Here is a 144,179-nt window from a genome sequence, read left to right on the forward strand (position 1 = left end):
AATTGGAATAAGCACTGTGGAAAAACATTTGATAGAATATTTAATAAAAATAGACATATATGTGTGCTATGACAAAAAAAAAAGATGATTCCATTATGCCACAATATTTCAGTTCAGTCGCTCAGTCGTGTCCAACTCGCTGCGACCGCATGGACTGCAGAACGCCAGGCCTCCCTGTCCCTCACCAACTCCCAGAGTTTACTCAGACTCATGTGCATCGAGTCGGTGATGCCATCCAGCCATCTCATCCTCTGTCATCCACTTCTCCTCCCACCTTCAATCTTTCTCAGCATCAGGGTCTTTTCCAATGAGTCAGTTCTTCACATCAGGTGGCCAATGTATTGGAGTTTCAGCTTCAACATTAGTCCTTCCAATGAATATTCAGGACTGATTTCCTTTAGGATGGACTGGCTGGATCTCCTTGCAGTCCAAGGGACTCTCAAGAGTCTTTTTCAACACCACAGTTCAAAAGCATCAATTCTTTGGCACTCAGCCTTCTTTATAGTCCAACTCTCACATCCATACATGACTACTGGAAAAACCATAGCCTTGACTAGATGGACTTTTGTTGGCAAAGTAATGTCTCTGTTTTTTAATATGCTGTATAAGTTGGTCATAACTTTTCTTCCAAGGAGCAAGTGTCTTTTAACTTCATGGCTACAGTAACCATATGCAGTGATTTTGGAGCCCAAAATCAGCCATTGTTTCTACTGTTCCCCCATCTATTTTCCATGAAGTGATGGGACCAGATGCCATGATCTTCATTTTCTGAATGTTGAATTTTAAACCAACTTTTTTTAAGCCACAATATTAGCTCTCTTCTAGTATCCAGAGCAAATAAAATCTCAGAAATGTGGTATCTAGAAGTTCAAGGCTCATGGATTTGAATTCCAGCTCTGCCACTCCCTCCCTAGCAGCTAGCCTTCCCTGGGTTTAGATTCATCACCTGCACAATGGGTTGATGAGGAGATCAAGTGAAATAAGGTAGGCAAAACTCATGTCATATAATAGGTGCTCATTAAATGCCAGTATCACCTAACTCAATATCTAGCCCATAGCGGTGGTTTAATAAACATTCATTCAATTTATTGAAAATGGGATTCCCAAAGAAATTTTTACTGATTCTGCAAATGAAGAATATCCTTTATGGAAGTAGAAGTTGAATCAAAGACAGGCTGAGTTCTGGGGGGAAATTTCTAATAAGCCTGTTGCTATCCCATGCTGCTCAAATGTATCTTGGCACCCTTTCTCCAACTCTATAGAGGTTCCAATGTCCTTCATTGGCGTGCATTATAATCTCCAAGAAGCCTTCTGGTCACTGGAAATCAGTTCTTATTTGGCACTCACCATTTAACCTGCCCAGAGACAGTTACCTTTTTCTTTTTTAAAAACCCAAGGTTTTTTAAAGTTCTGGCGGCCCAGTGGTTAAGACTCTGCTTCCACTGCTGGGGGCCTGGATTCAAACCCTCTTTGGGGAACTGAGATTCCCTCAAGCTGCAAGGAGCTCCCCCCTAAAAAAAGCCTAGGGCATTAATTCAAAAGAAAAACAAATCAGCATGATTTTAGGCAACAAATAAACAGAAAAAATTCTTTTGTGTGGGAGAGGCATTTAGAGTCCAGGACAGACTTGGGACCCACACTCCTTAAATTATGGCGTTTAAACTGCTCAGGGGTCCTTGCTGGCACAATGGACTGTGTAGTTAGTTACTCAGTGGGGCTTCCTTTGTGGGGAAAGACTCATACTTTGGAACCATTTCGTCTGGATACCCCTTGGTGATGCTTTTTACTCGCTCAGTATCATCACTGTGACTAAGAAATGTCAGTCAGAAGTATCAATATCAAAGTTTTATCTCACAGAAAAATTTGAAAAACTTCAATAGGTTTTTTGGTCCTAGGGTAGGAATTTGAGGATTTTGTCTGTTTGTTTTTATTTTGGCCATACTACGCAGCACGTGGGATTTTATTTCCCGGACCAGGAATGGAACCCACGCCCCCTGCAGTAGAAGCATGGAGTCCTAAACACTAAACCATCTGGGAAGTCCCAGGAATTTGTAATAAAAGAATATGTTTTAGGTGAGAAATGACTGAATTACAAGTTGCAAAACTAATTTAACTTCCAGAAACTAGGAATTGTTTGCATTACAATCATAGATGCGAGAATACACCCAGAATGATGAAATCCAGGAATAATACTTGAATTTCACTTTTGGCCATCTTTTTCAACCTGTCTTATCTCAATTATTTTATCAAAAATGTTAATAAGTAAGAAAGTCAGCAGTTTTACAGATACTAGAACATAATACACTCTTTCAAACGCATAATTATGGCTCCAACACTGGTGGAGATTTTAAAGAGGACAGATCTTAAGGAGTAGAGAAATGAGGAAATTTGAAAGCCTAGATAATTCATTAAAATGAGCGACTTTTGAATAATTAATCACTTAGAATTTTCCCTAAAATAAAGTCTGTGACCTTGGCTTTTAGAGTGCAAGAGATAGTATCTTCACATCAATGCTGTAGGAAAATCTATTACCATTTATAAAACTATTGCTTCCTTTTGTTTCTCTTATATCTAAAGACTTTTTCCCCCTTATAATTCTCATAGCTCCAAGCAGGAAATAAAATGATGGAAAAGTTTTCCCAGAAAGTACTAGAAGACCTTTGCTTAGACTTGTCTTCCCTTTAGATGGAGTTAGGAGAGATATCAGGGGAAACAAGAACCAATTCTTGGACTCCAGCATTTCTTCTTGAAGTATCACTCCCAGAAAATAAACCCTCACTCCTCAGAAGTACAGTGAGAATGTTTCCTTAAAGCCTCTTCACTCCTTGCCTCAATTAGGGCTTCACGGATACCCTCTGGGAAAATGTGTTGGAGGACTAAGAATTGCCAACATCAACAGCACCTCCAGAAATGCTGGTGCCAGACCCCCTAGGTGGTTTAAAATAAGAAGGGCCTCCCAGAGAGCTTGATCCTTCATGAATATGAACAAACACAACTGGTTCTCCTACGCATTTGAGATAAGGGTGCTAAGCCCAAGTCCTCAGTTTCCTGGGGTGGGGCAACACCTCGGGCCCTGGGCCACCCCAGACTAAGCAAGCTGATGCCACGCTCCAAGACCACACTCTGTTGGCCCCTGTTCTCAGCATTTTCACTGGCTGCTACCGACCACCCTTGACTTACCAGTTAGGTCAAACTTTGCACAGGCACTCCCTTTTTTGGATTGAACTCCTTTATTCCTCCAATATCTCCATTATCTTCTTTGTTGCTTGCCCACCAGTGCCAGGGGCCAGCGTGAGGAACTCCGCCCATGGCAAAGGTCATGAGGAAGGAGGCTTGGCATACGCAAACGTGTGATCAAGCTTCAGGAAACCCCCTGTTCCCGAGCATCTACCCCAAAACCAGAGTCTGTTTTATGCTCTCACCTACACCTCTGACTTTACGGGGGGCTCTCCCCCATAACCGGTTCTCTCGGAGAAGGAGTAAACGTGCAGCTCCAAGGCAATAAAAATTCCTGGGCATGACAAGAGTGTTTCAGCTTACGGACTCCTCTGAAGGTTATCTAGCCCGCCTGTATAGGTTTGTCCGGCCACATGTGATTGTTTACAGCCTCCCAATCTGAGAGGCACTAGATGTTTTAGACTTACTAAAGGCAAATTCTTTCGGGAAGTTAGAAATTATTAGTATAGTGGGTTGATTAGAAATTATATTGGTGAAGGGTTTTTTCATTTGTCCTGCCAATAATTACTGCTAATTCCCTGCCCTCAGTGTGACAAGTGTGTCTCAGGTCAAACTTCTCTGCTGACAGACTAGCTTGTGTGACAACCTTTCAACCATAAACAGCACAGGAAGTTTTGGAGTATTTTGAGAGTCTTAATTAGCATAGGGCTTTTCTCATTGTTGAGTCAATGAATGCCGCCAGGCCTCCATATCCTTAGGCACCTGGGAATATATTAATCAATGTATTTGGAATATAGAAAAGGAAATATAGTAGTTTTTAAGGTTAGCAATACTAGATTTTTGAGTTAATGAATTTTCTCTTTTGTAATAGATCACTGTACTTTGTTATAAATCACTGTGTCCTTGCTATGTAAAAATGTAACTTTATCACTATCTTAAGACTAAATAGATCTTAAGGGGAACATTGGTGAAAGGCTTTTCATTTGTTGGGTTGATGTTTGCTGCTAAATCTCCATGTTCCCTGCCCTTATAATGAATATAACTAGCATTTAGGAGAAATAAGTATTAACCTTCAAGCATATAGGAGAAATAAGTATTAACCTTTAAGATTAATCATGTTAACCTAGGGTTAAATAAATTCCTTTCTTTATTGTAACTCACTACACCCTCACCCTATAGGAATGTAACTTTATTTGGAGGGTGGTGCCTGGTTTAAGAAAAAACACCCCTGGAAAAAATAAGTTTTTTGGTTATCAGAAAGAAAGGATCATAAAATGTCAGCAGGTCTCATGGCCAGAAGATGATGTAAAATCCCTAAGACCTTTTTATTTGAAACACCTGATTTTGATAAAGGTCAGGACTGCCGACCCCCGTGTGACTCTGTATTCATCCCTATGTGTAACAAAAGGTATATAAGCAAACCCAAAAATAAAGCAATTGGATCAGTTTCTGGAAAGACTGATTCCCCCGTGTCATTTCTTTCTTGCTCCCCGTTTTTCTGGCTGAATTCCCATCTGGAGCATAGATGCTATTCCACGTAAACCAAGTTATTCAGCCTCTTTTTCTCCACTAATTTTCCTACTACACTCTCCGTTTCTAATCTTTCTATATATCTGTGATTAAATATGTATTTTTCCAAGGATGCCAACGCCATCCCCACCTTCGAATTCCCTGGATCCACTGGGCTGGACCCTGGCACACCAGGGCTTTAAGAAATACTGAGTAGTTGAATTGAACATCTTGTGAAACCCTAAGAGAGAGTGTGGCTTCTTGCCTTGGTTAATCTCAGGGTTACATCACCTTCCCCTCCACTTTTTAAACTCCTCTAACACCTCTCTAACTAGTGTCCTTGATGAACAACTGCTACTACCTGTCACAGGTTCTGGTTTCTTGACTTGAATTTGACCAAAGCAAAAATATCTCAATAATGTTTATTTGCATCCTCTCCAGGTTTTTGCTGGTGTTTGAAGGATGGATGGTCTTATTTGATCATCCACAATGTCCTCTGATGTCCTTTACATCTCTTCTGGCCTTAAGGGGCATTGAGGTGACATCTGCTACTACAGTCTGTGATTTCAGCCATTTGCCTCCAGTTGATGGGTGCTCAGATTCTGCACTTATTTCTTCTGCTGCCAAGCCTCTGCCTCCGATTCCCTGGGCTCTGAGCAGCTCCAAATCCCATCATCAGGGCATACAGGGGCTCTGAGATCTCCTACAAGCTGTGGTTCCCTGTGGCCTCAGGACTCTCTCTCTCCCTTTCTTCATTCCATCACACCATTCCACTGTATTATTCTCTCTCTATTTTGGATATGGTGCCAATTGTTTTTTATTTTTTTAACTGAAATATAGTTCGTTTACAATATATTAATTTCTGGAGTACAGCAAAGTGACTCAGTTATATATATATTATATATATATTTTTTCAGACTCTTCCATTATGGTTTATTCAACATATGGAATATAGTTCCCTGTACTATACAATAGGACCTTGTTGATTATTTTATATATAGTAGTATGTATCTATTAATCCCAAGCCTCTAATTCATCCCTCCCCCACCACTCTCCCTTTTGGTAACCATAAGTTGTTTTTTTTTTTTTTATGTCTGTGAGCCTATTTCTGTTTTGTAAATAAGTTCATTTGTCAATTTTTAGATTCCACATATAGGTGATATCATATAAGTGATTCCACATATAAGTGGTTAATCTCAGGTTTACCTCACCTTCCCCTACTTTTTAAAATTCTTCTAGCACCTCGGGCTTCCCTTGTGGCTCAGACAGTAAAGCGTCTGCCTACAATGCGGGAGACCCAGGTTCCATCCCTGGGTCGGGAAGATCCTCTAGAGAAGTAAATGGCACCCCACTCCAGTACTCTTGCCTGGAAAATCCCATGGACGGAGGAGCCCAATAGGCTACAGTCCATGGGGTCGCAAAGAGTCGGACACAACTTCACTTCCCTTCACTTCCAGCACCTCTCTGATATTTGTATTTCTCTGTCTGGCTTACTTCACTTAGTATAATTTCTAGGTCTATCCATGTTGCTGCAAATGGTATTATTTCATTCTTTTTTTTATAGTTAAGTAGTATTCCATTGTGTACCCACACACATCTTTATTCATTCCTCTGTCAATGGACATTTAGGTTGCTTCCGTGTTCTTCCTATTACAAATAGTGCTGCTGTGAACACTGTGTCTTTCAAATTATGGTTTTCTCTGTTATATGCCCAGGCGTGGGATTGCTGAATCATATGGCAACTCAATTTCTAGCTTTTTAAGGAATCTCCACATTGTTTTCCAAAATGGTTGCAAATAGTGCCAGTTTAACTACAGGATTTCTAGACGCCTGCAGCCTCCCCTAGACTATGCCTGTGGAACTTGGCCACTCACTTCACCATGTTCCTTCAGGCTTACACAAATGTTTCTATAGCTCAAGCCTTATTGTGGTTCACCCCTAAGAAAGCAGAATGAAGCAAGGACTTGGGCATCTCATTCTCCCCACTCCTGCTCTGCCTCCCTCCCATCTCTCCAACTCCTCTTCAAATCAGAAGAATTTTCTTTTACTTCTTGGTCCTATTTGACAGGGCCTTATCGCAGATTATTTCCTTCTCCCTCGAAGTGTTATTTATACCCATCACTCTCCTGGGAGTCACGCTGACAGAAAGGCTGCAGGAAAAAATGATCTTGAGTTAAGGGAAAGAGGTATGAAAAATAATTCATTTACATTTTAATATATTATTTCCACTACATGCTCCCTCTTATACAAGTATGTCCTTCTCAAAGGATATTTTTTCTTTTTTAATATTTATCTATTAATTTATTTAATTGGCTGCACCAGGTCCTAGTTGCAGCAGGCAGGGTTTTTATTTGTGGCATATGAACTCTTAGCTGTGGCATGTGGGATCTCCCCAGAGATGGAAGCAGGGCCCCTTGCACTGGGAGTGTGTCATCTTCAGCGTCTTTTGTCAGTGTCTTGGTTTTCAGAGTACAAGTTATTTACCTTTTTGGTTAGATTTACTCTTAGGTATTTTATTCTCTTTGATGTAATGGTAAATGGGATTATTTTCTTAATTTCACTTTCTGATATTTGTTGTTAGTGTATAGAAATGTAACAACTTTCTGTATATTAAGTTTATAACCTGGAACATTACTGAATTCATTTATTAGTTCTAATATTTTTGGTAGCATCTTTGGAGTATTTTATATATAATGTCAACTACAAACAGGGAGGGTTTTACTTATTCATTTCCAATTTGTTTTCCCTTTTTATTTTTTTTTTTCTTGTCTGATTGTTGTGGCTAGGATTTATAATACTGTGCTGAATAAAAGTGGTGAAAGGGAGTATCCTTGTCTTATCACTAATCTCTAATTCTAGAGGAAGTGCTTTCAGCTTTTCACCATTGAGTATGACGTTGGCTGTGGGCTTGTCACATATGGCCTTTGTATGTTAAAGTATGTTCCTTATAGATCCACTTTGTTGAGAATGTTGAATATAAATGAATATTGAATTTTGACAAGAGCTTTTTCTATATCTCTTGAGATCATGATGTAATTTTTACTCTTCAATTTGTTAATGTGATTTATCACATTGATTGGTAGATATTGATGCATCCTTGCAACTCTGGGATAAATCCCACTTGGTCATGGTATATGATCTTTTAAATGTATTATTGAATTCTGTTTGCTACTATTTTGTTGAGGGTTTTTGTGTCTATGTTCATCAGTGATATTGGCCTGTAATTTTTGACTAGTTTTACTGTGTATGTTTGCCTTTACCAGTGACATTTTTTCCTTTTATAATTTTCATATTTTTAGTTCCTTCTCTGTTTAGAGTGGTTTTCTTAGCACTTCCCATAAAGCTGGTTTGGTGGTGCTGAAATCTTTTCGCTTTTGCTTGTCTGTAAAGCTCTTTATCTTTCCTTCAAATATGAATGAGAGCCTTGCTAAGTGGAGTATTTCAGCACTTTGAATATATCATGCCACTCCCTTCTGGTCTGCAAAGTTTCACCTGAGAAGTGAGCAGACAGTCTTATGGGAGCATTAGTTGCTTTTCCCTTTCTGTTTTTAAGATTCTCTCAGCATATTAAATTTTGCCATTTTAGTTATAATGTTTCTTGGTATCGACCTCTTTTAGTTGATCCCATTTGGGACTCTCTTTGTTTCCTGGACCTGTGTATGTTTCTTTCCCTAGGTTAGGGAATTTTTCAGCTATTATTTCTTCAAATAAGCTTTCAGCCCCTTTTATCTTTCTGGGACCTCTTTGATGCAAATATTATTTTGCTTGATGTTGTTCCATATGTCTCTTAAGTTGTCGTAACTTTCTAAAATTCTGTTTTCTTTCTGCTGCTCTGTTTGGGTGAATTTCACCGTCCTGTCTTCCCAGTTACTGATTTATTCTTCTGCTCCATCTAGTCTGCTGTTGAGCCGTTCTATTGTATTTTTCAATTCAGTTATTGAACTCTTCAGCTCTATTTAGTTCCTTTTTATTCTCTCTTTATGAACATTCTCACTGTGTTCATCCAGTTTTCTCCTAAGCATCTTTATGATCATCACCTTGAATTCTTTATTGTCTCTACTTCCTCTAGCTCTTTTTTTCAGGTTAACCTCAAAAAAGGATTATGTGCCTTCATTTGGAACATATTCCTGTCTCTTTATGTTGCCCAGTTCTCTGTGTTTATGTCTATATATTTAGTTAGATCCGATATGTGTCCTGCTCTTGGCCTTATGCAGGACACAGCCTATGGGTCCAGCAGCATGCTCCCGTGACCACCAGAGATATATGCTCTAGGGGTGCCCCCTATGCCAGCTGCATGTGTCCTTTTGTTGTGACAGGTCTGACTACCGTGGGTACACTGGCAGGGAAGGCTGACTCTCAGCCAAGTTGGCTAAGTGGTCATGACTCATGCAGTAACTGCAGGCCTGATAGAGGGTGGGGTAGGCTTCCCAAGTGGCTGTCTATGTGGCCTGGAAGGATGTGGGGCTGGTGTCAAACACAAATGGGTGGAGCCAGGTACCAGAGTAGTTGTCCGTGAAGTTTGGGGGGGTATGGCTTGGAGCTGTGCCAGCTCACTCTTGGGTGGGGCCAGATCCTTTTGCTTACAGTACAGCGAGGGACGGTTCCAAAATGGCACTGCCTGTCCTAGTGTTACAGTGCTAAAAGAGGCTCTCCAAAATAGCTGATGCCAATGTCTACACCTCTAGACGTGCCCCAGTTACTTCCTGCATCTCTGGGAGTCTCTCTAAGTAGGTTTGACCCAGACTCCTTTCAAACTGCTGCCACTGTGCTGGGACTCAGAGCATATGAGATTTTGCACATACCCTTTAAGAGCAGAATCTCTGTTTCCTATAGCCCTTCAGCTCTCCCAAAAATGAACCCTACTGGTTTTCTAAGCCAAATGTTTTAGGGAGTCATTTCCCTGAATGCAAGACTCCCAGCGGGGGTGCCCAATATGGGGCTCAGACCCTTGCTCCTTGGGAAGAATCTCTATGATCATGATATTCCTCTCTTTTATGGTTCTCCAACCCAGGGAGAGGGCTTCCCTGATAGCTCAGTTGGTAAAGAATCCACCTGCAATGCAGGAGACCTGGGTTTGATCCCTGGGTTGGGAAGATCCCCTGGAGAAGGGAAAGGTTACCCACTCCAGTATTCTAGCCTGGATTCCATGGACTGTATAGTCCATGGGATCGCAAAGAGTTGGACAGGACTTTCACTTTCCCTTTCTTTCAACCCAGGGAGAACTGACTGCCTCACATCTCCACCCTTCTACCTATCTGGTTGTTTCCTTCTTTATGTCTTTAGTTGTGGAGAATCTTTTCTGCTAGTCTTTATCTTATTCTCATAGATAGTTGCTCTGTAAGTAGTTGTATTTTGGTGTGCCCATGGAAGGAGGTGAGTTCAGGGTCTTCCTACTCCACTATCTTGGTTGCCACTCTACCTATATATACTTTGAAAAAAATCAATATTTTTTCTTTAAAAAAAAAAACTTCTCCAGTGTAAAACTTTCAGTGAAAGAACATCTAAAAAGTACTGGCCAAGAATTAAGCATTTCTCTTTTCCACTTTTCAACTGTGGAGTACTACCATACAATTATATTTTGTGTGGATAAAAAAAGCCTTTGGTGCCATGTTATAGAAATTTCCCATTGTTGGTTGCCAGGCTGGCCTACTCTAGATATCCATTCTCTCACTTCTTCTAGTCTCTGATGTGTAACCCTCCAACGACTTTCCTTTTGCATACCTATTCCAGTTCTGTTTGAAATAGTTTTTGCTAAACCAAAGACTTTTTATTTTAGCAAATTCTCCAAGGTAATCAAACAATGGATATTTTCAGATTAGATCACTGTGAAAGGTAGTTCACTGCAGGCAGCTCTTGGGGATAACATCTTCTCTCTCCTAATAAGGATACCGAAAGTCAACTGGTAGATGGACAAGCAGGATATGAAATTTCCATTGTCCAATCAAGGTCATCTGAAATTGTTCCTTGGCAGACATCCCTTAAACAGGAAGGAGGATTGTCAAGTGCCAACTTGAATACTTCAAAAGGTGCTAAACATAAACAGTGAAGAACACCAGAGAGTATTATAAAAATTAGTTTCTAATAGAGCCTGTGTATGTACGGTGCATGGTCAGCTGTGTCCAACTCTTTGAGACCCCATGGATTGTAGCCCACCAGGCTCCTCTGTCCATGAAATTTTCCAGGCAAGAATACTGGAGTGGGCTGTCATTTCCACCTCCAGGGAATCTTCCTGACCTAGGGATCAAACCCACATCTCTTGTGTCTCCTGAATTGGCAGGCAAATTCTGTACCATTGTGCTACCTGCGAAATCAGTAGAGCCTGTAGTATCTTCATATTGCTAGGAAACGGCGTTGCTGCCATACTGATTTACTACAAAAGCAATCACTGTAGGTTCAAAAGCCCCACCCACAACAGAGCTAGTAAAACCTAGAACCTCTCAACTGGAGACCATCCTATTTATTTTCTCCACTCAACACAAACTCAAAAAAGGAAAAAATATAGAAAAAGAAGTGAGTAACTAACCTGAAAGTATTCCCGTCCTTTCTTTACCGATGGCATTGAAGTTAACTATGGCAGTGAAATAGCTCACACATGACCCAAATCTTGAATAATAATCCACATTGGTCATAGGCTAGACAATAGAAGACCTCAAGGGGCAAAGCTCTTGCATAGTGTAATTTGATATTTATGGTGTTCTATCGCCATCTCCTGGAAGAAAAGACCAAGAACACAAAAAGGCACTGTAGGACTTCAGGCTTTAATAAAGATAATTTTCTTTAATTCTCAAGAAAGTAAACACTGCTGTCGCTGAAGACACATGCTTGTATCCTCTTCCAGATGAAGGGGTATTCCAACATAATCTTGGGCAACCAAGAAAGCTCAAAGGCAAATGTTCAGAACTCCAGCCTCGGTTACTTGAGAGCCAGAGATAACATCAAACAAATGAGTAATGAGCTTTTAGAGTTGTCAGTCCCCAGAGAAGATCTGACTTCTCATTCGTAAAGAGGTATGAGAGCTCATTTTGCAAGACTCAAAAGTACTGCAGGAACACAGAGAGACGCTAAAAGAATAACTTCCACACTCAGCTTTGAAAGTAATCATCTTTATCTTGGCTTCTTAAGTCATAGAATTTGGCAAAAGGGTTCTAAGGATTTTAAGACATTATTAATGAGATTAAGTATTTTTTCCAGATTAACTCTTATTCCCCAGGCTAGCTTGTGTTGGACTTATTTACACGTATGGCACAAACACAGCCAAATGAATTGGAGTGATGGACTTTCTCTACTATATACTGTCAGTCTTTATTTCTCAGGATTGGTTTACATAACAACAAAAGATCATTGTGAAACATTTAAAACTATTATTTTAAAACACACTTTTATTTTGATCATTATGTATTTTCCATCAATATCCTCATGCAATGAGTGTAAAAAAATCATAAAACTTTAGAGGAGAAAGGACTTTAGCCCAACCACTTACAGATCCTAATCACAAGTTATATTCATACCGTGAGGGGATAGCCTAAGGTCAACTCCCACTAATCATCAGGAGGGACAGTTTAAACCATCTATTCTCTCTAAGTATTTGGCCCCCATCCTGCCCCACTGCCCTGACTTTGGGGGAGTTTTACAGCTTAGACAATGTCGCAATGTCCTAAAGTAACCAGAGATTGCTGATTTCCTTTCTGAATACCGATTAAGCTTATTCATAAAACACGAAAATGGAACACAGTTTTTGGATTTTACAGCTAGAAGAGGCTCTTCTTAAAGAACTGATGAAAGTGATTTGCTGGTGATACCTGATGGCCTCTTTTAGAAGATGTCAGGTTTGAACTCAGTATTGAAATACGTCAGGCTTTTTTTTTTTAAATCAGCTTCTCTTGAGGGTCTACCCTGTGAAAAGTACTGAGAAGAATATCTAAAAGGTTTAACTCCTATTCCCCAAAAAACCAAATATGGTTGCTTCTGTGTTCCCACGCTAGCCATAATTGAAAGGAAACTGAAAATAAAAGCGTCATGGTTCAATAGAAAAGTTGCTGTCTTAGACCCTAACCTTCAGTCTCTTTACAATGTATCTCATGTAAATGATACTTACTGTAGTAACTTGGTAGAGTTAATCACCACATGAGAATTCTTTCTAAAGCTGATAGCTAAGAGGAGAAATAACCCTTGTTACTGCCAAACTTCCTGGGGCAGGAACTGCCTACGCAACATCACCAACAACAGAATTACAGCATTTTAACCTCCCAGTGAACCCACATTTGGGGTCAGAAGTCCAGTCTTCATAAATATCGAGAAATTTGAAATGCTTCATGGACCACATCAAATTTTGAGATCTTTTAAGTCCATCCTTTCCTCCTCTTCATTCCTCTTCCTCCCTCACTGTCGGAGTCTTGGTTGCTTTGATGCTCTAGAAGTTTGGAATCCTTTCCCGAATCTTTCTGCTATCTGAACTCTAGCATAGTTTGTGTTTTATGACAAACCCATAGAGCTCCACTGGTTATTAGATACATAGAGGGTTTTGATACTATCAATTCAGCAGTTATCTTTCAGGTTCCTACAGTCTCTCATCAAAATAAGATAGCCATGCTCTAAGTTGTCAGTAAGATGATACCAAAGGAAACTGAGAGGCTGGCCACCTTCATAAAATTCATTTCGGAAGTTTCAAAAACACATCACAACTGCCCCTGGTCCTTTCCCTGCAGATTTCACCAGTCTCTAATCAGTTGATTTTAGGCAATTTCTCAGCTCCCACCACAAACTCAACTGTCAGCATGCAGAACCACTTGAAAGGTTTTCCCCGAACATGCCAAGTTTCCTTGGGTCCCTATGCTTCTTATGTGCTCTTGCTTCTACCTCTTACGCCTTTCCTCTGACAGTTTGGATAATACCTATCTGTCCTTTAAACTTCAGCCCAGGAGCTGCCTTCTCCAGGCAGTCTGGAGTCCCTGACACCTCTATGCTCCTCAAAGACCCTGTTTAGACCTCTGTCACAGCACTGCCACGTTAGTAAGATTATCTCCCCTCCCACAAGCTATACATTAATTCTGGGGAGCGATTAAGAGTTTGACTCTGGGACTTCCCTGGTGGTCCCGTGATTAAGGGTCTGCCCGCTAATGGAGAGGACAGGGTTTGATCCCTGGTCTGGGAAGATTTCACATGACACAGGGCAAGTGAAACTTCCCTGGTAGCTCAGCTGGTAAAGAATCCACCCAAATGCAGTAGACTCAGGTTCAATTCCTGGATTGGGAAGATCTGCTGGAGAAGGGATAGGCTGCCCACTGCAGTATTCTTGGACTTCCCTGGTGGCTCAGCTCGTAAAGAATCCACCTGCAATGTGGGAGAGCTGGGTTCGATCTTTGGGCTGGGAAGATCCCTTGGAGAAAGGAACAATTCCCCACTCCAGTATTCTGGCCTGGAGAATTCCATGGACTGTACAGTCCATGGGGTCACAAGAAGTCAGACACAACTGAGCGACTTTCACTTATTCACTTACCCAAAATCCAGGGCAAGTAAGCCCCGCATGCCACGACTACTGAGCCTGTGCTTTGGAGCTCAGCTCTAGAGAAGCAGCATCCACTCACCACATCTAAAGAAAGCCCATATGCAGCAACGTAGGCCCGGAGCAGCCAAAAATAAACAAATATTTATTAAAAATAGCTTGACTCTGTACCCAGCACTCAGCGTTTAACGTAACACATAGCAAGCGCTCTGCAAATGTTTGCCAGATGGTGGCCACTCCTGATGGCTGAGACACTAGGGAAGGGCCTGCTTTCCACTGGCACACAGCACCATGGGCAGACTGGACAGTTCAGATAGGCAGAAAGATGTGACCACATCCTTTCTTCCCTCCCTCTTGTCATCTGTCTGGTGTTCTAGACAGTTCCATTTTCCATCAGCCAAAGTTTTAGACCCATCAAGAATAAACATTTAATTGAAGCAGGTTACAACTCCGTAGCTTTCCCAGGCCACCCTGGAGAACTGCTGACTCTCCCTGAAGTCCAGCAACACATAGGACATCTGGAGTCGTGTGACCAGTCTTCTTGAACATGGGGTCACACAGCACTGTGCCAGGCATACAGTTGACACTCGGGTATTGTATGATTCTCAGTTTTTCAGTCATAGCCTCAGCATGGCTATCAACACTTGCCCTTCTCTCCCAACTCAACTCACTAAAAACCTAGGCCTTGTTATTTTTTCTCCTAAAGTCATCTTTGCTATAAAAGTTCTGTTTTGTTTCCAGGGTACAAGTTAATTAATTACCTTATATTTTAAATTTCTGGCTGATTTTATGAAGTCACCATTATTTTGTTCAAGGGAAAAAGGACATTCAGGCAGATTCCTTAACTTTTGAAGACCATGTAACAGAGGGAAACTCCATCTCTCAAATAGGGTGCATTGAGATCAGTGTCAGAAAGAATATTGAGCTGGTTAGAATAAAGACTTGATATGTAGAACTTTCAGATGTACAAGCTGGGTTTAGAAAAGGCAGAGGAACCAGAGATCAAATTGCCAACATTCACTGATCATTTAGAAAGCAAGGGAATTCCATAAAATAACATCTATTTCTGCTTCATTGACTATGCTGAAGCCTTTGACTGTGTGGATCACAACAAACTGTGGAGAAATCTTAAAGAGATGGGAATACCAGACCACCTTACCTGCCTCCTGAGAAACCTGTATGTAGGTCAAGAAGCAACAGTTAGAACCAGACATGGAATGACAGACTGGTTCCAAATTGGGAAAGGAGTATAACAAGGCTGTATATTGTAACCATGCTTATTTAACTTATATGCAGAGTACATAATGAGAAAGGCTGGACTGGATGAATTACAGGCTGGAATCAAGATTGCTGGGAGAAATATCAACAAGTTCAGATATGCAGATGACACCACTCTAATGGCAAAAAGTGAAAAGGAACTAAAGAACCTCTTGATGAGTGTAAAATAGGAGGGTGAAAAAGTTGGTTTAAAACTCAGAGTACTGGAGTGGGGTGCCATTGCCTTCTCTGAAATTTGTTATCAATTCCCCCCAAATTGTCATTTTTATTTTTTCTTTAAATTATTATTTGTACTTTTCTCTGTATAAGCAAATGAAAGGTGCTAAAATGTAAGAAACAAATGTGAAAAATAAAAGTAGACATTGTTATATAAATAAAAAAATAAAAAAAATAAAACTCAGTATGAAATTAAAAGACACTTATTCCTTGGAAGAAAAAATATGACCAACCTAGATAGCAGCAGCAGCAGACAGCATATTAAAAAGCAGAGCTATCATTTTGCAGGAAAATGGTCTGTCTAGTCAAAGCTATGGTTTTTCCAGTAGTCACGTATGGATGTAAGAGTTGGACCATAAAGAAGACTGAGAGCTTAAGAATTAATACTTTCAAATTGTGGTGCTGGAGAAGACTCTTGAGAGTCCCTTGGACAGCAAGGAGATCAAATCAGTCCATTCTAAAGGAAATCAACCCTGAATATTCATTGGAAGGAGTAAAGCTGAAGCTCCAATACTTTGGCCACCTGATGGGAAGAGCCAACTCATTGGAAAAGACCCTGATGCTGGGAAAGACTGCACACAAAAGAATAAGGGGGCTGCAGAGGATGAGATGGTTAGATAGTATTGCCGTCTCAGTGGACCTGAATTTGAGCAAACTCTGGGAGATGGTGAAGGACAGGGAAGCCTGGTGCACTGCAGTCCATGAGGATGCAAAGGGTCAGATACAACTTAGTGACTGAACAACAGAAAATGTGGTTTCCAGTATTATTTTTTAATCTCAATATTGTATATTATGAAGTATCAGTTACTCCTTTGACCAATTTTGATGATCAACAGGGACAGGGCATATATAAAGGTCAGAATATAACACATATCATAGTTTAAAACACCAATTTCTATTAATTCATCATTAACACTTGGTTTAAGTGGTTTAACACTTTTATTTTTTTCAGAAAAGGCTTCTTTTTTTTAAGTCCCCAATTAATTATTTTACTTTGTATTCTCTTAATACTACACTTTCACCATGTTAATATTTTAATATTGAACTGTATATATTTTTGCATTTCCTCTCATCTCTACCACTGCTCCCAGTCTCACATGCCCACACTCAGGTTGCAGCTAGAATTTTCTGTATGTACTACCCTGAATTGTAAAAAACCACGCCTTCCAATTATCAGTTCAGTTCAGTCCAGTCACTCAGTCGTGTCCAACTCTTTGTGACCCCATGGACAGCAGCACGCCAGGCCTCCCTGTCCCTCACCAACTCCTGAAGCTTACTCAAACTCGTGTCCATTGAGTCGGTAATGCCATCCAACCATCTCATCCTCTGTCGTCCCCTTCTCCTCTCACCTTCCATCTTTCCCAACATCAGGGTCTTTTCCAGTGAGTAAGTTCTTTCCATCACGTGGCCAAACTATTGGAGTTTCAGCTTCAACATCAGTCCTTCCAATGAATATTCAGGACTGATCTCCTTTAGGATGGACTGGTTGGATCTCCTTGAAGTCCAAGGGACTCTCAAGAGTCTTCTCCAACACCACACTTCAAAAGCATCAATTCTTCAGCTGTCAGTCTTCTTTATAGTCCAACTCTCACATCCATACATGACTACTGGAAAAACCATAGCTTTGATTAGGTGTACCTTTGTTGGCAAAGTAACATCTCTGCTTTTTAATATGCTGTCTAGGTTGGTCATAGCTTTTCTTCCAATTATAAAGGCCAGGAAATTGAGAAAGAATGGCTTTGTGTATTGTTTTCCTAGAGGAAGGGAGTTGATTTTTCTGTCTTGTTTTTGTTTTTTTTTTTAGTTCTAAGAAACTGAGCCTTAAATACCACAAGCCAAATCCTAGCAGACCTTGGGCAAAGACTTTACAGTAAACCCCACAATGTGACAATAGCAGTTGCTATCTTATACCCCAAATAAAAATAAGAGTTTGAAAAAATAAAGAGTAGAAAAGAGAAAATCAGAGTCTATGACAGCATAAATAAGCTGGAGGTTCCCTGAGAATGAGTCTTCCCTTGAGGTCACAATCTGAGAGTCCTGAGAGCAGAGATGTAGAAACCCCAGCAAAGCTGGGGAGGATCCCAGCACTGATGGGACAGTGCCCAGCTTCTCGGAGTGTTGTCCAGAAGTGTACCAACCTTATGGAGACATTCACATTTAATCTGGCAGCAACAGATAGAGAAGATGTATAGGCTGTTGGCCTGAGGGAAGTCCCACTAAGTCTCATTGCCTGTGTTCCCAAGCTGTCTGAGAAGTGTGCAGAGTGGCTGAGAACCAGTCAGCCGTTCCTAAGAGCCTGTCCAAGTGAAGGGAGTGGTCATGACAACCTGTTGTCTCAGCAAGGTCCCTGTCAATTCCAGGGAAGGAATGGCTGTAAGAGCTGATGTCCAAGGGTCAGGCAGAGAGCGACACACCTCCTCGAGGACAAGTCAGGACACAGAATGGACTGACTTCCATGCCAGCAGGATGAATGGGCCCTGTCACAATCCCTTCAGTCTGCTACAACAACATGCTGTTGACTGGGAACTTATAAACAATAGAAGTTTATTTCTCACAATTCTGGAGGTTGGAAAGTTCAAGATCAAGGTTCCAACAGATTTGTGTCTGGTGAAGACCCACTTCCTTGTGGATGACAGTCTTCTGGCTGGGTCCTCACCTGGCCAAATGGGTGAGAGAGCTTTCTGGCGTCTTTTTTTATAAGAACACTAATCCCATTCATGAGGGCTCCATCCTCGTGACCTCATCACCTCCCTAAGCCCCACCTCCTAACACATTCATTGGAGGTTAGGTTTCAACATAGGATTTTTTGGAGACACAAACATTCAGTCTATTGCAGGCCCCTAGGTACATGGACACTCTGAGCTACCTCTGAGGAAACTGGTAGAGAATTCTGAAAGAGACACAGACTTAAACCTGAATAGACCAAGTTACATTGAATTCGAAGGATTGAGTTTACCATACCCAGTGGAAATGAAGGTTTATAAGCTGTATTAATTTTAATGAAAGAAATTTATCCTTTTCAAGTATACATTTAAAAGTATATTTATACTTTTCCAAGTCCTTACTCTTAATGAATTAGCATCATTTATTAATTCAACCAAAAATCGAATGTCTGCTCCAAGCAGTATGATGAAAGCCAGAGATGCACAGATAGATAAACTGTCTTTAGGAAAGTTATGGTTTAGTGGAGGAGACGCTATAGTCACACGTGATAAGTACTATTATAAAGATATACGTCGGGTTTCCCTGGCGGCACAGTAGTAAAAAACCTGCCTGCCAATGCAGGAGACCCGAGTTTGATCTCTGGGTCAGGAATATCCCCTGGAGAAGGAAATGGCAACCCACTCCAGTATTCTTCCCTGGGAAATCCCATGGACAGAGGAGCTACAGTCCATGGGATCAAAAAAGTGGCAACACCACTTAGTGTCTAGACAACAACAAAAATATATGTATTTGTTTCCTGAGGTGGCTGAAACAAATTACCATAAATTTTATGACTTGAAACTACAGAAATTTATTCTCTCACAGCTCTGGAGGCCAGGAGCCTAAAATCAAGATTGTGGTAAAAACAATATTTGTTAAATTAGGAAATCCATGGAACACTCACAGGTAATTCATATATAATATATAAATCCATCCAAAATACATTTCTATAATCTGCTAATGAAAATAGGGTGGCTTTTACATATGCCATATAACTAGTCACACCTCGGAGATATTGAGGGTTCAGTTCCAGACCACTGCAATGAAGTAAATATTACAGTAAGGGAGTCAAACAATGTTTTTTATTTCCCTGTGAATATAAAAAGTTATACTTACACTATGTTGTAGCCTCTTAAGTGCACAAGAGCATTGCATCATAATAAATGTACATTAATTTAGAAATACTTCATTGCTAAAAAATACCATCATCAGAGCTTTCAGCAAGTCATAATCTTTTTGCAATAGTAATATCAAAGACCACTGATGAGAGATCTCCCTGGCAAATACAATAATAATGGTAAATTGCCAGAATGAAACATTGTGAGAATCACCAAAATATGACACAGAGCACAAAGTTAGCAAACGCTGTTGGAAAACGGTGATGATGCCGAGTTGCCACAAACCTTTAACCTATAAAATAGGCAGTATCTGTGAAGCACAATAAAGTGAAGTACAATAGGTGAGTGAGGTCTGCCTGTTTACATAATTAAAATAACTGACCTAGAAACCTGTTGTGATGAAGCTGGTGTTGAATAAAAACAGTATTGTAGCATGGCACTGTTTTCTCTGTTGTCTGTTATCAGCTGGATTTAAAGTTATTAAAAATTTTTTTACTTATTCTTTGGCTGTGCTGGGTGTTCATTGCTGTGTGTGGGCTTTCTCTAGCTGTGACAGGCAGGTCACACTTTGTTGCAGTGAGCAGGCTTCTCGCTGTGGTGGCTCTTCTGGTGAAGCACAGGCTCTAGGCACGAGGGCCGCAGTGGCTGCAGCATGCGGGCGCAGGGGCTATGGCCCAGGGGCTTAGTTGCTCCGTAGCATGTGGAGTCTTGCCAGACCAGGGATCGAATCCATGGCCCCCGCACTGGCAGGCAGATACTTATCCACTGCACCACCAGGGAAATCCCAAATAAGTCACTAAGCAACTTGAGCAGCCTACAATGGTATTAGATGTTTCTATAAACAAATTCTCTACATTTTGTTTGCATTTTATTCTAAAATATTGGAATTGAGATATTTTGACAAATGGAAGATCAAAAAAACATCAGCTTGTGAAATGTTTTAAGGAATTAAAGTTTTTGAAAACCGAGTTTATAAACAGAGAAGCAATGAAATTTGTCCCTACCAAAGCAAGGAAGTTAACAAATGTATAGCAATAAAAATTTAAACAGTATACAGGATTTTATTTTTAAGGTCCATAATTGAAATTTGGAAAATCTCAACTTGGGATAGATATTTTGATGGAGTTCCTATTTTTAATTGGATAAACTGGCATTCTGTTTCAGAATAGATTGGAATAGAGTTGAGAAACCTACACTTTTGTGACATTTAAATTTGGACAGCCTTTTTGATAAGTCTTGTCTTATAAAAACACATGTCAAAAAAAGGATATTCTAGATTGAACCAAAAATATCTGGGCCAAACTTTTTACTCATTTTAATATATAAAAAAAATAGAATTGAGAACTTCCTCCATTTAGCAGAATTTGCTCTGATCTTACTACATACTTCTACATACTGCAGCCATGAAATAAAAAGACGCTTACTCCTTAGAAGAAAAGTTACGACCAACCTAGACAGCATATTAAAAAGCAGAGATGTTACTTTGCCAACAAAGGTCCATCTAGTCAAGGCTATGGTTTTTCCAGTAGTCATGTATGGATGTGAGAGTTGGACTATAAAGAAAGTTGACCACCGAAGAACTGATGCTTGACTCTTCAGAGTCCCTTGGACTGCAAGGAGATCCAACCAGTCCATCCTAAAGGAAATTAGTCCTGAATGTTCATTGGAAGGACTAATGTTGAAGCTGAGACACCAATACTTTGGCCACCTGATGTGAAGAACTGACTCATTGGAAAAGACCCTGATGCTGGGAAAGATTGAAGGCAAGAGGAGAAGGGGATGACAGAGGATGAGATGGTTGGATGGCATCACCAACTCAATGGACACAAGTTTGAGTAAACTCTAGGAGTTGGTGATGGACAGGGAGGCCTGGCGTGCTGCAGTCCATGGGGTCGCAAAGAGTCGGACATGACTGAGCATCCAAACCGAACTGAACTACTACATACTTCAACTGTGGCAGAGAGAATAGCTATATTCTCATTAAAAACAGTCTTCAGAGAAAAGTCAATTAAAGGTGCCCCAAATCTCTAATTTATACATCATAAAATCTAATTTTGAATATAATAAGCAATTTTATAGAATTTTAGGACCATATTGGAATAAACGCATTATTTATTCAAAGAAAAAGCAGGAACAAGAGAGAAAGAGAAACATCATGTCATAGAATTCAGAAGAAATGACAGTGGGCTCTCAATAACCAGGGGTTCTGCATCTGTGGATTCAACCAACTGAAATTTTGAGCCAAACGTTCATTGAATCCATGGATGCAAAACCCATGGATACAGAGGGCAGGCAGTCCTGTCACCACCTATCAGACTTGAATATCCCTGGATTTTGGTATATATGGGACCTCCTTCCATGGATACTGAGGGATGACTGTAATCAATATATAGTAACATGGCATAAGGGGCTTCCCAGGTGGTACTAGTGGTAAAGAACCCAGCTGCTAATGCAGGAGACGTAAGAGACCCAAATGCGATCAGCGGGTCAGGAAGATTTAACATTTAGAGAATCAGTATATCTGCCTTAATATTTTTGGAGAGACTTTTAAAGTACAGTTGATTTACAATGTTGTGTTAGTTTCTGCTGTATAGCAAAGTGATTCAGTTATACATTCTTTTTCATTACGGTTTATCACAGGATGTTGAATATAGTTTTCTGTGCTCTACAGTAGGATCTTGTTGTTCATCCAGTAGGGAGACTTTTAAAAACATATTTTAATGGGATTTTTTTATGGGCAACAATAACATAAAACCAATTTGTTGATTAATAAGTATATATTGAAAGTTCAAATCATTATAATAGTTTTTAACAATTTTCACTTCAAAAATTGTTTGCTTGATTAACTAGTTTCTCATCTAAGCTCAGCCGAAGTGCAGATTACATGGCAAACATGAGGGCAGAAAGAAGACATTTTATAGGTTCTGAGGGGTGCTGACTCTTTCCTAACTGTTCAAACCACTGGACAGCATAAGAGGGAGAGGTGGGTACAGCCTACAGAGGCAGGCAGGCAGTCTGGCAGGCCCCCACCCCCAGTCCATCCAGAACAGCTCAGCTTATATCTGTTTCACCCATTAGATTGCCATATAAGCTCTAATGTGAAGGAATGGTTCACTGCCTAAAAATGAGCTTGAAAACACTGCAATGAGCAATGGAGTGTCGGAGACGAATTTTAAGCAGTGGAATAACATGATCAGGTTTACGTTTTTAAAAGTCACTCTGGCAACAAGAGGGAGACTAGACACTTATGAAAAGTCAACACTGGGATTTATGCTAAATCCACATTTCTCAGTGTGTATTTTTCATAAAGTCCGTTCTCCCTCTTACAAATGACAAAAAAGAATCATATTTCCAAAGCCCCTCCTGTGAGGAACTGCATGTTGAATTATGATTAAAATCTCATTAAAACTTGTTTCTTTTACTTTCTTTTTTTTTAAGAAAGAAGTCAAGGTACCTATATTTTAAATAATATTTTGACATGGTGAAAGAATTTTACATTATAATCCAAGGTGTGGAGGAGGGCCCGTGGAACAACCCAACAAACTAAAAGGGAAACTAAGAAACACATCGTGAAAAGTTCTTTTTCTTCTGACATTCTAGTTTGACTTAAATTACAAATCAACAAGAACTACATTATATAATATGTTTTGTTCTTTTTTTTAATCTAGCTGCCCGGATGCTCAGAACTAAATTAAATGTTTGTAGCAACTAGTTTATTGCAGTTACTTGCAATACAAATTTTCCTCTGCTTTGCTTCCTTGTTTTGTTTTGCTTTTTTCTAAATTGCTATTTTGAATACCATTTGGAAGTACTGATCTAAATTGTGAATAATAATTGTAGCGATTGCTAACATTATACAGGGCTTACATGTGCCAACAATGTTTGAGACCCTTTATATTAACTCATTTAATCCTCACTGAAACTAAATATGGAACTCTCTCTGGCTTTGGGATTAGTGAATTTATTTATAAAACATTGGTAACATCAAAGGACATCTGTTTTCCCTTTATTACCAGTATAAGCTTACTAATAATTTCAGTGCTTAAAACCCATCAGTGCATCAAAACAGTCAATTTCAAAAAATCATTCTAATGTACAAAAAGTCAAATCCCTAGAAGTCACCTAAGCCTCAACTCCCTCTTCTGTAAAATGAGTATAACAATAATGACACAAAATACTATTGTAGGCAGTTCTAATGAAAAAATTCATGTAGAATCTTGTTGAAAACTTTAATGTGATAAACAAATGTTATTGTTATTCTGCAAAAAGGCAAGGAAAAATTTGTTGTTATCATCTTACACATCTCATGCATTCCATTGACAAGTCACTTTCTGCAAAAAGTCCAGAATTTGACCACTTAGCACTTCACTTCTGGTCCTGGGCACTATCATCTCTCACTAGGACCATTGCCGCAGTGTCCCAATGGGTCTCCTGGTTTACACTTTTTTCCTCCTCCACACAGCAGGCAGAGTGATTCTTTTAAAATACAGTTCAGCTCATACCACTTCCCTGCTCAAAACCCCGTAAGGTAGGCAGAATACTGACCTTGCAAAAATATCTGTGTCTTAGGAACTTCCCTGGTGGTCCAGAGGCTAAGACTTCTCTCTCCCAATGCGTAAGAACCAGGTTCAACCCCTAGATCTCACATGCCCCAGCTAAGAGTTTGCAGGCCACAACTACCGCACACAAGGCCCACACAGTCAAATAAACAAATAAAAATCCTTGATTTTCCAGATGTAATCACAAGAGTCTTTATAAGAAGGAGGCAGAAGTCAGAGGGGATGTGACAACAGAAAGAGGGAGGGGTGCCATTACTGGAAGGGGGCCATAAGCCAAGGTTTGTGGGGAGCCTCCAGAAGGTAGAAAATTTTCTCCTAATGTCCCCAGAAGAAAAGCAGCCCTGCTATCACTTTGATTTTAACACCATGTTACAGATTGAATTGGGTCTCCCCTTGAAAATATGTTGGAGTCCTAACTCCCAGTACCTCAGAAGGTGCCTTATTTAGAGAAAGGGTCTTTGCAGAGCTAATCAGCTTCAAATGAGGTCGTTAGGATAAGTCCTATTCCAATATGACTGGTACATTTATAGAAAGGAAAAATTCAGACACAGACATGCATGGAAGAAGAATGTCAGGTGAAGCAGAAGGTGAAGCAGAGATCAGAGTGATGCTGCTACAAACCAAGGGATGGCAAAGAATGCAAGCAAACCACCAGAACTGGGGGGAGAGGCTTACAACAGATTGTTGCTCACAGTCCTCAGAAAGAACAACCTGTTGACACTTTGATCTCAGACATTTAGCCTCCAGAAGTATAGGACAATGCATTTCTATTGTTTAAGGCACCTCATTGTGGTACTTTGGTTTGGCAGCCCCAGCAAACTAGTTTACCCTGAAAGACCCACTTGGGATGTCGGACCTCCAGAACTGTAAAATAATTAATTTATATCATTCTAAGCCATTAAGTTTGTGGTAATTCATCATGGCAGCAATAGGAAACCAATATATTCTCCCCATTAGAAGTCCTAAAACCTGAAGTCTGTGCCAGAGCTTAACATCTTCCAACCTGAACTTCTTCCCTGGCTTTGTTGTTCAGTCATCAAGTCATGTCCCACTCTCTGCAACCCCAGGAACTGCAGCACGCCAGGCTTCCCTGTCCTTCACCATCTCCTGGAGTTTGCTCAGACTCATGTCCATCAAGTCGGTGATGCCATCCAACCATCTCATCCTGTGGTCCCCTTCTCCTCCTGCCTCCAACCTTTCCCAGCATCAGAGTCTTTTCCAATGAGTTGGCTCTTCATATCATGTGGTCAAAGTATCGGAGCTTCAGCTTCAGTCTCAGTCCTTCCAATGAATATTCAAAGTTGATTTCCTTTATGATTGACTTGTATGTTCTCCTTGTTGTCCAAGGAACTCTCAAGAGTCTTCTCCAGCACCACAATTTGAGAGCATCATTCCTTCAGCACTCAGCCTACCGTATGGCCCAACTCTCACATCCATACATGACTACTGGAAAAACCATAGCTTTAACTATATGGACCTTTGTTGTCAAAGCGATGTCTCTGCTTTTTAATATGCAATCTAGGTTTGTCACAGCTTTCCTCCCAAGTAGCAAGCATCTTTTAACTTTGTGGCTGCAGTCACCATCTGCAGTAATTTGGGAGCCCCATTGCTCTTCCCTCACTCCTTCTGTTCCAGCCCCACTGGTTTCCTTGCTGTTCTTGGAACATCCTTTTCACTCACACAGGGCCTTTGCATTTGCTGCTTCCTCGGACTGAAATGCTCTTCCTCTCCCATGCTCCCTTACTTCTTTCAGGTCCCTGATCGTGAATGACCTTATCAGAGAAGCCTTCCCTCAACATCCAATGTAGAATAGAACTCTCTCCTTTCTGCTTTATTTTTCTTAGCACTTATCACCCTCCATGTGTTATATACTATGTGTTAATTTGTGATCATCAACTCCTCTTGCTTCCATTAAAACCAAAGCACCTTGAGAGCAGGGAGTCATTTGGTTCATTCCTGTGTCTCCACTACCTATAGGTGCCAGGCACACAGGAAACACTCAAGACATCTTTATTCATTGAATGAATTTTGAATGAAAATTGAAATCAAAATTTCTGCCTCTAAAGTGATTTCCACTTAAACTGTTTTTTATATCTGTTTTGAAGCATATAAGCAATGAAACCATGGGCTCTGGGTTCATAAACTCAATGTCCCAAGTGACTCTCATTAAAAAAAAAAAAAAATTGGAAGCTCACTGGGAAGGCAGCAGCACAGATTTCCTGCAGAACTTCAAAACCTTTCAAACCAGAGAGTCAAAAGCACAAAGGCAGACTACGCCTGACCAGAGAAACCAGTCAAGATGTAATGATAGCTCTGGACTTGTAATTAATCTCAAAAGTCTAGCTGGGCAATTAAGCCTGCGTTTGGAATTAGATATTAAAATATTTTTAATGCAGTAATAAAGCAGAGTGGCTTTTGTTGTTTATAAGGAATTCAAAACTAGTCCTAGTCTTCAAAAGCTCTTCCATTTCCAATTTTAATAGGATGTGACCATGGGTGACACATAGGCAGCCTTGAAACAGAAGATATGATACGGGTAGACATTTAAGCTGCTAGAGAGTGCAGCTTAAATGAAAGCACTTCTCAATCTCTTGTTCTAACGATTGTTCCCTTCAACTTAGAAGTCAGAGCCTATGGGTAAGGCTCTAAGGGCTTTGTTTTCACCTGTTTTAACCATCAAGTCATCATCCTTTGTTTATTTGCATCACCCTGCCCATAGGTTTAAGACTTGTAAAGCCAAACATGAGCAAAGGAATGAATGTGGCCATTCTTAAACAAGCTTAAACAAAGTATCTTCAGCTAATTATCACTGCTGGACATACATTAATGGATAAATAGCATAAATTCAACTCATGTCTTGGGAGATGCTTCTAGACTCCTCAAATCCCCACATCCGTGATTACCATTGTGCTGTGCGTGTGTACTCAGCTGTGTCTGACTCTTTGTGACCCCATGGACTGTAGCCTGCCAGGCTTCTCTGTCAGTGGGATTTTTCAGGCAAGAATACAAGAGTGGTTTGCCATGCCCTTCTCCAGTGGCTCTTTTGGATCCAAGGATAGAACCTAAGTCTCCTGCATTGGCAGGCATATTCTTTACCACTCAGCCACCAGGGAAGCCCCCATTTGTAAGAGGAGGAATACCTAAATGCCCTTCCCAGACACTCTTAAGAGAGGAGGAGGGGTAAAATCTGATGAGTCAGAATCCAATAATACTCAAAGGGACAAGTTTATTAACAGGTTTTAAATATCCACTTGCACTGAACATTAATCCTTAGCCCCTGTTCACTCTCTATAGGAGCAACAGTCTGAGTCAGGGCTGTCCCTGAGGCCCAGTAGCCTCCATGTTTCCCATCATATGCCCCAACCTGTTGGTCACTAATAAAATTTCCTCCACCGGGGGCCAGGCAGAAGTGATAAAAGATTCCAAACTTTGGATGTATGTTTGAGGGCAGCTAGGAGACTCCTTTTAGGCCAAAACTAAGCCAAGAGCTCCCTCTATTCATCGCTAGCCCCCTGCACCCCAATCATGATGTGATCCTTTGTTTTACCATCTTCTATTGGTCCCTATATCTCCCTCAGGCTTTCCTGGGTCCCTCCCGCCAAATACTATTAAAACTCTGCCTTTGACTTCACTAACCATATAATTTCACCCTGCAGGATGAAAGCAAACATAAACTCTGCAATGATCCCTTCGGTTCCTTAATGGGCATTAAAAGACATTACCTGTGGCTGAGTACCACTTTGCCACCAGCTGGGTACCCTTACCAGTTAAAACTCTCCCACATTTAAGAAACATGGAACATTACAACAAAATCACATGAACCTGCAGCATGTCTGGTGAGCAGTTGAAACTGTATATAGTCGTCCCTTGGTCTGTGGGTAGATTGGTACCAGGAGCCCCATGGATAAGAGTCCCTTACAGTCAGCCCTTCTATCAGGAGTTTCCATATCCTCAGATACGGAGGGCCAACTGTATGTTAATATGAGATGCCTAAGATATTCTCCCTAACTACTTTTTTCCTGTTTATCATATAAAGCTGCTTAATTCCTTACTATCTCAAACAGAAACCTCTGACATCTAATCTCTGTCCTTTCTTTAAAAAAATTTTTTTAATTGAGATATAGTTGATGTACAGTATTATATAGGTTTTAGGTATACAACATACTGGTTTCTCCTCTTCTTAGGGCTGGTTTTGACTGATTTTTATAGGGTGGTCTATACTTCCGATTTCCATTTTTGCTCTTATCACATTTACTATTTACATCCACATTTTCACTAAAATTACTCACCGTCTCTCCAAAGCCTTTAGAAATGTGGTTGTGAGGTGGAGTGGGGAACATTCTATAGTAATATGATTAGATCTCAGCCTTTCTGTGAGTCTGTATGTGCCTCTGGATTGTGAACCTCACATGTGTTTCTCAGTTTTTTTTTGGGTGGGACAGGATGGATAGATTGGGCTGACGTTAGGTATTTCCCTTCTTCCATGTGGAAGGCTAGAGCCTGCTAGAGTTGAGTATATCCCTTCCCCCAGCTCATTTAGGCTCTGATAAGAATACCTCAGCAGGTTAGGCTCTGGATAACTAGTTTCCCCTGAGGACAGGGCTTCTGAAAAACTGAGTGCTCTGGTGTATTTCAAAATGGCTCCATTCCCCTCGCCTTGCTGGAAGGTCTACAGAGATTCTTTCTTCTCCAGGATCTACTGTGAGAACCTGGTGGAGCTCTGCAAAAGTGGGAGCCCCCTCTATGCCCAAGTCCTCTAGGAGTTTTTAACTCTCAGGCTTGTCCACACTGAGTCTCTGTCAATTACAGTTCAGGCGTTTCTTCCCCACCCTTGGTTCCTGCAGCGGTTTCCACTCCTCTCTGTTCCGATAAGTCAGGACTCCCCAGATCCGCCTGTCTCTGCAATCGTCGGGGCAGTGGCTTGCCCAGTGTCCTTGCCTCTCTTCCAGAAAAGTTATTGATTCTTCAGTCTGTTTAGTTTTTACTTCAGGGCCTTGTCGATTTTCACTGAGTCCATTAAATTGATCCTGTCTGGTTCCCCTTCCCCTCATTCCTCATCCTGTAATTCAGCTTTCTCTTTTATTTCTCCATATCCCCACATATGCTATTTCACTTTACATTACTTCCATTTTCCACATGAAAAATATTGTTGTTTAAATTAAGAGTCTATTGGATACAAGCAGGAGGAAAAAACCACTAAAGCCGACTTTGGTGTGTAAAGAGAATGGAGCTGAATTTCCAGGGTAAGCTGGCTTCAGGAACAACTGGATTCATGGCCCAGAACTTGTCACTGAGACTTTGATTTCTTTCATCTCTCTGCTTACCCCTGCTTTTTAATATGCGTTGACCTGATTTTCGGAGTCATTGCACTGCCAAAGTGGCTGTGGTTAATTCCCACCTCATATTCTTGAGGTTTGAGTCCAGCTAGCATGAGAGAATATCTCCTCCTAGGCATCTAAGCAGTTCTGATTGACTTAAGTCACATGGCCAGCCCTGACCCAATTGCTGTGCCCAGAGAAGCAGAAAGCATTTATTGGCTTAGATATTGGTTACCTATGTTCCTATCCCACTGTTCCCCAAGGACACAAGAACCAAGAATGGCAGAGATAGATCCCCTGATGAATACCAGGGACTATTACCCTAAGTAAGGCAAATAGCTACTGCATGACTGAAACACATTTACCTACTATATTATTTTTTTTTTAAGACTAAGTTTAAGCATCCCCATGAGATGGAGATCTCTGAGGTCAGGGGCTATATCTATTTTATTTTTGTACCTTAATGCCCTAAATGTGTTGAGCACTCAAAAAGCACATGCTGAATGAAGAATATGCCTACAGGAAAACAGTAAAGACAGCAACTAACTGTTAAGGGGAATTGGGGAAACTTTTCAAGGGGACGTGGCACCTCAGGTGTGATGATGAATGTGAGTCCACCAGGAGCAAGGTAAATTGCAAGAAGGGCATCCAAAAGAAGTAATAGTCTATGAAAACACGTAGACCAGCATGGAACATTCAAGACTAAATCATCTAGATTTGGAGACGTAGGGGATAGGACAGGACAAGGAGATGCAGGTAGCTTATTAAAGACAGGAAAAGAAAAAGAAAGAAAGAAAGAAAACCTAAAGATTTGTATTTATCTCTAGGTGGTGAAGAATCTATGGGCAAACTCCAGGAGATGGTGAGGGACTGAGAGGCCTGGTGTGCTGCAGTCCAGAGGGTCAGAAAGAGTCAGACATGACTTGGCAACTGAACAACAACAAAAGTGGAGAATCACTGCATGCTTTTGAAAGAGGGATTAATGTAATTGAGTATTCTTACTTTAGGAAGACAACATTGATTTCTTTCCTCTCCCAGTCTGTCCTCCCCACTGCTGTGAGAATCAAGAAACCAGTTAGGAGATTGATACCTAATCAGTCCAGGGTTTCCCAGGTGGCTCTGTGATAAAGAATTCACCTGTCAATGCAGGAGACACAGGAGACAAGTGTTTGATCCCTGGGTCAGGAAGAACCCCTGGAGGGAAGGCATAGCAACCTACTCCAATATTGTTGCCTGGGAAATCCCACGGACAGGGGAGCCTGGTGGACTACAGTCCATGGGCTTGCAAAGACTTGGAGGACATGACTGAGTGACTGAGCACACACACAGCTAATTAGTCCAGAGACTAAAAGGGAAATCAAGAAGTATTTCTAGGAAGTAAAATTAAGAAGTGATAGTGAGCACATATGCTTAGAGATGGACACATAAGAGAATGTAGATTTCAGATTGTCTGACAAGGCAGATGGCAATACCAGCAAAAAGGATAAGGAACAGAGAAAAAGGAAGTCATGCTGAAATGTGCCTCTTTTTCCTACTTCTTGCTTTGCTGTCTATGCTTTGCTTTTTCAATCCAAGGAAACATTTAACCTGTACTATGTGTAACATGTTTGGGCTTCCTGGTGGCTCAGATGATTCCTACAATGTGGGAGACCTGGGTTAGATCGCTGGGTTGGAAAGATCCCCTGGAGAAGGGACTGGCAACCCACTCCAGTATTCCTGCCTGGAAAACCCCATGGACAGAGGAGCCTGGTAGGCTATAGTCCGTGGAGTCACAAAGAGTCAGACACAACTGAGCAGCTAACACACACACACACACGTGCAACATTGTTATGTAAGATTGTTGACGAAGGGAGTGTGTGGGGTCCACTGCTCACCACTCAAAAGCCAGTAAACAGACCAGGCTGGTGGAAAAGAAAGTTTGCTTTATTTCAGATGCCGGCAACTGGGGAGGCAGAGGGTGGCGGACATCTGTCCAAAGGGCAACTCTCCAACCCTGACAAACAAGGGGTGAGAGTTTTTACAGAGTTGGGGTGGGGCGGCTACACGCAGAAACAACACAGTCATCTCCAACAGTCATCTTCAAATCGGTCATCAGTGGTCTAATCAGCATCATCTTCGTTGTTTTAGGTACAGTTAATCTTCAGTTCCAGGGTCATTGTTCCCATTTCTTGGTGATCAATTCTTGGAATCGTGGCAGCTCATGTCCTGGGTACAGTCTGTTCACCATATAGTTAACTTCTCCACCTGCTGTTTTGGTACCAATAAGACCACTCACAAGATATGGCTCAGAATATTATCTATCTTGAGAAAGAACTAAAGGTCCTCGACTATGCTTAATGACTACATTATTATTATTTAATCTCCTCTGACTGTTCCTTTGTTTCTGTATTTCTCATTTCTATGATTAAATTTATGCTTTGGCTAGAGTTTTCGACAGACAATATGCAGGCAGAGGACACTGTGGGGACGCAAGGACCACAGGGTCCTGCTCCATTTCAAGATCTCCCCCAAACTGATGACTCTCTTGCCAAGGCTCCAAGGATAAATATGGGATGCATTTTCTAGAAACCTGTACAGGGTTCGGTTATAAATTCACCAGCATAGACGTATGATTTTCCCCAGGAGAGCATGATTGGAAATAGGAAGTTTGAGAAACCCAACCATAAGTCCAAGTCATTGCAATGGAGGAGGTGAGGGAAGGCAGCCAGGGTGGGTTCTGATCCTGCATTAGCTGACAATAACTGCCTTTGTTAGAGTGTTTTGTTGCAGGGTTCTCATCTGATAGGGAAGCTGGGTGCTCTATTGATGGGAGGGACTTGATTTGATTTTTATTGAAGGATAGTTGATTTACAATGTATTTGTCCCAGATGTACAATGTGGTGACTCAACATTTTTAGATTATTTTCTATTTAAAATTAGTATAAAATATTGACTATATTCCCTGTACAGTATATCTTTGTAGCTCACTTTATGCACAGTAGTTTGTACTTAATCCCTTGCTCCTATCCTCCCTTTCCCTCTTCCCACTGGCAACCACTAGTTTGTTCTCTGGCAAGCACTAATTTTTCAGTCTGTTTCTGCTTTGTTATATTTATTTATTCATTCCTTTTATCTTTTAGATTTCACATGTAAGTGACAACATGAAGTACTTGTCTTCCTCTGCCTTATTTCACTAAGCATTACACCCTCTCAGTTCATCCACATTGTTGGAAATGGCAAGATTTTGTTCTTTTTATTAATGACTAATATTCCATTATACGTGTATGTGTATATATCTGTATGTGTTATATACACCACATCTTTGTCCATTCATCTGCTGATGGTCACTTAGGTTGCTTCCATATCTTGGCTATTGTAAATAGTGCTGCTAAGAATGTTTGGGTGCTTATGAAGTGAAGTCGCTCAGTTGTGTCTGACTCTGTGACCCCATGGACTACATGTAGCCTACCAGGCTCCTCTGTCCATGGGATTTTCCAGGCAATAGTACTGGAGTGGATTGCCATTTTCTTCTCCAGGGGATCTTCCCGACCCAGGGATTGAACCCAGGTCTCCCGCATTGTAGACAGACGCTTAGCCATCTGAGCCACCAGGGAAGTCCATATCTTTCCTAATTAGCGTTTTTGTTTTCTTCAAATATATACTCAGAGATGGAATTACTGGGTCAGATGGCAGTTCTATTTAGTTTTTTGAGGAACATCTTTACTGTTTTCCACAATGGCTACACCAACTTACATCCTCACTGGCAGTGTACAAGGGTCCCCTTTTTTCTGCATCCTCACCAATATTTGTCATTTTTTGGTCTTTTTAATGATAAGTATTCTGACAGATGTGAGGTAGTATCTCATTGTGGTTTTGATTTACATTTCTCTGGCTAGTAATATTGAATATCTTTTCAAGTGCCTAATGGCTTTGTATGCCTTCTTTGAGAAAAAATGTCTATTCAAGGGTTCTGCCCATTTTTTAATTGGGCTGGGCTTTTTAAAATATATATATTGAGTTGAGCTGTTTGATATTTTATGAGATGTTTGATATTGTATGAGCTGTTTATATAGTTTGAATATTAACTCTTTATCAATTGTTTGCAATTATTTTCTCCCATTCAGTAGGTTCTTCTTGCTTTGTTGACAGATTCCTTTGTGCAAAAGTCTAATTAGACCCTATTTGTTTATAAAAGCAAAAACTTTTATTTCCTTTGCCTTAGGATATTCCCAAAGATATTGCTGGGCTTCCCTGGTGGCTCAGCAATAAAGAATCTGCCTACCAGTGCAGAAGATGCTGGTTTGATCCCTGCATCAGGAAGATCCCCTGGAGAAGAAAATTGCAATCCACTCCAGTATTCTTGCCTGAAGAATTCCATGGACAGAGAAGCCTGGCAGGCTACAGTCCATGGGGTCCCAAAGAGTTGGACACAACTTAGCGACTCAACAACAACAACAAAGATATTGCTACAATTTGTATCCAAGGTGGTCTTTAGGCATGTTATCACCTTACCTGATGTGGGCGGGATCTGGTGAAAGCCACGGAGGCTGGTAGACATTTGGTTAAATGTCTGGAGGTAGAGTTGGTTGCCGTTCTGCTGTGAACGAGGATGCTGGTGGTGGCCTGTGTTCTCGCGCTCCAGGCCAGAGGCCTGGCCCTGACGGCAGGCCCATAGTGGAGAAGACCCCGAGCCTTGTCTTCCTTCCCTGCCCCCACCAGCTCCCCTGGGAGAGGCAGAGCTGGGCAGGAGCACAGACAGGCTCTTCGGGTACCTGGATGGAGGTCACAGCTCAGTGTGGTTCCAGGGAAACAGCCTTTGTCTGCTGTATTGAGGAGTAAGGAGACAGAGTAAACCCCACCAGAAGGATGGCAGCGGCGTGGAAACTGTGTTCCACTGGTTTCTTCTAGGAGTGTTATGGCTTTTGGTCTTACACTGGTCTTTAATCCATTTTGAGTTTAAATTTGTAAATGGGATGAGAAAATGTTCTAGCCTCATTCTTTTACATCTAGATGCTCATGGTAACTTTTGATTAAAGTTGATCATTTTCAAATGCCATTTAAACGCTTCAGTGAAATAAATAACATAGGATATTGTCCTCCTCCACAAAGTTTCATTTCAGTTAGATTTTTTTTAGCCCTATACTTTGGCGACCTGATGCAAAGAGCTGACTCATTGGAAAAGATCCTGATGTTGGAAAAGATTGAGAACAGGACGAAAGGGGGACGACAGAGGATGAGATGGTTGGATGGCATCACTGACTCGATGGACATGAGTCTGAGCAACCTCCAGGAGTTGGTGATGATCAGGGAAGCCTGGGGTGCTGCAGTCCATGGGGTTGCAAAGAATTGGACACAACTGAGTGACTGAACTAATCTTGTGGAGTCGTGGAATTTTAAATATAAGCAACGTTGTGACTCATTTTTTTTCTTTTAAGTCATTTCTTTATAGCCTAGTATCATTTGCCTGGAAAATTCCAAGGGCTACAATCCATAGGGTTACAAAGAGTTGGACATGACTGAGCGACTTCACTTTCACTTTTGTATCATTTCCTTAAAGGAAAAATTAACCTCAGAAAATCAAAAAATGTATAGAGATCTATAAAAGAATTTTAAGAAGTCTACAAGCATTCTGAAACAGCCTTAAGATTCCTTAGATTTTGAAACATTATACCAATATCATAGGACTATCATATTCTAGAATTCCTTTATGTAGAAAATACTTCATTTAACTTTTAAATATCACATATTAAATAATGTTCTTTCTCCATTCTTCATTACTATGTTAAACATACTAATTCTAAGAGTTAATATCATATTGAGTGACATAAACTATTTCCAGGATAGTTCAGGATAAAGTTTACTTCTAGAGAAAATTCCTTTTTATCCCCATTGATTACTTCATTTCCTTCATAATTAGAATTGTTTATTACTCTCATATTCCTATACCTAAAGCTATTATCGCAGTCATGAAAATAAAATGCTGACACACCTGGCAGTTTTGCCACACCTAAATCAAAGTAGTCCATCAAAAACAAATTTGAATCTTCAAAAATAATAATAGGCGATACAGGCATAGCTGACTTTTTACTGCATCCATTTTTCCAATCCTGAGTACAGGAGATTTTTATTTTCTTTAAGTCTCTGTTGTTTGGATTTTTGTTTTGCAATATGTGTCACTGCCATTGTAAAGCATATTTTAAGTCTGTTAAAACTGAGTTAGCTGCCAAGGATGTCAGAATTCTTTCCCAAAACACAATTTTAAAGGCGTTTTCAAATCTTAACTATTAAGCAGGTTTATAGCTTAGAGAAACAAGGTATCTGTTAGAAATCTGAAGATTGCCTGTGCCATCCCGACATGAGAATAAAGGAGAATATGCTTGAGAATATTATGCTCCAGAGATCCAGTTCCCAACTTCTCACCCTCAGGGTGTAGGAGAGTCAGCAATAGTATAATCATGACTCCTAGGACCTAGAGTCCATCATCATTATTTTCAGATTAAAAATAGAATGGTTCATTAAGCAGTGACTCATTAGTAAAATGCACATTAATAAGCTTAAAAGATAATTAAGGTAATTTGCAAAAGAAATAATGTTCAGGATAAAGAATGGGTACATAATTTTCTTTGAATGATGGATAACAGTGCAATAACCACCTGGCTACATAGCTCTCCTGAAGTATGGTTCCCTGGTGAGGCAGAGCAGAGTGTTGAAGGGCTGGCAGGCAGATGGAGCATAGGAAGGAAGGAAGGAGTTCAAAAAAGAACAGGGAAACTTTAGAGACCATCTGACCCTTACTGATCCTGACTCAAATCCTAGAGATGGCCACTGAGGAGTTAAGGTGAATATCTTATACTTATCAGGGGGACATTTTAAAGTGGTCAAAACAAACCAAAAAGGAAAGAACAGAACATCTCGTTTAGAAGTAACTAAACAAACCACAGTTAACCCATCTCTCCCACCCCTCAACCTTTGGCAACCACGAATCTGTTTTCTGTATCTATGTGCCTGGTTTTTCTAACTTTAGATTTCACATGTGAGACTGTATAGAGAATTTGTTTTTCTCAGTCTATTACAGTTCTCATAATGCCCTTGGAGGTCTGTCCATGTTGTTGCAAATGGCAAGATTTGATTCTTTTAATGGGTGAATAATATTTCTATGTGTGTATTTCAAAATTTCTTTTACATTCATCCATCAATGGACACTTAAATTGTTTCCATATCTTGCCTGTTGTAAGTAATGCTGCATTCAACATGGAATTCAATATATTTTGCTTAGTGTTTTCATTTTCTTCTGATAAATACCCAGAAATAATATTGCTGGATCATATGGTAGTTCACCTTTTAATTTTGTGAGAAAACTCCATACGGCTTTCCACAGTGGCTATAACAATCCACATTCCTACCAACAGTGCACAGGGATTCCCTTTTCTCTGTATCCTTGTCAGTACTTGCTATTTCGTAACTTTTTGATAATAGCCATTCTAACAGGTGATATTGCATTGTAGTTTTGATTTGCACTTCCCTGATGATTAGTAATGCTGAACATCTTTTCATTTGCCTATAGTCCATCTGTATATCTTCTATGAAGAAAATGTCTATTCACATATTCTGCCTGTTTTTTAATTGTATGGCATTTTTTTTACTATTGATTTAAAATTCTTTATACATTTTGGATATTAACCCTTTGTCAGAAATAGGATTTACAACTATTTCTTCCTATTCTATTGATTATCTTCTCATTTTGTTGATGGATTCTTGGCTGTGAAGGTTTTTCATTTGATGTGGTGCCACTTGTTCAAATTTGTTTTTTCTTTTGGTGCCTTTCTTTTGCATATTTTAGGCTCAAAAAAATCAACCTGAAGACCTATATCAAAGTGCTTACTGCCTATGTTTTGTTTTAGGAGTTTTATAATTTCAGGTCTTACAATCAAAACTTTAATCCATTTTGAGTTAATTTTGTGAACAGTATAAAATAGTGGTCCAGTTTCATTCTTTTTTATCAGTTCCATTCAGTTGCTCAGTCCTGTCTCTTTGTGACCCCATGAACTACAGCACTCCAGGCCTCCCTGTCCATCACCAACTCCTGGAGTCCACCCAAACCCATGTTCATTGAGTCAGTGATGCCATCCAACCATCTCATCCTCTGTCATCCCCTTCTCCTCCTGCCCTCAATCTTTCCCAGCATCAGGGTCTTTTCCAACGAGTCAACTCTTCGCGTGAGGTACCAAAGTATTGGCGTTTCAGCCTCAGCATCAGTCCTTCCAATGAACACCGAGGACTGATCTGCTTTAAGATGGACTCGGTTGGATGTCCTTGCAGTCCAAGGGACTCTCAAGAATCTTCTCCAACACCACAGCTCAAAAGCATCAATTCTTCGGCATTCAGCTTTCTTTATAGTCCAACTCTCATATCCATACATGACGACTGGAAAAACCATAGCTTTGACTAGACGGACCTTTGTTGACAAAGTAATGTCTCTGCTTTTTAATATGCTGTCTAGGTTGGTCATAACTTTCCTTCCAAGGAGTAAGCATCTTTTAATTTCATGGCTGCAATCACCATCTGCAGTGATTTTGGAGCCCAGAAAAATAAAGTCAGCCACTGTTTCCACTGTGTCCCCATCTATTTCTCATGAAGTGATGGGACCAGATGCTATGATCTTTGTTTCCTGAATGTTGAACTTTAAGCCAAATTTTTCACTCTCCTCTTTCACTATCAAGAGGCTCTTTAGTTCTTTTTCACTTTCTGCCATAAGGGTGGTGTCATCTGCATATCTGAGGTTATTGATATTTCTCCCGGCAATCTTGATTCCAGCTTGTGCTTCCTCCAGCCCAGCATTTCTCATGATGTACTCTGCATATAAGTTAAATAAGCAGGATGACAACATACAGCCTTGATGCACTCCTTTTCCTATTTGGAACCAGTCTGTTTTTCCATGTCCAGTTCTTTTGCACATGGCTGTCTAATTTTCCCAACATCATTTATTGAAGAGACTGTCCTTTCTCCATGATATATTCTTGGCTGTTTTGTCATAAATTATTTTACATATATGTTGGGGTTTATATCAGGGTTCTCTCTTCTGTTCCAAGGTCTATGTGTGTGCTTTTATATCAATACCTTACAGTTTTATATATTATGTTGTTGTTCAGTCGCTCAGTTCTGTCCAACACTTTGCAACCCCATGGACTGCAGCACACTAGGCTTTCCTGTCCTTCACATCTCCTGGAGCTTGCTCAAACCCATGTCCATTGAGACAGTGATGCCATCCAACTATCTTGTCATCTGTTGTCCCCTTTTCCTCCTGCCTTCAGTCTTTCCCAGCATCAGGGTCTTTTCCAATGAGTCATTTCTTCTCATTAGGTGGCCAAAGTGTTGGAGTTTCCGCTTCAGCATCAGTCCTTCCAGTGAATATTCAGGATTGATTTCCTTTCGGATTGACTGGTTTGATCTCCTTGCAGTCCAAGGGACTCTCAAGAGCCTTCTCCAACAACACAGTTCAAAAGCATCAATTCTTCAGTCTCAGCCTTCTTTATGGTTCAACTCACATCCATACATGACTACTGGAAAAACTATAGTTTTGGCTATCTGGACCTCTGTCAGCAAAGTAATGTCTCTGCTTTTTAATACGCTGTCTAAGTTTGTCATAGCTTTTCTTCCAAGGAGCACGTGTCTTTCAATTTCATGGCTGCAGTCACCATTTTCAGTGATTTTGGAGCCCAAGAAAATAAAGTCTGTCACTATTTCCATTACTTGCCTGTCTCTTTGACATGAAGTGATGGGATCGGATGCCATTATCTTAGTTTTTTGAATGTTAAGTTTTAACCCAGCTCTTTCACTCTCCTTTCACCTTCATTAAGAGCCTCTTTAATCCCTCTTCACTTTCTGCCATAAGGGTGGTGTCATCTGCATATTTGAGGTAATTGATATTTCTCCCAGCAATCTTGGTTCCAGCTTGTGCTTCATCCAGCCAAGCATTTTGCATGATGTACTCTCTATCTAAGGCTTCCCTTGTGGCTCAGCTGGTAAAGAATCCACCTGCAATGCAGGAGACCTGAGTTCAGTCCCTGGGTTGGGAAGATCCCCTCAAGAAGGGAAAGGCTACCTACTCCAGTATTCTGGCCTAGAGAATTCCATGGACTATATTGACCATGGGGTCACAAAGAGTCAGACATGACTGAGCGACTTTCACTTTCATTCTCCATGTAAGTTAAATAAGCAGGGTGACAATATACAGCCTTGATGTACTCCTTTCCTTGACGTACTCCTTTAAACATCACAGGTTTGTAATGCAGCTTGAAATCAGGGAGCATGGTGCCTCCAGTTTTATTCTTCTTTCTGAAGATTGCTTTGGCTATTCAGAGTTTTCTATAATTCCAGACAAATTTTAGGATTATTTGTTCTATTTTGGTAAAAAAATGCCATTGGAATTAAATCTATAGTTTGGGTAGCATGGACATTTTAACAATATTCTTCCAATCCATGAGCATAAAATAGCTTTGCATTTACTTGTGTCTCCCTCAATTTCTTTCATTAATGCCTTGTATTTTTCAACATACAGGTCTTACACCTCCTTGGTTTAATTTGTTCTTAGCTATTTTGTTGTTCTGATGCAACTGTAAATGATATTTTCTTAATTTCATCTCCTGATAGTTTATTATTAGCATATAGAAACATAACAAGTATTAGATTTTATATTCTGCAACTCTACTGAATTCTAACAGTTTTTTGGCAGAGTTCTTAGGGTATCTACATACAGTATCATGTCATCTGCTTATGCTGCTGTGCTGTGCTTAGTCATTTAGTCGTGTCCAACTCTTTGTGACCCAATGGACTGTAGTCCACCAGGCTCCTCTATCTGTAGGGATTCTCCAGACCAGAATACTGGCGTGGGTAGCCTTTCCCTTCTCCAGGGGTATTCCCAACCCAGGGATTGAACCCAGGTCTCCCCTGCATTGCAGGTAGATTATTTACCATCTGAGCCATCAGGGAAGCCCGAGAATACTGGAGTGGGTAGCCTATCCCTTCTCCAGGGGATCTTCCCAACCCAGGAATCAAACTGGGGTCTTCTGCATTGCAGGCAGATTCTTTACCAGCTGAGCTACCCAAGGGAAGCCCGTCATCTGCACATAGGATAGCTTTACTTTTTTCTTTCTAGGTTGGATGCCTTTCATTTTTTGTGCCTAATTGTTCTGGCTAGGAATTCTATGTTGAGTAAAAGTAGTGATTGTCTTGGTCCTGATTCTTGTCTTAGTCCTGATCTTGGTGAAGATTTCAGCCTTTCACTGTTGAATATGATGTTAGCTATGGGCTTGTCATATATGGCCTTTATTATGTTGAGGTACAGTCCCTCTATACTTGCTTTGTTGAGTCTTTTTCTTAATCATAAACGGATGTTGCATTTTGTTAAATATTTTTCTGCTTCTATTGAGATGATCATGTGATTTTTATCTTTCAATTTGTTAATGTCCATATCACATTTACTTATTTGCTGATGTAGAACTATCCTTGTATTCTTCGGATAAATCCCAAGTGATTGTGGTGTATGATTCTTTTAATAGCTGATTTGCTTTGCTGATATTTTGCTGAAAGTTTTAAAATCTACGTTCATCAGGGATATTGGCCTATAATTTTCTTGTGGTATCCTTGTCTGGTTCTAAATTCAGGCCTCATAAAATAAGTTTGGAAGAGTTTTTTTTTTTTTTTTTTGAAACAGTCTGAGAAGAATTTGTGTTAATTCTTTCAATGTGTGCTAAAATTCATAGAATTTACCAGGGCAGCTATCTGGTCTTGGACTTGTGTTTGTTGGTAGGTTTTTGATTACTGATTCAATCTCCTTATTCTCAGTTGGTTCACATTTCTTATTTCATTATAATTCAGTCATTAGACATTGTATGTTTCTAGGAATTTATCTGTCTCTCCTCAGTTGTCCAATTTATCGGCGTATAATGGCTACTATAATCCTTTGTATTTCTGTTATCCATTATAAAATCTCTTTCCATTCTGATTTTGAGTTCTTTTTTTCTCAGCTAATCTAGCTAAAATTTGTCCATTTATTTTTCTATTTTTAAAGAAATAGCTCTTAGTTTCTGTGATCCTTTTTATTGTCTTTTAGTCTCTATTTCATTTAACTCTGCTCTAATCTTTATTTCCTTCCTTCTAACTTTGGGCTTCATTTGTTCTTCTTTTTCTAGCATTAAGCTAGGCTGTTTGAGACTTGTTTCTTGAGGTAGATATTTATTGCTACAAACTTCCTTCTTAGAACTGCTTTTGCTGTATCCCATAAGTTTTGGTATGTTTTAGTTCCATTTTCATTTGCCTTAAGATATTTTTAAAAATTTTTTTATTTCTTCTTTGACCCATTGGTTATTCAGGAGTGTTCAGTTTAATCCCTATTTGTCAATTTTCTTGTTTTCTTTATATAATTTCTAGTTTAATACTATTGTGGTTGAAAAAGACATCTGATATTATTTCAAGCTTCTTAAATTTATTTAGATTTTTTTGTGGCCCAAAGTGAAAGTGAAGTCACTCAGTCATGTCCAACTCTTTGCAACCCCATGGACTGTAGCCTACCAGGCTCCTCTGTCCATAGGACTTTTCAGGCAAGAATACTGGAGTAGGTTGCCATTTCCTTCTCCAGGAGACCTTCCCAACCCAGGGACTGAACCCAGGTCTCCCACAATGTAGGCAGACGCTTAAGTCTGAGCTACCAGGGACCTAACATATGATCTATCTTGGAAAATGTTCCACATGTACTTGAGAAAAATGTCTATTGTGCTGCTTTGGGATAAGATGTTCTATGTATGTCAAGTTCATCTGGTCTAACATGTAATTTCAAGTTGATGTTTCTTCTGATGTATCTGGATGATATATCCATTGATATAAATGGAATATTAAGGTCCCCTACTATTACTGTATTTTTATCTTTTTAGGTCTGTTAATATTTACTTCATATATTTAGGTGCTCCTAGGTTGGCACATAAATATTCCAAATTTATATTCTCTTGTTGAATTGATGCTTTATCATTATGTCATGCCCTTCTTTGTCTCTTGTCAGAGTCTCTGTTTTAAAGTCTTTTTGTCTGATATAAGCAACCCTAACCTCAGCTTTCTTTCAGTTTTCATTGGCATTGAACACCTTTTTCCAACCCTTCACTTTCAGTCTGTGTATGTCCTTATATCTGAAGTGAGTCTATTGGCAGCATGTAGATAGGTTTTTAAAAAATCCATTCAACTGCTTTATCTTTTAAGAAGATTTTTATTTATTTGGCTGCACTGAGTTTTAGTTGCAGCATGCGGGGTCTAGTTCCCTGACCAGGAATCAAACCTAGGCTCCTCACATTAAGAGTGTGGAGTCTCAGCCACTGAACCACCTGGGAAGTTCCTGCTTTATCTTTTGATGGAAGAATTTATTTCATTTATATTTAATTATTGGTGGCACGTGCTTATTCCCATTTTGTTAACTGTTTTCTGGGTGTTTTGTTATTTCTCTCTGTTCCTTTGTTCTTCCACTCTATTTCTTTGTATAATAGTTTGGTGACTTTCTTTCGTGGTAAACTTAAATTCCTTTCTTTCTCTTTTGTATATCTGCCATAGGTTTTCACTTTGTGATTACCATGAAGTTTACATATAACCTGTATTTTAGTCTTTGTCTTTTCTTAGATAAGAAAAAGTCTTATCTAAGTTAATAAGTTTGAATGCATTCTAAAGCTCAAAATTTTTGCTCCCCCTCCACATTTTGTTTTCAGTATTATACTTTCCATCCTTTTATCTTGTGTATTCCCCGATTTTGATTTTACTACTTTTATCTGTCAAACTTTACACTAGTTTTATAAGTGATTCATCCACTAATTTTATACTTACTTTTATCAGTGAAATTTACTCTCATGTATTTTCCTGTCAATAATTAGTAGTGCCCTTCTTTTCAGCATAAAGTCCCTTTTAACATTTATGATAAGGTTGGTTTAGTGGTGAATTCCTCTCCTTTGTCTGAAAAACTCTCTCCACTTCTAAATCATAGCTTTGTGGGGTTGCCTGTAAGGTTGTTTTCAAGCATTCTGAATATATCATGTCAATCCCTTCTGGCCTGCAAATTTTCTGGTGAAAAGTCTGCTGACTGTTATGAAGGGTTCCTTGTATGTAACAAATTGTTTTTCCTTTTAAGTTTAATATATTCTCCTTGTCTTTAACTTTTGACACTTTAATTATAATGTGTCTTGATAGGGGTTTCTTTGGATTCTTATTTGGAACTTTCTGGGCTCCTTGGATCTAGATGTCTGTATCCTTCCCCAAGTCAGGGAAGCTTTCAGTCATTATTTTTTCAAATAAGTGATCTGTCGTCTTCTCTCTTCTCATTCTGGGTCCTTGTATAATATAATTCATTGGTCTACTTGATGTTGACCCATAACTTCCTTAAGCTATCTTCACTTTATTCTTTTTCTCCTTTTGCTGCTCTGTTAGGTGAGCTCCATGCTGTTTTCAAATTGACTAATCCCTTCTTCTGCTTCGGCTAGTCTGTACTGAATCCCTATAACATATTTTTCAGTAGTTACTATATTCTTCAGCTCTATTACTTGATACTTATCTTTTGTTGAATTTCTGTGTTCATCAATTTTTCCCTCAAATTCAGTGAGCATTCTCATAATCATTTCTTCGAACTGTTCATCAAGTACATTATTTGTTTCATAAATTTTTCCCGATGTTTTTGTTATTTAGAACATATTCTTTTATGTCTTCATTTTTCTTGAGTCTCTGTGTTGGTTTCTATGTATTAGATGAAGCAGTTCTCTCTCCCAGTCCTGAAGGAGTGGTCAAGTGTATTAGATGAACTTATCATTCAATCTTGCCTTAGCTCTTGGTTGTCTCTAGAACCTTTGTGACTGTCCAAACAATCTTATTTTATTTTTAATCACTCTCACTGTGGATGGGCTAAAAGGGTGGAGTTCTGGCTCAGCACCTAGATGCACGCTAATTGGAGGCCAGACATTCGGGCTGCAGCTTTAAAGCATGCAAATAAATGCAATCCTGTGGAACCATAAATGCAGCCCTCCTGGCCACAAGGCCCAGTGATTCAGAGGTGTGCCCTGGGCTAAAAAGTAGATAAGCTTCTTTCTGAGAGATACTGGTCAGCTGTAGCAAGGCAGAGGGAAAGTACAAAGGTGGCATCCTTAAGTTCCCTGAGAGCATCTCTGTAGACCTGCTCGATGTGTGTCAAACCTGAACCCTGCCTCTTAGGCCAAAACTCTGGGACGAGCAAACAGGCCTTTCACAGAAACACTAGGGCTATGTTTCAGTCCGCCGTCCGTGCAATGCTCTGCTGAGCACTCTCTCTCTGACTGGATAGTCCCAGGAGACCCAGGAATATAAGCCCCCTTGTCCACCAGATCCATGGGTTCAAAGTCTGGCTCCTGGGCATACAAACCAGGCACACCTGCCATAAAATCCAGGACATCAGACATGTGTAAGAGCTCCCTTCCAGGAGGTACTTCTGCTCTGGAGCTGGGCAGAGGGAGAATACAAAGATAGTGCTCACCTTCCCAGGCCTCCGCAAAGGTTTACTTTCAGCCCTTTAATGTGTGTGCATCTAACTAGAAGCCTGCCCCTACGGCTGCAATGATGATGGGCCTTCTGCACAGAATGAGCTCCTGGATTCTTTGCCTCTTGGTAGCTTTTACAGAACTTTGTGTTGGTTACACTCCTATGAGACCTTTGAGCATAAGCCCTGCTGGCCACCAGAACCAGGCCACGTAGAAATGTCCCCTAGAAGCAGCTGCACGAAGGAGGGCACCAGATAAGGGCCTAAGCTGCTCTCTGGGAGCTGAAGCAAGGCCAAGAGCACAAAGATTGGGTCTACCAGCCTCTGTTCCCCAAGAGCACCTCCATGGCCTCTAAAAGTATTAGCCTAGAAGCCTGCTCCTTTGGCCTCTTTCTCAGAAAGACAGGGTATTCTTCAGTCTGAGTGTCCTGGGGACAGTAGTCTGCCAAGAACTCTCTGACTGTCACAGTCCCATGGGAATCAGGAATTCAAGCCCCACCCTGGCCTCTATAGTCGTGATCAGAGTATCCTTTGAGTGCCAGCCACAGAAAACTGGGGCATCAGATGTGAGTAAAGGCTCCCTTCTGGGAGATACTGGTGTCACGGAGCAAGCTAGACAGAGGAGGTGAGGACGGCACCCACTGAAGAAAAAGAAAGAAAAGAACTGGCACCCGCCAGGGCCTGTGTCCCTGTAGGTCCCTGCCTCTCTGGTGGTTGCTGCAAGATTAGCTGGCAATTCTCTGTCACATAAAGCCTGGGCACTCTCAAACAACTGCTTTTTCGCTGGGCCCTGGGATGAGTGATTCTGTGCAAAACAGCCCTTTGTGTCTCGTGCAGCCTCACTGGTTTTCAAAGCCAGGTATTTGGGAGGCTTGTAACAAGTCCAGGTCTCCAAAGTTGGGGTGCCTGATGTGGGGTGCCTCAGGGAGGAGCTCCAGGTTTGAGTTTCCTCCGTTTCCAAGGATGGATTGATGGTGAAACCATGTCTCAGCCTCTCCTACCCACTCTATTGTGGCCCTTTTTTCATTTGCCATGTGAAGGAGCTGTTCCACTAGTTTTCAGGTCTCTTTCGGAGGAAATGGTTCCATATGTAGCTGCAGCCTTGGCAGGTCAGTGGGAAGAGCTGAGTCCAGGATCTTCCTGTGTTGGCATCTTGGACTGTCCTCCTGTATTTAATTCATATCCTTTTTTTTAATCTCCAAATATACAATAATGTTGGCAGTCCAGCACTGACTTTAAATCAAATTAGCTTAATGTTTCACCATTTAGGATACTATTTATTGGTTTTTGCTAACCAGTCTTCCAGAGAAGGCAATGGCAATCCACTCCAGTACTCTTGCCTGGAAAATCCCATGGATAGAGGAGCCTGGTAGGCTGCAGACCATGGGGTCACTAAATTGGACACGACTGAGTGACTTCACTTTCACTTTTCGCTTTCATGCATTGGAGAGGGAAATGGCAACCCACTCCAGTGTTCTTGCTGGAGGATCCTAGGGACAGGGGAGCCTGGTGGGCTGCTGTCTATGGGGTCACACAGAGTTGGACACGACTGAAGTGACTTAGCAACAACAACCAGTCTTCAGTTTAAGTTTAGGAAGCCCAGGTGGCACAGTGGTAAAGAATCTGCTGACAATGCAGGAGACATGGGTTCACTCCCTCAGTCGGGAAGATCCCCTGGGGTAGGAAATGGCAACCCACTCCAGTATTCTTGCCTGGGAAATCCCATGGACAAAAGGGCCTGGTGGGCTACAGTCCTTGGGGTCACAAAGAATCAGACACAACTGAGCACACACAACAATAATATAATAGTTTAGGGACTTGCCCGGTGGTTCGGTCGTTAAGAATCTGCCTTCCAATGTAGTTCAGTTCAGTTCAGTTGCGTCTGACTCTCTGCAACACCATGGACTGCAGCACTCCAGGCCTCCCTGTCCATCACCAACTCCCGGAGTTTACTCAAACTCCCGTCCATTGAGTTGGTGTTGCCATCCGACCATCACATCCTCTGTCGTCCCCTTCTCCTCCCGCCTTCAATCCTTCCCAGCATCAGGTTCTTTTTAAATGAGTCAGTTCTTCACATCAGGTGGTCAAAGTGCAGGAGACGTGGGTATAACCCCTGGTTGGGAAACTGAGATTCCACATGCCATAGGGCAACTGAGCCCATGTGCTCTAGAGCTCACGCTCTGCACACTGCAACTAAAGGCGGCTGCCACGAGAAGCTCCTTCACCACAACTAGAGAGAGACCCAGTGCAGCCAAAAAATAAAATTAGTTTATGCTGACAGTTTCTAATACTGAAGCATCCTAATGTTTTCAAAAGTGGCTAAAAAGTTTCTCTCAATGTACGTTTTAGAACATCCCTCTCCCTCTTTAGAAAAAGCCCAATCAATCATCAAAAATAGCATAAGAAAAAACAGAGTGGACTATTAAGCTCCTATAGTCAGTCATTCATGATTTAACATATTTATCCATATACATGAGTGCTTACTGTGTTTCATCTTCTTTATGTATGTTAACCTTCTTAACAATTCTTTGAGGCTGGTACATATCTATTTTACAGATGGGAGAACAAAGATATTAACAAGTTCCCCAAAGTCCCACAACTAAGGGATGGGATGGTCAGATGTGAACCCAAGTTGAGAGCCTAAACTCTTTAGCATCTATTTTAAAATGTTTCTCATTAAAATATTAGAGAAGATTAAAAAAAACAGAAGCTCCATGGCAGACCAACTTAATGTGCTATTTATTGTCTCCAAATTCTACTGAAATGACAGTAAACATCTGTGAATGAAAATAAATCCAAAATAATATATAGAGCAGAAGGGAAGGCCCACGTAGCTCAGAAATTCCGAAAAATTCCTAGAAGACAAGAAGCAAGGAGGCATTAGAAAAGTTACAAACCAGAAAAGCAGGGATCCTTTCCGTCCAGTCAAGCTCTAGAAAGGACTCGAACCTGTGAGACATTGGGTACAGAGTGGGACAAGGTTGTTGGCAGTACTGTTTTACATAAAGGGCTGTCTATGAACAATTAGCCCACTCAGCTCCTCCCACCCATCCTCCCCCACTCGGCAATGTTTGCACAATGTTAAAAGAGAGGTGCTTTCTAAAGAAATTTGGACTGTATTACATGCACAAAAGGGAAAACAAGCTCTAAAGTTGGGAGCTGGCCCCTTGATTATGTCCTTGTCAACTGGCATCATGGGAGGCTTCTGGAGTCCTTGATTCAGCCTACAGGATAGCAGTCAACTTCATAAAGGAAGGGCTTCCCTGGTGGCTCAGTGGTAAAGAATTCACCTGCTAATGCAGGAGACACAGGTTCAATCCCTGGTCTGGGAAGAATCCCTGGAGAAGGAAATGGCAACCCACTTCAGTATTCTTGCCTGGGAAATCCCATGGACAGAGAGACCTGGCAGGCTACAATCCACGGGATCGCAGAGCTGGACACAACTTAGTGACTGACAACATATAAAATGAAGAAAAGGCAAGATATCCAGGCAAAAGGTATAGCTTGAGCAGCGGTATAAAGGTTAGGAGCAGCATGGTGGCTGAGAGAAATATTTCACCCTTGCCTGAGGATAAAGGTCTTACGCGTGACAGATGCTGAGGCTAAAGGGGCTGACAGTATCCAGATCTAGAACTCGTACTTGCCCTACAGGCAAAAAGGAGTCATTGAAGGATATAGCCCAAGACTATGAATGGTCAAGACCATGGTCTTGGCAGTTGAGCGGCCTTGGGAATGAATGCTCTCTGGGTATCCTAAGGCAGTGGGTCCCAAAATGTGGTCTGAGAAGGCATCAGGACTGCAAATGTAAAGGACAAAAAATAAAAAAGCAAATTATTGGGCCCCACTGCAACCTACGGAACCAGACTCTCTGGAGGGCCCAGCGATCCATTTTAACAAGCCCTCATGGTTACTGTGATGCACTCACTTGAAAACAACTCTTCCAAGGTAAAATACCTCTTATCTCAAGACATTCCATCTCTTCCAAGAACCCTTCCTGCTCCATGTAGAATGGATCACACCCTCCATTGTTACCAATATAATTCTTATACTGTAGAATTCTGTGGTGTTTATTATGTCAGTTTTCTCCTGGTAACCAGCACTTCTTTATGTCAAGTATGTTCTCTCACCTGCCTTTACAGGCCTGGCAGGACCTAGCTAAGTTCTTAAGAAATTAGTTTCCTGAGTGAACCAAAATACCAATTAAGAAGCGTCTGCAGTCATCCAATCAACAGATGAGGAAATGAGGTCTTGAACACACAGTACTGGGGATGGACCTGAGAAATATTTAGCAAATCAAATTAGCAGAAGTTATTAAGAGTTAACAATTATATAACACTAACTAGGTACCAGACAGTTTTAAGTACTTTACAAGTATTCCTATTTAAACCAATAAGGTAGCTACTTTTAAATGAAGAAATTGAGGCTAAGTAATTTACCAAAGTCAAATAGCTACTATTGAGCCAAGATTAAAAGCCAGATGTCTGGCAGCATCTTTATATTCTTTGTTATTTACCACTTTTTGCCTCCAAACTTGTGTTAAGATTTCTAGCTTGAGTGGTTGGATAAATGGGTTGCCAACAGCAAAGAGAGAAAGACAGGGAAACCAGGGGAAGATGCGGAGTTCAGGTTTAGCTATCCTGTGTTTGAGATACCTGTATGGGGTTGTCCAGTAAGTGATCTGATATAAGTCTGAAATACAGGACTAAGGTTTACAGATTTAGAAATCAACATGTAAACCATGAGAAATGGATGAGATGATCCAGGCAGGATTATATATAATGAGAAGACGTGAACTGAAGGGCCTAGTGAATAATATTTTAGCAAAAGTAAGATACAGTGGCCTCGTAGGTATTAGGAAGCCTCCGGAAGACGATAACATCCTAGAAGCCAAGGCAACAGTTAGTCAGTCTCATGGAGGGAGTGATCAACAATACTGATATTAATTTGAGTTCAGGTAAGAAAAAGACTGAAGGCCATTTTGGCATCCAAGACTTCACTGTAATTGGTTTGTAATGATCACCTATAGAGGGATGAGAGCCAGAGTAAAGTGAAAACACAAAAAAATCAGGAAAGCATATCCAGTTCTCTACAGAGATAGTATCTTGTAGAAGATACAATAAAAAACATTTAAGTCTTTTTAGATGAGATTTCAGGGTATTTTTGAGGGTCCAGCAGATGGAACTAGTGTTAGTGGTACTGAAGATAAAGGGAAGAGGAGGAGGACTGATTTAACCAAAACCTGGGACAGGATGAGGGCTTCCCTTGTGGCTCATCAGGCAAAGAATCTGCCTGCAACGCGGGAGCCCTGGGTTTCATCTCTAGGTTGGGAAGATCACCTGCAAAAGGGAAAGGCTACCCACTCCAGTATTCTAGCCTGGAGAATTTCATGGACTGTATAGTCCATGGGGTCGCAAACAGTCAGACACAACTGAGTGACTTTCACTTACTTTTCTTTTTTCTAGGACAGGCCGGAGGAAGGTAGGCTCTGGGAGAAGGACAACCAACTCAACCTCTGAGATGAGGATGTAAAGATGGCAATGGATATGAGATTCTCAGGTTGGAAGGACTAGAAAATGGCCTAAATTTTATTGACAAAATGATGTTAATGGTAATCCACTGGGGGGAGACAGGGTTAAGTGTAATACTTAAAGATATAAGGAATGGGAGACGGGGCATCCCTAGATGCAATAGATGGACAAGTATTTTATGAATAAATCATTTACAAAACCCAGGAGATCCAGATTAGGTAAACAAAAGGCTAAAAGAAACAGAAAATGGTGGGAAATATAGATCACAGGACTCTGAGGTCAAAAGTCAATTTAGAGCAAGTGAAGGCAGACCTTGATGAACAGGAGATTGCAGTTAAGAGTAAGATAGAGTTTAACTTCAAAGAGCTCTGGATGAAAATATCTAAGCTTGTAGCCTTAAGAGTGGTAGCAGAGATAAAGGTTGATCAAAACCAAAAACAATATTGAATGGTACCTACATAATTAATTTCAGAAAACATAAAAATTGCTGGCACTTCTAGGAAACTGCTGTTTTTGTATACAACTTGCAATGTGAAGATTAAAAAAAAAAAATGCTTGAGGTAGATGATCCATTTCCTATGGGCCTGGGAGCCACAGCCAGTAACAAAAGTTGTCACTCCGGAAGGTGTGAAGATGGTTGTAGAAGATATGGAAAAGATGGTGAGGACCCAGTGAGTGGAGAAAGCGCTTAGAAGCAACTGAGTGGCGGGGTGATAGAAAAAACTTGTAAGAATAGGTAGGAACATCTAATTGTGAGTTGTTTACCATGACCTAACTCTTCTGCCCACATTTTGCCTGTCAAAAAAGGTCCCTCCACAGCTCAACAGAGCTGACTATTCTCACCAATGCCTCATGAACAAGTATTTAGCTGTTAGATATGACCTTATGACTTCTTGCCCATGGGAAAGCACTAGGTGACAGAAATGACTCACTTCTCTCTTTGCCTCTGCCACAGCAACTCACATTCCCAGTGGCAGCCTGATCATCCAGGGTCCCCATGAGGTGCTAACCCTGTGCTATCCACAATACTACGTAGAATAATTATGTATTCTACCACCTATTTTGGGGACTGTTTGTATTGCAGCATAATATAACTAACTGTGCTTATTCCCAGCAACCAATCAACTGCTGTCCTGTCAATTTTATTTCAAACACCCTGAGTGCTCCTCCATATTTATACTGGTTCAGCACAACATTCCCTTTCCTAAAGTTTATTCTATTAATGTCTTAACTCATTAACAAATGTCTTATGTTCCTTCCAATCCATTCTCTAAAGTGCACCTAAGTATTTCTAGGTTTGCCATCACCTCACCCCTGAAATTAAATCCAAAATGTTTACAAAGCCGTCTATAAAATCTGCCCATCCTAGCCTCTAACTCATATTCCACACTACAGCCATATTCAGCTTCTAAAACCTCGTCTCTATGCTTTTGCTAATTCTGTTCTCACTACATGGAGTACATGACTTCCTTGGCTTGGGTTTGTCCTCAACCCGAGACCAGGAACCTGTGCCACAATCATACACATACACGTTTTCCCCGTACTGTCTCCAGTGGCAAGCACTGGAGAGTATTAGTACCAAGGCAAAGGAGGGGAAAAGGTAATTAATTTTGATCCACTTAGAAGGATGAAGGCATGATAGTAAGTTTTACATAAATCTTGAACACTGTGAGCAGGGGCTATAGCAGTACAGACCAGCAGTGGGGTGTGTCCTCCTGGTACATACATGGTCCTCTGCAAATGCAACTGATGCTGAAACAAATTTCTACATCTTTAAATGTAGGTTTTAAAGACTGAATTTTCAAGGTTCCAAAACAAGCGTTCTGAACTTACTAAAACTGTTGACCAATCAGCCTCATGAATACTTCAAAAAACATCATGTAAAAGGAAATTAACTTTTATTTTTGTTTATGCCAATTCTGCTAAGAGGGACTAAAATGGTTCAGAAATTTGAAAGACTCAACTCAATGATCTTGTTTCAAAGAACAAGCAATCTGATTTGTGATAGTTTTTCTGCCACTTGCCTCCCACCAACCAGTCTTTATTCACAAGGATTTTATTGTCTGCAAACATCAACTAATCCTAGAAATATAGAAAAATGTGCCAGTCAGGTTTATTTTCGAAGTTCAAATATATAATTTTGAAATTATACTCCCCCAAAATCACTATTTGGCATGTCTTTAAATATTACAGCTAAACAGGAAATTACCTATACTGGAAAGCAAGTCTTTGTTCATTGTATTTACTTTCTTGAACTAGATTGTTCTCTTGAAGAGAATATAAATGAGTAATTTTGAAACTCCAACTTTTAAGAACCCAAGTAAAGTGTACTACTTGCCCTTTTATATAGTACATCAACTGCAAAGCACTCACTGCCTCACATCACCTGGTACAGTAGAAGCCCCTTTTATACTCCTATTTCTTTCAGCATGAGGAAGCACTTTACAGCCAGGAAAAAAAAAAAAAAGCCAGTATATTAAGTGGTTTAATAAAGACCATCCATTTAAATCAGAGGAGGTAGTAATATAGAATAGAAACATTTTCACTAGATCATGATAGTTCTAATTAATTTAGTGGAAGAAAATATTGAAAACAGTACAGTGTACTTAAATTTAGTTAGGAAGATGAACTGATACCAAGAATGAAAACTTCTGTGTGTACAGAATCTCAGTTGGTTATAGCTCACAAGAGAAAGCTCTCGATAATAGTGGTTCTTAACTGGGGCAATTTTGCACTCTCCCCCCCTTTCCCTACTCCCGTGGGGACATTTGGCAAATTCTGGAAACAATTTTGGTTGTCACAACTGAGAGTTGTTGATGGTACTACAGGTATCTAAGTGGGTAGAGCTCAGGGATGTTGTTATTTTACAATGCACAGGGCAGCCCCCATGACACAGAATTATTCGGTCCAAAATGTCAGTACTAGGCTGAGAAATCCTGATCTTAAAAGAACATGCATTTTTCTACTGAAGTCTAAACTGATTTCTAGAATAAGAAACTAACAGTTTATTTCTAGACCTTTTAGGAATGCCTAATTTAGTTCATGGATGGTAAGGATTCCAAGTAAAGTACACATTTGGTTTCTTAACAATAATGCATTAGGGTTACAGTAAGATACCATCACACACATTTAGCTGCCCTGACCTAAGTAAGCAGTTGGGTTTATATTAAAAGTGAAATGTCTATGAAACAAGTGAAACAGCTTTTCAAAGTAACAGGATTATTACAGGCTATTAAATCATGAGGTCATCATGGTATCATACATTAACCAGTTCCATAATATAATTCTTCAGAATTTCCCTGTGAGAGAACATTCTAGAATAAAATAAATGTGCATCAACCACTAAGTTACTGATAATGGTTAAATACACTAATTCCAACACATTCTAATTTAGAAAGAAATTTCAGATAGCCTTTTCTCATCTAAAACTTAAGTGAAACAATTCAATTTGCCAAAGTAATCACTAATAATCATTTAAGATCAGAACTAAAAAGTACAAAGAGGTCAGGGTATCCACACTTCCTCCACTAAAAAGCATTCTGACACATTAACATTTCAAAGTCTAACAAAGTAAAATTATCTGCAATACTCCCATTAGTTTTAATTGAAGTTGATTTTTGTGAAAAATTCCATTTTCAATTAAGAGCTAACTTTGAAAGTTATAAACAGCAAAAATATATTGCTGATAACTCTTGACTAAATTACAGGTGTTCACAAAATCTTATTTTTCTAGTATTAATAGGAAAATCAGCAACTTACTGTACTATAAAGGGAAAATAAGTAATTTCAGTGTGCATCTTTCTTAAGAAAATGACCACATATGGTCAACTTTTCTAGCTTGCCACATGATTACTTCCAATGTGTTCCATTTTGTAGCCAAAGGTATCAGGAGTTTTACTTAACTAGAAAAAAAAAAAAATCCACTAAAACCAGAATATCCTCTTCCCAAACAGTAAAATGGAACTGTTGTTACTATTGTTACTATTGTTGTTGTTGTTGTTACTATTGTTACTATTGTTGTTGTTGTTTCCATTTCACAAAGGATAAATTAAAATTTCAAAAACACGTGCGACTCTGGAGTGGCAGTAATTTAAAAATTAGGATTTAATTTAAGAGCTAGAATCAACATCTCCTGAAATTTTAAAGCTCTTTAATATAAAAATATTTACTAAGTATACTATATCTAGAGACTGGCAGTTAACTTTTACAACGTAAGTTTTTGGTAGAATTTTTTACCTCGGCAGAAAATGTTACTTCAACTTTTAAAAAATTGTCACGCATTACTATATTACTTTGTCATGTGGTTAAATATACCTTAAAAGGATTACTAACTAGTTAACTGAATTTTCTGACTGAGGATCATGTGTATTTCATTAAACTTCAACATGCCTATCTATATAATCATATTCATATATCTGAAATTGAGTTAGATATAAAAGGTATCAGAATATGCCTTTAAAACCGGTTAGATATGCCCATGTTATTTATCATTTACCCAACAAAAGTGCAAAAACAAAAAAGTGGCCTGGTTATTTATGGTTATATAAAAATTATGTAAATATCAAACATTTGTTGAAGTCTCCATACTCCAATTTGTGAAGCATTCTGAATGGTTAAGCAACTTTAGATATCATTAATTAATATATGACCACATTTTAAAAATTACCATGCAGTGCTGCTGACTTTAAATTTTTAGGTTGCGCTTTGCCATACCAAATTTCCTTTCTGCCTTAGTTTCATAATGTAGCAACTTAAAAACAACCCATATTGAGCTGTCTTTAAAAAGAACTTGGCTAAATCTAAACAATTTAAATGTCCTCATCAGTGAACAGCTGTTTTATTCTCCTGAGGAACCATCATGTGCAGAACTGCTAAGCAGAACTTCCTAATAATTAAAAGACCAGTGAGCAGTATAAGTGACAGACTGTGACTGAACCGCACACCTTCCATTCCAGTACCAGGACATCACCATGAGAAATATGAACTTGATCAGTATGACTCAGCATTTAAAATTTGAGTATTCTTCTTTTACTAATTTTGTTATATATGTGAATATATACATTATAATATATATATCATATATATAAACACAAATCATATCGACTACTAGAAAAGAGCAGAACCTCTTTTGTTAAAAGAGAATTTCAGCTATATTAGAAAAATGAGCCATTTTGCGAGACTCAAAAAACAAAAAACTACAAGCATTTTAGAAGTTAAAAAAACTGAAGGTGTGAAATCCAATATGTGAAGAGAGTTTGGATTTAACTTCAATTAACTAAGACATTCACACAACATATGCATATCAGTCTCCTACTTGGTCCTAGAGCCTACAGTATTGTAATTTATTGTGAAACCGTGAAACCAAATACTTAAAATATATCCACAACATCTGTACCACGGTAATGCATAGTACATAATACACTAACAGCTTGAAATAAATTTCTATTACAGTTTTCTGCAAATTATAGTATGATTATCACCTGCCACACACTCTGAAACAGCACCAACTTCATGTAACGTTTCATGTCCACATACTAATCAAAATCCTTACTGGTAATGAAGTCTTATGCACGATCATCTGAATACTTGAAGTTAAGCTGTTCGTCTAATAACCGCAGTATGTTATAATTAAAATCACCTCATATTTGCATGTTAAAGCAGGTAAGTCAAACAGCAGGAAAAATATTTCCAATTCACAGTTTCAAAAATAAAGGGTGCAGTTTTCAAATATCTGAATGCTTAAAACTTGTCACTCAATTTAACAACTGCCTCCTTCAATACATGTAAACTATGTTTGCACAGCATTAGGAGATGTCTTTTATTTCAGAAGTTAGTTCTTACTGTTACAGGAGCACCACAAATTTGAAGGAATAGGCTACAGTGTGAAAGGAGCTCACTGAAGGATATGTTAAATAAAATTTTAACTACAGTATAAGGTACTGCAAAGCTTTGCTTCCCCCCAAGCACAGACCCTTTCATCAGGAGTAGTCAACACTTACCAAATACAATATGTAAATTAGCTCTAGAAGAAAGGGGGGAAAAAAATCTAACTCAACTAAAAGAAAATACTATTATTAGCTAACAAACCTGTGACAGCCAGCTTCAGAATTTTAGAAAAAATAAAATTCACAAGCACACAGTTATTAGAATCATTAGATACGGAATGTAGAGGTCCAAAGGAAATCAAAGAAAAATCTGGCTACGAATTTCTAAGGGGAAACGCACACACACAAATGGGTAACCGAGAAAAACTGAGTACTTAAATATTCAAATTTAAATTTATAATAGAAAAAGTGGCAAATTGTTATTTTGACTTGATTTGCTGAAAACACCTGCAAATTCACACTGGCATTAAGAAAACCAAAATTTCAAAAATTTACTCCCCTCTCTCTCCAGATATGTGTTTTCTGTGCAAAAATAAATATCTGAAAATTGCACTAATACAATAATACTTATTTTAACTTTTGTATTATGAATAATCTGCACATGCTGCTTTACAGACAATACATATTTGCAAACTTGCTCATGCAAAATTAGTGTGCGCAACAGGGATATTGTTAATCCCCATACTTAAAAAATGATACCCTATTGTCTCTCTCAAACTGCCAACCCCTCTGAAATGTAACAAGTCTTACACAGATAATTCTTGTCTGCCAGCTAAAAAATCAATTTATGTTGCTGAAACAAAGTTACACAAGAAAAAGAAACATGATTTTTGTCTTGCAGAATTTTTGATTTTTAAATAAGAGAAAATTTATAAAAGAAATTCATGGTCACAAAATTTTAACATTTTAATCCTAAACATTACAGGGTAAATATACTGGACCCTATCTCCATCAATCCTAACGTTTAGTTGTCATTTTAAATGTTGCCCTAACCACTAGAACATCAGTGGTTTTACAACCTCTGGATTATGGAAATACATATTTCTGAAATAAATGCTACAAAAACAACAATGGAAGAAAGTCAAACTGTCTCCATGAAGGGAAAAAAAAGTGGAACATTGTGAAGCTTTTAAATACTTCTCTTTTCATGTCTTATGATTAACCTGCCAAATCAGTGCATCATATGGTCAATATAATGGTCCCCAGGTTGAACAAATATCTAACTAGTGTCCATTGATTCCAAGTTAGTGGATGATGAATCTTTTTGGATACTTTCAAAGATGGCTGCCAGCTCAGGGTTAGAACTGATCTGTGACTGGAATTCACTCATCAGTGGACTCTTCTCTGCTTCTGGAATGGTTAGCAGTGCTGCCACTGCTCTCATGGCAGATCGCTTTAGTTCATCTTGCTTTTCAAACTCCTGCTTTACTGAGTTTGCTTTTACCTGGAACATTGAGTAAATTTATATTACATGCTATAAAAGGCAGCTCTTATACCAATAAAATCTAAGCACATAAAAATAAAGCAAAGCTACTCTTGAACAGATCCAAAAGACACATTATTCTTCAAGCAGAGGTGTTTTGAAACTTTTTTAGCAATAGCTGTCTCCTTTTAAGGGAATATTTTATACAAAGCCCATTATAAAAACCAGAGTGGGATCTGCTTAGCAAGTCCTACTTTGTCCTCCATCAAACTACTGTTTGATGTTACCATATTTGTTCATTATTCTTCAAACATGTCATGTACTGAAATCTCTGTGCCTTAATTCATATAATCATTTTTGTATGAAAAGTCTTGCTTCACTTTCTGAACTTAAAAATAATCCTGATTTTTTTCAAGGTCCATTTTAAATACTGTCATGTGCATATATGAAGCCTTCTATGACTCCCACCCCCATTTGCCGCCTCCAACAGAATTAAACATTTTCTCCTCTTTTGTGGACCTATCACTTTACCCATATCAGTACTTTAAAAATGCGTCACACTGTTACAACAAACTTTTAAGAATAGCATTTAACAGTGGTAAGCTTTCTAAAACATCCACATTTAATAAGTTAATTTTTGAAGCCAACTGCTACACAGGATGCCAGCACAGTTAAATTTGGAAAACCACAGTACAGAATCAACTGAGAATCCTGAACATACCAAGTCTGGCCTAAATCAACAGCATCAATATTACCTTAGTTGTACACGTGGCACGTAATGGCTCGACAAGTCGGTCCAACCTCTGCAGTACCGCACTTGGACAAAGCGTAGAGAGTCTCACCAACATTAAAAATGTAAGCATCTATTATGAATAAAAAAGACAAAATTTAGATTCTGAGTTTATTTTCTAAAGACAAATCTCAAATTCTGACAAAGTTTTTAAAAGAAAATGACTAGCCTGTGCCACAAAGTTTCATTTTTATGTAGTCTGCCATTTGGAATCACACAGAGTTCAAATCTAAGAAATTTTAGCTACAAGTACTAAAGTTATCTATCATATGGTCTGAGAGTACAGAACTAGAAAAGTGATTCTCAATCTTGACTGCACATGAGCTAGAGCTGGGGAGCTTTCCAATTTATTTTTTTTTGGTTTTTTCACTTCACTCATTGGGATAGGGTCATAAACTGTTTTTCAAAAAGTTCATGTGGACCAAATGGAAAAAATCAATGAGTGAGAAAATAACTAGAAGAAAAGCTTTATAACAAGTTTCTACTGTCTTAGATTTTTCTAAACAACAAACAAAAAAAACAAAACCAAAGAGCCTGCTTATTCCGATTAATCCATTAAAGTCCAATAACCAATAGTCTTTTATCTTAAGACTATAAATTGTAGAAGGATCCTATTCTTTCAGGGCTCTTTTCATTGAATTCTGGGAGAATCAGGTTATTCCATATTACATTATGGAAACATCAAAGTAAGAGTTCTGATAGTATGGCCGAATTACTGCTCAACTACCACTTTTGCCCTGCTTGACCAAAGGCCGTGAGTAAAAGATTTTTCAAATCACCCTTTTATAGTTCACATTTTAAATAGGAAGATAAAAAGGAACTATAAGCAAAGTTCATGCTCTAAGCCTAAGAGGCGGTATAATTTCTCTGTGGTTGCGTCTACAGATAGCTTTGTGTATAACATCCTTTAACAACACTCTGATTCTGACTTCCTCCGCCAATGAAAGGTTTCTGGACTTTCCTATATGTCAACTGATGTTATTACACTGCACTGCTACTTTGTTTGCATATTAGAGAGTTTCTAACACAATAAAATCATGACAAGTAAACCAATCATTCTCACTGAATAACAAGCATAAATTACAAAGGTGAAAGTCACTAGCAAAAAGTATTCTTCTAAAACATTTTATCAACAGGCACAAACATCTCACCTTAATGTCATAATGGTCCTTCAAACCATCTTCAACATGATTAAGAAATTCAAAGATATCAAGTCTATCCAGACAACTATCTAGAAGCGTGTACATACACTCAAAAGCTGCCTTTCTAATATCCAGGCCGTCATCAACTGTATGCTTAAATGGACCCATTTCTACCTGTTGAAATACAAAGATATGTAAATATTCTAGAAAGTAAAAGACAAGCTTAGGTAAACAGTGTGATCTAACGTACCTCTCTTATAAGCTCCTTTCTAACTTTTGTTTCATTATAAAGATGTGGAAGAACAGTATCCAGAAGATCCCTTATTAATGATGGCTTATTATGTGCTGCTGAGTTGAATGTGACCAAAGCTACTCTTCTTACATTTAAATCTGGGTCTTCTAATGTTTTTAGGAAATCACCTGAAGAAGTCAAAGAGAAGCAACATAGTTATATGGCAAGCTTAAAATTAAATATGCATTATACTGTTATTTTACTAGTGTTGGTATTATTGCTATTTCTTCAACGTGGATCATGAAATATGATGAAATACTAAGTGAACTATATAATTTCTTTTGACAACAGTTAAACCATCATGTCTGAATCTGAGTGCATTTAATTGATAAACCTATTCTCAGAACCTTTAAACACAGGAGTGAGGGCCCCTAAAGCTCCCAATTGCTTTCATAGATAGTTGATAAAAAAGGTGGGTGGCAAAGAGAAGTGATGGAGTCAGCAACCACAAGAACTAGTAACGTGAATGACTCTCCTTAAAGTTCAAAATTAGTATCCACACTAAAAAAACCACCAACAGAGGTGGAATCTTTTTTCATTCAAAAAGTACTTGTTGAGCATTTATGGCATAAGGCACTGGGGTACAGCTGTGGGCAAGTCAAATTTACGCTCATATGAAGTTTACATTACATGTATGCTATAGTTTACATCCCAAAGGTGAAATCTTAAAACCTGAGTTCAAAACATAAACAAGGGTGGGCACAGATCCACTGCTGGAATACTGTTAACAAGTAAACAGTTTATCAGATGACAGAGAAATGTGCCTCCAAAAGCTAATTTTTATCTTTAACAAAAAATGTATAAATTGACAAGAGGTCTAAGAGTAGAAAAGAAGGAAACTGAAGCCTAACATAAGACAAAAAGCTAGAGAAAGTCCCCAGCCACTCTAAACACAGATGTAAGTGTGACTGTTCTTACACATGGAGGAAATATAGTGCGCAGATCTTTGGAGTCACACAGATGGTGATCCAAACTGCTTCACTTGTCAACTGTAAGACTGACTTCTAGCAATTTATCATAGGCAAGAGCCTCAGTTTCCCAGTTTATAAAATGAGAATTATAAACTTTAGGGCCACAGAACAGAATAAATAGCATGTACATTACTGAACACAGTGTCTGGTACATGTATTCATTCACAGCTATTCATCAATATGATGATAAGTAATCTTTTAGAATACATGGTGGGGAAAAGGTGCCAGAAGACTTAAATGTATCACAACAGCAATCTGATAAAATGGGAGATGAAAAAAATGCTTCAAACATCATGGACTGGGTAACCTCAAGACGGACCACCCAGGAAAGTTCTGACTACAAAAAAGGTTAAGAGATAGCTTGTGTTCAAAAAGAATTTAAAGCTCCTCAGCTCTATCTGTTTAGAATTACTATGATGGTAAATTGCATTTAAGTAAAGCTCCTAAAGTACTCCTATCATTATGGACAAATGGTGACACAATCTAGGATCAGTGGTCCCCAACAACTTGGTCTAGGAATTTCAATTTTAAACAACCAGAATGATCATCACCTAACTGAGTAACTACACCAGTGATGCACACTTGCTGACTGATGTCTCTAGAGATCTGGCACAGGTCTCTTCCTTTGTTGTATCTTGTACAATGCCAAAAATGAGAGTAAACAAAGAAAAAAGAGGGGAGGAGAACAAAGGCAAGGATCTTCTGACAGAGACATCCAATGAATTATCTCTACGTCTCAACATTGTCATCCATTTATCCTCTATGTCCCTCTTACTCTGAACTAATAATCCCTTTGTGTAGTTCTTTTAGACTGTGTTTTTGCCCCTTCTGGTCCACTGCAGAATGGCATGAAGCTGCTAAGTTTCTATGCATACACCCCTCTATCCTTTCTGCTGATATTCCCATTCTTTTGTCAAGAAAACACCAAGAGTTTAGTTACTAAAGACTCTAGGTAAACTGATGATGAAAACAACACAGGAAGTTATGAAATCATGAAAAATAATAAAGAGATGACCTTTTGCTTTCTTGTGTATCTCCTCTTAGGCTGACAGGGCTAAATAGCTCAAGAATTATCTTTTTTAGTCTTAAATTTCCACCTTAAATTTAAAAGCTTCCATAGAGCCCCTTGGGAGTTAGAGGGATATAAATAACAACAGAAAATTCGGCCATCACAACTCAAATGAGATTCATTTACAACTAGGAAGAACTTCAGACTGGTCAGATCATATAACATTTCCCTTTACCCATTAGTTTACTTTAGGTCATTCCTGAAACACTATTATCAAATGTGCAATTGACTTTAAAGACATCCTAGCATATTTACCTAATTTCAATTATTTGCAAAATTATGTTTTTAATGAAACAATTACCAGACCCTTCAAAGTATTTTAGTTCCTTGGCGATATATTTAGCTACTGAAATAATTCAGGTTTTGATAATTAACTACTAACTATTTAGGCAGTATTTTCATCTTCATTTCCACTTACCTATGCAGTTCTTTAATAGTGGATCAATAGGCTGTGGATGATCAGAAATAGTAAACTTCACAGCTGTAACCACTGAGCTTCGGGCATATGATGAACCTAATTAAAAATAAATTTTAAGTCTACAGTTTTTAACCGCTAAAATCCATGGACACCTTTATCATTTTCAGACCACTTCAAGTAATATCAGTGTCTGTAATTCCTTAAAATTCTCTGTGATCAAGAAGGGCATTTCTTCTTTCCCTCAGAATACTAATGGAGCAAAGTTTATTCATTTTGTGAAATATAATCTCACTAGATCTCAAAAGGAACAATTTCATCCAAGAAGGAGGCAGCCTGAGAAACCAGCAGTGAAGGATCTACCCCTCCTAAAAGGGAACTGGTTTAACCACATCAGCAGATAAGATTGTCAAATTTTTTATTAAAAATGGAAGCAATTTCTAAGAATGAATGGCCATTTTTACCTTCTCCTTGGATAATAAGGGTTGACACTGGTAAATCTTAAAACTGTTCCCAGAATCTTTCATTTGAACTTAGTTCACCAATTTTAGTACTGTATTTAATACAAGCATAGTACTCTGGCTTTATTAATTCAAGAGACATCTATCTTTTCAACATTAAGACAAAAGAGTAACAGTAAAATATACTGAACACTAGAAATGACACCAGATTTATTTAATCATTATCTAACTACACTCTTAATTCTTTTAAACAACAAAATGTCATTTGAACAGGTAACAAGATACAGCATTAGCCATCTTTCCAGGCAACCAAATACTAGTAAGAATTTTTGGGGGGAGGGGAGGGAGGCTCAACAAGGAGGGAATATATATATATATAAAATTATGACTGATTCATGTTGTCGTACAGCAGAAATCAACACAATACTGTAAAGCCATTTTTCTCCAGTCAAAAAATTTTAAAAATAAAAATTTTCTTAAGTAAGAAAATCTAGGTACCCACCTGATATTAAATACCCCTTAAGTCGTGGAAGGAGAGTTTCTGGATCAATTAAAGTGAGTTTGCCTAGACATTCAGCAACAACATTTCTGGTTCCTTCTTCTGCACACTCACAGTGCTTTAGCAGTAAGGCCCAGATGTTTTCAACATACGGTTTAAGGCCCACCACTGATGCAGAGCTAATAATTTCCTTCAAGGAATGAAGCAGTAGATACTGCCTTTTGGGTTGACTGGTTATCTCTTGTAAGACAAACGGCAGGTACTCAGGAAGGTTGCCCACGCTGATGCTGCCTAATGCATACGATGCAGCTGACTTTACTTCTTCACTAGGAGATGAGAAGGCTTCTAATATGACAGACTTTAGTTCCAGCTGCCCACTTAGATCAATATGATGCCCAACTTCTCCAAGAGACAGTAGAGCTAAGAGACGAATTGAATCTGTAGACCTTGAGTTCTTCACATCTTGAATAAACTGACCTACTACAGCTGGTCCTTCTTTAGGGCATGCTCGAGTAAGAGCAGCTACACATTTGGCAATGGAATAATAAGACTGCTTATGAGTAAGAGCTGTGCTCTGAGAATAAACTGGGCCAGTGAGCATGCGCAACAAATCCATATATCCTAGATTATTCGTTCCAGTAACAACCAGAGCTTGGAAAAAGTCTAGCATGGCGCTAAGAGCTCCCCCTTGCAATAAAGGTGATCTAACAAGTCCAATAAGTTCATTGAGAATGGATCCACTTATCTTCGAAAGGGAGGAGGGATACACTTTTGCTAGTGTGGTTAGAAAACTGATAGCCATCTGTGAAACATGCATATCACTTTCACTGATAAGAGGTGGGAGCTCATCTAGAACTGCATCAATCATGGCAGCAGTCAAGCTGTCACTATAGTTTTTAATTAGAATATCTAGAGCAGAAAGGGTACCCAGTTTTAAAGCTCTCTGGTTTTTCCTGAGAAATGAGGCAAGGATAGGAACCCCTTCTCCCAGGACAGGCCTCAAATCTATCTTCAAAGGGGACCCAGCAATCAGTGTCAACGCCTTCACTGTAGTTAACCGTGTAATCTCATTCTTCAGTCTCTCCAAGAAAATCTGAAGTGTATTAGGCAAGTCAGAGCCCAAATTGTCTCCAAGGTTGCAAATAATTTGTCCCATACAGGAAATAGCCCTTTCCTTGACTTCCTGATCAATGTCAGCTGCTTTTAACCTCTTAATGGTACAGGTAAATAGATCTTTGATGTAAGGAGTTGCATCAAATGAGGAAGGCTGATCTAAAGGACGAATTACTTTGACAAGTTGTTGAGTAACAAGAAGAGCTTCAGATGTAATCTTGTAAAATGGGTCTCCAACACAAGCCACCACTGGGGGGACCAAAGCTTGAACGTGAGGATGGAAGACTTGAGGAGAGTGGTTACAGAGGATTACATATAGACAGGACAAAGCATCGATCTTCAAATTTGATGAGCTTGATTTATCATTCAGTGAGAAAATGATTCCTAAAAACCCAACCAGAAAAGAAAAATCCAATGTTTTTATGAATGACAACTTTATGAAAGCAAAAATATAAAACTAATCCCTAAAAGACTGCTAAAGCTTCCACTTTATGTTATCTCTAAAGTAACAGAAATTCCACAACCTGTGATAAATATTAAAGTAAAATATTTTAGGGTATCGTTTTAAACTTTTTACTTTTAACTTTAGATATTCAATTTTCCTATTAAAAAGTTAGTTCCATGTGCCAATTAAGTTGTCACAAATCATCCTTCTCAAGAAAACAATTATTTAAGCTTATCTACGTCTTAATAAATCCCGAAAATGATTTACTATTTCTTGCATACCTGGTACAAGTACAGGAATGTGTTGTGTTAGGGCCCCGGGTAATACATTTACCAGTTCAGTTAACATGTTAAAACAACACTGTCGGGTCTTCACACTTTTCTCTTTCATCTGTTTGTGCAGAGCTTTAACAATGTTTGGAACCTGCAATTATCAAGTGCTCATTAGCTGGTTCAGTTACTGGTACTTCCTCAGTTCACTTAACACAAATTACAAGAGGTGGGGATGAATGGAAGAATTTTTCTGGTCAAATTCCTAATTCTGCTAACCGCTAACAATTTGTTCGATACAAACTTTGTTGCATTTACTACGCATGTTCTCTTGTAACTATATTTGCTTGATACTGATAAATAGAGAAAAGCTATCATTAGCTTTCTACAGAACAACAGAATAGTCTTCCTTGATTAATTTTACTTATGAAATGCACAAGACTAAATAGAAATCTAAATAATAATTTTCAACCAAAACTTTAGGAACATAATTTATAAACTTAAATAGCACATATAAGCAATTACAGGAAAAAAGACAAATTACGGAAAAGAAACCATTAAATGGGTCCTTGTTTTTGCTTTTCGTTGGCTCTTACAATGAAATCAACCTCACTTCAAATGTAGTTACAAGCAGCAGGAATATGAGTCAAAGACATCGCTTCTGTACTTTCTAATGTTAGTGAAACCTAAACAGGGTATTTGCTAATAAGTCTTAAGGATAGCAGGATATAGACACATACCATATTGAACAATGATGTGAGAACTAGAGGCAAAAGAAAACACCTATCTAATTAATTCATCTTAGCACCATCAAAATTTTTTGTGATTTTTATCTGCTTTTTATATACTTAGTCAATTCCTTACGTCTTGGATACACTTTTTCTTCTACAATTTGTCTTCAGTGTTCACCTTTAAGTTCGCCACAGTCTTTTAAAATTTTTACTACTTAAAACAAGATAGCTACGACACGTACATCCCTTCTCCTGGTTTAGTTGTTTAGTCTCTCTCAAGATCTCTTCTGTAATCCATAAAAATGGACATACATGTACCCCATGGGGCTGCTTTAGAGATTACATATAAGATAGGAAAATGCCTAATGTGAATATTATTAAATATTCAGTAAATGGGGACTATAAATACCTAATATTTAGATTCTAAAAAAGATGTGCTAAAGTGAAAAAATATGTATTTTATCAATAATAGGTGGGATATAAAATCAACATCAATAATAATATGTGGCATATAAAGCCTGTGTGGCAGGCTTCACCATATGTTTAAACAGAGCATATCATTTCCACCTTGGGTAGACAGTAAACCATTACTACAAATGAGAAAACTGAGGCTTAATAAAATGTCTAAATAACTTGTCCAAGACTACACACACACATACACAAAGTCCTAATTTCTCTAAATTAGAAGAGAGAGAAGCTATGAACACAAGTAGTCCAATGCTACTGCCTAAGATTTCTCCATTAATACATCAAAGATAAAGATATTTTATTGAATCTTAAAATTAATACTGTTCAGCCAAGAAAAATCAAGAAAACTTCAATCAGAATAAATTATAAGTAATGTTATATGAGGATCCATAAACTATTATACAAACATATCCCAGAAATGTTTCTCTAAAGCTATTCTGGAACTCCTATTTCCATACAAAACCACCATTTAAAAAAAAATCACATTTACTAGCAGGACTTCCAAAACCACACTTTAAACTGACCTGACTCTGAAGCATTGTTAAAGGTGTTTCTCCCTGTTCCATCGCGTCAGGGTCACACAGCCAACTTTGCACAGGACGAGTTTGCTTCAAAAGAGAAAGGTACGCATGAAATACATCTGCTTTTACATTCTCTTCACGCTCTTTAAATCTGGATATCAGTGCAGGAGAGACGGTCTTGTAGAATTCTGGAAGCATTTCATGCCTTGTGCTAACTACAGCATCCAAGCACTTAGCAGCTGCACGTCTCACTTTCCAACTCATGTCATCATCGTCACTGTATTCATCGTCACTCCCTAAAGAGAAGTTTTAATGTTAAGACTATTAATCATATGAAAAGTTTAATACAGAAAGTAAATTGATACTCATAACTAAGATAATTTTCTAACTTTTAAGATACACAGAGACAGGTTTAAAAAGAGCTAGTCTATAAACCAGAAGCAGAGTTTATTTAAAAATCTACCCATAAACCTCTAAAGAAAAATGATCTGATTGTGTTTTTAATTTGTTGAACATTTTCTCATTGATGGATAATGAGCTGCTTCTTAACTATCATTTATTAACACATTAAACATCTTCAGATTACAAATATGTGTAAATGTCCCAGCCTTTTAAATAATATGAATAGAAGTTCAATTCAAAAGATTCACTTGACACTACAGGAAAATAAAACAACTGGGGAGTTTATAAGATAAACCATAAAAATAATGATCACCAATGGCATATCACACTGTGAAACAAATTTTTCAGGGGAGAAAAAAGAATCCTGATATTAGCTTTCTTTGTGGCTACATGGCTTTCCATTAAATTTCTTGATGGGCTATTAGGAACAAATATGCATATCTGTTATCAACTTATCAAAATACTATCTTAATACAGTTTAAAGAAGCTACACTTTCTCAGTTATAACAATAAAATTCTGTCCACAGAATAGAGCACTAGCTTCTCCAAACTCCTGCTAAACATTAAAACAATATTCTAAAAAATAATAATAAAAAACAATATTCTAAGCTTAAGTATTAACAATTCCGTCTCTCTTATACCAAATACTGCTAAATCAAGGCATCTGATTTGAAGAAAAATTACAGGGCACTATCAAGTAGACTATTTAAAGCAAATAAGTGAAAGAAAAATTTCCAATGGCAACCAAACTATGGGAATAACTTTATAGAAATATACTTTATTGAAAAAGTTATAAAAATTAAATAGCCTAGTAACTAAAATTATGGTTATATAAGTTACAATAACACTATGATAAAAAATATTAGGTATCAGAAAATGATTAGGTGTAATGAAGAAAGTAAGAATAATAAAAAGGGAAATAAGAGTATGCGGTATGGGAAAGTCCTGAGATGGGAGACTGGATGAGGGTGGTATGTAAAAGTGATCAGGTATAACTCCAAAGTTTTTGGCCTGAGAAACTAAGGAGAATAGAGGTGCTATTCTGAGATGGAGAAGTCTAAACAAGAAACAAGTTAATAACCAACAGTGGAGGAAGGGTGGGAAGATATTCTGGACATCTAGGCAGTATATCAATTAAGCAGTTTTGCATATATGAACCTAGAATTAACAGGAAAGATCTGGGATAAAGTTTGGGTTTTCAGCATACTGATATTAAAGCCAAAAGACTAGATGAGATCAACAAGATTATAAAAACATAACAGAGAAGTCAAGAACTAAGCTCAGAAATACTCCACAGTTGAGTGATCAGGGTGATGAAGAGCAATCGGCATAGGGACAGAGAAGGAGTAATCACAAAGACAGGACTAAAACCAGGAGAATGTGATATTGTGGCAGTTAAATAAAGAAATGCTGCTGAAAACTGAGGAACAAGCAGAGTCAAACATCTGAGGTCACTAGCAATCACTGCAAGACTGGATTCAAAAGAAAAGGGGGAAAAAGGAGTTGGAGAGCATTTATTCTTTTGAGGAGTTCTGTTATAGTGCAGAGAAACTGAGCAGTATCTGTTAAGAGTCTAAAATGAGATTAAGAGAGCGTTTTTGTATCTTTTTTTTTTTAAGATGGATGAAATTACAGACTTTAGAGCAAAGGCATTACCTAAATTCATTCAAAGAATCAAACTTAAAAGTATAATTAACAGGAAATCCACCAACACATACACCCAGTAACTTATTTAAACATTACTATTATGGTTCTTTTAACAGAAAAGAGACAACTACACATGAGCAACCTTGTGCCCTTGAAGTGTTACTCCTTTCCACAGTAAATACCACAAATCTCAGCACAACGACATCAATCTCAGGAACCTCAGAAATACTTGGATTATTCATGAAAGTTAAGTGGAGCCTCAAATAATACTTAAAATTTCTCATTAAAAGTAACTATGTATAAAACAAACCAAACTGCTAGGAATATGTTATAGATATCTATAGGTACAATTTTAAAAATAGGATTCATTTCCCTCCTTACAAAAACACTGTGTAATCAATGATAAGTGCTTTCCAAGAGAAAAACAGTAACATTTTTTTCAGCTTATTTTAAAAAATTAAATTGGGGCAGAGTAATTTTGCTATCTACTTTTCATTCAACTTATTAACTGCTTTAAGAAATGTTTACCTAGAACATGATTTTGAAAATATTGCATACAGTTCAATACCTGGATGCCCCATAATTAAATCAACTTGCTCTTGCTGAATATTGTGGTTATTTCCACTTTCACTATTATAAGCAAGCAAACAAACAGTACATTTTGGGGCTAAGAATCATCTCCATCTATAATTAGTTCCTTAATGAAAATATAACAAATCCTACTTAATTTGAAATACCTTGGTCGTCATCATCACCACCGTCTGCATCCATGGCATTTTCATCTTCATCTTCATCATCATAATTATAATTAGGATCATAAGTAAGATACTTAAGACATATATTTATAATAGTTGTAACATGGGGATACACTTCCTTAGGACATCTGTAGAAAAAACAAAAGCTACCTTGAATAATTGTACTCATCTTCTTGATTCAGTATCTGTCAACTTTATTACCAGATTCTGTCTTCCCTTTAATGTAACATTGGAAAAGTGGTCTCCAGCCTTTTCAATACCTAAGATCCTTCATCTTTCCCTCTCACTAACTTCGTGTTTTAAAAGAGATTTACTTTTCAAATTACTCTTTTTTAATCAATTTTAAGATGAACTCTTCCCTCCTACCACCCCCATTGTAACACCTTTGAAGTCAGGATGATTCTTATAATAAATGGTATGACATGGTTAGTGTGGGGACATACAAAGAGAGATCTGTACACAGTCTATCTTTTCAACATACAACTGTAACACAAAGGCCAAACAAATGTATTCTGCAGTAACTAGCATTACTGGTGAAAATGGTAGGGTACATTAATTTAGGTCTTATAACTTTAATGTTCAGAAGACAGAATGTATAATAAATGCCCAAGAATAAGTATTTCTCAATTAAAAGGATAGAAATGAACCCCACAATTTTTAGCAATTTTATATGACTATGAAGCTATTTATCAAAAACCATGAGTGCAAACTCCTTACTATTACTACAAATAGCAACAGTCAAGTCACAAAACACTGTGCTACAACGCTGTCAATTCTAGCCAGGAGTGGGGGAAAAAACCCAACAATCTCGCTACTTAGCCAGTATGATCTTCTCACACATAAATGCAGTTATTATTAGAACCAAGGTTTTCAAACTGAGAATCACTGCCCTAGCAAAATGGATGTAACAGATCTCAAAAATTGTTGAAGAGATACAAAATTCACTAGTATATATTTCTGACCAGATAATTAATTTGTTCTGGTAAACCACAGTAAGACAACTGAAACACAATTATATATACTTTTCCCAAGTTCTTTAAGTTCTCACAGTAAGGAGGAAACATTTCAAAATAAATGTGACAACTGTATTTTAAAACTAAGATGATATTCACTTCAAATACTGTATTGTTATCACTTATTATTTAAAACTTAATTAAAACATCTGAAATCCAAAATTTAATCCAGCTGTGAATAAAATAATTCATTTTTCCTCACCCACCAAATCTAGATCTTCATTATTATTCTATTCTTAAGAAAAAATTTTATTTGAAAAATAGAGATCTTAAAAACTTGCCTTCTCACAAATGATTCAAAGGCTTGAATGCAGTACTCTCTTAATTCATCGTCATCTACATTACAAAATTTTACCACCAAAGGAATTATCTTCTCAAGGTATTCACCTAAGAAAAGCATATTGGTTCTTATAAATATTCATTAATATGTTTTAAAGAAAAATTTTAATTATATAAATATTTCTTACCTATTCTATGACCAGCTTGCCTACTAATAGCAGCAATACATTGTATGTAGGTTCTTGTGGTTGACATGGAATCATTTTTGGACAACTCTGACAACAGATGTTCAATAAGATCGACAAAAACTATATTTCCACAGCTCATAACCAGATGGCCAAGAGCAATAATGGTTCTTTTCCTCACTGCAAGTCTAGGGCTGGTCAACTGGGGGAGCAGACAGGTCAGAATTGAAGGATGGAAATTAACAAGAAGTCCTCCTTGCCTTAAAATAAAATAAGAAGGAAACAAATAAATTCAAGATGTCCAAGAACTACTACAATTTCTGCCCTCTGACCATCTCTTGATTACTTCTCCCTATTGTCTTTTCTCTACAAATCTATACACTCAGTTTCAACCACTGTGTTGGTTCAACTCCTCTCTCTCTCGAATCATTTCACATGTGCAGTTCAATGACTCAACAGCAGTCAAATATCTGTGTCCTGGCCAGTACAGTGCTAGTGATCAAGTCACACATAGGACAAAAGGTCTAACTGAATTTTCACTACTTATCAAATTGATAAGCCTCCAATCAATCAGAATGATCTCTGACTACCTTCTATTCATTCTATGTTCTGGAATAATAATGCTTCCCAACTCAAGACTACTCATATATTCTGATATATTTTATCCTTAAGCACATACACCTGTGTTCTAACCACTTTGCAAAACCAAATCCAGATGTGGTTTCCATAGCAAACTTTCGTGGCTCCTTCCATTTTAAATGTCAAAATACACTGTACTCTGCGTTAATATTTAGTCCAGCTCTGCCTTACATTACAGCCATTTGTCTTATCTCCTATAGTGAAGTATAAGCTTTTTGTGTGCTAGGATAGCTCTTCGCTTTTACTGTGTATTTGTACCACATGAAGGCACTTGATTATTTTCAAGTTCAAGTGAATTAGCCACAAATAATGATGACTATATTCAAGAAAATAAAGGGTAAAACAAAATATAAAAACTGTGCTGAAATATTTAAATTACAAATTTTATTATTTTTCAAGCTACAAAAAATATGCTTGCTATGTAATATTACATAAGTATAATTAGCTTTTTTCTTCCCTCACCCCTAACCACACATTTATAAAACAATTTAAATATTAATAATTTGACCAAGTTTTATTATATTTATCAGAAAGTGTTAATAAATGCAAATATCTGTATATAAGTAATAGAAACCACAGTCATGTTTACCTGCTTAACATATCAGCCATAATATCCAAGGCTTCTAGCTGAACAGAGACATCTTCCTGCTTTGCTATTGCACTGGTAAGACGCCCAGTAATCTTTTTACATACATTAGCAGCTAATGCAGAGCCTGCACGAAAAAGGAACCATAATAATTTCTAGGCAAGTATGTTGAATTCCACCTTAAATTCATTCTAGTTATTAAATACTCAGCAACTCTAAACTTGATTTAAAAACTGACTCAAGAGATCCATATCAGAAAAATGTTTCAAAATAGACTGTTTTTCAATAAAATAAGTTATTAGACATAAACAAGAATTGGAGATAACTGCAGAAGAGTGCATGAAACAGGGAAAACAATATCAATTCAGTAAACTCATACTGCACAACTATTTCTGTGCACCAGTGGGAATGCTGGCTATGGAGCTATTAGCAGCTGTAATGTTTACACCTCTAAACTGGAAAGCAAATAACATTTTTCTCTACTTGAGTCATCTTTAGTAGTAACCTAATGAGATCCTTTCCAATCTAAGTAGAAATGTTGTTCCAGGAGACTCATCAATAAAGGTTATTAATATTTTAAAGTAGATCTGTATTGTTACTGACCAGAGAGAGGAAAAAAAGGAAAAAGAAATTGTGAAAGTAAAAATCTGCATGGTTAACAGAATTCCTGTTAGAGCCAGAAATCAGCTAAAAACAAACATGTTTTATTTAATGAGAGGGAAAAAATGAGGACAATTATAATATAACTAATAAAAGGACACTTGCTCCTTGGAAGAAAAGTTATGACCAACCTAGACAGCATATTAAAAAGCAGAGACATTACTTTGCCAACAAAGGTCCGTCTAGTCAAATCTTTGATTTTTCCAGTCGTCATGTATGGATGTAAGAGTTGGAAGTATGAAGAAAGCTGACCGCCAAAGAATTGATGCTTTTAAACTGGGGGGTTGGAGAAAACACGAGAGTCCCTTGGACTGCAAGGAGATCAAACCAGTCAATCTTAAAGGAAATCAGTCCTGAATGTTCATTAGAAGGACTGATGCTGAAGCTGAAACTCCAGACTTTGGCCGCCTGATGAAAAGAACTGACTCAATGGAAAAACCCTGATGTTGGGAAAGACTGAAGGCAGGAGGAGAAGAGGACAACAGAGGATGAGATGGTTGGATGGCATCACCAAATCGATGGACATGAGTTTCAGCAAGCTTCAGGAGTTGGTGATGGAAAGGAAGCCTGGCATGCTGCAGTCCATGAGATCACAAAGAGTCGGACTTGACTGAGCAACTGAACTGAATACAATTATAAATAACATGCTCACAGTTGGTGAAATGTTTTTGAAGTAACTAATTCAGTAAGGGTAAAGTAACAATGACATGATACAGAAAATAATGGGTATGAATCTTCTTCACCCAACAAGGTAATCAAAACTTTGGATGAACTGACCTAATCTCCCTGAATTTGAATTCTCTTATCAACAATCTACATTATTAAGACCTCTCACATGATTGATGTTTGGACAAAGTGAAACAGTACACATGCATCATCTAGCGTGATAGCACAGTGATTAATAAATATTAAGTAAATGAATGAAAACTACATACTAAGACTACATTTTTACCAATATACATCTTTCCATGGAATAGTAATTGCACTCCATTTGCAGATGAGACAGTAACTTTAGACTGTTAATTTAAGCCAACAGCTTAGTAGTGAAGACCAATTCTAAAACTTACATAAAAATTTCTGTTGGAGATCAAAAGCTAATTACTTGACAAATTCATTAACTGTAACTGTTTTAAACTTTTTAAAATTGTAAGTAGTTATAAAAGGCTCAGCCTGTACTAAAGATACTAGTAAACTGAAATCTTTCATAGCTATCTTAATAGTGTTGTTTTACACCATAAATTCTAATGCAAAGCGAAATTAATACTGAAAATGGAAAGCTAATCAAAATAACTCATGATTTTGGTTATCTTTTCTCTCATGCATACACTGGTTTAACTCTTTTCTGCAAGTCACTGTACATGCAATGATATAAAATCAAGTTCCAACATCAAAATTTTTCAGAACTGGCACTCCAAAGAAATACTTAAATTCAATCAAAATAACTGAATTTGTTTTTAAGCAAAAATAAGACTCTAGACTTTTTTCCCTTCACTGTTCGAAGGGATGTTTACAAGATCTTCAGGGGTAAATACATCTTTCTCTCTCTGTGACCAGGAGAAAAAAAAAACTAGAGAAACACTTCCATTTATAAAAGGGAAACAGAAGGAAAAAACACTCTTGCTTACCACTGGAAGCTGGAGGAAGTTCTCCAATTACTGTTTTGAGGCCAATACTCGAAATATCTCGAAGTTGTTCTTTATCAGAAAGCATGTTAGTGCAGAGGGTATCTACAATTGTCTCTACTTGGTATTCTTTCACTTTACTCACTAAAGGGCCAAGACTGTAACACAAAAAGAAAAAAAAAATTTAACCTAGATAAAAAAACAGAAAGAGAGAAAACAAATATACAAAAAAGAGTATAAAAAATTGTTGGTTAATAAGCTTCTTGCAGTTTCCAATTTCTTCCCATTTATTTTCTTCATAGTATCATGAAATTCAAGATGCTTTCACCTGACCCCCACCCTTGGCAAACCCTTCAAATACACATCCTATAATAATAAAAAAGCTAATTAGGAGTCTGTTCCTAACAAGAATCCGATGATTTACCTGCAATAGAAATTCCACCCAACATATCACATTTTGCCAACTGTGATCCTCTCTTCCTACCATCTAACACCAACTTCATTCAATTCATAAGTCCAAGAATTTATATCTTTTATTTTCTTGTTTTAAGCATCAAGTAATCAGTTGCAGAAACCAAACAAGTCAGAACCTCTCCATGCTTCCAAAGCATCTTGAATACGCCTTTCATATTAGTATCTCATACTGCTATTATTTTAGCACTGCATGTAAGTCCACTGGTTGAGGATAAAGGCAAGCTCTCCTCCTGTGTCCTTCCCACAGAATTTAGCACATAGGTAATACCTGGGACATGACTATCCACTGAAGAGCCACTGTACTCAAGACTGTACTGAATAACAAAAATGGCCCTGATCTTCAAAAATTTACCATATGGTTGGTGAGGCAAGGAACTCACATAACTATTTTAGAAATTAACTGAAGGCATTCACTACTCTGTGCAACTGAAAAAAAAAAAAAAGATAACTTTTAAATGCAAAGTTAGTATTTATTTACAGACAGGAGACCGCACTTCAGAAACAAATTTTAGGTACTTGCATTTATGGGATATAGTTAGAAAAAAGAGCATTTCAAATGGAAGGATCAGATGCTAGAATGAATACAATACACACTAAAGAGATGAGATGTCAAAAGAATTGCCTGACTTAGTCATTACTCATATTAGTTTTAAACTTTTCAGGGTCACTTTTCAGGGACCCCAACTCAAACTTTGAGAACTGTTGCCCCAAAAAAGGTATTAAAAAAGTGGTATAAAAAAGGTATATAAAAACTTCGAGAACTGTTGTCCCAAAAAAGGTATAAAAATACCAACAGGGATTTCTCTGTTGGTCCAGTGGTTAAGACTCTGGCTGCCAATGCAGGGGACATGGGTTCAATCCCTGCTCCAGGAAGATTTCACATGCCATGGGGCAACTAAGCCCATGCGCCACAACTACTGAGCCTGAGTTCTGCAACAAGAGAACCCACCCTCAGTGAGAAACCTGTGTACCACAACTAGAGTAGCCCCTACTTACCACAACTAGAGAAAGCCCTCTCACAGCAATGAAGGCCCAGAGCAGCCAAAAAAATAAAAATGGATTTGCAAAAATAAAAACCAACAACAAAAGAAACAAATAGAAAAAAGGCAAAATGGCATGCTGAAAGCTTCCTACATCAATATTTACAATAAACAATGAACTAAAAAAACAATGCCATCAAAGGGAAGAAATTATGAAACTGAATAGAAGGAAAAAAGCAAGACTCAACCATCTGCTGTCTACAAGACACATAATTTAAAAATAAAAACAGATTAAAAGCTGAAAGTAATAGAAAAAAGATGCACTATGCAAATACTAATTTAAAAACAAAACTGGGGCAGCTATATTAACATAAGAAGACATAATTATAAATATGTATGCCTCTAATCATACAGCTTTAAAATACATGAAGCAAAAATTGCCATTATTAAAGAGAAAAACAGATAAACAATGATAGTTGAAATTTTCAACACTCCTCTCAGTATTTAATATCAAGAAAAAAAAATCACAAAGGATATATAAATCTGAACAACACTACCTTGACCTGACATTTATAATATACCATATTCAACTTCTGTAGGAAACACTTTCACATATACACAGGGAGCATCCACCACAGTGAAAGTCACTCAGTCATGTCCAACTCTTTGTGACCCGATGGACTATACAGTTCATGGAATTCTCCAGGCCAGAATACTGGAGTGCGTAGCCTATCCCTTCTCCAGGGGATCTTCCAACCCAGGAATCGAAAACGGTCTCCTGCTTTGCATGCAAATTCTTTACCAACTGAGCTATCATATGATGAATCATAAAACCAATCTCAATGAGTAGACAGAACAATACAAACCAAAACAAACAAAATAAACCTCTCTGAAATCTTAAAGAGTATGATTCTCTGATCATATGCAATTAAGTCAGAAACCATTAAAAATAAACATCCAGATAAATATTTGGAAATTGCTTCTAAATAACTGGTAAATCAAAGAATAATCACAATGGAGATTAAAAATGCTTCAAACTGAATGATAAAAAAAAATAATCACAAACTACTTGGAGAAAATATACCTTTAAATGTTTAAGAATTAGGAAAGGAAAAAATAAGCGGAGAGAAAAATAGTAAAAAAAAAAAAAAAAGAAGCAGCAGCAGCAATCAGTAAAATAAGGCAACACACAATAGGGAAAATGAACAAACTTTGAAGTCAGTTCTTTGATAAGATTAGTAAATATGGTAAATCCTTGATTAAATGAATTGAGGGGAAAAGAGAGAAAACAAATTACCAAAATCAGGATTAAAAGAGGGGGATATTCACTGACAACAATTGTTAAGGTAGAATATCCCAAGGAATGAACAGAAAGTACTGAAATAATTATGAGACACTGCAATTAACGGTTAAAAGATTTAGTATTATTGTAATTGCTGATCCTCTTCAAATATTTCTATAGCTTCAACACAATTTCAACCAAAATTTGAGCAAGCTTATTTTTAAAACAGAACCTGAGAACCTGATTCTAAAATTTACATGAAATACAAAGAACTTAAAAACTCAAAATACTCTTGAGAAAAGAAAAATGACCTTACTTCAGATTTCTACAGATCTGTACCAGTGTTTCTCAACCAAGGGAGATTTTTGCCCTTCAACAAAAATTTGGCACTGTCTGGAGACATTTTTGGTTGCCCCCACTGAGGGATGAAAGAATGCTACTGGCAAAAATAGTGGGTAAAAGCTGAGAAACTGCTAAATATCCAACAATACATGGAACATACAAGATAGTTCCTCATAACAAAGAATTACCTGGCCCCAAAACTGAAGCGCACCAAGCCTGAAAAAGCCTGAGCTACGCTAACAAAACAATATGGCATTGGCATTAGAATAGACAAATAGACCAGTGGAACATAACAGAGTCTGGAAATAGACTTTTATTTCAATTGACTTTTGACGGAGATGCCAAAACTGACAGCACAGAAAGGAAGATGCTTTCAATAAATGGTGCTTCAACAACTGGATGTCCATATGGAAAAAAAAAAAATAATAATAACTTCAATTTCTACTTCATAAAAATTAATTCAAGATAGATCACAGGACTAAAAATAAAAGCTGAAACTATAAAGTTTTTAGAAAACAAGGGACAATCTTTACAACATAATATAAACAGATTTCTAAGAACACAGAAAGCAATAACCATAAAAGCTGAAATGAATTTATAAATTAAGTCAAACTAAATTTTAAAGTAAATTAAAATTTTAAGATCAAATTGTGAGAAAATACTTATATATGCACAAAAGGACATATACCCAGAATAAATGAACTACAATTCAGCAATAAAAAGACAACCTCAATTTTAAAAAGTGGGGAAAGTCCACAAAAAAATAAATGGCAATAAACAAACAAAACAGCATTAAAGATCAGTAGTCATTCAGAGAAATGGAAATTAAAACTACACCTATACACCACCTGGAAGAGATAAAGAGCAACATAACCAGGACTTCTGGCAACCCAGCAGTTAGGACTCCATGCTTCCACTGCAGGGGGCACAGGTTTCATCCATGGGAGGGAAACCATCTGCAGTGCTGAGAGTCGTAGCCATTACCAACCGTTGATGATAACGTGGAACAACTGTACTTTCATGTAAAATGGTACAAATACTTTGGAAAACAATTATCAGTTTCTTAAAAATCTAAATGTTCACGCATGCTAAGTCGCTTCAGTCACATTCGACTCTTTGCAACCCAACGGACTATGGCCTGTCAGGCTCCTATGTCCACGGGATTCTCCAGGCAAGAATACTGGAGTGGGCTGCCATTTCCTCCTCCACGGGATTTTCCCCCACGCAGGGATTGAACCCGCGTCTGTTACGTCTCCTGCATTAGCAGGTAGGTTCTTTACCACTAGTGCCACCAAATAGACAACAGCAATTTCATTCTTCCTAAGAAATAAAGACACATGTCCTGAGATTCATACAAGAATGTTCCCTCTACCTTTATGCACAATAGCCAAACCCTAAAATGATATCAATGAACTACTAATCAGCAGCAAAAAGTCACAAAACACTAATATATCCAAAATAAAACCAACTTAAGGTGAACAATGTTGACATCTAGTAAGAAGTTGTGAGGTAAGGATACAATTTTATGTTTTCCAAATAGTAATCCAGTTTTTTTTTTACATGGTTCAACTTTTCTCATGATGCTGCCAACTGCATCGTGTAGTTTCCACCCTATTTCCCACTGCTGTTCTATTACTGTGTCACTACCTCACTGCTTTCATCCATTAGATAAACATAACAGTATGTTTCCATATCAAGCAGGGTTAACCAACACATCTCCAAGTCCAGCGATTTTCAGGGCTTTTGTGGTCTATCAAGCAAATATCCTGCCCTTCTTTGCTCTTCATACCAAAATGCCCTTTAGAATCAACTTGTCTAGCTTGTGGGAAAAACTTACTGATTTTTCGAGTTAAGTTAGCATTAAAATAACCCAGAACTAATAACTCTGTTGAGTTATTCTATCCAGGGACCTGAGATGTCTTGCCATTTGTTCACAAGTACATTTTTGCTATTGGTCAAGAGTATTTTAAAGTTTTTCTCCTATAATAGTTTTTTAAAAGATAAAATTATACACTTACTTTAAACCATACAATATCCTCACCCAAAGTCACCACTGTAACATGTTACATTTACTGCTAGGCATTTTGTCTTTCTGTTGCATAATAAATGGACATTTGCTTCCATATCTTCTGTTTTATTTGCTGATATGAAGGCTGATTTTTGTTCATTAATTTTACAGCACACTCCCTCACTAAATTTTTTATTCTCTTTTCTTGATTGACTTGTTTTTGCCTGTGACCTTTTAAATTCTTTTATGTCTTAGTTTCCTCCCCCTTGTCTTACAGTAGCTAATGCCTTCAAAAGAAATCTAATGAAGAGAGACACTCGTGTTCCTGCCTTTAGTGTGAAAGTGTCTGGTAATTTACTGGCTTTTGGGTTGAGGTATAAATGTGTTTGTGCACTTTTTAAAAAAGGACCTAAGGATTTCTTGTTATGCTTTACTTGAAACAAGTGATGAATTCACTTTAATGATATAAAGCATCTCTGACCTGTTCTTCACCCTGACATTAAATATGATGCCAGTTTTCAGAAAGTATTTCATCCCTCTACTTATATTAAGCAGTCTAGGTGTTGGATTTTATTTTTTTCTTTTAAATGAAGAACACAAGTTGAATCTCATCAGTACCTTGACAACTAACCAGATAGTTTTTTCCCCCTGATCTATTAATATGATGAAATAAAAGTATTAATAAAGCACATAATATTAAATTGTCCTTATACTCAGGATGAAATTCACTTGGTCATGGTAAACTGCACTTAATATACTACTGATTTTATTTTGAACATTTAAATGAAACTGATGTGTAATCTTCTCTTTTAGTGTTATATTTAGTCAAAATTTGTTATCAGTATTTTGTTTAAAAGGTTTTAATACTTTATGTTCTGAAATAATTCTAGAACTATCTGTACTGGAATTATCTGCTGTTTGAAGTTTCAAAGAGTATGTGAAAAGATTTTGGGGCAGGAGTTTCTTTTGGGTGATGAGTTCTTTGATAAATTTTTCAACTTCTTGATAAAGCTACTTAGTAATTTATCTATTAGGACTTTCCCTCCTCCTAGAATCAGTTCTTGAGTTTTATCTCCTAATATATTACTTTTGTTTCTATCTTAATTTCTTTCTTATATTACTAAATATATGTCATTTCCCCCCCAACCTGTTAAATTTTAAGTATAAGAGATCATCAAAAGCTCAGGTTTCTAACAAGATTCATACTCAAGTGAATCAAGATCTGTGTATCTCTCAATCTGGGACAAAACCTACTTTTTATTATCATTTTTAAAGGCTAGTAATTGCTCAGCACATATGTTAGACAAAATTTTGTTTGTTAATAATAAGCACATATCAAAATAAAAGATGAAAATAACTACTGAAGTAAAACCAGACCCATTGGCTCTATTCTGCAACTTATTTTTTTTGAAGACCCATTTTATTTTAAACTTGCAAATGTTCCGAGTTAAAGAAAGCTGTATTACATATCTAGAAAACTCTATGCTGACCAATGATTTCTCACACTTTGCCTGTTTTTACAGATGCGTAAATCCTTAGCCTAAAATAAATTTAAAGCCTTTATAAGAAAATTCAAAAGTAACAATGAGAATGCTCTATTTAAATCAATACCAAATATTATATGTCATACAAAATGAGATTAAATTCTATAATTTAACTTTATAGGAAGCTAAAGGTTGTACTTACCAATAACTTACCATGTAAATTTTTAAGGATCTCTAATATTTGATATGCATAAATTTAAAAGGTGCATTAATACAATTTACTAAGAACTCAAATTCTCTCCCCAGCTGTCAATATCACATCTAAAAGATGCTCTCAATGCACCATTCTTCAAGGTAACGGGAATTCTTTGTAACTATTATATCATCAGTGTTAAGTGACCTATAGTTTTAACTGCTGCTATCCTTTACTAAGTCTTATTATTTTTTACTTCCCTTATCATTGGTTCTTAAACTTCACCCCGCCTTGGAATATACAGTAAGTAGGCCTTTCAACCTAGCTAAAAAATCTGGCCGAGTAAGTAAGAGAACTACTCTTTCTAAAGTTTCATAAGATATAAATACTATTGTTCTAGCCAATATAGAAACTACATATAAGAATATGTGTCTACGTACCAAGTACAAATGCTAAGTCAAGTTACCCGCAAAGTCTAAAACACTCCACAAAGACATAGAACAAAACTAAGAAAATTTACCAGTTACCATACTGAACTTTTTAAAAGTTGAGGTGGTAGGAAGCAAGTAAAAAACAACTTACCATTTGACAGCTAAATTCTGTACCTCTCCATTTTTATCTTCCAGTAACTTCAAAATCATTTTCACTACCTTTCTTTCACTATCATCATCCAACTTGATGGAATCTTTCTGCAGTTCTGTCATCAAATCATTTGTAGCCATAAACCTAATAAGATTAAAATTTGTCAGTAATTAAAATTTTTAAGCATTAATAAAAATCAGTTTTCAAATCCAATGCTATCACTTGTATCTAAGTCCTGATGTACTCTTTTAAATAAGGTATCCTTGGCTTTATTTTCCTCAGGTTAGCCTTGATTTCAAATTTACTGACAGGACCTTCAATGAACACTCATTCAGTACACTCAAGCTGACCCTTGAGCAACGTGGGCATTAAAGGCTTCAATCCTCCCGACGTACCGCGCCCCCGCCACAGCCCTCCACATCTCATCAAAAATCCATGTGTAACTTTACATTCAACATCCACATCTGCACAGTTCTCCATCTGCAGATTCAACCAATCCAGATTATGTAGTATATGTGGTATACATTTAATGAAAAATTTTCCCATGTTAAGTGGACGCGTGTAGTTCAGACCCATAGTTCTGGGGTCAACTATAATTGCATCAAGGCTTTTAGGGGAAGAAAAGTGCCTCTTTACTTTTACTTTGCGTGTGATTTGAATTTTATCTAGGAAGTCTTTAACATTAAGAATACCTTCCTGTGTAATGCTGTAGTGTCAGACTGGGCAGCTCATATTACAAACCACTGGGAAAACTACAAAATGCAAACTCTCACCTCCATCCCAACTCCCACCACCAGAATCAAGTGTATTTTCAAAAGGATGTTTTGAAGCAGAAAGCTGTTCCACCAGACATCTAGCCTCCTTTCCTTAAGAACCACTGCCAAAGGACAAAGTTTTAAACTACACACAAGCATAATTCTTATCAAGTCTTGTGAAACTGCTTAAAAAGAAAAGCATATGGTCAAATTGGGATAACACAGGTAAATTAAGCCTGTGCCTTTTGAAATTAACACAGTTCTCCTAACTGGAAGCCCCTTCCCATTTTACATGATGAAAAAAATGAATTTAAAATCAGGTAACAGTCCAGAAAGTTAAAAAGAAAAAATCAACTGAATAGAACCATGCACGCACTTCTGCACATAAAGCATGAAAAGCATCTTCACCAATTATTTTACTTGGATAAAATCCATTAGACAGGCATATCAGTTAGGAACCCCTAAGGATCTCCGAAATGTTAATCATATGGTTGAAGAGAAAACACAGGGATCATCAATTTGAATTTAAAAAAGCATATCATCCCAATAAAAAGTTATTTTATAGTTCTGAAGAAACTACTGGTACAAAGATTCCTTACCATTTATTTATTCACTGCCTGTTATGCTACAAAGGTTGGATTATGAGCAAAGGACCCTCAAAGAACTTATACTTCTAATAAAGAAGTTTATTGATTTCAAAAATCTAGTTAAACATTTTTAAAAGCTGAAATGAGCATCAGCAAAATTAGCAATAGATATTTTTAAAAATCAGAAAACTAGATTGCGATAGTAAGAATTACTTTTTAATTGTGACCCTGAAACCAGAAAGTTCCCTCTGTTAATGTGTTAAAAAGTCTGCACTATAAATCTTAAAAAGAAGTTGTTTGACCAGTTTGAAAGCTATCCATGGCAGACTGAGAAGCAAATTTGTAAAATGTCTTTTACACATTTATTGCTTTAGCTATGGCACTAAGGGCTGAAATGATAAACTCAGACCCAGTCCCTCCTCTGAACTTTTCATCTCACATGGCAGACAAACAGGTAAATTCGACAAATCTCACACAAACTTTTAAAAATACTCAAGGGTGTGTGGCAATGACCACACCAAAGAATTGACAGTTTGGATTTCAAAGGTTTGAGAGGGGTTTCCATGGAGAAAGCTGGTTTGGGATTTTAAATCTGTGTGCATGGCGGTGGTGCTGGGGAGGAGCATAGCACCCCAGAGTGAGAAGCAATTCAGTGTGTGAGACACAGGGAAACCTAACGGGAAGATGGAAACACAGGCTGAGGTTAAGATGGGAAAGGCTGTATATACTCATTCACTATGTCCTGAGAACCTTTTATTTGTCAGGTACTATGCTAGGTGCTAGCATACACCTACAAGGGCTAGCAAAAGCAAACACAGGTGCTTCCTGCTACCTAGAAGCTTACATAACAATCGAATTGAGGCATAATAACTTTTTTAAACTACATATATGAGTACTTACATCATATGTAGTTATGAACTGAGATAAATGCTATGAAGGAAAGGAACATGATATAAAGACAATGGGATAACAAAATAACATGCGCTAGACTGGAAAGAAAGTTGTATATCAGAAAAGACTGAGATCCTAAACATGAACAGGAACTGTGTGTGGAGAGTGGGGAGGTTATAACCAAGTAAGCAAGGGCCAAAAGATTAAAAAGATTTGAAGACCTTACTAAGATTCTAGTCTTTATTATAAAAGTGATGGGAAGCTACCGAAAAGCATCTGAGGTAGAGATGAAGAGTAAGTGGAATGATCACATTAACATTTTCCAAGTATTACTCTAGTTACACTATGGAAAGTAGTTTGAAGAGAATCAAACTTCATTTAGCAGACTGAATGGAGAAGAGTAAGGAGAGCTACTGCAGCTGGAATTAGACTTATGACAGTCAATGGAGATGGAAAAATGGACGTACAGCCAAGTCTCATTATTAGCAAAGTAAAATGTGTTGTAACCCCCAAATCAACTCTCCAATGCTTTCATGTCATTTGCAGACTTGTGAAGAACCACGAAACATTTGCAGCACCCAAAGCACGCATCCGCACACACTCCCAGCTGACAATGCACAAGGTGATGGTCTGCCTTATTTCATCTCTCACACTGTAAACAAGCACCCTCTTCTCAGTCTACCTGGTGCCACTTTTTTTTTTTTTTGCATGTCTGTGCTTTTTGTTGGTAGTTCTGCTGTTTAGAATGACCCCTCCGGGTGCAGTGCTGAAGCGCTATCTACTGTCCCTGATAGCACACAAGAAGGTCATGATGCGTCTTCCCGAAGAAATACATATTAGACAAGTAACTACTGTAAAACAAGAAACAACCCTATTTGAGATTTACAAGATTAAAAATTAACAGACTTTTGAAATGGATTAGATATGGGGGTAGTAACAGATGAGTTAAGTACAAAGAAATAGGAGGGAAAACACAGGATTTTGGTGTTACAGCGGGTATGTATCCTGTCCAGTCTTAATGTTATTGAATAACCACCATCACACATTAGATGGTTCAATCACTCATCTTACATCAGAGGGAGAGAGAATTAACAAGCCTAGTTCCACTACAGACTACACTGAATGGCCACTCCTCTGATCCTAATCAACAAAATCCCAGCAAAAGTGAAGCCGTCAACATCATGAATTACTGCCCTGAAGACCAACTTCATCTGCTCTTGGCCAAAAAAATGAAGATTTGGGGGGAATGGAGAGATGCTGAGAAAGGGGGGCCAGTAGCCTCTACAGTCCAGGAACTGGAGTGTAGTTCTGAGGTTCTGAACTGAGTTCTGAGGTTCATATCTAAACTCCAATTAAAATATCCAAATGAATAATCCAAACAGATCAACAGATCTTATCTTACAGTGAAAGGATATTGTTTTCCTATATATAATCACACAGAACATCCATTTCAGGCAAGCTCACTTAGCAACACAAAATACCAAACATCCTCCTAACTAAAAGAGTGACTGCAACTTCTGCTTTACAATAGCTGTTCCTCTGCTTTACCGTGCCTCCTTATAACATTTATTAAGATGTCAAGTGATCGAATTGCCCCTTTCTGACAACATCCACTCTAAAGCAAACAAACCCCTGCCTCCTTGCTGCTGCTGCTGCTAAATCGCTTCGTAGACGGCCTCCTACCAGGCTCCTCTGTCCCTGGGAGACCTTACCAAAATTATCCAAATAGCTACTAACAACCTCTTACTGAGACAAAGGGTAACAAACCCAAACCTGTGGGAGGGACACCTATACATATGAAAATTTCAAGAAGGAAAAAATGGTAAACAGTGTTTACATACGAAATAAAAGAGCAAAGAAATCACCCACTAAGTTACCTGGAGATTGTTATCAATTTGAGGGAGAGTAATTTCAGTCAGCTTAGGTGGGCAACCTCTTAGGAGTTTATCTCATCTATGGGAGGCAATGCAGAAGGCAATGATCAGCTGTGATAGTTAGGAAGAAAATTCTAATAGAAGAACTACCAACATACTGCATTAAAAAGAGGCCTGAGATAAGGAGACTAATTTGAGAAATACTCATCAGGGAACTAAAGTAAAGAAGAAATGGTGATATCAACTGGGACATTTGGTGGATGGTAACATTAACAAGACAAAATAAGAAAAAATAAGTTTTAAGGTGGGAGAGGAGGAACCTGTTAACAAGCAGACTTCTATGGAAGTCCCAGGTGGATTAACCTGCAGGCAGTGTCATCTCATTTACTCAAATATTTTGGTGCTACCATCATTAGAAACTGTGCCAAGGCTCTGCACAAAAAGTTATAAGCTAGACAGTCAGAGACTGCAACTGAACACACTTGGCTTATTCTACCGAACTGAAAGTTACCTGAGAAGTAAACTTACTCATCTTAAATAAATCCAATGCGGAGAGGCAGAAATAATGGTAGAAAGAGATACTCTGTACTGTACAGTGAGTGGTTTTCACAACACTTCTAATACACAAACACAAGTTTACCCTTGCTTCCAACAGAGATTTAAAGGCTACTGGCAAACTGCATCTCCCAATGAACAAACTACCTTTCAAAGATTTCATACACACCCCACCGCTATCTCACCTTTTCTCATTACTTCTCTTAGTCATGAATCAACTTGGGACAGTCTTAATATTGTTCATGTAAATAAAACTCATTTTTAGTCAGGTTTCTTCTTCCCAGTTTCCTCAATGAGGTCCCTTTCTCCTCTTTTTCAGTGGTGAGACCTAACTATTGCTGATAATGAGTGTTAGCAGTACCTGCATCCACACCTCCCTCCAAATCACATTAACTGAAATCATGTAAATTACTGCCATCAACAGGCAAAGTACTTAGAAAATGCTCAGAAGTCACCTTCTTAAATCTCTACAAATCTATTTCTTCTGATTAAACCTACTTTTCTTCAAGCACAAGCAGAAGAGCCTCTCCTGTTATAACTGTTGTCATTCAGTTGCTCAGTTATGTTTGATCTTTGAGACGCCATGGACTGCTGCATGCCAGGCTTCCCCGTCCCTTACTATTTCCTGGAGTTTGCTCAAACTCATGTCCACTGAGTCAGTGATGCTATCCAACCATCTCATCCTTTGTTGCCCCCTTCTTCTCCTGCCCTCAATCTTCCCATAACACATTATTGTAAATGCCCACACAGTACTTTCAGCTATTACAGGATCTGTAAGGTCCCTTCCAACTCTGAAAGCTGATGATTCCATAACAGGCCTGATATTTTTATTAGCACTTTAAACAGTTTTCAAGGGCAAATATTTTCCAATAGTCAAAACACATAAATTAATTTGGTGACAAACCATTATCAAGCTGGGAAATTCTAAAATGCAGTGAATTATTTTAAGATCGCATCAAATAATTTGGGTAGATTTTACAATGATTTCTTAAAGAAACTTTCCCAATCCTTTTTTTTTTTTTAACTCTGGAATTAAAATCCAATTCAACTAAAACAAGTTATCTATTGAGAACTCCCAGGACCAAGGCCCTAAATTAAGTGGAGGATTCAGCTCAATAAGACAAGGTCCCTGCCGTGTCTAACAAGATTATTTATACTCTCTCCCTGAGTGGTGTTTTGTGTAGAGTGCTCTCACACCTGTACTCATTTTCTCTAACTAGAACTTCAAGACCTAGCTCAGATCACACCTTGCAGGTGAATCTCCTTGCTTTCATGTTCTCTGCCACGAAGGCCTGAAAGCTACATATAGCCCTGGGTTCCTTATCTTTTCACAAATGTCTTAACCATTCAACAAGCATGCAGGTAATACTGAAGGCAAGCACTAATCTTCAACTTTTTGGAGTCCCTCTTAGGGAATTTAAAGTGTCTTTTAGCACAAAATATTCCATAAGCCTAACTTAGAACTGAAATTTAAGGTTTTGTTCTTAATGTCCCCTGGTAAAAACCTTGGTGAAGTAGAGTATGGCAGTTGAGAGTTTATGCCGTGAGGGTATCTGGAAATCCTAGATCTGCTGCTGTCAAACTGACCTTGGGCAAGCACTTACTGCAGGATGGAAGTTTCCTCAACCGTAACAGAGACTGCTTGTGTCCACTTTACTAAAGTTGTAAGGATAAGTGTATAAAGTCCACAGTAAGTATTAACTATTACGTACAGAGAGATAAAACAGTGGTAAAAATTTTGTTTAGCTTTTGATTCCCTGGAATACTTTAATTCAGTTGGTGGTGAAATACATGAAAATAAAAGCAGAATATCATTAGTTACCTCAAGCCACTGAATATTCAGGATTAATATTTATAAGCGAAGCATTTGCTTTATTTGTGCATATTAAAGTTTTCTTCTCTTATCTACATAATCACCAAGCACTAAGCCTTACCATCCCATCTTCAAAGAATACAGAATGCTAAAACATGAAAGAAAAAGGACACTAGGTTTTGGTTTTCTCTCCCAATGAATCTGAGCCTATAATTTAAGTCCTACAACAACAACAAAAAAAAGATTCTAAAGTTTAGAAGCCTGCATCCATTTATTTACCCCCTTCACATTAAAAAACTATGTTGTTATTCAGAGAGCTGAAAATCTGGGCCTGTAAGGGACCTTTTGTAATCATCCATATCCAAGTTTCTCAAAAGCAAAAATTTAATCTCAAAGTAGCCTGCCCAAGATATCAGATAGTTTACAACAAAGAATCCTACAGGACGAGAACCTGTATTTGTGACTAGTGGTCATATTCTCTTTGGATTCCACCATGAGGAAAATGATTTTTTTTTTTCCTTTTGGATGTAGTTTTCTTTTCCCCTTGGCACAAGGTAAAGTAGTCTGCATACGTTAAGATCTTCTATAATGCTAATTAATCTTGTCCTCAAGATCCTTCTAGCATTAGGTATTTTTAAAAATGTGACTACAACTGTGGTATTTCCAGCAAAATAAACAAGTATATAAACTTCTAAAGAGAAATTAGAGAGCATCATTTTAAAATGGAACACACCTATTCAAATACAGAAAAATCTTGTACTTGACCGCAAATGCTGTTTTAATTAATCTCTTACATGTCAGTTATTTAACATACCTAGTGCTTTGGTTTCAAAGTCTTGTCTATTACTAAAGGGTGTGAGCGTATCACAGGTCTTAAAAATATAGTTATCAAGAATAGCTTTATGACAAATTACTGAAAGGCACTTACTGTTCCTAGGCATATCTTCTATAATATTCACCAACTATTAGAAAGATATCATTTTTAGGAGATTAAGTAATCCTCCAAGCAATGTTTTGATTTATTCAAGCCCAAACTGGTAGATAACCCTTATCAAGTTCCACACTGAGTATTACTCTTCCATATAATTTGTAAAAAACCCTCAAGCATATATGTATTAGATTCTTTTACAAAAAATGTAAGGAGGCTTTGGTCAATATCACATATGCAGTATTATCACATGACTTGATTTCTGTATTTTCAATGGCTTGCACTGAAAGCAAGCAAAGCTCCAAAGGGAAACAACATTCTAATCCTTTAAGGAACAAACAACTTTTATTTCCCCCAATAATTTTTATTTTCACACTAAAACTCACAAACCTAAAAATACCCCAAATAATCGTCTCTTTCCAAAACACTAAAATATTTATTATGAGGAAACTAATTTTAAAAGTTTTGAATGCAATACTTAAAAACTGCCTAGGTAGCAAAACTTTTTGAAAATCATTCTTGGCTTTGAAGCCACAGAACCAAAATGTATTTCATTGGCTCTCTTAATATACCAGCATACCAATTTAACTAGCAACACGATTATTACATTTTTCATGATTCTTTAACAAACAGAAAAATGTTCCCCCAGGACCTAAGGTTTGGGTGTGTTTTCAGGTTTTAAAACGTACTGTTCATACAAAAGAAAAAACCCTCCGACCAAAATTCAAATTGAAGACTATTTGTTCTTCCCTTTAAAATACACAGAAAATACAACCACTAGAAAACAAAACAAGTATCAAAAAACATAAAAACCCGCTTCAGATCGGGAGCTTATTTAATTCGTGATGGAATAGAAGGCGGGAAGCAAGGAATGTAGCAATTACTACTGTGCAAAACAGAAAAGAGGAAAAAACCAACATAATCTGTGAAAATATAACAATTCTTCAATATGCATGTGACCAAGGTCTGGAACCAACAGCACAAGTCTCCAGGAACAGAACTGTATAACAAACCTTCATATTCACCGCCCCCATATTAGAAAACTCCTTTCAGTAAGATCCATTTGTTCCCTCTACTTTTTTATTTAAGGTTCAGCAATTCAACTTTCTGGCAGTAATTTTGAATAAAAGGAAATAAGACTGAAACCCTGAGTTCCTGCTTGGGTTTTTACCTGCCAAGGAAAAATGACAAGAGATGCTGGCGGGAAAACTCTAGGAGTCAAGTTTCCACCATCCCAGTTCCCCCTCCACCTTCTTACCACCTTCACTAAAGGGATAATCCAAAGAAAAAGTTTATAACACAACCCCGAAGACTTGGGAGGAAAAGCAAATCGTTCAAGCAGAATGCACCTAGGCCTGCTCACATCTGCGGGAAAGGAGACGCAGCTGGGACCCCGCGTGGGCAGCAGCAGCAGCAGCTCGGGCCCCACGAGCAGGGAGGCCTAGCGCCTCGGGCAGGCCTGGCCTCCACGTCTCCAAGCCTAGAGTGACTCCCTTGCCCACAGCGGTGCGTGATCTCGCCCCTTCACGCTACCTGGGACGCGAAGTCACGTCCTGGGAGGGTAGAGCATGCGGTGGGGGACGCAGAAGGGGCCTATGACCGAGATGGGCAACGGCCTAGAGGAAATAACGGGGGGAGGGGGCTAGAAGGTGGGCGAGGAAAGGGGCCTGCTGGGATCGGGGAGCGGAGGGTGGCCTGGAGGCGTCGGGAAAGCCGAGGAACCAGTTAAGGCCAAAGGGGTGGGGCAAGGCCTGTGTGAGGGCCAGGGCCGCGGATGGGGGACGCCCGCCGAGGCGGACTGAGGGTCGGATTTCGGCCTCACCTGAAGTCCTTGTCGCTGGACGTCATTTTTTCCAGCAAATTGGAGATGTGGTACGAGGCGCTCGCCATGTTGACGGCCTCAATCCCGCCCGCCGGCGTTGCTGGTGCTGCTGCCCGCCGCCGCTGGGGCTCCTCCTCTCGCTCGCGGCAGCTCCCGCTTCCAGGGTCGCAGCGCGACGCAGACGCTGACTAGGGAGGCGCCTCGACAGGCTGCCCCCTCCCCGGCAAGGCGTGGGCCTGTCCCGGGGGAAGCAGAGGCTAAGGGGCCGGCCTAACGACGGCGCTGCTCGCCGGAGAACGGGCTCATGAGCAGCGTGGAGTACAGCAGGGCCTCTCCGAAGAGTTGGACACTTCCACTCCCTCCGCACTCGTTCCCTAGGGCAAGAGGCCAAAACCCGCCTCCTTCGCTCCGGGGGCGGGCACGGTAGACGCGGGCGCTACGGAAAGCTAAGGTCAGGGTTCACGGAGGTCTCCCCACGCACGCTGTGGAGACGCCAGATGAAGGGCAATCCTGTTGGCTGAGGCCCATGTCAATCTACACGTGATCCGCCCTTCAGAGGCCTGCCTATACCCAAAGGAGCTGATCTCGCGAGATTTAAAAGCGACGGTTAAAGGACCGGGTGGCCAGTAGGATGAGGATGCCTTCATCCGAAAAATCTTGTTTCCTGTACGACAGTAAGAAAAAAAGTTTACGATTTTTAAGGCGCACAAGGCCTGGGAATAAAGCTAATTAACAGGTTAGCCTGGGGCACCAACGGAATAATTATTAGAAGGAGCTTTCGTTTGGAATCAGACGCGGGGCCTACATCGCCTTAAACACGATGGTGTAATGTTGCCACGTGAAAACCACAAACCCCATAATTCAGTCGGCATGTTATACTGGGTTAGGGTATGATTGGCTGAAGAAATTTGTAGCTTCCTTATTGGCTCCCGTGTGAGGAGTGAATGCTGGGATTTGTAGTCTGGCAAGGCAGCCGCGCTGGCTGAAACCTTTGGAGCGCGGCGGGCGAGGTTGCTGCTGCAGGTTCGAATTTTCTCGTACAGCTGTTTTTGATGTTATGGGGTGTATGCAGAGCTAGGCTGCTGCGGTCTGGGCAGGCGCATTGCGGCTCAATTCTTGGCAGAGGCCTAGTAGCGACTTCTAACACTAATCCAGGAATGGGATAGTTCCCTCATTCTCAGAAAGCAACCAGTGCTTCTGCTGGGTCTCTCAACGTGCATTGAAGAACCAGACCCCTAAAGCTAGAAGGGCGTAATAAAACCAACGACCATGACCGATGATTGTATTCGGGGCTTACTCCTTTTGTTTAGAATTACTAAACGGTTACCCTCTGCAGCATTTGTGGAATTGACAATCCGGCGGCTATTTCATTGTTGCTTAAAACGCACAGACAGCAATCGGGTATCAGATACCAAATCACGTGTGAAGGTGGCCAAGTTTTTATCGCCTTCATTCGAATTGAAGCTAGCTAAAAGGCCTTCCTAAGTAAGAAGAGAGAGAAAGCCTAGTTAAGAGACGAGGAAAATTCTGTCTCAATCTGTTATTGCTCCTGTTGGGAGAAAAAAATTTTAATGACTTCTTCCGAGTGTTAAATCTCAACATTTCTCTACCGTTCTTTCCTGTATCACCAAATGTTAATTTAGTGTCTTAGGAAAGACAGACATAGGCAATAACAAAATAGATGAAACATTATCTGTTCTCATCATTCACATTTAAATATCATCTCATTACTTGTTTACCATTTTGTATTCTTTAATACTGCTTTCCTCCGCAGTAGTACCATATCTCTTCCCTCATTTTACTCAAGTCTGCTATTACTAGGTCCATGAGTACTTAAGCCATAATTCCTTTCTGCTCTAAACAACCTTTTCAGAGTATTTAATATAAACTATACACACACCACACATCACACACAAGCTACTCATTTAACTTGTGTGAACCCCAAGGCCTAAAATCTCAATAATTTAGTGATAATCCCCCTTTTTTTAGCCTGAATCTAAGAACTCTAATAAGTCTCATAAATCTAGTAAGTCATGTATCTGCCTTTTATGTGTATAAATTCTTTCATTTATCAATTTACAACTGAACTATAATATTTGTAGTAAGACAGCTTAAATTTAAATTCTGTTTACTGCTCCTTATTAACTGTCTTAGGCAATTCATTTTAAGCTCTCTGAGCCTCTGTTTCTTCAATGGTGACACAATGATGGACAGACTATTTCTCCATAGGGCTAGTTTAAGGGTCAAATGAGCCATTGTCTTAGTCTGCCAGAATTGCCATAACAAAATTGGGTGACTTAAACAAGAGAAATTTATTTTCGCAACAGTTGTAGAGGCTGTAAGTCCAAGGTCAGGGAGCCAGTAAGGTTGGTTTCTCCCAGGCCTTGGCTTGTAGACAGCCACCTTCTCACTGTGGCCTCACGTAGCCTTTTCTCTATGCACCTACATTCTCCTATCTCTTTGTCATATGGACACGAATCATAGGGCCCCATGTTTTATCCTCATTTAACCTTAATTACTTCTTTAAATGCCCTATCTCCATATACTGTCATACTGGAGGTTAGGGCTTCAACATATGGATTTGAAGAGGAGGGGCAGAATTCAGTCCATAGAAATATCCCATATAAAGTGCTCAGCACATTGTCTGAACATAATAATAGCTAATTTTTTTGCACTTGCAAAGGTCATGCAAAGCATCTTATGAAAGTTGACTATTATTATTATTATATTCTCTGTCTTGTCCCTATCCCAAACCGTCCTACCTAACCAGTTTAGTTTGCCAAAACTTTGTTTTTGTGGTGCTCCGCACCAATTTTATAAGTTCCCTGGGTCTCTGCTACTGAATAAAGTCCAAATGTTTGCAATCAGTGACTTCCTTCATCTGTCCCTAATCCTTTCTGATCTTTCTCCTACTATTGTAATGTAGGAATTGCTCAGGAATTCTGCTTATAGGAATCTGCTTTTTAAGTATGAGAGACACAGAGAGGTTAAGAAACTTGACAAGAGATAGCAGTGAAGAGCAATCAGGATTAAAACTCAGATAGTGTTGCTTCAGAACCCATGCCTCCAAACATCTATACTGGAATGCCTCTCACCTCCCCTGTCTCCCTTTCTAAGATCTTGAACCAATCATCATGTTTATATGCTAGCCTCCAGCTACAGTGTAAGTTCCTAGAGTTTATACCAACTTTATTTATTTATTTATTTTTATACCAACTTTAAATCACTTCTGCTCCATTCAAGTTCTTACCCTGTGACAAATTCATAGTAGGCACTCAATAGTACTTAATTTTATTTTGTATTCTTGACCACTTAGAGGATTGATTTGTATATCACTGAGTATAGCTTGTCACTCAACAGTGGGAAAATGTTTTGCTTTAAGAATCTGTAAATGCTAAATTAATGATAAGTGCAAAAGAAAATAAGTCTAGATAAGGCTATCTTCTTAGAATTTTCTTTTTGGTTAGTAGTTACAATGCAAAACTGAGGCAAGAAATTTGATTTTTAAACAAATAGGGTCTTTCTAGCTGTTGGGAGGTTCTTCAAATATAAACCAGTAGTTTAGCTTGTTTCTCATTTACTGAGTCTACACTGTGCCAGACACACCCTCCTGTCTATATCAGGACCACCTTGGGAAGAGAAGATTCAAGGAGAAATGTGGTTATTAAGTTCACAGAGTGATGAGTCTTTCCTCCTCGTCCCACTCAAAAATCGAAAAAGAAAAACCCAAACAAGAAAACAAAAGAAAGCCACTCAGAGAAAATGAGTCTCTCTGTATGAAGAGAAGGACTTGGAAAGCTTTGAGGTTTGCCCAAGGTGTTATTCCAGATGAAGGAAAATATTTGACAGAGTGCATCAGAAAGCAGTAATCGGAAAACAAAACAAGAGAGAAAAAGTTCATATAGGTACCCCAAAGCTTCAGATTATTTATCCTTTGGTTGGCCACTTATTAATCTATAGCTATTTGAGGAGGGCAGAAGAGAAATGGAGGCGAGAGAGGGATATTGCATTAAAGCAGCTGCATTCCCTCTTGTTCTTAAAGATACCCACCAAGAGTGGGTGGCAGTCACCCCTTATAGAAGTGACTTTGTTACCATTATCCTTCCAGTGCCCTCCATTTAGTGTGTCAAGGATGCACATGTCTCCAGTGGGCAAACTAAACAACTCCCTCCAAATTATTGATAAGTTGGCTTGAGTGCCCTCTCTCTCTGCCATATGAAGACACAGAAAGAAGGTAGTCACCTGCAAGCTAGAAAGAGAGCTCTATGGAATTTTGTTATGGTAGCCCAAGCTGACAAATAAAAGTCTGCAGCCACCTGATATATTCAAGCATAGAATTTCTTAAGGTCCTGCCTATTACCATCTCAAGGGAAAGAGTACCATAAAACATATTTTGGTAATCATTGTTCCGTTGCTAATTTTTTTTGAACTGAATGCTGAACTGGTGATGTGGAAGAAGAGAGTCTTGGTAGAGAATAAGTTTAGTTGACATTTATCTTAGTACAGCCTTATGCCAAGTAAATGTGAACTGTAGTACTTACGTCATACATTTGCTGTAAATTGAGTTCTGTACTTACTTACATTTACTGTAAATTGAGTTAAAGGAACTAAGGAAAATAGAGCTATTTTTTCAACTAGTTATTAATTTTTGAAATATAATTGTTGAATGTCAAAGCTGATCTGTTAATAAGGGAGGTAAAGGGCAGTTCTGATTTGTGTTTCAGTACCGGAGAAGGCAGTGGCACCCCACTCCAGTAGTACTCTTGCCTGGAAAATCCCATGGATGGAGGAGCCTGGTAGGCTGCAGTCCATGCTAAGGGTCAGACACGACTGAGCGATTTCCCTTTCACTTTTCACTTTCATGCATTGGAGAAGGAAATGGCAACCCACTCCAGTGTTCTTGCCTGGAGAATCCCAGGGACTGGGGAGCCTGGTGGGCTGCCGTCTATGGGGTCGCACAAAGTCGGACACGACTGAAGTGACTTAGCAGCAGCATGGGGTCACTGAGGGTCGGACACAACTGGGCGGCTTCACTTTTACTTTTCACTTTCATGCATTGGAGAAGGAAATGGCAACCCACTCCAGTGTTCTTGCCTGGAGAATCCCAGGGACGGCAGAGCCTGGTGGGCTGCCATCTATGGGTTCGCACAGAGTCAGACACGACTGAAGCGACTTAGCATAGACAGCTTTGCACACAAATGAACAGAGACAAAATACTTCCTATTACAGATCATTTGTCAGTACTGAATTCAACTTAGATGCAAAAGGAAGTAAATGCTATACAACACTTAAGGTTTATTTCCATTTGATTGAAAACACCCCAACAACTAGAGTTTTTCCTATAATCTACTGTCTTCTATATAACTGATAGAAGTTCTTAATTTTTAGTGGCACTCTAGATCAAATTTAATTGTCATTCTGTGAAGGAATTACTCTTTTAGAGATAGAAATATGTTTACATCATTAGATAAAATCACAAAGATTAAGTCACAAAGTTTCTTCACTTGGAATATCTTCCATTTCTTTTTCACTTTTGACTTTTATAGTAATATTGACCACCATCTGGCATTTTAAAATTATAACATTTTCTGATATGAACTTATAAAGGCACTGTCCAGGATTTTCAGACAACTAAAAATAGAACTTTATAAATGTAAAGCTGGTTATCAGTTTTGGCAGAAGGATGCAGAAGAAAGGGCTAGAATTCAGCAAATGCTGCATTTTGCTATAAATACAGATGTTTGCTGACGATGACTTGTCCTGTTACTTTAAAAGATAATCTGCTTACTACCAAGTGAAAGTTTTAATTTGAGGAGGGGAAAAAGGTGTGAAAGACTAAAGAGAAATCATGAACCCACAGAATCAGGAATTGGAAAAAAATCAGAAAAAATAAAATTGAGGCAGGAGAAAATTATTTATTTTAGTGAAAACGAATTTAATGAAGTGGTACTGAGATTCTCTCAGCAATGAGTATTTATACAATGAAATTAGTCCATTATTATTACTTATACTATCAGATAAAATGGTAAAAATATCACCTTCTAGAAAAAATGCCAATCATAAAATATATTTTTTGCTCTTATCATTTTGGAAAATACAGACTTTTCTATGTGACCAAGTAAACTCTCTTTGTACTTCATGGAGAATTCAATAAAATTTTTCATCAATTTGTAAGTGTGAGAGCTTTGTTATAATGGATGTAGTTATTAACATTTAAGATATGGTGCAACCTAGAAGTGGTTTAGAAGAAAATGTTTATTGATTGAGGCAAACTATTACTTTTAACAGTATAACCAAAGCTTAACACAGGAAAAAATATTTGCAGAACATTTATTTGACAAAGGACTTGTATTTAGAACTCATATAACTCCATAATAAGAAGACAGAAATCTATGCTTAAAAATAGCAAAAAGATTTGAAAGACACTTCACTGAAGAAGCTACAGGATGACAAATAAATGAAAAGATGCTCCATATCATTAGTATCAGGGAAAGATAAAGCTACATGAGACATCACTACATGTTTATTAGGATAGTTAAAATCAAAAAGAGTGATCTTACCAAGTGTTGGTGAGGATATGGCGGAACAGGAACTCATGCACTGCTGGTATAGAACAGTTTGGCAGTTTCTTAAAAGCTAAAGTAATCTACATATAACTCAGGTATTCCACTCCTGGGTGTCTACCCAAAAGAAATGAAAGCATATGTCTACACAAAGACAAGAACATGATTTTGTCTTACCAGATTTATTTGTCATGCTAGACTGGAAACTACCCAAATATTTGTCAACAAGAGAACAGATAAGCGCATTGTGTTCTATCCATACAGTGGAATACGTCATAGAGATAAAGAGGAGCAAAACATTAATACACACCCATGGATGAGTCTCTGAATCATCATTCTGAGTGAAATAAGTCAGAGAAAAAAACATACATAATCTATGAGTCTATTTTTACATAATTTTAGTAATTGAAAACCTATCTGTAGGGACACAGAGCAGATCAGTGGTTGCCTAGGAATGAGTGTGGAGACAGGGACAGATTATTAAGGGTTCCAGGACAGTCTTGGTATTGATGAAAATGTTTTTTAATTGCAGTAATGATTTCACATGTCAGAACTCATCAAAGCATGCACTTTAAATGTATGTTTATCAAATGTCAATTACATCTCAGTAAAGATGCAAAAATAATGATAAAAACAGAAGCCAAGTTATTTAAAAACAAACATATTTAGAATACAAGAGTCAAAGTAACTTTAGTCTTCTTTTGTTTGACTTGAGGCATAAGAAAAATAACAGTATTATCATGACAAAAAGCAAGAGATTTTTCCTCCAAAGGAGCAGCAAGGAATTGTATAAAAAGAGTATATATTTCATATATATATTATAAATGATGGATAGATACTACCTATAGTTTTATACATTTTGTATACTATATTTATGACAAAGATGTTTATGTGCTAATGCTTTGCTTAAAATTACTTAGTATAGTCTCCCAAGGCAACAGAAGTAGAAACAAAAATAAACAAATGAAACCTAATGAAACTTACAAACTATTGTACAGCAAAGGAAACCATAAACAAAATGAAAAGGCACCCTATAGATTGGGAGAAAATATTTGCAAATGGTACAACTGATAAGGGCTTAATTTCCAAAATATACAAACAGGTCATACAGTTCAACAACAAAAACTACCCAATCGAAAAATGGATAGGAGATCTACATAGACACTTTTCCAAAGAAGACCTACAGGTTGCCAATAGGCAAAAGAAAAGATGCTCAACACTGCTAATTATTAGAGAAATGCAAATCGAAATTACAATGAGGTATCACCTCACAACAGTCAGAACAGGCATCATTAAAATGTCTACAGATAACAAATGCTCCAGAGGGTGTAGAAAAAAGGGAACCCTCCTGCACTGTTGGTAGGAATGTAAATTGGTGAAGCCACTATATGGAAACATTATCGGAGTTCCTACCACAATATTGTAAAGTAATTAGCCTCCAATTAAAATTTTAAAAAATATAAAAAAGAATATAGAGTTGCCGTGTGTGTGAAAGTTGCTCATTTGTGTCGGACTCTTCGCAGCCCCGTGGACTATACAGTCCACAGAATTCTCCAGGCCAGAATACTAGAGTGGGTAGCCTTTCCCTTCTCCAGGGGATCTTCCCAACCTAGGGATCAAACCCAGGTCTCCCACATTGTAGGAGGATTCTTTACCAGCTGAGCCACAAGGAAAGTCACAAGAGTTGCCATATCATCCAGCAATCCCACTGCTGGGCATATACATAGAAAAAACTATAACTCAAAAAGATACAGGCACTCCTGTGTTCATAGCAGCACTGTTAACAATAGCCAAAGACACAAGCAATAACCTAAATATCTGTTGACAGATGAATGGATAAAGAAGATGTATATACAATGGAATATTACTCAGCCATAAAAAGAGTGAAATAACGCCATTTGCAGCAACATGGATGGACCTAGTGAAGTAAAAGACATACCTTTCCTTTAGTGAAAGTAAAGACAAATACCACATGATATCATTTAATGTGGAATCTGAAATATGACACAAATGAACATCTACAAAACAGAAAACAGACTCACAGACATATAGAGAACAAACGTGGTTGTCAAGGGGGAGAGGTAGAGGGGGAGAGAGGTGGGGGAGGGATGGATTGGGAGATTGAGGTTAGCAGATGTAAGCTATTATATAGAGAGGGAATAAACAACATCCTACTGTAAGCACAGTGAGCTATATTCAGTGTGTGTGGTTAGTCGCCCAGTTGTGTATGATTCTTTGCAACCCCGTGGACTGTAGCCTACCAGTCTCCTCTGTCCATGGAATTTTTCAGGCAAGAATATTGGTGCGGGTTGCCATTTCCTACTCTAGGGGATCTTCCTGACCCAGGGATCAAATCCTCATCTCCTGCATTGGCAGGCAAATCCTCTGCCACTAGTGCCACCTGGAAACCCAACTATATTCAATATCCTGTGACAAATCATGATGGAAAAGAATATGAAAAGAATCTATATACATGTATGTATTATTGAATTACTTTGCTGTACAGAAGAAATGAACACATTCTAAATCAACTATACTTCAATTAAATAGTTAAAAATAAATAGATCTATTTATAAGCTATTAGTTTTCTGAACATATAATCAATTATTTTGTCTGTATTCTACTCCCATATTTCCAGTGGTTCTGGCACATTTCTGCTTAGATATTGCACAGTTACATTACATTCAATATGTTATACATATAGCCAGTTGATTCAGAATGTAGGCTCTAACTCACAAAGACCTAGGTTCAGATCCCGAATATAGCACTGAATCCATCATCTGGACAACTCCTTTAAAATAGAATAATGCTAATAGTACCTAGGGTTGTATGAGATGAGTGTAAAATGCTTGGCACAGCTACTTTATAAATAATAACTATTATTAAAAGCCAAAATGATTTTTCTCCAAAAAATGAGCCCTCTTGCCTACCACGGCATTTCTTCTCATAGGTCCTACAAATATCCCAGCTCTTAGATGGAAAATCTTGGGAAAATATTTAAATTTTCTATTTTTCTATATTCATTATCTATATTCACTTCAACACCAGTTCTTCATTAAAATATCACTTAGATTTCCCTTTCTAATAAATTCCTGATACAATTAGTCTCTCCACGCACTCCTCAGTTTACTACTATATAGCATTCATTAAGCCCTTGCCACACTAGATGCTAGCTGGGTGATTTAGATAAGTTACTTAACCTCACTAAACTTCAGTTTTCTCCACTGCAAATTGAGGATGACTGTATAATGCATTTAAAGTCCTTTTTACTGTGCCTGATACAAGAGTAATTGCCGGAAAAATGGGAGTTACTTTTACTATTTCCTAATTCTATTCAATATTTATAATTAATGGTCATTTTAGCTTCTTTGGTTGTCCCATCTCACCATCGCTTCATTGATTTTACAGTTCACAGAATCCTCTAAACATTTCCATACCTTGTACTGGACTGTGGTTATTCCACTTGTCACTCCCTCCTTATCTTTCACAGTTAGTGTATTCCAAATGATTCTCAGCTCTGACTGAACTTAGAATCAACTGAAATGCCTCTTAAAAATACTCAGCCTGTACCCAAAACCAATTAAAACCTCTAACTCTAATGTGCAACTGGTTTTCAGAACCACAATTTTGTTTTACTTGTTTGTTTTTGGTTTTGTTGTTCATGTTTTGCTTTGTTTTGTTTGGCATTTAATTATAAGATTTGCTTTAGGTTCTGAAGATCTTGGAGATGGGCATGGCAACCCACTCCAGTATCCTTGCCTGGAAAATCTCATGGACAGAGGACCCTGGTGGGCTACAGTCCATGGGGTTGCAAAGAGTCAGACACGACTGAAGCGACTTAGCACGCATGCACTGAAGATCTTATTTGCATCTTGTCTTTACCATGAGACATTCTAGCTATTCCTTGCAGTTACTGAGTTTCTGCAAATTTAAGCGTTGTGCAGCAATACCATTGACCAATTCATTGGTAAAAAAGAGAAAGAAATAAGATAATAATATAAATCCTGGAGAATTAATGAATGAATGAATGAATGCTGAATTAATGAGAAATTCATTAATTTCCTTAATTCATTAATCAGCACATCGAAGAATATCATTAATCAAGTACTTTAATTATAAATCCACACAAGTGCACTGATGATACCTCTTAATAACTGCAAACATCATCCCTTCTAAATCTTCTACAGATGATATTTGGAGAGAATCTGTCAAAGGACTCTATATATTATGCTGCTGCTGCTGCTAAGTCACTTCAGTCGTGTCCAACTATGTGCGACCCCATAGACGGCAGCCCATCAGGCTCCCCCGTCCCTGGGATTCTCCAGGCAAGAACACTGGAGTGGGTTGCCACTTCCTTCTCTAATGCATGAAAGTGAAAAGTGAAAGTGAAGTCGCTCAGTCATGTCCTACTCTTAGTGACCCTATGGACTCCAGCCTACAAGGCTCTTCTGTCCATGGGATTTTCCAGGCAAGAATACTGGAGTGGGGTGCCATTACCTCCTCCGTATATATTGTAATCCTATCTAAAACTGATATGAGGTTTTTCTGGTGTGATTTTCTTAATAAATCTTTTATCTTCCTAATCCCAGTTTTCCTTTCTCAGTTCTTAAAGACTCAACAATTTATTCTAGAGTTTTACTGGGAGTCATAGCAAGCTCTTGATCCCATAGTTTTCAGTCTCTCTCTCTTTTTTTTTTTTTTTTAGATTTTTAATCTAATCCTATATTTTAAGCACCTTTTCAATTCTCTCCAAACTCCTAAAGATTACCAAGAACTTCCTGGTGGACTGAGATTATATCCTTTGATATCCTGAGATTATTGTTCACCCAAGCCTGAAAATAAACAAGAGCAGATGAGTATTTTTCACTATTTTACTGTGTTAATTTCCATTTCTTCTTATTACCACTAATTTTATTCTTTACAAGTGATGATGAATCTTCATAGAAAAGACAGAAACATACTTAAGAAGTTAACAGTTAGAGAGTTAAGTAATCGACTTAACTTTCTCTATTCAGTAGCATTGTACCATTCACCCCAGTGGCATTTTTACACACCATTCTTGTTTCCTTTACTTATAAGAGTCATTTTTCTTGCTGTTAATAGTTTTCACAAGCTTCAGAATCTTATGGGCTTTTAGCCTCACTGACATTTTCATATATTTCTTGCTGCTTCTCAAAATTATTCCTTCCTTCTTCTGAATCTTTCCCTCATATTTCTTTTCATATTTTTTTCAAAAGTCTTTTAAATATAAATTCATGTACTCACTGGAGAATTCTCTGTGCATTCATATCTATAATTTTATATTCCTCCCCTTTTCCCTTTCATCACTGTCAGTCAGAGGTTGGCAAACTTTTTCTGTAAAGAGATAGACAGTAAATATTTTAGGTTTTCTGGGCCTGCAGTCTCTGTTGCATTTACTCAACTCTGTCATTGCCGCACAAAAGTAGCCATGGAAGATAAATAAATGAGTGATTATGATATGATAGAACAATATTTATGGGCACCTATCTTGGGCTTTTATATACATTTCACATGTTATAAAATATTCTTCTTTTGATTTGTTTAGTATCTTTTAAAAATCTATTTTCAGTTGATGAGTCTTATCAAAACAGGTGATTGGGTGTAATTCACATGTAGGCTGTAGTCTTTCAGCTCCTGCTAAAGAGGAATCAAAGTGTTTAATACACATTACAGTCAGTAGGGGAAAGTGATAATAATAAAAATAATCATGTAAATAAACTCTACTCTCTCTTAAACACATTTCTGTTGGAAACTTGTGGGTTAAATTATATCTCCCTAAAAGAGATGTTCTTTTTTCAAATACTAACATCTAGTATTTATGAAATACAATGACTAGATTTGGGTCCACAAAGGCCTGGCATGGTCTTGCCGCTTCTAGCATAGTACCATATACAAAATGAGGAATCACAAATGTCTGGTAATTTGAAATGTTAAATGCAAAAAGAGCTACTTTGAGTATACGTATTCACATTATATACATATTAATGTATAGTTTTAAAAGTCATTGCATTGGCACTTGAAAATTATATTCTTTAAAATATATTTTTGTCAGTTTTTTTAAGGAAAAAATATGGAAAGGAATATGGAGGAAAAGTCAGGGATTACAATAGTGTACTATTCTAGAGAAAAATATTAGGAAACAAGAGAATACAATTTAGGTGGAGAGATACTGAAAATAAAAGAAATTCATTACTTGAGAGAATGTGCTTATATTATATTCTATGTCTAAAATTTTTGTTCTTCTTTGACTCTTCCCAAAACACAATAGATGGTTAATGATACATTAGTGGTCAGATGGTTTGATGCTACAATGCTACCACGCCAGGCCTTAAGGGATCCCAGTGTAGTGACAATACTTCATAACATGCTGTCTGCAGAAGTGTTTGGACTCTGCAGTCAGTCAGACTTGAGCTCTTCTTTGATCTGCCATCTACAAACTGTGATCCGGGGCAAAATAGCTAATATTATTTTTCAGGCTGATGATTCCAAATGCCACAACATACAACATGTGGACTAGAGGGAAGTGACTAGTTCTGACTATAGTGAGGACAGATTTCAAAATAATAGAGAAGGAAATAAAATTAGAGGGGGACTTTGAAACACAGCTAAGACTACAGAAGGTGGAACTGGAATGAGCCCAGGAGAAAACAAAATATTCTTTAGTTTATAAATAAAACACCCATTGTTTTAAAATATTTATCTTATTATTTGACTTAACTGTTGAAGTAATATAAATGTTCTTTCATGACTATATGTATATACCAATCTGCTATTTTGTTGTGTATATTTTATGAAATATCCAAATGAATATGCTGTGGAAAGTGCTCTGATTTGATATAACCCAAAATATATACATTTTAAACTATCATATATAATTAACCAAAAATTACTTTTAAAGTAAAAGTTGAGTAATTCCACACGTTAGTCCCATGCCTATCCAGTAGTTTTTTTTTTTTTAACTTGTATTAAAATCTTCAGTTCAGTTCAGTTCAGTCTCTCAGTCGTGTCCAACTCTTTGCGACCCCATGAATTGTAGCACGCCAGGCCTCCCTGTCCATCACCAACTCCCGGAGTTCACTCAAGTCCATCAAGTTGGTGATGCCATCTAGCCATCTCATCCTCTGTCGTCCCCTTCTCCTTCTGTCCCCAATCCCTCCCAGCATCAGAGTGTTTTCCAATGAGTCAACTTCGCATGAGGTGGCCAAAGTACTGGAGTTTCAGCTTTAGCATCATTCCTTCCAAAGAACACCCAGGACTGATCTTTAGAATGGACTGGTTGGATTTCCTTGCAGTCCAAGGGACTCTCAAGAGTCTTCTCCAACACCACAATTCAAAAGCATCAATTCTTCAGTGCTCAACTTTCTTCACAGTCCAACTCTCACATCCGTACATGATTACTGGAAAAACCATAGCCTTGACTAGATGGAACTTTGTTAGCAAAGTAATGTCTCTGCTTTTGAATATGCTATCTAGGTTGGTCATAACTTTCCTTCCAAGGAGTAAGCATCTTTTAATTTCATGGCTACAATCACCATCTGCAGTGATTAATCTTGCATAACCCTAAATCTGTTTTACTGGCTGCTCTCAAACTGGCTTTAACTTTGTTTTGAGCAGAATGTTTTCCACAATATGACAAACAGCTTAGATACCAGGAAAATTCTTTTTCACCATTGCACACAGCCTCTAGAAATATTGTTCTTGAGAAAATGTGGTATCTTTTTCAAGTATTGCCTCATCCTATTCCTAACAATTAAAGACATCAGGATAGTTGTTAATCAGCAGACTTGTAGATTTGAAAGAAAGCACAGGTTAGCCTGTACTTGACTCAGTGGGAACAGGGTAGATGTGTGCCCTCTGGAGATTATTCAAAACAATCCATGGAGATACAGCCAGAAAGTAGGAGAAATTTGCTTTACATATTTGTATTTAAAAATTCTACTTGTAGAAGTTTTATTATGTGCATAATTTATTAGTATAATAACATGTATACAGTTTGTAAATGAATACATCACCCATGTTGGAGAGATGTGTTCGGGTATGCAATTAAAAACACTGAGTGGAGGTTAGTCATTACACCCCCTTCTTCCCATTTTCCAGATGCAGCATCAGTCCAAGAGAGCCTGGATTACATCATTCCGTGGGCTGTGGGCACATGCCTGTGCTCTTGTCAGAAGCTGCTGTGGTCCTGAAATGCTGCAAAAGGAGAATTTGTGCCTTTTAAATCTTGGGTTCTGGCGATTATGCCAGGGCTGGTTACACAGTAGGAAAAAGCCAGACCCATGATGTCATTCAACATATTTTCTCCCAGAGACTAGATACACTTGTGAGCTAGATTTGGACTTTTGTACTTGCTTCATGGGAATAGGTATTCTGTTTTGCTTTGTTTTGTTTTAAACCTCAAATTACCCCATATCCCATGGCCCTGGTTTTAGTAAATATCCTTGTACTGCTCTGATTTTTCAGCTTGAGGTTGTCAATAACAAACAATAGTAACTTCATAATGAGACAAAGTGCACTGTTGTTGTTTGTTGAATCATTTTGCATCTCACAGAAAATGTAATGGATGATAGTGACAGGCTTCTTTCACCTGCCGTAGCTCCAGAAGAGGAAGACTTTAATCTCAACTGTAGGAACTGTTAGTTAACTCTTGCTGTGGGAAGCTCCAGACCCCCACCATCACTGCCACCCCTCCCCCACCCTCCTCACCCACCCTTTAGCCCTCCCCCAAAATAGGCTGTTAATGAGAGAGCCTCTCAATTAGGGGAATGAAGGATGCTCTGGTTGATTTTTTTTTCTGGAATAAATTTTAGTTAATCTAAGAAAAATGCTTTTTAACCATTTATATTAAAAATGACTTCAATAAACCTGACCAAGGAAGTGAAAGATTTATATACTGAGAACTATAAAACATTAATAAAGGATACTGAAGATGAGTTAAAGAAATGGGAAAATATCCCATGTTGCTGAATTAGAATTAAAATGTCAAAATGACCATACTATACAAGGCAATCTACAGATTTAGTGCAATCCCTATCAAATTACCCATTACGTTTTTCAGAGAACTAGAGCAAATAATTCAATTTATATGGAACTGTAAAAGACCCAGAATTGCAAAAGCAATCCTGAGGAAAAAGAACAAAGCAGGAGGCATAACCGTCCCACACTTCAGAGAATACTACAAAGCTACAGTAATCAAAACAGTGTGGTATTGGCATAAAAACATATAGATCAATGGAACAGAGTAGAGAAACCAAAAGTAAACCCACACACTTATAGTCAATTAATCTTTAATAAATAAGGTAAGAATATACAATGGGGAAAAGACAGTCTCTTCAGAACGTGGTGTTGGAAAAGTTGGACAGCCACATGTATATCCATAAAGTTGGAACACACTCTCACACCATACATAAAAATAAACTCAAAATGCCTTAATGACTTAAATATAAGACTCGAGACCATAAAACTCCTAGACTAGAACATAGGCAAAACACACTCTGACATAAATCATACCAATGTTTTCTTAGGTCAGTCTCCCAAAGCAATAGAAATAAAAGCAAAAATAAGCAGATGGGACCTAATCAAACTTACCAGCTTTTGTGCAGCAAAGGAAACCACAAACAAAATGAAAAGACAACCTATAGCTTGGGAGAAAATACTTAGAAATGACGCTACCAACAAGGGCTTAATCTCCAAAATATACAGCTCATTTAACTTAATAACATTCAAAAATAACCCAATCAATAGACGGACAGAAGACCTAAATAGACATTTCTCCAAAGACAACATACCAAGAGGCACATGAAAGGATGCTCAACATCACTAATCATTCAGTTCAGTTCAGTTCATTTCAGTTGCTCAGTTGTGTCTGACTCTGCGACCCCATGAATCGCAGCACGCCAGGCCTCCCTGTCCATCACCAACTCCCGGAATTTACCCAAACTCGTGTCCATTGAGTCGGTGATGCCATCCAGCCATCTCATCCTCTGTCGTCCCCTTCTCCTCCTGCCCCCAATCCCTCCCAGCATTAGAGTCTTTTCCAATGAGTCAACTCTTTGCATGAGGTAGCCAAAGTATTGGTGTTTCAGCTTCAATATCAGTCCTTCCAATGAACACCCAGGACTGATCTCCTTCAGAATGGACTAGTTGGATCTCCTTGCAGTCCAAGAGACTCTCAAGAGTCTTCTCCAACAACACAATTCAAAAGGATCAATTCTTCGGCGCTCAGCTTTCTTCACAGTCCAACTCTCACATCCATACATGACCACTGGAAAAACCATAGTCTTGAATAGACGGACCTTTGTTGGCAAAGTAATGTCTCTGCTTTTTAATATGCTCTTGCCTGGAGAATCCCAGGGATGGGGGAGCCTGGTGGGCTGCAGTCCATGGGGTTGTGAAGAGTCGGACACGACTGAGTGACTTCCCTCTCACTTTTCACTTTCATGCATTGGAGAAGGAAATGGCAACCCACTCCAGTGTTCTTGCCTGGAGAATCTCAGGGATGGGGGAGCCTGGTGGGCTGCCATCTATGGGGTCACACAGAGTCGAACACGACTGAAGCAACTTAGCAGCAGCAGCAGGTTGGTCATAACTTTCCTTCCAAGGAGTAAGCATCTTTTAATTTCATGGCTGCAATCACCATCTGCAGTGATATTGGAGCCCAAAAAAATAAAGTCTGACACTGTCTCCACTGTTTCCCCATCTATTTCCCATGAAGTGATGGGACCAGATACCATGATCTTCGTTTTCTGAATGTTGAGCTTTAAGCCAACTTTTCACTCTCCACTTTCACTTTCATCAAGAGGCTTTTTAGTTCCTCTTCACTTTCTGCCATAAGGGTGGTGTCATCTGCATATCTGAGGTTATTGATGTTTCTCCCGGCAAACTTGATTCCAGCTTGTGCTTCTTCTAGCCCAGTGTTTCTCATGATGTACTCTGCATATAAGTTAAATAAGCAGGATGACAATAGACAGCCTTGACGTACTCCTTTTCCTATTTGGAACCAGTCTGTTGTTCCATGTCCAGTTCTAACTGTTGCTTCCTGGCTAATCATTAGAGGAATGCAAATCAAAACTACAATGAGGTACCACCTCACAGTGGTCAGAATGGCCATCATTTTAAAGTCTACAAATAACAAATACTAGAGAGGCTGTGGAGAAAAGGGAGCCCTCCTACACAGTGGGAATTTAAGTTGGTGAAGTCACTATGGAAAACAGCATCAAGTTTCCTCAGAAAACTTAAAGGAGAGTCGTCATATGAACCAGCAATCCCACTTCTCGGTATATATCTGAACAAAACTACAATTCAAAAAGATACATGCACCCCTATGTTCATAGCATCACTATTCAGAATAGCCAAGACATGGCAACAACATAAATGTCCACTGATAGGTGAATGGATAAGGAAGATGTGATACATACATACAGTGGAATGCTACTAAGCTCCCCCCCGAAAAAAGAGTGAAATAGTGACACTTACAGCAACATGGATGGACCTAGAGAGTAGGTCAGAAAAAGAAAAATACACTATGATATCCCTTATATGTGGAATCTAAGACATGGCACAAGTGAACCTATCTGTGAAACAGACGCACAGCCATAGGAAACAGACTTGCCGTTGCCAACAGCAAGGGGTAGGGCACGGGTGGAGGAGGGATGGAACGGGAGTTTGGGGTTAGCAGGCACAAACTATTATACATAGAATGGATAAACAACAAGGTCCTACTGCATAGCACAGGGAACTATATTCAATATCCCAAGATAAACCATAATGTAAAAGAATATATTATATATATAACTGAATTACTTTGCTGTATACCAGAATTCACACAACACTGTTAAATCAACTCTACTTCAATTTAAAAAATGACTTCAAGATATTATAGCATATTTCATTACAGTAAAGATGACCAAGTCTCTCTCTCTCTCCTTTTTTTTCCTGATAAAGTATTTTATAGGGATTCAGGATTACCATTCTTTATACCAAGTTTCAATCTCTAGAAGTATACCAGTAGGACAATACACAGCGTGCATTGACCTCAAGGAAACATTTGACGTTTAGGGACTACTTTCACAAGATATTTAAACTGACAGCCTGTTCTTATCATCTACCCCTTTCTCTGAAATATGTCACTGTCAGATGGTCATGGTTATATCGGGGTGGGGGGTCTATTATGTCTAGTTTTACTCTAACTGTTCTTTTTAGTGACCAGTATCTTGAAAAGCAAGTCTAAGGAGAATAATCATTTAATATTATGAAACATTCGACCTCTTTCCGATTCTATTTTCTGACTTTTCATGTGAAAATTTAGCACTAAGGACTTTGAGAGTATTTTTCATAATTTTTTTTTCACCAGGAAGGGCATAAATTCTCTAATACAAAAAATAGAGAAAGATTTTATAGTTACAAGCATTTGAAATTTTTAGGCATACCGGTAACTTAATTTTCTTCTTGGTTTCCAATTTCTGCCTACACATGCTATCAAGTTTGTTTTATATATTGAGCCCACTGCTGAGTACACATAATCTCAGAGATGAAAGGGTTTATCATCTACAGTACAAGAAGTAAGACATACAGTACTTATTTAGCTTGGGTACTCAGTAGTGGTGAGCCTACACTTGCTTCCAGTTTTTTCAGAAAGAAGTATTTCACCTTAAAGGTGAACCCAGATGATATAATTTCTGTACTAGTTATGACATTGTTTGAGTGTTTTTGAACAACAGTCCCTCCTAAAATTATTTCCTGAAGAGTAAGCAAAAAATTCAGCCTTAAAAAAAAAATCATCTAATAATTTTTTCAACAGTGGGCACTAGTATGATAACTTGTTAGAATATGAGGTGTTTAATAAAATTTTTGAGTAATAATGTAGAATGTTGCATCTTTTTGTACAGCTTATAAATAACAGCTATGTGAAAAAACTGGCCTTTCAACAAATACATAATTATATAGGGACAGTTTATGATTTTAAGATATAAATATCATTTTGCGTTTGTTCTTTGAAATTTCTGAATTGTTATTTGGTAGCACAGAGCATCATGACAGATAGAAGTAAACTGCTCTCAAGTGGGAGCATAAGGCAGTATTAAGACTTTGGAGTTGGACAGAAATGAGTGAGTTAGAAAAGAAGATCTAGCTTAACTAGCCTATTTAATATAAGAATAACAACTTCTAGTTCGTAGGTTTATTGTGAAAACAAAATGGAAACATGAGATACAGAACCACTCACCACCTGGCAGGTGGGTAATGCGTTCTGCTGGAGGAGACATCTGACAGTGATGCTGTGCTAACCTGTTGAAGGTCTTAAAACTGTCAAAGGACCATACCCTTTTCTGGAGACTGAGAGATTGTGAGAAATAAGCAGTAGTGTTTGTATTTGGGGGGAAAGAAAGGTTGCTCTCACCCTCTGAAAGTTTCCTCTCTTTTCATCTGCAGTATTCAGCTCCATAGTTCAGAAACAGAGCAAACTATTCTCAGAAGTTAAAACGCTTAATGAATGTCATTCCCATGGAAACTTCTGAGGAAGTCATGCTGATCAAGGGTAATTGATGATGTATAGAGTCAGATGCAAAATTCAGCTCTCCCTGCTTTTCAATCTATGTCTGCTTCTTTTACATCCATCAGGGATTCAGCCTGGCCTTTGCCTGTGCTCATAAGAAATACAAAAGATACTTAGCTTATTATGTTCACAAGCAGAACTTAGTCTTTATTCCTGTTGATCTCTACCAAATCACTTCACAAGTCTTCTTCATAACATACTCCTGTACTTCTGCACTTGTGTAAAGCTTTGGGCCAAGAGACAAGCAGTTCTAACCACAGTGCAGTAACTGAATATAGTTTTGTCTTCATTTTTAGCAGTCACGATAAAAGAAAATTCAGTTCTGTCAAATAGCTTAGAGAGTGGTTAGTCACATCAGAATTCTTTATCATTAGCTTCTTGAAGAAAACAAAGGGCTGGTTGAGAGGCATGAAGTTAAAATGTCAGGGGCTCGTAAGCAATGAAACAATGGAAAAATAATCAATTTACAAACCTTTTATTTACAGAGAGTTTTTCAGGGCAAATTTACCTCTGTATACTCCTGGATCTCTTTCAATTTGCTTTAATAACATTAAAGAGCTTTTTATAGACTCAGTATATAAATGATTCTGCTAAAAATATAAATATTCAGAGTCAAGTTGACTTTAAAATCTCTTTCATATATGAAATGAAACCAACCCCTGGGGGATGTCAACTAAAAAAATGCACCTAAAAAAATTGAGAATTATGTCTTATTCAGCAGACTTTCTGAGGACTTCAAGCCCAAGAGAAAACCTCTCTGCTCAGAGACACTGCTCCCAAGAGGTAGGCGAGGAGTCAGGATATAGAGAAATTTTGCATCAAAGGCCAGATAGTCTGGAACTTCAAAAGATTACTGTTAAAGAAAACTAGACATCTCACGTTGATGAATTTAGCATTTTTTCTGTGAAGATGCGTGAGCAGGACTCATTGACATCATTCCTTTGATATGCACCTTAGCTCTCTCTGGTCAGAATCCTCTCTTTTCCCATCCTGACTCCCCTCAGGCTGTAGTGGCTGATGGCTTAATGGCCACAGCATCCTTAGTTTGCTTATATGGCTGGCAACATTTTTCATTCACAGGGGCAAGGGTGAACCAAAAACACAAAAGGGGTTCTTATAAATAAGGAGAAATCTTTAGAAAACATGGCAAAGAAGTTTTTGCTTCCTCATCAGTCTTTTCAATCAACATCTAACTGAAAGTCAATGACCTGAGTGGTTCTGGAGTCTGGTGGTATCAGAATCAGTTAGAGGATTAGTCTTCAGTATGGGTTGGCACAGACCTTGCTCTCAGCTGTGCGTCACTTTGTTGCTTTTGAACCAGGTTAAAATAACAGTTAAGAATAATTGTTCTTTGCTTGAGCTTAATGACATCACAGAATTTTCTAGTTTTGCTTCTGGGCCACTATCAACTTACTGATTCAAATGAATTAGGACATGTGCTATGACAGACCAATCAACCCCAATATTTCTTTTTTACAATCTGAACTCCACAAAAGTGAACACTTAGAACTATGGGCTTTTGACAAGAATCTTATGCAGTATAGAAGAAAAATATCACCCAAAGCAGGGATTTTCAAACATACTTTTTTACCATGTCACATGTTAAGAAAAGTACTGTATACCTCAACTCAGTGCAAGCAAACTTGTAGATGCAGTTGGCGCATATCCACGGATTTGCATCCTCTGACCAACCAATTGTGGATCAAAAGTTTGATATATACAGTATATTTGATATATTTTATAAATGTGACTGTATATATACACACATAGGCATATGTTAAAAAATTTTTACACAACATGATAGTTACCAGTTAAGTTTTATTGGGGCCAAAATGAGGCCTGCAGCCTGGGAGATAGCATTTCAGATATCTCAGAGAAACTGCTCTGAGGAGGTGAGGGAAGGAGCTAGAATATATAGGAGTTCTGCAACAAAGGGCAGGTAGTAAGGAACAACAAAAGATTACTGTTAAAGAAAGCAGATATCTCAAGTTCAGAAATGTAGTGCTTCTCTGTGTATGAAAGATGTGAGTCTGGGCTCACTGAAATCTTCCCTTTGATTTGCACCTCAGCTATCTGGGGGCTTCCTTGCTGGCTCAGTCAGTAAAGAATTCGCCTCACCTGCAATGCAGGAGACCTGCCCTTGACCCCTGAGTCAGGAAGATCCCCTGGAGAAGAGAATGGCTACCCACTCCAATATTCTCGCCTGGAGAACCCATAGACAGAGGAGGCTGGTGGGCTACAATCCATGAGGTCACAAAGAATCTGACATGACTGAGCTACTAACACCTTCACTGGCCAATATCCTGTTTTCACATCCTGAGTTCCTCAGGGCTCATCATATGGAGTGGCTGCAGGGACTGACTGCAGTCAGATGGCTACTAGATGGCAGGTATTCTTTCCTTTCTGAGTTCCCTCAGAGCTCATTGGCTCATCATCCACGGTGGCTGCAATTGCTGGTGACTGTGACATCCTCGTTTACTAACACGGCAAGAAATAAATCACTGCGGACAATGACCATAGCCATGAAATTAAGAGATACTTGCTCCTTGGAAGGAAAGCTATGGACTGTAGCCTACCAGGCTTCTCCGTCCATGGGATTTTCCAGGCAGGAATACTAGAGTGGGTTACCATTTCCTTCTCCAGGGGATCTTCCCGACCCAGGGATCAAACTCAGGTCTCCCGCATTGGAGGCAGGCGTTTTAACCTCTGAGCCACCAGGGAAGCCCATAACAAACCTAGACATTGTAATAAAAAGCAGAGACATCACTTTGCTGACAAAGATCTCTATAGTCAAAGCTATGGTTTTTCCAGTAGTCGTTTACAGATATGAGAGTTGGACCATAAAGAAGGCTGAACCCCAGAGAACTGATGCTTTTGAATTGCGGTGCTGGAGAAGACTCTTGAGAATCCCTTGGACTGCAAGGCGATCCCACCAGTCAATCCTAAAGGAAATCAGTCCTGAATATTCATTGGAAGGACTGATGCTGAATCTCCAATACTTTGGCTACCTGATGTAAAGAGCTGATTCATTGGAAAAGACTGATGCTAGGGAAGATTGAAGGCAGGAGAAGAAGGGGACTACTGAGGATGAGACAGTTGGATGACATCACTGACTCAATGGACATGAGTTTGAGCACACTGTGGGAGATAGTGAAGGACAGGGAAGCCTGGTGTGTTACAGTTCCTGGGGTCACAAAGAGTCAGACATGACTTAGCGACTGAACAACGCCAGCAATTCCATTTCTCATATGTGTGATACCATGATTTGTAAGTAAAAAATATATATGTGATCTTCCCTTTCTGGCAGAGAGCTCCTAAAACTGTTGGTATTTCCTAAGTGCTGAGTGCAATCAAGGTGTCTCTTGTCATGTTAATAATCTGACTCCTGGAAAGCACCTAAGAATGGGAGTTGGTTGCCTGCGCAGTCTATTGTGTGATTAGAGGATTGGAACTTTCAATCCCACCCCTCCCTTAACCTCCAGGAAAAAGAGGGGCTGGAGGTTACATCAATCACCCATGCCCAGTGAATTAATTAATCATTCAGCCCGAGGTAATAAAGCCTCCATAAACACCCAGAAGAATGCAGTTTGGAGAGCTTCTGAGCTGGTGAATACATGGAGATTTGGGGAGGGTGGCCTATCTGGGGAGGGCATGGAACACCACACCCTTTCCCCACACCTTTCCATCTCTTCCACCTGTCTGTCTCTGAGACATCTACTTTTATGAAAACCTGGTTATCTAGTCAGTAACGCCTTTGACTGTGTAGATCACAACAAACTGTGAAAAATTCTTAAAGAGGTGGGAATACCAGATCACCTTACCTGCCTCCTGAGAAATTTGTATGCAGGTCAGGAAGCAACAGTTAGAACTGGACATGGAACAACAGACGGGTTCCAAATCGGGAAAGGAGTACATAAAGGCTGTATATTGTCACCCTGCTTAATTAACTTATATGCAGAGTACATCATGAGAAATGCCAGGCTGGAAGAAGCACAAGCTGGAATCAAGATTGCTGGGAGAAATATCAATAACCTCAATAACCTCAGATATGCAGATGACACCACCCTTGTGGCAGAAAGTGAAGAAAAATGAAAGAGTCTTTTGATGAAAGTGAAAGTGGAGAGTGAAAAAGTTGGCTTAAAACTCAACATTCAGAAAACTAAGATCATGGCATCTGGTCCCATCACGTCATGGCAAATAGACAAGGAAGCAATAGAAACAGTTCAGTTCAGTCATTCAGTCCTGTCCAACTCTTTGCAACCCCATGAATCACAACACGCCAGACCTCCCTGTCTATCACCAACTCCTGGAGTTCACTCAGACTCATGTCCATCGAGTCAGTGATGCCATCCAGCCATCTCATCCTCTGTTGTCCCCTTCTCCTCCTGCCCCCAATCCCTCCCAGCATCAGAGTCTTTTCCAGTGAGTCAACTCTTTGCATGAAGTGGCCAAAGTACTGGAGTTTCAGCTTTAGCATCATTCCTTCCAAAGAAATCCCAGGGCTGATCTCCTTCAGAATGGACTGGTTGGATCTCCTTGCAGTCCAAGGGACTCTCAAGAGTCTTCTCCAACACCACAGTTCAAAAGCATCAATTCTTTGGCACTCAGCTTTCTTCACAGTCCAACTCTCACATCCATACATGACCACTGGAAAAACCATAGCCTTGGCTAGACGGACCTTTGTTGGCAAAGTAATGTCTCTGCTTTTCAACATGCTATCTAGGTTGGTCATAACTTTTCTTCCAAGGAGTAAGCGTCTTTGAATAGAAACAGTGACAGACTTTAATTTGGGGGCTCCCAAATCACTGCAGATGGTGACTGCAGCTATGAAATTAAAAGACGCTTACTCCTTGGAAGAAAAGTTATGACCAATCTAGACAGCATATTAAAAAGCATAGACATTACTTTGCCAACAAAAGTCCATCTAGTCAAAGCTATGGTTTGCGAGTAGTCACTTATGGATGTGAGAGTCGGACTATAAAGAAAGCTGAGCACCAAAGAATTGATGCTTTTCAACTGTGGTGTTAGTGAAGACTCTTGAGAGTCCCTTGGACTGAAAGAGAATCCAACCAGTCCATCCTAAATGAACTCAATCCTGAATATTCATTGGAAGGACTGATACTGAAGCTGAAACTCCAGTACTTTGGCCACCTGATGCAAAGAGCCGACTCATTGGAAAAGACCCTGATGCTGGGAAAGACTGAGTGCAGGAGGAGGAGGAGATGACAGAGGGTGAGATGGTTGGATGATATCACTGACTCAATGGACATGAGTTTGAACAAGCTCTGGGAGTTGGTGATGGACAGGGAGGCCTGGCATGCTGCAGTCCATGGAGTTGCAAAGAGTCAGATACAACTGAGCAACTGAACTGAAGTGAAAAGGTTCACAATTCCCATTTTGTCCTACCAGGGGTAGAGTCTGTGTGGTTAAGGTTTATTTCCCTCAACTTTCTGGATTCTTCTAATCTTGCAATCTATTTGCAGTCCGTAGTTAGAAATAGGTTTTTCTATAGTTGTATAGGCAGTTCAGTTCAGTCGCTCAGTTTTGTCTGACTCTTTGGGACCCCATGAACGAAGCACGCCAGGCCTCCCTGTCCATCACCAGCTCCCAGAGTTCACTCAGACTCACGTCCATCGAGTCGGTGATGCCATCCAGCCATCTCATCCTCTGTCGTCCCCTTCTCCTCCTGCCCCCAATCCCTCCCAGCATCAGAGTCTTTTCCATGAGTCAACTCTTCACATGAGGTGGCCAAAGTACTGGAGTTTCAGCTTTAGCATCAGTCCTTCCAAAGAACACCCAGGACTGATCTCCTTCAGAATGGACTGGTGGGATCTCCTTGCAGTCCAAGGGACTCTCAAGAGTCTTCTCCAACACCACAGTTCAAAAGCATCAATTCTTTGGCACTCAGCTTTCTTCACAGGCCAACTCTCACATCCATACATGACCACTGGAAAAACCATAGCCTTGGCTAGACGGACCTTTGTTGGCAAAGCAATGTCTCTGCTTTTGAATATACTATCTAGATTGGTCATAACTTTTCTTCCAAGGAACATCTTTTAATTTCATGGCTGCAGTCACCATCTGCAGTGATTTTGGAGCCCAAAAACATGAAGTCTGACACTGTTTTCACTGTTTCCCCATCTATTTCCCAGGAAGTGATGGGACCAGATGCCATGATCTTCGTTTTCTGAATGTTGAGCTTTAAGCCAACTTTTTCACTCTCCACTTTCACTTTCCTCAAGAGGCTTTTTAGTTCCTCTTCACTTTCTGCCATAAGGGTGGTGTCATCTGCATATCTGAGGTTATTGATATTTCTCCCGGCAATCTTGATTCCAGCTTGTGTTTCTTCCAGTCCAGCGTTTCTCATGATGTACTCTGCATATAAGTTAAATAAGCAGGGTGACAATAGACAGCCTTGACGTACTCCTTTTCCTATTTGGAACCAGTCTGTTATTCCATGTCCAGTTCTAACTGTTGCTTCCTGACCTGCATACAGATTTCTCAAGAGGCAGGTCAGGTGATCTGGTATTCCCATCTCCTTCAGAATTTTCCACAGTTTATTGTGGTCCACACAGTCAAAGGCTTTGGCACAGTCAATAAAGCAGAAGTAGATGTTTCTCTGGCAGTCAGGTGATCATAATCAGGGAGCGCTTCTGTCTGTCATAGCAGAAATTTGGAGAGATGGATGTGACAGAGCTTGGACCCAGAAAACTGAGTTTGTAGCTTCTGCTCCTTGTGTATTACACTGCCTTGAAAATAAAACATTTCACCTCTCTGAGCTTCAGACTAATAACAAACATATAGAGTGTCGTCATGTGCCAGATACAGTGCTAAGTTGTAAAAGACAAAGATGACTAAATAATAGTGCATACCCCTAACATAAAAATGATAAAACTAGAATAATATTCTCATAATATTATTATGAGAATTAAAAGGGAGCAAACAGGGAATATCTAGCACACATGTTAGGGTTATTTTTGTTTCTCTCTTTTTGCACTTGAATCCACTTCTTTATGAAATAGCACAGAAACTTTGAAAAATGCAAAAAGATGTCTGTTCCACTAAATGAATTATTAAAAAAGCAAATACTCATTTAACTGAAACCAAGATATAGAAGTAGACTATTGCTGTTTACCCCAGAAATCCCTGGCTGCTTTATGAAATCACAACCCCTCTCTCCCAGAAGGCAGCCATTTGCTTGGCTTTTATAGTTGGCACTGTCTTGTTTTCCTCACATGTGTGTGTGTGCGTGCACATTGTTATTGTTGTTCAGTCTCTCAGTCGCGTCCAACTGTTTGCGACCCCACGGACTGCAGCACGCCAGGCTTCCCTGTCCTTCACCTTCTCCCGGAGCTTGCTCAAACTCATGTCCATCAAGTCGGTGATGCCATCCAGCCATCTCGTCCTCTGTCAGCCCCTTCTCCTCCTGCCTTCAGTCTTTCCCAGCATCAGGGTCTTTTCCAATGAGTCGGCTCTTTGCATCAGGTGGCCAAAGTGTTGGAGCTTCAGCATCAGTTCTTCCAATGAATATTTAGTGTTGATTCAGGTTGTGTGTATAAATATATATACATACATAATTTTAACCACATAGGTGTGCCTCTTAAATATTACAGTTTAGTCTGATTTTGAACTTTATATACAATTGTTTTTACTTTTTACTTTTAAAAAGTAAGTAAAAGGCTTCTTTTACTTACACATTATTATTATTCAGAGTATTTTAATTCTTTTTTTAAAAAATATTTTAATTGAGGATAATTACTTTACGATATTATGATGATTTTTGTCATACATCAGTATGAATCAGTCATAGGCATACTTGTGTCCCCTCTTTCCTGCACCCCCCGCCCATCTCCCTCCCCACCCATCCCCCCAGGTTGTTACAGAGCACCAGCTTTAGGTTCCCTTCATCACACATCAAACTCCCACTGGCTCTATGTTTTACATGTGGTAACATATATGTCTCAAAGCTTTTCTCTCAAATCATCCCACCCTTTCCTTCTCTCACTGAGTCCAAACGTCTGTTCTTTCTCTGTGTTTCCTTTGCTGTCCTGCATGTAGGATTAATGGTACCATCTTTCTAGATTCCACATATATGCATCAATATACGATATTCATCTTTCTCTTTCTGACACTCAACTGTGTGTAATAGGCTCTAGGTTCACCCACCTCATTAGAACTGATTTGGCCACGTCATGCGGGTGGCAGGAATTTCATTCCCTGACCAGGGATCGAAGCTAAGCCTCAGCAGTAAAAGCACTGAGTCCTAACCATTGGACCATCAGGGAATTCCTCATACTTATCACATTTTAAAAATTATTTTAAAAACGACCTCATTGTAAATGTGAGTTGTAGTTCGTTCATTTCTGTTGCTGTATAATATTCATTTGAATAAACGTACCACATCTTCTATTTTAATCTACTTTATCATTTGAACATTTGGTTTGTTTTCACTCTTTGGCTGTTACACTAAGTGCAGTGATTAAAATTCTTATCCATGTCTAAGCCTGCATTTCTGTACAGTATATACTTAGGAAAAGAATTGCTGGGTCATACAACACATATATCTTTGTTCCTGCTACATAATGTCTGTTTTCCAAAGTATTTACATCAATTTACACTCTTGGACTTCTCTGATGGCTCAGATGGTGAAGAATCCACCTGGAATACGGGAGACCTGGGTTCGATCCCTGGGTTGGGAAGATCTCCTGGAGGACGTCCTGGCAACCCACTCTAGTATTCTTGCCTGGAGAATCCCCACGGACAGAGGAGTCTGGTGGGCTACGGTTCATAGGGTCACAAAGTGCTGGACATGACTGAGTGACTAAGTACAGAACACAGCACACTCTAACCAACAGTGGATAAGAGCTGCTTTTGTAGCACTTTCTCACCAACTCTTGGTTATTATCAGACTTCAGCTATTCCAGTGGGTGTAGATCTCATTATAGCTTAAATCTTGCATCCCTGATCACTAGTAAGATTGAACACCTATCAGCCATTTGGGCATTTCCTCTTATGCAAAATGCCTGGTTAAGATTTTGCCCCTACTTTTTTTTGAGTTGTCTTTCATCATGGTTTGAAAATAATCTTTTTGTTAGTATCTATAATATAAATGTTATGTAAATGACTTCTCCCACCCTGTACCTTGTCTTCAATATCTTCCTAGCATCTTTTGGTGAACAGAAGTTCATAATTTTAATATTAGCACACTATATCAAATTTTTCCTTTAAGAGCTTTTCTTTGTCCTAATTATGCTTTTTGAAAAGATCTTTTCCCTTATTATACTCCAGTGTTACTTCTGTTATAAATCAAGCACCTATATATGTGTAGTTCTGTGTGCAGTTTCTTTTTATGTTTCCATTGATCTATGTGTCTATCATTGTAATAATCCCACAAATCTTCTATATCCTTAGTGATTTTTATCTACTTATTTAGTTGGCTACTGAAAACTACATGGTATGATTTCTCAATATGATTGTGGATTTGTATATTTCACTTCGTAACTATCAATTTCTACTCCCAACATCTCAAGTCTAAGTTATTAGATGCATACAATTTTTTATTTGCTATAAATTTCTTACAAATTGAACTTATCATTCTTCTTTATTTCTAGTAATTGAAATAGAAACTTTTTTCATACCATCCATGTTTTTATTTTCTAAATCTGTTACTTATATAGCACCTAATTTTAATTATCTCAAAGTTTTTGTCTTTTAATTAAATCATTTGATTTATTTACACCTAACACAATTATGGATTCATTGGTTTCTACTGTTATCAATCTATTGCCTCTCTGCCCCACATTCACCCTCACTGCCAGGCTTATGATACTGGGCCATTTCTCCCTTGTCAGCTGGCACAGTGCTTAGCTGCATCAATGGAGGCCACTGGAGACACAAAGGAGAGTGCAGACGTTAAAAGTATGTAGTATCCCCCATGGACAGCTTCCTCTGGCACTTAGAGGGAGGCTTCCAGTGAGTTTTGTCATTGGGGAACCTCACTGGGCTCTGTCATACTTTAACCAGTCCCTTCTCTATGCTATTTCTAGTGTTGAACTTTGCACATTGCATTATAATTTGTCTAGGTGTCAGACTGTCCACTACCAGGATATAAGCTCTTTACAAACAGGATCTATGTGTTTGTTACCTCTGTTCTACAGTGCTCGTCACTGTTCTAGGCAACAGCAGTAATAGCTAACCTATTGTTAATGTTAACCTAGACTATGTAATCTAATGTCTATGTTAGACATCATCTCATATGTTTGAATACAGTGGACATTTGTGCAATGTTTGTTGATAAAAGTATAACTTATTATTCCCATTTTTTCAGGAGAAGTAAGTAAGGATCGTAAAGGGAAAATAACTTGCTGAAGGTCACATAACTAGGCAATGGCATGGTCAAAATTAAAACATAGATATGTTTCTTTTCTCTCTTCTGTGCTCGTTGAGATACAAGAATGATAATGCCAAGAAAGAAAGTGAAGTCGCTCAGTCGTGTCCGACTCTTTGCGACCCCCTGGACTTGTAGCCTACCAGGCTTCTCTGTCCATGGGATTCTCCAGGCAAGAATACTGGAGTGGGTTACCATTTCCTTCTCCAGATAATGCCAAGAGGGACTGGTTTTATTTTGTTGCTTTAGAGTAGAATCCTCTGTTGAATTTGAACTCAGTAGTAGAGAATAGGGACGTGTTTTATGACACATTGATTATATGCAATCACTTTTCATATATGCACTGATAAGATGGGTGTTATTATCATCATGATATAGAGAAAGACACTGAAATCCAGAGAAGTTAAGCAAAACTTCTCAAGCCACACAGTTTCTAAATGGCAAAGACAGACTTCAAATCCAGTTGGTTAGGGTCTTGAATTTATACTTGACTATTAATATACTGACTGACCAGGTACCAAAAAGGTAAGGAAAATAATATAATAAATACCTATGTACCTATTGTTCAACATGAGAAATGAAACATTACCTCATGTATTGATTACATTCTCTAGAATTTGGTGGCTATCTTTCATATGCATGTCTTTAGGTTTATATATATAAATACCATGCAATATACAGTATTATTTTCATGTAGTTATATAAATGACATTCCTCAGTAAATATTTGAATATGTATTCTGTGCCAGCCACTCTGAAGTACAGAGAAAACAATAGTGACAGAACAAAATCCCTGCTCTCATGAAATTTAATTCTGGACTGGGAAGACAGACAATAAAGCATAAAAAAGCAATACATACTATATCTGGTGGTAGCAAGTAAAACAAAGCGATACATAATAAGGGATAAAGAGAGATAGGGCTGAAGAAAAAGATGAAGTCCTCTTTTATCAAGGGATATTTGAGCAGATATCTGAAAGAAATGAGCAAGTGTCTCGCATTATAAAACAAAACAAAAAAACACTCTTGCCAGTATGGAGAATAGATGGCGGCGAGCCAGGAGTGGAAACAGGGAGACCAGTTTCAAAAAGTCCAGTTGAGAAATAATGGTGGCTTGGATTGTCTAGTAGTCAGATTTTGCTTGTGTTTGGAAAGTAGCATTTAAAAGATGGGATGGGGTGGAGTGGACATCTTTGACTACCATTTTGAGTTTTCAAATTCTTACTGCTTTCTTCTCATTCTCACCTTTTAATGTCAATATCTTACTTTTCTTTGAATTTTTCCATTTCATTTAACTTTTCTTTTTAAATTACTTTAATTGGAAGATAATTACTTTACAATATTGTGATGGTTTTTGCCATATATCAACATGAATCGACCATAAGTTTGCATGTGTCCCCTGCAATCCTGAAACCCCTCTCCCACATCCCTCCCACCCTAATAAATTGGCTAGTGTATACTTGGTTGCATTATTGTGTTTGCATTTTCACCCCTTTATTCATTCTGTATTTTATTTTCATATTCTCTCTTTTCATGTATTAGTCTTGCAAGACTATCTAATTAAACTTTTGAAGAACAAGGTCTGCAGTTTTTAAAGCTTCACAATTTTTATCATTGTCATTTTTTGTCTATTTCAAAGTGAGAAGATAAGTTGTATTTCCTAACATTTTGTTTTTCTAGATGTCCCTTTATGATTCTCTCTACCCCAGCTTCTTCACTGAATGCTTAGCTTATTCTCATGATTCAAAAGCCCCAAAGTACAAAACATTTTATAGTGGAAACCCAATCTCCTATTGTTGTTGTTCAGTTGCTAAGTCATGTCCAACACTTTGGGACCCCATGAACTGCAGCACTCCAGGCTTTCCTGTCCTTCACTATCTCCTGCAGTTTTCTCAAACTCATGTCTATTGAGTCAGTGATGCCATCCAGCCATCTCATCCTCTGTCACCCCCTTCTCCTTTTGCCCTCAAGAGGAGGGCATAAGAGTCTTTTCCAATGAGTCAGCTCTTCATATCAGGTGGCCAAAGTATTGGAGCTTCTGTGCCAGTCCTTCCAATGAATATTCAGGGTCGATTTCCTTTTAGGATTGACTGGTTTGATCTCCTTGCTATCCAAGGGACTCTCAACAGTCTTCTCCAGCACCACAATTCAAAAGTATCAGTTCTTTGGCACTCAGCCTTCTTTATGGTCTAACTTTCTCACCTGTTACTGGAAAAACCATAGCTTTGACTATATGAACTTTTGCCCACAAAGCAATGTCTCTATTTCTTAATATGTTGCCTAGGTTTGTCAGAACTTTTCTTCCAAGGAGCAAGCATCTTTTAATTTTGTGGCTGCAACCTCCCATACTTGTACCCATATGCTCAGCTCTTACCATGGTATCTACAGGTGAATAATGTTCTTAGTTCCCCATGTAGCATTATGGATTGTCTTTATGTGTATTTATTGTGTTTAACAAAAGGTTGCATATTATAAATACTCACCCTGACCCTTCTGATTCACTGAATCATATGTGTTATAGATTTTCCATAACACTACATAAGATACTTTCTAATTTTTTATAGCTTCATAATATTATATGCATTTTGGGCAGTCATTCTCCTATTGATAGCCTTTGGGTTGCTTCTCATTTTTTTGCTGTTATAAATGATGTTTGTAACAGACATCACTAGGATCTTTTCAGCCTCATCAGGATCCCTTTTCCACTATTTTCCCTCCTTGTGCTCCTATGATGACCTATCCAGAATGAGCTATGGTTTACTCCAACTAGACAGTGCCTTGTCACTTGTCCAAGACATGTGAATTTCCCTCCTGACATAGGGTCCCCCTGCTGCTCCTAAGGCATGAGATGTCTCAGGACAGGCTCAGCACACATGCCTTCAAGTCAGAATTGCAAGAAAGGGAATCTTAAAGAGAATCACAGAGAGCAAATCTTAGAACAAAGAGACATGGAAACCAGCAGAAAAATGATCAATCCTCACTCCTTCCATCTCACAGACTACCCTAAAATGCAGTAGTTCATAGACTCTTAGGATCCCACAAGATCAAGCAATGAGTTTGTTTGAAACTAGATGGAAGGCTGCTCAGTAATATACCTTGTGCTGCCTCCCCCTACCTCTTTCTCCCTTACTTTGCTTTTGATCTTGTATTTTTGAGTAAAGGTAGCAACATATAGGTGTTTGTCCTGGAGAACTCAGCTAGGACTGCTGGATCCAGGGACAATCCTTGAAAGCAGACCCTTCAGAACATGATTTGGGAGTTTTCTCTCCAGCCTTATGCCAATGGGTTTCCCAGGTGGCTCAGTGGTAAAGAATCCAGCTGCCAAGCAGAAGACAGGGGTTCAATTACTGAGTCAAGAAGATCCCCTGAAGGAAGAAATGACAACCCACTCTAGTGTTCTTGCCTAGGAAATCCCATGGACAGAGGAGCCTGGTGGGCTATAGTCCATGGGGTCGCAAAAGACTCAGACAGTTGTTCAGTGACTAAACAACAGCAATATGATCCCAATAGGGACTGTATTACTGATAGTAAGTGGAGGTGGCATTAACTCCTGCTCGCAGTAGCATCAGAATCACTAAGACTTTCATCTAGGGTCAGGTTAGGATGAGGTATGGTGCAAACTGAGACTCTAGCATGTGCTGAGGTTGTAACATTGCGTATCTCAATGGTACAGAAACAGTCACAAGCGTGAGTCTTACGGAGGAGACTGGGTCCTGTTCACAGCACTGGGCAACTCATATATGGCCACATTGAGCCAGTTGCCAGGGTGATACTCTAAGAAGTACCATGCTGATTATTTGGCTTTTGTTTCCCAGCTCCAATCTGCTTTTCTCTATAATGCTTTGTGATGCCCTGTGAGCCATGTTTCTGATTTAGCAGCTGGCTCCCTGTTAGGTTTTCCAAAAGGGAACACTAGAGGGAGACTGAAAGCCTAGAGGAGAAACCACCAACTCCTCGGTTTGTGTTTGTGCTTGTCAACATCACCCTCTCAAACATCCTGGCTTCTAGTACCCTTCCTCAAAGGCCTGAGTTCTTGCTCTGTGAAGGCTGCCCAAGCCTCTAAATTTTAATAAATCCAATCTCCTTCCTTTGTCTCCCCCTGTCCCTGGAATGCTGGCCTCTTTCCTTATTATCATTTCTGTGTTATTGTTTTCCTTTTGCCTTTTCAGTCTCTTAAGTATCTGTTTAACCAGTTCCTTATGATATATTGTTTCTTATATAACTGAATTAAGTCAAATAAATTGAACGAGGTACCCTTTCCAGAGATTGTGGAAGTAAAATGCATTACTTTGTACATACAGACATGGTTCCAACAGTTTACTTGGTTGGTTGACAGAACTTGGGTTCAATGGAAGCATGCATTCATTGAGAAGAGGATGTAGAACTTTCCCCAGTAATGCAGAGGATGGAATTTAAAGGTTTCAAAGGGTAGGGGTGCAGTGGATCTATCATCAGTGACCTGTACACTAACTCCCTGGACCCGTCCTCATTACGTCGTCTTCGATACCTCAGGGGATGCTTCAAGGGCTAACCAAAATGCTTGGCCACCAGCCACAGAAATGAAATTGGTAGACATTCTACTGAAGTGTTACTTGATCATCATAACAGAAAAAAGTAATCCAGGTCTTGTGGCCAGAGAATTGACATGAGTCCCCACAATGGAGAGTCAAAACCTTCCATCTAACTTGCAAACCTAAGCCAGTTCAAAAACTCAAAGACCTTTGACTGAAAAGGAGGATGGGTCCGTTGAGAAATACCCTGCAAGTATATACTGTCCCTACAAGTATATACTGTAAATCTTCCTCCAAGCTTTTCTCAGAGATAGAGCATGACTCTATCTCTATCATGACTGTGTGCTGAGAAAGAGGAAATACTCAGAATGTGGCTTAACCAGCTTCTAGAATATATTGGAAGAAAATGCTCAGCTCCTGCAGCCACAAGGTAGACTCTGCTGAAAATCAGGCTCTGGATCTGATTTTAAGGGTGGAGACAATGCAAAGGATGTTATGCACACTTGACAGATTTCCTCTGTAAATGAACGAGCTTTGATACAAAAAGGATAAGGTCCTGAGACCTGGAATTTAGATAGGTGAGCTTGAGAGTCTGTGACACCTAAATTCCTCTAAACTCTCTAAGCTGGCAAAAGCAGACACTTGCTAGGGCTTCCCAGGTGACACTAGTGGTAAAGAACCTCCCTGCCAAAGCAGGAGACATAAGAGATGAGAGTTGAATCCCTGGGTCAGGGGAGATCCCCTGGAGGGGTCATGGCAGCCCGCTCCAGTGTTCTTACCTGGAGAATCCAATGCACAGAGGAGCCTGCTGGGCTACAGTCCATAGGATCGCAAAGAGTCAGACATGACTGAAGCAACTTAGCATGCACACATGCGTCACTTGTTAGGAGAAAGGCCTTCTTGTACCTGGAGACCAAGCAATGATCTCAGCTATAGCAAGTATCTTATAAAATCTTGCTGATAATTAATACACACCCCCCCACCCCATTACCCATGCAGAAAACTAGGGTCATATTTCAGCACAGGTTGAATGAAGAAGTACGCTGCTCCAGGAAGAAATAGTTTATGTGTCAAGGGAATTGAATAATGTGAATCACATATACAGGCTTTAACTAGGGGAACATGTGAGGGACTAGGTTTTTAGAGCATGGGGGAGGAGTTTGAAATACAAGGGCAGAAGGGGTAATTTACTAATATGGGGACACTCATCTGTGACTTGGGATTCAGTGCTTTGGCAAAGACAACAGGACCTTGTCCTCCTGGTCTGCTTGCTGAGATGGCTGTTTGAAGTTTGGCTAGAGCAATAGCTTATAGTAAATGAAGAGGTGTTGCTAGAATTTCCTTGGCATGAGACTGGGAAAGCATTCAGAGGCTCAAGGATATGAGAAGTTTTGAAGGACCCACCACCTAACAGTTCATGAGAGGTCCTAAAGGATGCTTCTTTTGTAAAGCAACAAGATGTACTTAAAGGAGTCATTAGTATCTTGAAAAGTATGATGGTTTCTGTCTCACATGGGCTGGGGTTGACAGTTTGAGATGCTACATGGCAAAATTCAGGAGAATGAAAGGATTAAGAAATGGCAAAAGCCAGGTGGCAGCCCTGAATCTTTGGAGGCAAGATGGAACCAATGACCAAAATGAGTAAGGCAACATACATCATAGTTTGGTCAGGTCAATTTTCACTTGTTGTCCCAGTATTATTATTAATGATAGTGCCAACTTTCACTCTCAACATCCTGGTTTAGACAGTAAGTCGTTGGTCATCATAGTAATGGACAGAAAGAGTGGAATGGCCATCAGGACGCCTTCATCCATAGGAATCTAGGGTGACAGCTAGGTGATGTTTCTAGGGTCAAAATACAAGGATCATGGAATGAAAATCTAGTTGATTTGCACAACAACAACAAAACAATTTTTAAAAGTGAGAGTTGGTGAGTAGTGAGCTGATGTCAGCTATTATAACAGAAAATCGCAATTTCTCATTCATTTTCTAGAGCCAAGACAATTCACAGACCCAGAGCCAGCAGATTGAAACAGAGGGTGTAGGCCCTTGAGGAAGTACCCTGTAATGTTATCACAAGCATGTCTTTTTCTAGTCATTGCCCAAAAAAGATCTGTGATTTTTTTTTCCAGGATAACTCCCCACTGGAGCATGTAGAATGGTCAGACTTTTCAAGGGCCAAGAATAAAGTAAAATTTATGCAGGCTAGTTGGTAAATGGAGTCCTGGCCCATGTCCATCTCACAGTTTATCTCGTGAATCCACAAATCTATCTTGTGGTAATTTTCTCTGTCCTGAATGTAAAATTGGAATAAATATTCTTGGCACAAACAGTAGTTTTACATTTGACCATAAGATTTGCAAAGTGAGGACTGTGTGATGCTAGTAAAAGCCAAGTGAAAGTCCCTGAAACTGTCACTCCCCCACTTGGCAAAGATAGTAAGTCAGAAGCATTACCATCCAAGAGACACTGAAGAGATGAGTAGCACCCTAAGACTGAAAGGATGTAGGAATGGTGCTCCCCATCATCTCAAGGTTTAATTCTTTCTCCTGTAAAAAAACATATGGCTAATGGGGGATATTATTGGAATATTATAAACAGGTAGTAGCCCCAGTTGCAAATTCCATGCCAAATATGGTAGGTTTATTGGAGCACATCAATGTAGCCAATGGTATTCTGTATCCAACTATTGATTTGCTTAATTTCCATCAGTAGAAAGGGTCAAAAGCAGTTTATATAGTAAACTTATTGCCTTGACCCAGATCTATGTTAAGTTTCTTGTTCTCGGTCATGTGTCTGCATGCTGTATCAAGTCATCTTGATATTTCAAGGAACATCATGGGTCCACTATATTGATGACATTATGCCAATTGAATCTGGAGAGCAAGAAGTGGCAAGAATCCTGAATGATGGCATAGCACTAGAAAGTGGAAGAAAAGCCCCACGGAGAGTCAAAAGCTTGCTATATTGGTAGAATTCTCTGGAGTCACTGGACTGGGAAATACTGGGATATCTCGCTCCAAGATGAATATACTATTGCACCTCACACCTCGTGCCACAGGAAAATAAGCACTGTGTTTTGTCATCCTCTGGAGTTTGGAGGAAGAACGTACTGTAGTACAGAATACGGCTTTGATCCATTTATTGGATCACTTAGGAAGCTTCCATTTTCCAAGACATCTAGAGCAAGAGAGGGCTTGGCAATAGGTCTGTGATAAGATGCCAGAAGTTTCTCTGCTACTCAAGCCATGTGATCCAGTCATTTACAGTATGTTTCTTTCCCATCTTTTTACAGATTTATCCCTAAGTATTTCATATTTCTGATGCTATTTGAAATGTTTTTTTTTTCTCAATTTCTGGTTGTAAAATAATGTATATAAAATACAGTTCATTTTCATATATTATGCTCTGCAATCTTGCTAAACTCATGCATTAGTTGATTGGAAGCCAGATTTTGAAACTTTACCTCATTAAGTACATGTTTTTTATTCCTGTAAATATTTCTGAGAGTTGTTTTGGGATCCAGTGAATTTAGATACAAGGATAGGTTATTGATGATTCTGAGCAGCTACCACAGTAACATGAGTATAAAATTCTTTTTGTATAAAAGACAAACTTCTTTCTCTTTTAAGCCATTGTCACTTGGAAGTTTTCTGTATTTGCTTTAAATCATTCTATCCTGTACATTAAGTTTGCCAAATTGCCCAAAACCTAAACAAAACACCTAGAGACCAAACTTGTCACAAAATATTTTGAGGTTGGAGAAATTTATTCGTGGTGATTAAAGCTCACCATTTGGTGTCTTTTTGCCGCTTTTCCATCATCATATATGCTCAGTGCTTTCATACTACTTCCTTGTCATCAAAATTGCTGTCAAAGAAAAGATCCAAAACTCATTTACTAGGGTTATTTTCGTATTAATAAGGATCAGTAGTTTCATCTAAAGAAATTATATTCTAGTAGTGGATTTTGCAACAAGCAGGGTAATTGAAAAAAATTACCAGACTTGTGTGTGTGTGTGTGTGTGGGTAGGAGACACTCTTAAAATTCTATCTATATAGGAGCCTGTACTCAAATGGGAAAGATGGCTTCACCTAACAAGTGGATTTTTAATGATATGCTTTAGATAGTCAATATGCAAATACACAACTCATAAATGGGCCCGCAGCCTGAATTCAAAACCAGAGGGTAATATCTAGGGGAGATCCTATTACTCCAGTTTTCCTCCAAGCTTTTCTCTGAAACTATATTGTATAATTTTGGCATATCTCATGATCATGGAGTTTCTCTTTCTCTCTAGTTTACTCTGGAAAGCTGATGGTTTATACAGAATAGACTCGAGGCTCAGTTGACATCCATGTCTAGTTGAAGCATTGACACGTGACCAATCACAGCAGGTAGAGATAGATAGACAGGTGTTATCCAGTACGTCTCACCTTTACAAATTCAGTTTTTAAATTTATTCAGATTCTCATGCTGCTGCTGCTGCTAAGTCACGTCAGTCGTGTCCGACTCTGTGTGACCCCATAGACGGCAGCCCACCAGGCTCCCCCGTCCCTGGGATTCTCCAGGCAAGAACACTGGAGTGGGTTGCCATTTCCTTCTCAAATGCATGAAAGTGAAAAGTGAAAGGGAAGTCGCTCAGTCGTGTCCGACTCTTCGCGACCCCATGGACCGCAGCCTACCAGGCTGTCCATGAGATTTTCCAGGCAAGAGTACTGGAGTGGGGTGCCATTCTCATGGTGACCTATATATTTTAATTTTGAATATAGTTCTCTGAGCTTTTAATGAAGGAAAAAAGATCTGTAAGGCAAGAATGTTAATTTTTTTTTTAAATTTTTTGGCTGTGCTGGGTCTTTCTTGCTGTTCAGGCTTTTCTGTAGTTGCAGCAAGTTGAGGCTACTCTCTAGTTGCAGTGCCTCGGCTTCTCCTTGCAGAGGCTTTTCTTGTTGCACAGCACAGGCTGTAGGCTCAGGGGCTTCTGTGGCTGCGGCACGTGGGTTCAGTCGTTGTGGCTTCTGGGCTCTAGAGCACAGGCTCAATAGTTGTGGCACGGGGCTTAGCTGCTTTGTGGCATGTGAGATCTTCCCAGATCAGGGATCGAACCCACGTCTCCCGCACTGACGGGTAGATTCTTTACCACTGAGTTGCCAGGGAAGCTGGGAATGTTATTTTGATCAATTTTCTTCTCTGCTCTAGCAGCATTTGCTTACTTTACATCTACTCTATGTAGAGGGATGATAAGATAATCCCTTTCCACTCCTTGTGGGATTTATACAAGACTATAACTTTGTGGAGTTGGCAGAGACTCGCTGAGAATTTCTTAGCCCTTGGGATATATTTAATTCTTGGACCTAGTAAACAAACTCATTCATAACTCATATGTATACAATTTAATAGGACTGCCAAGGACTGCTTGCCTAGTTATGAATTTATATGTACAAATGACAGGTGCATAACATGTTTTTTTAAAGAAGGAAAATGCACTTTGAAAATTTTATATTTTCACATGCCTGGCAAATGGGGGGAAGTATCTGAAAGGGAAATATCCAGAAAATAGTAATGTACATTGCAAAGTAAATTATCATTGGAACACTATTAACCAATGGATACTATTAATTCATCTGTAACGCATGCATTTGTCAAGGACAGTTGCTCTTGTCTCTGCTCAGAATACTCTTCTCCAAGCTCTCTCTATGGCTATTTCATTCTCATCCTTCAGTTGTTGGCTTAAAGTCCACCTACTTAGAAAGGCTTTCCCTGGCCACCCTGTCAATAGTTGTGGCACAGGAGCTTAGCTTCTTTGTGCCATGTGAGTTGTCTCCCGTCTTTTGTTTTATTTCCATCATAAAATGTATCACAGCCTATAATGGTCTTACTTATTTACATTTTTACTTATTTAATACCTGTCTTCCTGAGAAAAACTGAGCTTTATGAGGATAGAAAATGTTTTTAATCTTGTTTCTCTCTTAATTTACAGTCTAGCATAGAGTCAAGTATCTGGAATGGTCTCAGTTAAATACATATAGTTGGATAAGTTGTAGGAGTGAAACATAGAGTTAGCTCCTACTCTGTGCCAGGCTTTACTGAGCCAAGTGCCCTTGATATACTCAAAGTCTTACAAGTAAAGGAGGACTTGTAAATAGTAAATATCAGCAATATAATAATAGGTGTATACATTCTCAAAACATCCTGCATGTACCCAAAGCTACTTATAAGTTTGCTACCACATCATCTGTGAGTAAACATCATTATACTTCTTCCTTTCCAAACTGCACGGCTTGATTTTTTCTTCCTCTTGCTTTATGGCTCTGGCTGAGAACTCCAGTGCAGTGTTGATTATGAATGTGGAAATGAACATATTTACCTTGTTCCAGCTACTGTCACAGTGGTTCCTAATAATAAAAACATGAACAATGATTTTATTTCAACATTTTATCGAGCCTGTTTACAATGTGCCCAGAGGCATTCTTCTGTGTACTTTTGTAATCAGTCCCCGCAACAACTCCTTATGTGTCATGATCATTTCCATCTTACAAATAAAGAAATCAGGCTGCAGAGAGATACACTCATTTGCTCAAGATTACACAGTGAATAAGCGGGGGCGGGGTGTGTGTTATAATTTGGATACCAAGGATTTGGGTTGACTCCAGAACTGGTTTTTATCTCAGCATGTCATAGCCATAGAGTAGCTGAACAGTAGGACATAGAGCAAAGACCTTCTCAAGAGAAAACTTGGGTTTGAATTCTGTCTCTGTATTAGTTTACTTCAGGTCCCTCACATTTAAAAAGGGCAATAATACTTATATCACACAGAGTTTTTAGGAGAATTGAGTTTTACATAAGAAAGTATGGAACACATCATTGGTGCTAAATTTCTTTGTTTTTTAAACTCTTTTATCTATTTTAGGTTTAGTGGTGTTTTTCTCTGGTAGAATAAAAAATGCACAATATTTTTGATGTGTATCCTTGACTTACTCTCTTCTATCTTTTGGCATCTTCTCCATCCCAAAATAATATTACCTAATGCAAACTTGAGCGGGCAGTGCACATGACAGAAAGGACTACTATGAGAAGAACACAGTCGTCAGTTTTGCTATGCCCATCAGAGCTGCTAGTAGTTCAGGTGTTTTGTGGCAATTCTGTACAAGACACTTGTAAGTACATTTTAGTTATCTTGATAAAGGGTCTTCCCAGTACTTTATAATAATAGTTTTAGGAATATTAGGTATAGTGGAGGGAAGAGAGGCCAAATGTCCAAAAGTAAAAAGGGTGGGCTCTGAAAGCAGAAGGTCTGTGTTCAAGCCCTTCCCTGGCCTCGTTTGTTAGCTAAGGAACTTTGAACGAGCTACTCAATCTGTCTATCTGTTGGTCTATCTGTCTATCTGTCAATCTGTTTGTTTCCTCCACAACTAGTGGGGATGTTAGCAGCTCTTAACCCTTTGGATTTTTATGAGAATTAATTGTAGTATATAAAAAGTGCTCATTAAGAGTTGATTTTGAGACCTAAACAGACATTTCTCCAAAGAAGATGTAGAGATGGCCAATAGGCATGTGAAAAGATGCTCAACATTGCTAATTATTAGAGAAATGTAAATCAAAACTACAATGAGGTATCACCTCACACCGGTCAGATGGGCCATCGTTAAAAAGTCTACAAAGAACAAATGCTGGGAAGGGCATGGAGAAAGGGAACCCTCATACACTGTTGATGGGAATATTAAGTTGGTACGGCCAGTGGGGAAGACAGAGTGAGGATCCCTCAAAAAACTAAAAATAGAGTTGTCATATAGTCTAGCAATCCCACTGCTGTATTACCAGACAAAACTATATTTCAAAAAGATGCGTGCACTCCTGTGTTCATAGCAGCACTGCTCACAATAGCCCGTATGAGCCAATAACCTAACTATGCACAGACCAATAAGTGGATAAAGAAGATGTGGTACACATATACAATGGAATATTACTCGACCTTAAAAAGAGTGAAATATTGCCACTTGCAGCAACACAGATGGACCTGGAGATTATAATATTAAGTGAAGGAGGTTAGAGAAAGACAAATACCATATGATGTTACTTGTATGTGGGATCTAAAATATGATACAAATGAACATATCTGTGAAACAGAATCAGACATAAAGAACAAATTTGTGTTTGCCAACAGGTAGGGGGAGGGAAGGATTAGGAGTTGTGGATTAGCAGATGCAAACTAGTATATATAGGATAGATAAACATGGTCCCATTGTATAGCACAGAGCTCTATATTCAGTATCCTGTGATAAACCAAAATGGAAAAAATATGAAAAAGAATATGTATAGTATAACCAAATCATGCTGTTGTACCAAAAACTAATACAACATTTTATTAATAAATCAACTATACTTAATAAAATAATTTTTTTTAAAAAGATAAAAGTTAACATTTGCCACTTTTTAAAACTCATAGAACTCATTTTGAAATTTGAAATGTATGTTGATGTTTTAAAAGTTGTCTTGTTATTTAATGTTGTTGTTTAGCCACTAAATCATGTTTGACTCTGCAACCCCATGAACTGTAGACCACCAGGTTCCTCTCCATCCATGGGATTTCCCAGGCAAGAATACTGGAGTAGGTTGCCATTTTCTTCTCCAGGGGCTCTTTCTGACCTAGGGACTGAACCCAGCGTTGGCAGGTAGATTCTTTGCCACTGAACCACCAGGGAAGCATCCTAGTATTTCTACTTACACAGTAATATTACTCCCAGTGCTAATAGAGTGTTCTCTGTTTGCTTTTTCCCCGAACATTTCTTAGTTTTGCTTGAGTTAATTCTATAATTTTGTCCAGGACTTTTTAACCTTCAGGTTGTGAAGCAGCTGGGAAATTTACCTGTAGTTGTAAGAGTCATACAAGGCTAATACAAAGCTGATCTTGTCTATAAGTTTACACACTGTAAAAAAAAAAAAAAAAAGACAGTATTTGGGTTGACTAAAGATTTAGGTCAGCAATGGAAAGAGAGAATTCATGTTGACTTCATAAAGTTACAAATCAAGGAATTTTTGTTGACTTATTCTTCCCTTAAAACAAGTTCACTGACTGGTATGGTAGAAGTAGCAAAGTAAACTTTCTACATTCCTCTTCCTAAGCCCCCAGAGTGTTGCTATCCTTGAAAAAAAGTCTTTCTTCCTTCAGTTTTCCCTTCCCTAATTCCTTATATGCATGTCTCTGTCCCAGTACTATGTTTCTTAGCAATTTGATTTTATCTATTAATTTGAGACAAAGAAGCAAATACCTTTCAGTTCTGCAATGTCATATCAAACTATTTTTAGGAAACAATTTAAAAATCCAAAAAGAAAGAGGGGTGACAGCAGTATTTCCAAGACTCAAACAACTCTAGAGGAATGCAGAAAGCTGTTTTCACTGTATCAGTGCCCACCTGGATGTTCTTGATAAATAATTCACAGCTAATTTGCTTGTTTGAAAGATTAAAAATGGATTTGAAGGGCTGTTTTCACTCAATCTGCCTGGTGTTGATCTAAGCAGTAAAGACAATAATGAAAAATCTCTCAAGAGATTACACTCCAAAGGAGGCATTTTGGGAGCCGGCATGAAGCCAGTTTTTGTCCAGGACTATACAAAGCGTTTCTGAAACTAAATGCGGAGTCTTTGCAGCCATTCCCAATTTCTGTCTTGGTGTGTTTGGTATAACATTGATCTCTGTATTTTCAGCCAAAAGATGTGTCCATCTGCCTCTCAAAGATTAAACCATGGCTGTTGACAAGAAATAGGTACTGGGGAAACATATTTGTTGTTAAAAAGGCATGTTTTCTTTACACAAAGTGTTAAGGGAAACAATAAATTAGCATTCTCCTGCTTTGTATTAAGCTATAGAGTAAATTTTTTGCTGTGCAACATTAATCTCAGGAGACAGGATGTCTTGATTAATACAGGAGGGCATAACCATTGGCAGCAACATGAATGGACCTAGAGATTATCATGTTAAGTGAAGGAATTCAGACAGAGAAAGACAAATACCTTAAGATATCACTTGTACATGGAATCTAAAATATGCCACAAATGAACCTGTCTACAAAATAGAAACAGACTCACAGACATAGAAAACAGACTTGTGGTTGCCAGGGGAAGGGAGGGTGGGAGAAGGGTGGTCTGGGAGTGTGAAATTAGCAGATATGATTATATAGAGAATGGATAAACAACACAGTCCTACTATATATACAAGAAACCATATTCAATATCATCTGAGAAACTACAGTGGAAAAGAATATGAAAAAAATGTATGTATAACTGGATCACTTTGTTGTAAGTAAAAAGCAACACTTTGTAAATCAACTACACTTCAATAAAATAATTTTTGAAAAATATCAGAGGACATAAGATCAAGAGGAAATCAAGAGAAAGTCCAGTAACCTACCTAGAACTATAATAGTCATAAAACAATATTTAATCCACAATCATATACTGACTGCAAACAATTATAGACCTCTTATTATAGACACATTCCTCAAGGAATATATATATGTATATATATTTTTTCTTTCTTTCCAATCCCAGGTAGAATTCCTATGTCATCTAAATCAAAAAACACAAAAATTAACATTTCAATCAATAATTCTTTGTACATCAGGTATGGTTTTTAACTTATTCAAATGATGTAAATAGTTTGATTTATCTTGACTTTGGGTTTCCTTCTATTTGTAATTATATGTCACCTTGATTTTTTTCTTCACTTTAACTACAGGGGAAAAGATAAATAGCAGGAGAACTATCTTGAATATTTTATTTAGTTTTAAGCATAAGAATTGAGGTATAATTTGTTAATTATATATAAGCATTACAGTGGTGCTAGTAGTAAAGAATCTGCCTGCCAATGCAGGAGATGTAAAAGACACGAGTTCCATCCCTGGGTTGGGAGGATCCCTGGAGAAGGAAATGGCAACTCACTCCAGGATTCTTGCCTGGAGAATTCCATGGACAGAGGAGCTTGGTGGGCTACAGTCCACGGAGTCACAAAGAGTCGGATACAACTGAGCAATCGAGTATATAAATACACAAAATTTAAAATTTCAGCAAAATCATGATTAAAGGTCCTCCTACTGAGGAGGAAATACAAACAGACTAAAGGGCAAGAGATACTTACATATAAAAATAGAGCTACTTTTGAATAGATGCACTGAAATACTATCTAGATACTTGTATTTCAGAATTATGCAGAGAAGAAGAATATTCCTAAAATTTATAACATATAATTCAGTGAAATAATAGAGAACCAGGAATGCAAATTCTGAAGAGAACATGATCAAAGTATGAAGGGTTTCTCAGGTAATACCTTTTTTGTTTGATTTAATTGAAAAATATAGGCATTTTGTTATATATTTTCACTATCATCATTAAAAATTGTGTTACTATTCCTGTTTTTGTTGTTTAGTCACCCAGTCATGTCCAACTCTTTTGCAAACCTGTAGACTGCAGTCCACCAGGCTGCTCTGTTCATGGGATTTTTCAGGCAAGAATACTAGAGTGGTTGCCATTTCCTTCACCAGTTATTATTTTTTAAATGCTTTTAACAACTGAATACCAAAGATCTAACAAATTAAATCACACAATTAAGTTAGGGATCATAGGGTGGATAGTTTGGAGACTACATCTGGATCATATTTTTTTGTTGCTAGGGGGAATTATTCCTGTTACTCGTAGTAGTATCTTTTTTTAACCCTTTCGATGTTGTTCACTAAGCTATTCTATTTTTATGATTTGGACATTGCTATGTCAGTTTCTTGATGTTGATATTTGTCAAAATATTTTTTTTTCTTATCCGATTTATCTATTTCTGAGTAATTCTGGGGACAGCACACTGATGGATTTGCTAATTCTGAGAGTTTCTATCTTTTGGAAGATAAGTTTGATGCTCATTGTATGATTGCTAATATGTTTGTTCTTGTGTCTGCCATACTATTTTGTATTTTTAATCTATCATCCCTTTCCTTTGCTTGTTTTTTCTTATTTTTTCTGTCTCTTCAACTGATTAGTTCTCCCTTTCCCATCCACATATTTGCATATTATTTATTTCTTCCCTTCCTTCAATTTTTCTTGCTTTCTTTTTCTTTTACTGTTGACCATTAAAATTTTTAACATTCGTACATATATTTATATTTTCTTAAAGTTCAGAGTTACCTGGCATCTCTCTCCCCTTCTGAAGAAGACAATAATCTTAGCATATTTCACTTTTCTTCAAGCTTTTCTCCAACCGCTATATACTTTTTACTTAAAATTATTACTAAAAATAAAAATATGATTTTTTTGGTTTACAAACAGCATTCATTTTAATTTTTCATTATGGTTTTCTGATTCTTTGCCCATTTTTAATTTTGTACATCCCTATGTATTTAGTTAGTTGAAAAATAGACCTTCAAAGTTTTCCTAATGATGGTCATTGTCTTAGAGGTATAAGTTTGCTTTAAAATATATTCATATATTATAGGTTGGTTTTAGAACTATGTTTTAGTTTTTTTCAGAAAGCTTGCAGATAATCTATTTTCTTAGGCATCTTTTTTTTTTTTGGCTACAGCTTGAGGCATGCAGGATCTTTGTTCCCTGACCAGGGACGGAACCGATGCCCTTTTCAGTGGGAGTGCAGTCTTTTCAGGCATCTATTTTTACTAAGGAAAAAGCTATAGAATTAATCTGATTTTTATTTTTCTTTTGCAGAATTTTCTCTTTACCTTAATATTCTGCAAACTTGCTATCATATGTCTAGAAGTTAATTTTTAAAGTATATTTACCAGTTTGACACATGGTGGAATCCATCAGTCCAAGGACCCTAATCTTTTTTTTCTTTCTTCTTCTGTTTTTATTGAGATATAATTTACATACAGTACTGTGTAAGTTGAAGGTGTACTTTATAATAATTTGGTAAACATACATCATGAAATGATTTAATAAACATCAGTCGTCTCATATAGATATAACCCCTTGTCCTTCATTCTGAGGAATTCTCGGCATTCTCTCTTGTCATGTTGCTTTGGGCCCATTTTCTCTGTCCCTCCTGTTGTAGCTCCTGTTAGATTATGCCAGTCCCTCAGCTTCAGTTGCCTGAACCAAACATGTTTCTGTTTGATTTTGTTTTGTTTTGCCATTTTTATGGTAATATCTTGGTTTCTTTATATTTCCTCTCCTTGTTTTTAGTGTGTCCATGTGCTTTTCAATTTGTGAAATCTAGTTTATCACACTGTCCTATTTTTAGCTGAAGATGGGAGTTTTAGCATTGGTTTCAATCACCATCCTGACCTGGAAGTCACCAGAACTTATTAAAAAGAGACTAAATAAATAACATACCATGGGTACAGGAAAATACAGTATGCCAAACTTATGCATCCACTTACTTAACCTCAATCAATATTGCTTTCTCTGCCATAAAATAAGAAGACTAAATTTTAGCTGAGTCACTCTAGCAGTTATGATTGAATTACAAAAGCATAATTTCATAGCCTCCATTATCTACTTTTAACTGAAGAAAAAGATAACTTCTTCCTTCTAATTCTCTAAGCTAATAGTTGCCATGACTCAAACCCTATTTCCCCTGCAGTTCATATTCCTTCTAGATCTTCAAGGAAGAGGAAGACCATTATCCCAGGTAATTGGCCAGTGAAGCCATGCAGTTCTGCAGAAAACTAATGCAGAGCAAGAAATGGCCTCTGATGCAACAGAAAGTGAGAAATGGCAGAAGTATATAGAGCAGAGGAAGAAAATATTTGCCATTTTATAAGTCACAGTCAGGAGAAAGACTTTTGAATTATTACATTTAGATCCTTCCAGGTAGGTTGGTAATAGCAGTAGCTGTTCCCATGACAACCTACAGATGATGTTAAAATTCTCCAAATCATAAGGCACTTATATTGTCAATAACAAAGCCGAAAGGAAGCAACTTTCAGTTTTTTGCTTACGTTTAAATATTTAGCATTATTCTGACATTGTGCCATGAGCACATGCTCCCAAATGATTATGCTCCACAGTTTTCTAAAGTAAGCTTAAATAAATGAATAACTCCCCCATAGAAACAAAGATGTTCAGATACAAAGATCAGAGATGACCAGCCTGAATTCCAGAGAAGTGTCAGTGATAGACCTCATATGTATGAATGTATTGACTCTATGGCTCATAGCATTTAAATCTTCGTCATCCCCAGACCCCAAGATAGCAGTTGTGATACATATACATACACACACACATACACACACACACACACACAAACACACACACACACACACACCCATGATCCCTGAAGTCCAGTAAAGCCAAATCTCTAAATACCATCTTTCTTGGCAGAAGAAAATGCATCATTTGTTGTCTGATTTTTTTCTTCAGATTATCTTCCAAGTGGTAATTAAATTAATGTCCCAGACTACACTGAATGAGATACACATATAAAACTCTAGGAAAATTTCAGAAAGATAATTCTTGTTAGGGTTGGGGAAGCCATGGAATGAAATATAAAATGCAAGAAGCTATTTTAGTCTAATGTCTACACAGATGAGACGTTAAAGATCAGAGAGTTCAAACAACTTATTTAAGGTCACACAATTTGTGGGCAGAGTCAAGAAGAGAAAACTTGTTTTCTTAACTTCCAGAGCAGGGCTTTTTCTATTGTATCACACTGAATATGATTATTTCCTCCCTTAACACAACTGACAGAGTCTGACAGATCACTAGGCAGGTGGGAGTCAGTAATTTGCTGTGGTAGTCATCCTTTGCCTGTTATTTTCATAGATGGAACAGAAAATCTAACTTTTGTTGTGCTAAAACTAGCATGCGTGCGTGCATGCTAAGTCACTTCAGTTGTGTCTGACTCTTTGCTATCCTATGGACTGTAGCCCGCCAGACTCCTACGTTCATGGGATTCTTCAGGCAAGAATACTGGAGTGGGTTGCCATGCCCTATAAATGAACTTTCAATTAACATTCTACCAAGCTTGATTTCTCTGCAGCAAGTAATTGTATATCTTAAAATTCAGACTGTTAGGGAAATAGAGAATCAGATATTACAGAGAACTGTTTCTGATAGTACGAAGAGAAAATTCATGATCACTGCAAAAATTACTACCTCTATGTGACCTTCCACAGTAGCAGAACAATCAGCCCCACTTGGGAAGTGCTTGTTTGGCTGCAGCAGCTCAGCCTTGCCATAGTCCAAGCCTTTGGTCTGGCTCAGTTCCTAGTGATGTTTCCTGATAGCAAATACTCTATCTTTTGAAGACTATCAATGGTTAAAAGAGACATAGCCCATCAGAGGCATTTACCGTCTCAGCCACAATTGTTTTTTCCACTGCTCATTTTCAATAAACATTTTAAAGAAATAGACTTAACTTTAACCTTCCACTGGGATCACCTGATGAGTCATGGCACGTTGAGAAAGGAAAGATGTCAAGAATGTTTAATCAGCAGTGATTTAAACAAGGGACATATTTGAGGAAATTAACAAAATCAGCATGCACATGGCTCCAGGGTGATTTTTCTTGCTGGTAAAACTAAATGAAAATCAGAACCCAAAGCAGTAGAAGGCTTTCAGGTCCAATTCATGCTGCCAAAGTTAAAAAACTGCCAGGATTGAAGACTGAATCACTCCCTATGCCAGTTACAGCTGTGTTTTTCATATTTATAATGAATTTCTTGATTCCAACGTTAAAAAAATTCACTCATCTTCCAAAGTTTTATTCTTATCTCACACCCTCCATCCCTTCCCTTTCCCCCATGCCCACTCCATTCCTGGGAATTGATTGCAGAGCAGTTAAAGGCATTTAGTATAATAACATCAGTTCAGAATGTCCTGATTTAGCTTGATGTAAACATCCTGAGGTAAAATATTCAGAAGGAGGGCTAGGGCTAAATCGATGACTGGTGATTCTTCTTCTTAGTGAAGCCATCAAAGACAAGTGCGCCAGAGAAAGTGCTTAAAACTAGTAAGATAGAATATATTTGGGAAAAACTATAAACTGTAAGTTAAAAAAAAAATCAATGGTAAAAGTGCAGGATGTGAAACTGATTTAACAACCATCCATGGAAGAAAAGCTGTGAGATTTTATTGACTGAAAGTTCAGTAGGAGCCAGAGAAGTAGTGTGGCAAACGTTTGTTGCATTCTGAGAAGCATGGTGTCCAAGACTAGCCTGGGAAAGATTCAATTTCACCTTGCAGTAGTTCTACGCTACCTGGATCATCATCTAAAGTTCTGGTAGCCAGATTTTCAAGGAATGTTTCTGGCTGATGTTTTTGGACACTTCCATGTGACATTTAATTTTCATAATGTGTGCCTGTGTTCTGAACCCACCCACTGAGAATTAGTAGCTCTTAATACTTAGGGGGGAAAATGTCAAATACCATATGAAGAAGAATCAAGTGACGAAGAGTGGGCCTATGAATACCCAGTCGCAAATTAGAGATGGAGTATTGCCTCACAATCAAATGCTTTCTTCAAGTAACATTAAGTAAGATTCCGATGAAGATGAAATTAATCTCTACTGTTCTGCTTAGGACTTCAGATCTCATGGATGCAAAATAAGCAATATGTTTGCTTTTTATAATGGAAACCAAATGGAATATCAAAGCACTATATCACAGATGCAGAGCCTATTAACTAGAAACATGATCTCTTTCAGTATGTGTGGGAATTATGACCATGTTTGTATTGTGCTAAATAAATTGTAATATCCAGATGTTTATCCAAACCACTGTGCTTGTTCTATTAAAAGGTGATATGCTTGATTAATTATTGCTAGACCTGAATGTTTAGCTTGGGAGCGAGGGTAAGATATCCCATGGCAGTGGTTGAGAGTTATTTTCTTCACGTATGTCTATTGCTTGTTTTGTATGATCCAGGTTCTTCAGAAAGAAAACAGAAGACAAGCTAAGGTGACTTGGCAGCATCAGGAAAGTGATTCAGGTTTATAGCACCATCTTTTGAGCAGGTGTAGAAGGACAGGCTGACCTGGTCAATACCATTGGCAGTACAGACAACTCACACAGACCACAGCAAACAAGAGAGCAGTTGTTAATGGTGCACGATTATCCCCCTAAGGCTCAGCACAAGGAAGCAGGCAAATTCACCAGTCTCCCAGTCTCTCATAGAAAGCGGTCCATCTGTACACTTGGAAAGCTGCTGCCTGAGGCTCAGACTTGTACTCTAGCATCACACCTACAGGCGGCCTGCAGTCCTCCCTGGAGATCTGGGAAATGTGGAGGAGGGCAGGAGGGCATTGTGCTAAGTGAAATGAACCAGATAGAGAAAGACAAATACTGAATGGTATCACTTCTATGCAGTATCTTAAAAAATGGAACTGAAAGAAACAGAGAATAAAAAAGTGGTTGCCAAGAGCTGGGGGCAGGGGTGGAGGAAATAGAGATTGGTAAAAGGTACAAACTCAGTTACAAGGTAAATAAGTACTGAGGATCTAATGTATAATATGGTGACGATAGTTGATACTACTGTTACTGTACAACTTAAATTTACTAAGAGAGTAGAATTTAAGTGTTCTTACCCAAAAGAGGGGTAAATATATGATGTAGTGGGCATGGTGATTAACTTGATGCAGGCAATACTTTCCCAATGTATACATATGTATAATTATCATATTACCTCAATCAAGCTGAAAAAGAAAATAAATAGATTATATCTGGATCCAGAACCAGTGACCTAAATAAACTCAGTAAATAGCTTTCTACACGGAAAACTTCTACCGTAGTTAACGCGATTAAATCACAAAGAAACGTACTGACCCTCTTCTCTTAAAACTGACCTTTTCTAAGGTAAACTGCTCAGTTTAGGAAGGGGAGAAGTTGCTTTGAAACTGCGTATTTCTTCTTCCAGTTTTATTGAGATATAATTGACAC

General features: G+C 38.4%; 1 protein-coding gene across 2 annotated transcripts; it reads right to left on the minus strand.

Moving 5' to 3' along the window:
• Positions 1 to 47,613: 47,613 nt before the first annotated feature.
• CAND1 (cullin associated and neddylation dissociated 1) lies at positions 47,614 to 91,581 on the minus strand. Of its 2 annotated transcripts, none has more exons than XM_052639481.1 (15): positions 91,272 to 91,581; positions 82,047 to 82,190; positions 74,705 to 74,859; positions 72,423 to 72,546; positions 71,198 to 71,454; positions 71,012 to 71,117; positions 69,700 to 69,845; positions 66,917 to 67,209; positions 65,206 to 65,347; positions 63,370 to 64,863; positions 62,410 to 62,505; positions 59,910 to 60,079; positions 59,669 to 59,833; positions 58,483 to 58,590; positions 47,614 to 47,746 (listed from the first exon to the last, which is right to left on the minus strand). In XM_052639481.1, exons 1-15 carry the CDS (start codon positions 91,337 to 91,339, stop codon positions 47,627 to 47,629), a joined length of 3,588 nt encoding a protein of 1,195 aa, XP_052495441.1. In that variant the 5' UTR covers positions 91,340 to 91,581; the 3' UTR covers positions 47,614 to 47,626. The 2 variants fall into 2 exon arrangements, with proteins under 2 accessions (XP_052495441.1, XP_052495439.1); XM_052639479.1 differs by lacking the exon at positions 47,614 to 47,746 and adding an exon at positions 57,111 to 57,748.
• Between the last annotated feature and the right edge of the window lie 52,598 nt (positions 91,582 to 144,179).

Source organism: Budorcas taxicolor, chromosome 5 (genome assembly GCF_023091745.1).
Source record: "Budorcas taxicolor isolate Tak-1 chromosome 5, Takin1.1, whole genome shotgun sequence".
Classification (NCBI taxonomy): Eukaryota; Metazoa; Chordata; class Mammalia; order Artiodactyla; family Bovidae; genus Budorcas; species Budorcas taxicolor.

Bases quoted from the DNA above. Each gene is read 5' to 3' on its own strand.
- CAND1 (XM_052639479.1), bottom strand. From the start codon at position 91,339: ATGGCGAGCGCCTCGTACCACATCTCCAATTTGCTGGAAAAAATGACG. The intron at 67,210-69,699 runs GTATTTCAAATT...ACTTCTCTTTAG, and splicing joins TGGTGATGATGACGACCAAG to GGAGTGACGATGAATACAGT. The intron at 62,506-63,369 runs GTGGGTACCTAG...ATTTTTAATTAG, and splicing joins TAAGGGGTATTTAATATCAG to GTTCATCATATGCCCGAAGC.